Here is a 132,809-nt window from a genome sequence, read left to right as displayed (position 1 = left end):
TTTTTTAACTCTTGTGTTTTACTCCACATTGCATAGTTTTATGTTTTAGCTCCGGGAAAACACTGCTTTCCTGTTATAGCTTCCTTGATTTTTCCAAAGAAGGCTGGGAGGCAGCGGCTGTTATCTGCATGTTATAAAACAGTAAAACGAGGCCGAGAAGCTGGGGGCCTTGCCCCAATCTGCGCAGCTGTCCGCTCACGGGACGGATGACAAGCGGTCGTAACGGGGATGGCTGGCATTTACTGGGCCTTTGTCACGTCCCAGGCATCATGCTTGGCACTGTCTGTCTACAGTCTTAGTTCACCGAATCCTTACAGCACACTCCTCCGGTGATCCTCTGATGCCCATTTCACAGATGAAAGCGGCAGACTCAGCTCAGGCAAGTGTGCAGAGAGCCAAGGCGTCAGGGCTAGACCTGGGTCTCTGAGTTCTGTCTGTTGCTTTTTCGGCTGCGTGTGGCTCCTCCCTGAAGCACAAGGGCGAATTTTAGGGTGCATCTGAATCACCTAGAGGGCTTGTTAAAACACCAGCTCCTGCCTGCCCGCCCCCCTCCCCCCGTTTCTGATTCTGCAGGACTGGGAAGGAGAGTTTGCATTTCGGGTCATGCCCCCCGCCCCCCAGCTGGTGTAGGACCTCCGCTCCAGGGAGGGAATCCTCAATCCACTGCCTCCGTTCCCACAGCTTCCGTGTCCGTCCGCTCAGGCCCTGCTGGAGGGGGTCCCCTGGACCGAGCCTGGGCTTGACACCGAAGCATGGCCCTCAGACCAGCAGGACTTCAAGCTTCCGCCTTATCTGTGGCTGAGCCATTCGGGTGTTTACAATAAAAAACCACCCCTGGCATTCAGGAGCAGAAATGAGTTTATTGGGAGGCCATAGGTAGCTTCTGGAATCACCAGAAAGGCTGGATAACCAGGGCTGGGTCAAGAAAACTGCAGCATGGACAGGGGCCAAAGCTCACTGCTGATCTGCCCTGGTGAGGACACACCCGGCACAGGCCCTGCGGGACACACACACAGAGCCAGGAAGGTCGGCACCACCGGCCCTGGGTGTGGGAGGGCACTGCTGGGTGATGGGTGATGCTCCGACTTCATTGCTTTGCCTCAATAGTCCTTGAACTAAAGTCTGAGGGGCCAGTGGTCCGCCAGGCTCAGCCTGGGTCACAAGCCTCCCTGTCAGCTGCAAGGGATGCTGGGAAAGCAGATCTCTGACCCTGAGGCCTTCGAGGGTGGAAAGCCCTACCTGGACCAACAAACCTACGGCAGGAAACTCTTCAGACACGATGACTGGATCTTGGGCAGCCAAAGGACCCCAAATGTCCACACCAATGGTGGCTTTGTCCTTGGGCTTTTGATGGACGCCGAGGCTTGCTTATATTCTTACGTTCTTAAGTCACGCTTGGGCTAGTCGGCCAACCATTACTGAGGCTTCCCTGCGAAGGGTCGTCCGGAGCCCTCCCCTGCATGCAAGGAGCCGTGCGAGGCGATTTTCATACATGATGTTCACATACAGGAATTTTTTTAAAGATTATTTGGCAGAGAGAGAGCACAAACAGGGGGAGAAGGGCAGGCAGAGGGAGCAGCAAACTCCCCGCGGAGCAGCGAGCCCGATGTGGGACTCGATCCCAGGACCCTGAGACCATGACCCGAGCTGAAGGCAGACGCTTCACCCACTGAGCCACCCAGGCACCCCCATATACAGGAATTTGTACTTGGATACAAGAAATGTATTCTGCATTCGTCTGACCAGGCTTCTCCCTTAAACCGCGGGGGAAGGGCAGGCCGCCTTCTGCGGGGAGCTGAAAGAATGCCTAGACTAGAGCCTTCATTCACCCAACCTGCGGGGCGGGGACGGCAGATGACAAGGACAAAGCCAGGTGTGCGCATCACCGAATACACCTGCATGACCAGCTGCGGTAAACAGGTGCGCCCCAGAATCTGAGAGCCGCCAATTAGCTCTGCCCCGCCGCCCCCCACCAGGGATTCTTCGCAGAGAGCTCAGCAAAAGCTTGAAAGGCCACCGCGCTTGAGGAATGAGCTTGTTCTCAGACAGCTTGGTGAAAGATTTCAAAGGAGCAGAGATTTCCGTGATGGCCTCTGACTCTCCAGCCCCTCCTCCACTCACATCCATCCTGCACCCTGCTGCCAAAGAATCTTCCAGAAGCAGCATTTTACCAGGTCATAGGGTGGTGCCGACTCCTCACGGGTTCCCCTCATCCTTCTGGTCAGGTTCATGTGCCCAGTGTAGACGGGTCCATCTGGTCCTCTTCGGCCTGCTCCAGATAGGCCCGGCACCCGCTGAGGTCAGACGGCCTTGCTCATTCTCATCTCTGAGGATATGCTGTTCTTCCAGCCACAGACCCTTCCCCAACTTCTTTTCTCTGCAAACCTTTCTTGGTCTTGCACGCTTAGCTCAGATCTCACCTCTTTCTGACCACCCAAACTTTCCCTCCCCCTCTGGTTGTCTGTCCCATTGACTTGATTCGCACAGTCGCCTGTCCGTCCATCCATCCATCTATCCATCCATCCACTCGACCAGGACGTACAGAGGCCCGGAGGTGCTGGGTGCTGTCCTGGGTGCTGGTCCTCCATCAAGAACAAGAAACTCCTGTCTTCAAGACGATAAATGCCCACCAAGTAAAAACCTCACTACGTTTGTGCAAAGGGCCCTGAAGGGCCAGATGTTCCATGTGGACCATAAGAAAATGTCAGAGAGCAACAGGAGCACAGCCTCCCGGGAAGGAAATTCGTTCTGCAGCAAAACCAGAGTTGCAGCGAGCCAGGGAGAGGGAAGTTGATGAGCATTCCCACCTACAACTATGAAACTCTTGGAAGAAAACGCAAGGGAAAAGCTTGGCAATGATTTCTAGTCGTTAGGAAAACACAGTGAGATACCACCTCGCCCCCACTAGGAAACCCACAAAAGGCCCACAAGATAACAGGTGCTGGTTGGCTGGGATGCGGAGAAGATGGGACCATCATGCATGGCTGGTGGGGACAGAAAATGGAGCAGCTGCTGTGGAAAAGAGCATAGCAGTCCCTCGACAAATTAAAAACAGAATTCTCATATGATCCAGCACTTCCACTTTTGGGTCTAAACCCCAGGGAACTGCCAGTAGGATCCTGAAGAGACATTTGTACACCAACGCTCACAGCAGCATGACTCCTGAGAGCCAAAAGGGGGGAAGCAACCTAGATGTCCGTGGATGGGGGAATATATACGCAACATGTAGGACATACACACAACGGAAGATTATTGTTTTAAAAAGGAAGGGTACGGTACCTCAGCGTCAGCCTCCGGCCCAGGTCGTGATCCCAGGGTCCTGGGATCGAGTCCCACGTGGGTCTCCCTGCTCAGCGGGGAGTCTGCTTCTCCCTGTCCCTCCTCCCACTTGTTCTCTCTAATAAATAAAAAAAACTTTTAAAATAATAATAATAATAAATAAAAAGGAAGGACATTCTGAAACACACCGGAGACACCGTGCTGAGTGAAATCAACCTGTCACAATAAAGACAAATTCTGTACGATGCCACGTGTATGAGGTAGCCCGCGTGGTCAAAACCCCAGGGACAGAGTGTAGACTGGTGGGTGCCAGGTGCTGGGAGGGAGGGGGGTGCGGCACTGGTGCTTAAGGGGGACAGAAGTCCGGTTGGGCAAGGTCAAGAGTTCTGGAGACGGACGGCCAACGGAAAAAAGAACGTTTACAATCATAAATTCCATGTTATGTGTATTTTAACCACAATTTAAAAATGTTCAAAACCAATAAATACGTTAACATTAATAACATATATTTTTTTGGTGCAGGTGGGGAGAAAGAAGCATAGCCAGAAGGCAGGTGGCACCCCGGGGAGCGAAAGGCCTGGCAGAGCGCGAGGAGGGAACAGCCTTTCCCGAGCCTGGGTCCTCCACAGTTTGGAATTTATCCCGAGGACAGAGGGAAGCCATTAAGAAGGCTTCAAGCCAGCGGGGGAGGAGACTGGGTCTGACAAAGACCCTGCGGCACAGCCGGGTTCGAGGCTCTGCAGCTGGCTGGGCGGGGGCGCGGGCTGACTTCGGGGCAGGGGGGAGGCGGCGGGAATGGAGGGTGCGGACAGCCTGGAGAAACAGCACAGCCACGCTACTTGGACCTGGGCCCGGAGAGGCGCTCTGGCCGCTGAGGGCTCGAGCATCCGGGTGGATGGAGGTGCCGGGGGAGCGTGGGGACGGGACCTCCAGGGAGGCAGGCACTGGAGACAAAAGAGCCGGGCTCTGACCCTGCTGGGTTCCAAGTGCCTGCGCGAGGGAAGTGTGACCAGCCCGACTATTTCAGGCTGGATCCAGGCCGAACATAGAAGCCATCGTTAAACACAGGATGCTAGGGCTACGGGAGGGGCTGCAGAGGGAGGGGAGAGGCACAGCCCGGGGAGGAGCACAGGGAGGCAGGGCCAGCTGGGGGGGGGCAGGGGGAGCAGCATCCAGGCGGCAGTGGGAGGAGATGGGGTTGGACCGGGAAGGCAGGTGCAGGGGGGAGGCGGTGGCTGAAGGGGGACCACGGGACCAGTGGGAGGGTGTTACTCAGTAGGTTTGATCAGTTTTTGTTCAATACGAACCATTCACCCCTTCTGTTGTCCTTGCAAAAGGAACTCATGCTCTGGGGAAGGAGAATCCACACCCCGGGGAGGCGGGAACCCTAGGATCTTTCATAATAAAGCACGCGAACAGGCCAGAAGGTTGGCACTCAGGCAGACCCCCATCCAAGGTTTCCCGCATTGAAGTACAGTGTTGTCTCTTTGGGGTGTCTGTCTTTCCCACATGGGAGACGTCAGAGCTCGCCTGTGTGTGGAAGGTAAGGGCCAGCAGGTGGGGACGGAGGTGCCAGGGTCCGAGGTGTGGGGGTGGGAGGCAGGTGCCTTTTGATTCTGCAGTGTGGGGTGAGGTCCTCAGGAGAGAGGAGAGTCTAAACAGGGGTCCCAGCATTGGTCCCCTGTGACCCCTGCTCGTAGACTGACACTGCTGTCCCCCAGCCTGTCCCCAGCACAGCAGCCTGAGAAGCCCCTAAAACATTCCACGAGATGACTTCACTCCCCCACTTCAAATCCCACAGTGGTTCCTCTTGTCACTAAGAGTGAAGTTCATGCCCTCACGGTGCCTCCCTGCCCTAGGTCAGCTGGCCCCTCCCCTCCAAACTGGGCTCCTGTCCTCTCCTTCCAGCCGTGAGAGCTCTGAGCGCTTCTGCGGGCACCAGGCACATGTACCACAGGCCCTTTGCACTGGCTGTTCCCTGCATGAGGCCAGAGTTTCTAGACTGCGGCACTACTGACTCTTCGAGCCAGATGATTTTCTGTTGTGGGCGCAGTCCTGTGCATTGTAGGATGTTAAGGGCCTCTCCCTACTTGACCCTCCCCACCCCTGGCTGTGACAAGCAAAACTCTCTCCAGACATTGGCAAAAGTCTCCTCTTTGGGGTAAGAGGGTGGAATCAGCACTGGCTGAGAACCACTGGCCTGGCATGAGCTTTCCCTGGCTGCCCACCTGGCTTCCTCCCTTACCTCTTTCAAGACTTCACTGAAATCAGGGGCACCTGCCTGGCTCAGTAGGTAAGAGCATGACACTCTTTTATTATTATTATTATTATTATTATTATTATTATTATTATTATTATTAATTTTTTAAAGTAAGCTGTATGCCCTGCATGGGGCTTGAACTCACAATGCTTGACCTTGATGCCCTAACTACTTTGTGTGAGGGGCCCACAGACCTGCTTCAAACATCCGAGAAGCTAATGCAGGAAGACTCAGTGAGAAACGGTTCCAAGAGCCCCTGGGATAAACAACAAGCCAACTGCTCAGGAAAACTCCTGCTCTTGGGAGGAGGGCCATGGAGGAATTCCTCCTGAAATCCTCCTCAAAGAGTGGGATAAAGAATGACTTCCTCGCCAGGCTTTTGAAGAACATGAGTCATGGGGCATTTCTGCAAAAGACCTTCTTCCAAGTGTCCTGCAGGCCCGGGGGTAGGGGCCAAGCCCCGACCTCTCTCAGAGCCCTCTACATCTGTGGGTTTGCCCCAGGCTATGTCCTAGGACAGCCGGAGTCGTCAGAGGCCCAGCAAGGAGTCCTGCTGCCCTGACCTCGTTTGGAGCTTGACAAGGGCCCCTGAGGTGGTGACAGGGGCAGCTGGAAGTCCCCGTGGCTGGTGGAGCACAGACTCTGCTTCCTGGAGACACAAGGGAGGCGTTCGTTCTCGGCCTTTGGGGAAAGCCAGGAGCATCACAGAGACTCGGTGCTGGGCAGAAGGGCCCCAGCCCCACGTCTGTCCTGGAGCACCGAGGCTGGGGTGACCAACCCCCCTGATGGCCTGGGACCGAGGTGTTTCACGGGACCCTGGACTTGCGGTGCTGGGAAAACAGAAATGAGCTGATCACCCTTGAAAGGGGCTCCTTCAGACGAAACCAACACCACGAAGGAAACCTCCTTCTAAAGGGATCCAGGGAGGGGCACCTGGGTGGCTCAGACGGTTAAGTGTCTGCTTCGGCTCAAATCCCGATCCCAGGAGCTGGGATGAAACCTCACGTCGGGCTCCGCCCTTAGCAGGGGAGTCTGCTTCTCCCTCTGCCCCTGCCCCTCGTTGGGCTCTCTCTCTCTCTGTGAAATAAATAATAAAATGAATAAATAAATACAAATCTTTAAAAAGAAAACTAGATAAATTTCCTTTGTCAAAATTAAACACGTTTTTGCTTCAAAGGACACCACAAAGAAAGTAGAAAGACAACCCGTGAAACAAGAGAAAATATTTGCAACTCCTATCTGATCAGGGACTTACATGCAGAATAGACAAAGAACTCTTACAACTCAACCATAAAAAAGGCAAACAACCCAATCTGAAAATGGGCAAAAGACTGAAATAGACATTTCTCTAAGAAGGTATAAAAATGGCCAATAAGCACAGTTCCTCAAACCATTAAGCACAGACTTCCACATGACCCCGCGGCTCCACTCCCTGGCGTCTTTCCCAGGAAACTGAAAACACGGTTACACGGGAATCTACACGTGAATGTTTGCGGCAGCATTATTCCTAACAGACAAAAGGCAGAAACAGCCCAAGTGTCCGTCAGCTGATGAATGAATACACGAAACGTGGCTGGTGAAGCCACGGCGTGGAATCTTATTTGAGCATAAAAAGGCACGTCCAGCACAGACTCTGCTTAAGACTCTCTCCCTCTCCCCCCAGTCTCTCTCTCTAAAATAAAGAAATATATCTTTAAAATAATAATAATAATAATTAAAAAAAAAAAAAAAGCGAGAGAGACTCCCAGTGTCCGGCCTGACATGGAAGGAGCTTGGAAGCTGTCACTCCAACCCGGCGAGGAGACAGCGGAACGGAGTAAACATCAACCGCTCTTCCTACACCCATCAGACAACCCAGGTCACAGGGCAAGCCGCTACCCCCCAAACTGGCGAGACAGACAGACGGACACACGGAATGCCGACTTAGCAGAGCAGGAACCCGTGAACAGAAACCTCCACTAGAGCCGCCATCAGCATAGGAGAAAACCAAACGGTCCTTGAGGGATTGCTGCAGGCCCAGTGTTGACAAGCCTCGGATTTAAAAACTCCAGGGGGGGCCCAGTCTTGTGTGTGTGTGTGTGTGTGTGTGTGTGCGCGCGCGCGTGAGGAAGGGTCATTCTTGGTGAGGTCTGGATTTTTTTTGTTAAGATTTTATTTTTAAGTAATCTCTACACCCAACGTAAGACTTGAACTCACAACCCCGAGATCAAGACTTACGTGTTCCACCAATGAGCCAGCCAGGTGCCCCTCTTGGTGAGTTTTTTTTTTGCCCCCAGGAGCCCCACCAGGTTCTTACAGCGAAGATGGGAGGAAAATGAGTGCTCCTGGCAGCGGCATGGAAAAGGAGCCAGTTTGGAATTCATCCAGAGCTTTCGGTCCCTCCCGGCAAGGCCTGCCCTCCGGAGAAACTACTTGACCAGAGCCTAACCGATTGTCATTTAATCAGGACCTGACCCAGCTGACAGAAGGGGACCACCCAGCCCCAGCCCCTCTGGCAGTTCCATCCCTCCTGAGCGGGAGGGAAAAGTGGAGAAGCTTCACCTGAAAGTACTGTGTGTAAGGCTGTGGTCAGCCAGACTCCAGGGTGGGTGCAGCGCGCGACTGGACCTCTGGGGCTTGAGTTCAAGCCCCAGCCTGGGCAGGGAGCTGACTTCGAAAAGAAGCGAAAAACAAAGTGACCTCCAGTTAGAACCATAACTGAGAACCGCCCGTGAAGATGACAGCCCAGGGACCCAGGCTGAGAGGCTGTGGGGCTGTGGACGGCTCCCCCTCCCCCGCACCCCTCTCCCCGGGCCACCTCTGCAGGTCTAGTTATAGCTGGGTCCCTATCACCCAGCGCCTGCTGTCTGGCTTGTGGACAAAAATTTACAAGTCGTACTGAAAGTCAAAACACAGTTTGAAGAGACGGAGCAAACGTCGGAATCCAACCGGCGCAGGGCACATGTGCACACTGAAAACCGTGATCGGTACTCGGAACGCTGACCCTCTTTTTCTGCTTCCCATAGGGATTTGTGGATGATGTTGCAATTTTGGAAATTTGGACACAGAATAGACAAGATCACATTCTTGGTGCCTTCCGTGGGAACCCACAGAGGCCAGGCTGGCAGGGGGCGGGGCTCCCCCAGCTGTCACCCCTCTGCTTCCAAGTTCCCAGTGCTGTCTCCTGCACAGCACTTTCAAGAGGAGGAGGCATTTAGACTTTGTGTGAGTCTTGTGTCCTGCTGTCTGTCGTGCGATTCACATAAGATCATTAAGGAATACGACCAGACTTCCTTTCTGGGGACAGAGAATAAAAGTAGTGGTAGAGGTCATACTGCCCTCATTCCAGAGCTTTAGAGTGTTTCTCCATTCTGTTTTCTGTCTTTTTTTTTTTTTAAAGATTTTATTTTTACGTGATCTCTGCACCCAGGGTGGGGCTCGAACTCATGACCCCGCCATCAAGCGTACACTCCCGGACTGAGCCAGCTGGGCGCCCCCACACTCTTCATTCATCATCTTAACACGTCACCATCAAGGGTGATGCTTCCAAATATTTTTGGTAGATTCTCTTTATCATGTTAAGGACGTACACTTTTATTCTAGTTGATAAGACTTTTTTATAGTTTTTTTTTTTTTTAAGATTTTATTTATTTATGTGACAGAGAGACAGCCAGCGAGAGAGGGAACACAGCAGGGGGAGTGGGAGAGGAAGAAGCAGGCTCCCAGCGGAGGAGCCCGATGTGGGACTCGATCCCGGAACGGCAGGATCACGCCCTGAGCCGAAGGCAGCTGCCTAACGACTGAGCCACCCAGGTGCCCCTAAAATAATAATCTTTTAAAAAAGTCATGAACAGATGCGGACATTCATCAGATTTCCTTACTGAATTCGCTGGTATGATCATTTGGTTCTCTCATTTTAATCTTTAATCTTAAATTAATGGATTATATTTTTATAACTTATTTTTTGACATTAGGTGTGGGTGCACACAATTTGATTATTCTTGACACGTTGTTATTTTTGTTCCATGTGTGACTCTATTTTGGGGTCGTTTTTTTTTTGGTTTTTGTTTTTACTCTATTTTTCTTTTTTTTAAAGATTTTATTTATTTATTCAACAGAGATAGAGACAGCCAGCAAGAGAGGGAACACAAGCAGGGGGAGTGGGAGAGGAAGAAGCAGGCTCCCAGCGGAGGAGCTCCATGTGGGGCTCGATCCCATCACGCCGGGATCACGCCCTGAGCCGAAGGCAGATGCTTAACCGCTGTGCCACCCAGGCGCCCCTAGAAATAAAATCTTTAACAATAAATAAAAACAAAAGCATCCCTCGACCCACACTACCCAAACAGGACTATAGGACTGGCTCAGCCGGTAGAACACGTGACTCTTGATTCTCAGGGTCGGGAGTTCGAGCCTCACATTGGGCATAGAGCTTCCTTAAAAACATTAAAAATAAAAAAAATAAAATACCGATTGTAACTCATTTCTACCTATGTGCTTCTCACCCAACCAGGTCCCGTGACAGCAGGAACAGGAGGTGGTCACTACCCTGAGTCTTGCTTTTGTTCTCCCTTGCGTCCCCCCTGCCCGTTTATTAAAGTGTGATTGACAGATGAAAATTATATATATTCCAGGTATGCAATGTGGTAATTTGATACACGTATACATTGTGGAATGATTCCTGCAATCATGCTAATGAACACATTCATCACCCCACAGAGTTACCACCCTTGCTCATGTGTGGGGAGAACACAGGTGTATTCTCCTGGCAAATTTCAAGTATATGATACATTACAATACATTACTGTTAACCGCGGTCACCACGCTGTGCAAGGTCTCCAGAACCTATTCATCTCAGAACGGAAATTCAATACCGGCAGCTCCCCAGCTCCCCCCAGCCCCGGCGGCCACCCCACTGTTCTCTTCTCTGTTCCTACGAGTTTGACTTTTTAAGATTCCATTTACGAGTGAGGTCATGCAGCTTTTGCCTTTTTTCTTTTTTAAAGATTTTATTTATTTATTTATTTATTTGACAGAGAGAGAGAGACAGCCAGCGAGAGAGGGAACACAAGCAGGGGGAGTGGGAGAGGAAGAAGCAGGCTCCCAGCAGAGCAGGGAGCCCGATGCGGGGCTCGATCCCAGGACCCTGGGATCATGATCTGAGTCGAAGGCAGACGCTTAACGACTGAGCCAGCCAGGAGCCCCAGCTTTTGCCTTTCTGTGCCTGGGTTGTTTCTCTTAGCGGAGTGTCCTCCAGCTTCGTCCACGCTGTTGTGAATGGCAGAATTTCCTTCTTCTGTGGGGCTGAAGAAGACCCCCATTGTCTATGTGCACCCCACTGTCTTCATCCATTCGTGCATCAGTGCACATTTGCTCTGTTTCCGTGTCTCGGCTATTGTCAATCATGCTGCAATAACTATGGGGGTGCAGGTATCTTTTCGAGCTACTGATTTCATTCCCTTTGGGTATATACACCCAGAATTGGGGATGCTGGATCCTATGGTAGTTTGATTTTTAATCTTTTGAGGAAACCCTATAGTGTTTCCCATGGTAGTTGTATCCATTTACATTCTCACCAAAGAGCACAAGGTTTCCCCTTTCTCCACATTGTTGGTGTCACGTATTATCTTTTGACTTTCTGGTAATAGCCATCCTAATCGATGTGAAATGATGGCTCATTGTAGCTTTGATCACATTTCCCTCCTGAGCAGCGATGCTGAGTATCTTTTCATTACCTGGTCTAAGCGGCTTATGGGCAGGCTTCCTGACAGATACGTCTAATACTTTAATAAGATTAGCAGGACTTTGATGACTTCTGAGCCTTCTTCCCGCACTCCCAGCCTCTCCCAGCCTCTCCTATGGATACCTCAGGATTCTGGGAAACGTGAGCACAAGCAGGGGGAGTGGCAGGCAGAAGGAGAAGCAGGCTCCCCGCTGAGCAGGCAGGCTGATGCAGACTCGATTCCAGGACCCCGGGATCATGACCTGAGCTGAAGGCAGACGCTTCACCGACTGAGCCACCCAGGCGCCCCTTCAGTGCGTTTATCCTTGAATTTCTTTTCTTCGAACAGTGTGCTGGAACTTCACTGCGTTCTAGACTCCTGGACTCTCACACAGATACTCTCATCCGCGGGTGGTTTTCAAAATCGATTCAAAATCATTCTGTGGGAGGAAGACATAGAAAACCCCTCCCCTGCCACTTGCTGACATCACTTGGAAAGACTGTCTCTTGCTTTTACTGCCTATATGCATGGTGCTACGATACTGCTTAATTTTAGTTAAATATTAGCTTTACAAGAAACAGTATCATGTTATCGCCAGAGATTTTTTTCATTTAACATTAGATTGCTAAGAGTCGCTAAGATTCAACTGCATTGCTGTAGGTCAAACGACTGTCTAATATTCCATTTTGTGACTATGCCACAATTTATATAGTCATTCTCTTGCCCGTAGACATTTGAGATGTTTCCATGTATTTTGCTATGGCAAACACTGCTTCCATGGACACGTTTATACAAGCCTCCTGGTACCCAGATAAAAGTTTCTCCAGGTACATAGCTAGTATTAGAACGCTAGGTGCTGGGGTATGTAATGCCCAACTTTTTGAAGTTATATTAAACTGTTTTCCAAACAAATTGACACTCCCTCCCTTGAGCAGTATGCCGCCTGTTGATCCATGTCCCGTCGATGTCAAAATTCTTAGTTCTGCCAATCAGCTGGATCTAAAGTGGTATCTAGCTACAACTTGGATTCGATTTCCCCACTTACAGAGAAAGTTAAACGTCTCCTGATTGTTTGTTGCTTGTCTCTAAAGTCCCTATTCACGTGTTTTGTCCATTTTTCTCTCGGGAGATTGGTTCCTTCCTTATTTGTTTTTAGAAGTCTTTAATGTATCCTTTGTCGGTTGTACGTGTTGCAAACCTCTTTTCCCAGTTTTGCAATTTACTTTTTCACTTTCTTCATGGTCTTTTGTTGAACAGATGTTCTTTTTTTTTTTTTTTTAAGATTTTATTTATTTATTTAACAGAGATAGAGACAGCCAGCGAGAGAGGGAATACAAGCAGGGGGAGTGGGAGAGGAAGAAGCAGGCTCCCAGCAGAGGAGCCTGATGTGGGGCTCGAACCCATAACGCTGGGATCACGCCCTGAGCCGAAGGCAGATACTTAACCGCTGTGCCACCCAGGCGCCCCGATGAACAGATGTTCTTAATTTTAATTTTTTAAAAACTGATCTCTACGCCCAAAGTGGGGCTCAAACTCATGACCCCGAGATCAAGAGTCACACGCTCTACTGACTGAGCCAGCCAGGCGCCTCTTAATTTTTTCAAATGTATTTATTTTTTTACTGTTAGCACTTTCTGTGTGTCTCGCTTAATAAATTTTTCCCTAGCCCAACCTCAGAAGAACATTGTCTATTTTAACTACAAGTTTAAACTTTTTCATTTGACATTTCAATCCTCGATCCAACCAAGATTGGGTTTCATCTTCCTTCCCCACTTGGCCAGTCTTTCCTCCTGGTTAATGGAACAGCGCCTCCTCTCCCCACGGATCTGCGATTTCATCGCTATAACGTATCATAATCCACACGCAGTCCCTCAGCGTCTGGCCTCCCCATTCTACTCCACCGGTCAGTATGCCCAGCTCTCTGAGAGTCCTGAGCCATCGTATTTACGATCAATCAAATAAATAAATAAATAAATAAATAAATAAATAAATAAATAAATAAACAAACAAACAAACAAACAAATATTTAAAATACAATATATCTTGATCTTTCACTGGGCGAGTCCCCAGTGAAAGATCTTACTCCTCCATTCACAAGTATCTCCGCTATTCTTGGCCCTTCGCGTTTCACTATCAATTTCAGAATTAGCATGTCACGGCCCATGCAGAAACACCTAATTATAGACACAGAAAGCAAACTGCTGGTAGTCAGCAGTTGGGAGAAAGGAGGATAAGGAGGGACAGGGTTTTCTTTCTTTCTTTCTTTTTTTTTTTTTAAGGCTAAATCTTTTTTTTTTTTTTTTAAGATCTTATTAATTTATTTGACAGAAAGAGAGACAGCTAGCGAGAGAGGGAACACAGCAGGGGGAGTGGGAGAGGAAGAGCAGACTCCCAGTGGAGGAGCCTGATGTGGGGCTCCATCCCAGAACGCTGGGATCACGCCCTAAGCCGAAGGCAGACGCCTAACGACTGCGCCACTCAGGCGCCCCATGAGAAAGATTTCTCCGTGCAGCATTCAGTGCCGGGAGAAGATGATGATGGTGAATTTTTGTGTCAGTTTGACTGGCCACGGTGCCCAGACTAATCACGATTTCTGAGGGTGTCTGTGAGGGTGTTTCTGGATGGGGTGAGCACTGGAATCGGTGAACTGAGTAACCCAGATGGCCAACCCCAATGTGTGTGGGCATCATCCACCATCGAAGGCCTGAGCAGAACAAAAGGCAGAGGAAGGAGAACCCCACCCCTGTTTTTCCTGCCTCGCTTGCTTGAGCTGAGACAACCCATCTCATCCGCTACGGGCCTCAGACGGGCGTTGACACCCTCAGCTCCCCTGGTTCTCAGGCCTTCAGACTTGAGCTAAACTACACCACTGGCTTCCTTGGGTCTCCGGCTTGTAGAGGGCAGATCCTGGGACTTCTCAGCCCCCATAATCTTGTGAAGCAATTCCTGACAGTAAATCTCCTTTGGTTGTGTTCTGTTTCTTGGGAGAACCTGACTAATACAGAAATCAAGCCACGTCTACAAAATTCTAAGGGAAAGAAATATCCAGTCAAGATGTGCTTCCATTTTAAATGCTACAGGAGGGGCGCCTGGGGGGGGCTCAGTCAGTTGGGCATCTGCCTTCAGCTCAGGTCATGATCCCAGGGTCCTGGGATCAAGTCCCGCATCGTCTGCCCCTCCCCCCGCTCGTGCTCCCTCTCCCTCCCTCTCAAATAAATAAATAAAATCTTAAAAAAAAAAAATGCTACAGGAAGACATTCTCAAAAGTAAACGAATTCAAGAAATATAACAAAGCAATGATGAACACTTTCTGAAAAATGTACTAGACAGAAGAAGAAAAAAGACAACAGTGGAGAAGCAGTGGTAAGAAGAGGAGAGACGAGGGGCGCCTGGATGGCTCAGCCATTAAGCGTCTGCCTTCGGCTCAGGTCATGATCCCAGGGTCCGGGGATCAACTCCCGCATCGGGCTCCCCCAAGATAACCAGAGATCTCCACAAACGGTTGTGACCTCCAACCACCTCAGTACAAAGGTGTATGGAAACCAAAACCAAAACACATTTCAGGGAAGAAGGGAGCAAGCGAACTTGCCTGTCTTAACCTTGAATGGAAACCAAAAATGGTCTCTCCTGACAACCCGAAACCACGACCAAGTCCTTCCGTGGTTTGTCCTCAATTTCACACCCACTTCCTCCATGTGACCCAAGGAAAACTTAACGGCAACACAAAAGGCTCAGGTGCCTGGCGAAAGCAAGTAGGACTTCTCTCTAGAGTTATGCCACTTCAGTCAAGGAAGGACTCAAAATTCTGCCACAGATGAAGTTCCAAGGAAAAGGAGCAGTTCACAGTCTAAACAAACAAAACACACAAGCAAATAAGGCTTCACGAAAGAATCAGGAGGGCAAGGGACCGCAGGGCTACCCGGATGAAGCCCGGCAGGGGTGCCGAGCGCCAACCAGAGGGCAGGGGGACACCAAGCCACTGATCTGGAGCCTTTCAAAATTTAAAATGTTACTGGTTTTTCACAATACTGATTTTTCACTTGATGAAATTGGTATTTCATTCATCATGGATTGTCACGATAATTTTGATTTTTAAAAAGTAAGTCACTAGCATATTATTTGTCTCGATTCTGAAGTTTTGGTTGCCCCTTCAATTTTGTGCCTGTGGAGAGCGCGTCCGGCAAAGACTTCGCTTATTCTAATTGGCAGAAAGTAAAGGAGGGTTCGCAGGGCTCGCAGGGAGGGCTGTTTTCACTGTTCCCTAATGTCTGTTTCTCCCCCTACAGGAGAAACGCACTTTGCCAGCCCCTGAACATCAGGCTTAACTCAGACTGAAATGTTACTGGAAACGAGAGACATCACATTTCAACAGAAGCTTTTACAACCCGGGGGAGCTCTGCTAGGTTCTTCCGCGCTCCACCAGGACCACCGGCAGGGCGCCCCACAGGCCTGCTCCACCAGCCCAGGCCCCGGAGTAGGACAATGACACAGAACAGAGGCCCAGCCAACCTACAGCGACAAAATCTTTGTCATAAGCTATTAGACGCTCAGGTTGTTTGTTACCTCAGCATAACCCGGCCTAACCTGACTGATGTGTTTAGAGGCTTGAATATGAGCGAGAGAGAAGAGTCTACAAAGAATCACCAAGCAAAGGGGCGCCTGCGTGGCTCAGTGAGTTGAGTGTCTGCCTTCGGCTCAGGTCATGATCCCAGGGTCTTGGGATCGAGCCCCGCATCGGGCTCCCTGCTCAGTGGGGAGTCTGCTTCTCCCTCTCCTTCTGCTTGTGCGCGCTCTCTCTCTCAAATAAATAAATAATATCTTAAAAAAAAAAAAGACTCACCAAGCACATTTGAAAAAAGAACAAATTGGAACTTCTAAAAAGGAAAAACTAAGATTAGTCTCTCACAGAGGGGAGGTGTGAAGTAGGGGGAGGGAATTAAGAGTCCACTTGTCCTGATGAGCACTGAGTCATATCAGCAAGCGTTGGATCACTGTATTGTCCACCTGAAACTAATACAACACTGTATGCTAACCACACCGAAATTAAAATAAACAAAAAATAAATAATAATAAAAAGGAAAAAGATGTCAAAAATTGAAATTAACACAACGGATGAAAGGAACAGAATCGGTCTAGCTAAAGAAAACAGAGATTCTAAGGCTAGATCAGAAGGAATTGTCCAGAATGCGTTCAAGACAGACAAAGTGACCGAACACAAAAGAGAGAAGAAGAGACCCATGGACAATTAGACTCAGAAGGCCTAACGTACAGGATTTCCTCTCCCCCTGGCTCCCAATGAAGGGGCCCAGTGGAAAGAGGCTTTTCCCGGGTAGGGCAGGGGCAGAGCGCAGAATCGGGATTGCTGTTGCCCTGAGGCTCCCTGCAGGGGGGAGGCGAGCTCAGCCACCAGCTGCACCGAAAGTACAAGAGTACGGCTCAGAAATGTAGCAAAGGAGGGGGGCAGTTCCTAAGAACAGAGATCCAAGCCCTCTCCAGAGGAACTGACTTCATTCAAAACAGAATGTGAAATTCCAGACGAAGGGCACTCGCTAAAACAATGGGGGATTTTAGGGGCGCCCGGCTGGCTCCCTCGGTAGAGCACACGGCTCCTGATCTCAGGGTCACCAGTTCAAGCCCCACATTGGGGGTGGAGCCTACTTGAATAAATAAAACCTAAAGCAATGGGGGTTTTGGTGGTAAGCAAATAAGAGGAAGTGAGTAGCTCCTTTTAATTAAGTGCAACCAGTGAGACCACAGGCCAGCTCGTTCACTGGAGAGAACACGGTGGGGGAAAGACAGCTCTCTTGGGTTCAGAACAAAGCTCAACCATTCACCTCAAAAACTACCCCTGCTAGAAGGTAACTGGATCCGATTGGGGTCATTTTATGCCCTAGGACATTGTCGAAAACAATAGAGCAATCGACTGGCGATTAGTGAAGTTTAAGAACTGGATCTGATAGGAAACCAGGTAGTTAGCTTAAACGGGAAATTGGGGGAAAATGCAAACACAGTCCACTAAACCCGGCTACAGGGCGCCTGGGTGACTCAGTGGGTTAATCTCTGCCTTCGGCTCAGGTCATGATCTCAGGGTCCTAGGACCCTGCACTGGGCGTACTGGGCTCCGGGGCGTCTGCTTCTCCCTCTGACCCCCCCACCTCTCGTGCTCACTCTCTCATTCTCTCTCTCAAATAAATAAAATCTTTAATAAAAAAAATACAACATAACTGTTTACAGCAAAAATAGCATATCCAGGTTAATGAAACCATGAATAGAATAATGGAATAAATCCAAAAAAAGTAGAAAGGTAGGAAACAATATAGCTAAGAACAGAAATTAATTAATTAGAATAAATTAATTGAAATCCACAAGGCCAAAAGTTCATTGTTTAAAAGTAAAAAAGGAGGGACAGCTGGGTGGCTCAGTTGGCTGAGCATGTGACTCTTGGTTTCAGCTCAGGTCATGATCTCATGGGTCATGGGAGCAAACCCCAAGAGGGGCTCGGTGCTCAGTGTTGGGGGGAGTCTGCTTAAGATTCTCTCCCTCTCCCTCTGTCCCTCCCCCGCTCTAGCGGGTGCACAAGCTCTCTCTCTAAAATAAATAAATAGGGGCACTCAGTCAGTTAAGCATCTGCCTTCAACTCAGGTCATGATCTGGAGTCCTGGGATTGAGCCCCACATCCAGCTCCTTGCTCAGTGGGGAGCCTGCTTCTCCCTCTGCCTCTGCCACCCTCCCCTTGTGCTTGCTCTCTCTCTCTCTTATATGCATAAAGTCCTTTAAAAAATAAATAAATAAACAAACAAACAAATAAATAAATAAATCTTAAAAAAAAAAAAAAAGTAAAGGGGTACCTGGGTCATCAGTCGGTTGAGTATCTTGTCTTCAGCTCAGATCATGATCCCTGAGTCCCCGGATCGAGTCCCATATTGGGCTCGCTGCTCAGCCAGGTGCCTGCTTCTCCCTCTGCCTCTGCTGCTCCCACTGGTTATGCTCCCTCTCACTCTCACTCTCTCTCTGTGTCAAATAAGTAAATAAAAATCTAAAAAAAAAAAAAAAAAAAAAAATTAAGGAAAAAAAAGTAAAAACAGACAACGCCATGGCAAGATGGCTAAACAGAGAATAAACAAACCATATAGGAAACAAAATGGTGGCATAACTCCAGTACCAAAAGACATTAAACAGAAAATAATAACAAATAAATAGATAATAAAAATAAGATATCATAAATAACTTCATTTGATAATAAGATCCTAGGGAAAATACTATTTACTAAAACTAAGTCAAGAAGAAATAGAAAACATGACTAGTCCTATTATTAAGGAAATTGAATGGATATAAATCTATCTTCCCACAAAGAAAACACCTCGCATCTGGGGCTGACCAGTTAGGGGGAGTGTTGCCAAACAGAGAACAAGTAGTGTCCTACTCTGGAAGGACAGGAAGTGTGGGGATAATCCCAAATGCCTTCTGAAGCTAGCAAAACCTTGCAGAAAGTAAGTTTCACAGGGGCACCTTTATTGGGTATATTTGAGCCCTATACTGGGTGTAGAGATTATTAAAAAAATAAATGCACTTAAAAAAATTTTTAGAAAGAAAGAAAAAAATTATGTTTCACAGAATTTGATTTTTTTTTAAGATTTTATTTATTTATTTGACAGAGAGACAGCCAGCGAGAGAGGGAACACAAGCAGGGGGAGTGGGTGAGGAAGAAGCAGGCTCCCAGCGGAGGAGCCTGATGTGGGGCTCGATCCCAGAACGCCAGGATCACGCCCTAAGCCGAAGGCAGACGCTTAACGACTGTGCCACCCAGGAGCCCCGGAATTTGATATTTATTCATAGTTAGATCTTAGGCAAACTAGATACAGAAGGATACTTCCTTAACTTGATAAAAGTTCATTTAAAAAAAAAATCCCATAGCACAGATGATACCTCTAGTTGAACTAATGAAAGCGTTCTTTTTTAAGATCGAGGGCACACAATGGTGAGTTACTCTAGTAAATGGCTTATGCAAATTCCTCCGAGTATAGTGACATAGGGAATAAAGGGTCATTTTGTTTTGTTTGTTTTTTAAGTAAGTCTACGCTCATGGCAGGGATTGAACTCATGACCCTGAGATCAACAGTCCCGTGCTCCACGGACCGAGCCAGCAAGGCGTTCCCAGGAATAAAGGTTTCAATAACGGGGAAGGAAGAAACAAACTTGGTATCGCGTGTATATGATATGACTGTCTATGTACAGAGCAAAAAACTAGACCTAAAGTAATAGATTAGTAAGAGAGACTACAGAGTTCGCCGGATATGAAATGAATGTACAAAAAATTATTTCATTTCAAGACGTTGGAAAATGAGGTATGAAAAAAATACTGTATTGTGTCAATAGAAAATATAAAGAAGCTAGGAATGAACCTACAAAAGAAGTATAAACTCTATGAAGAAAAACGGCACCATTTTATTAACGGACATGAAAACTAAACAAATGGAGATCTATACCATGTTTTAGGATAGTAAAGCTCAATGTGGGGGCCTACAGATTTAATCCTATAGACTTAATGAAACGTGAACAAAAGTCGTTGGTGGGTTATTTTTATGGCCTAGATCTAAATATTTTGTGAAAGAACAAAGGGCCCAAAATAGACAAAACATTGTTGGGAGAACAAGGAAGGGAGGGTGTTGCTTTACCAGATTTTTGAAATATAACAAAAAGCATAGCAATTAAAAATAATGTGGTAGAGGGGTGCCTGGGTGGCTCAGTCGGTTAAAGTGCCTGACTCTTGATTTTGGCTCAGGTCATGATCTGAGCTGGGCATGGGATCTACGCAAGATTCTCTCTCTCCCTCTCCCTCTGCCACTACCCTTCACTCGTCCGTGCTCTCTCTCCAAAAATATAATAATAATAATAATAATAATAATAATAATAATAATAATGTGGTAATAACAGAGGAAGAGAAAATAGACCAAAGGAACAGAAAAACCTGGAAACATTTGAAAGTATATATGAAAACGACTTGGTCAGAGAAAGTCATTTGAACAGCATGAGTCATTTCATAAATTTTACTGGGACGATTGGTTATCTATACGGAAAACAATGAAACCACTTCTTTCCACCAAATAAGTCAATTTTAAGTGGATTAAAATTCACCTAGATGTGAAATCCCACACTATAAAACTTTTGGGGGATACTGGAAAAGAATAAGGGATAGGGTAAGGATGGATGTCTCTCTCTCCCTCCTTTTTTTTAAAAGTTTTATTGAAGTAATCTCTACACCCCACATGGGGCTCGAACTCAGTCCAGGCGCCCCAGGGATGGAGTCTATAATCGTTTTAAACAGTGTAAGAAGGTGTATTTGATAGTAAAAATGAATGAACAGCTACAAACCTCAACAGGATGAATCTCTAAAACAGTGTTGACTAAAGAATCAGGTCACAAAGGACATAGACGGTGTGATTTCATTAATACGAAGTTCCGATACATTAAATAACATTCTTAAGGATGTGTGCACAGTCGTCTGTAACGAAAAAACAGAAAGCAACACAAAATTCAAGATAGTGGTTTCGTCTGGGGAAGAGAGGCCATGCTATAGCGTGAACATTATAAGGGACACTAAGATTCAGTTTCCCAAAGGGCGAGGGCGGGATACAGGTGGACAAAATGGATAAAATGCCTCCTTTAAGGCCCTTAAAATTAAGAAAAACAAAAACAAAAAGACAGGGAGGAGGAACATGAAAATACTGTAGAAATCAGTCCATACTGTCTAAACTTTCGACGTTTTATTTTCATTTTTAAGATTTATTTATTTATTGGAGAGAGAGAGCATGGGGGGGGGCAGAGGGAGAGGGAGAAGCAAGCTCTCCGCTGAGCAGGGAGCCCAATGCAGGGCCAATCCCAGGACCCCGATATTGTGACCTGAGCCGAAGGCAGACACTTCATGAGCCACCCAGGCTGCCCTACACTTTCAATGTTTGAAAAAATAACCCAACATTACCAACTTCTCCATAGTTTCATAATGCATTTCTTTCGTCGAAGCGTAGCTGACGTGCAATGTTACACAGGCCTCGGGTGTCCGATGGAGAGGACAGCTCTACCCGTTGCGTTGTGCTCCCCACCAGCGTGGCTGCCACCTGCCACCACTCAACACTATCAGGACACCACTGACCACTGACTATAATCCCTATGCCGGGCCTTTCATCCCCAGGACTTCTTTGTTCCAGAAGGGAAAGCCTGGCCCTGGCCCTCCCCTCTGGCAACCATCACTCTGTTCTCTGTATCTGTGGGTCTGATTCTGCTTTACGTTTATTCATTGGTTTTGTTCTCATAACGCGTATTAATGTTAAGGGAGCTCTCAGGAGCGATATGACATTTGACAGTGATGAATTCACTTAATCCTTTTCTTTTTAAAAATTATTGAATTTAGGGGCACCTGGGTGGCTCAGTCGGTGAAGCGTCTTGCCTTCGGTTCAGGTCATGATCCCAGGGTCCTGCTATCGAGTCTCACATCGGGTGCCCTGCTCAGCAGGAAGCCTGCTTCTCCCTCTGCCTGCCGCTCCCCCTGCTTGTGGTCTCTCGCTCTGTCAAATAAATAATAAAATCTTTAAAAAATTATTGAATTTATTACATAGTACGTGCTGTGGACTTAATGTTTGTCTCCCCCAAACTCCCATGCTGGACACTAATCCCTGACGTGATGGTATTTGGACGTAGGTGCTTTGGGGGCTTTGGGGAGGTGCTTAGGTCAACTGTCCTGTGCGGACTCATGAGAAGATGACCATCTGTGAACCAAGAAGCTAGTGGCCTTGACCTTGGATTCCCCAGCCTCCAGAGCTGTGAGAAACACCTGCTGTTTGTAAGCCAGTCTATGGTATCGTCATAGGACCCAAACTCAAGACCGTATGTAAGCAACCCCATTGTTTTTAAATAATTTCTAACCTTCTATCATTCTGTGCGATCGATGCAAGAGACGTCTGGAATTCCATTCACCATGCTGACGCTCGCTTCTTGGTGGTGGGATTTGGGAAGATTTGATATTTGTTTCTTCCTGCAGGGCTTGGATCTTTTATAATGAACATACATCCTTCTTATAAAAACAAGTCATTTCTTTCTAAACAACTGAAGATCGGGGTTAAATACAGCAAAATGGCATATCTATAATCTATAACCTCAGTGATCAAGTTAGATCTTGGGCTTAACTTTCTATACTGTTTTTTGAAATATTTCAATTTAAAAACTTCAGAACATCCCAAGTAAAGCAGAAATAACTAATACAGAATGGAGAAAGCAGAGACGCACATTAACAGGAAACTAATGAAAGAAAACACGGAGTGGCCAAAAACAACAAATTATCCCCAAATCCTTTCACGGCCGCTTTCAAACATATTACAGGATCCAGAACCTTCTCAATTTGGTTTGAGGCCAAAACAAGAACTGGTTAGAAGGGACTTGAAAAGCGGCAGGAAAAACACCAGAAGAAAATGCGCCTCCTGGTGGCGCTGGGAAGGGCTGCCGCGTGTCTGCCGCTGCGCAGCAGGACCTGTCTGAGCTTTTCCAGATCACCTACCAGGAGAGTAAAAGGTTAAAGAGCAGAGACGCTCAGCCCAGCCTGCTAAGCAAGAGCAGGGCCACACCTGCTGGACCATAAAGCTAGGAAAGGGCAACACGTGGCACGTGGGAGGGCACATGGTAGGTCCTCTTCCCAGAATAAACAGCTGTCTGCAGACAGTGGCCCAGGCGGCCCAGGTGTGCCTGAACCCCCAATTAAGCACTCCATGTGACACACTTTTGGCCAAAATTAGTAAACTTTATTTAAACTTCAAAAAATAAAATAACAGACAAAAGGCAGCTTTAGCTTTGTTCTTCCCGAGGATCAGATATAACGACCCAGAGCAGGAACCGCCCCTAAGAAGTTAAAACACCCTTTACCCCCAGTCAAGCCACAGGCAAGGAGGGAGCCTCGATTTGGGGACAGGCCTGGGGCGGGTGGGGTAGGAAGGAGAACACCACAGCAGGGTGAGTGGGTTCTGAGACAGCACAATGGAGAACAAGACAAGAAGCCCCAGTGGAAACGGGACCAGAACTTCAACGAGGAACTTTGTCACAGGAGCTATGTACACGGGAGGCGGGCTGGGGGCCTGTGCCCCACGAGGGCACCACCCGGGCTGCCCTGTGCCCCGCACACCCTCAGTTCTCCTCATCACTGTCGTCCGGGCTGATGGCCGGACTGGTGAGGCTGTAGGTGGGGCTGGTGGGCGAATAGCCAGGGGAAGTGGGTGAGTAGGTAGAGCCTTTGGGGGAGGTGGGCGAGTAGGTGGGGCTGGTGGGCGAGTACTTGGGGGAGGTGGGCGAGTAGGTGGGGCTAGTAGGCGAGTACTTGGGGGAGGTTGGGGTATACACCGGAGAGGTCGGCGAGTAAGTAGGGGATGTTGGGGAGTACTTTGGGGTGGTGGGCGAGTAGGTGGGGCTGGTGGGTGAGTACTTGGGGGAGGTGGGCGAGTATTTTGGGCTGGTAGGCGAATATTTGGGGGAGGTCGGGGTGTACTCCGGGGAGCTGGGGCTGTAGGAGGGACTGGTGGGGGTGTACTTCGGCGACGTTGGGCTGTAGCTCGGGGAGCTGGGGCTGTAGCTGGGGGAGCTTGGGGTGTAGGTTGGAGACTGTGGTGTGTACCGTGGGCTTGATGGGGAGTAGCTTGGCGAGGTTGGGGAGTAGCTGGGTGAAGTTGGAGAGTAACTTGGAGAGGTTGGGCTGTAGTTAGGGCTCGTGGGTGTGTAGTTGGGACTTGTCGGGGAGTAACTGGGTGATGTCGGGCTATAGCTGGGTGACGTCGGGGTGTAATTAGGACTGGTTGGAGAATAGTTAGGGCTGGTTGGCGAGTAGCTCGGGGATGTCGGGGAATAGCTCGGGGACGTGGGAGAGTAGCTCGGGGACGTGGGCGAGTAGCTCGGGGACGTGGGCGAGTAACTGGGAGAAGTGGGTGAGTAGCTGGGAGAGGTTGGGGAGTAGCTGGGAGAGGTGGGCGAGTAGCTGGGAGAGGTCGGGGAGTAGCTGGGAGAGGTTGGAGAGTAGCTGGGAGAGGTTGGGGAGTAGCTGGGAGAGGTTGGAGAGTAGCTGGGAGAGGTGGGAGAGTAGCTAGGTGAGGTCGGGGAGTAGCTGGGAGAGGTCGGGGAGTAGCTGGGTGACGTGGGACTGTAGTTAGGACTAGTTGGAGAGTAGGACGGAGAGGTGGGAGAGTAGGACGGCGAAGTGGGGGAGTAAGAGGGGCTCTGAGGCGTATAGCCCCCAGGGGAGCGAGGCTCATAGGCAGGCGATGTTGGGGAGTAGCTGGGAGACATGGCACCACCTGTGGGAAAGAAGCCAAAAAGACATAAGAGACGGAAAGTCACCCAGAACGCAGAATTGGGAAGGAAAGAAACTTGGCCCCAACAGACAGGGATGGCTCACCTGGTGAGGGGATGTATGGGCTCGAGGGGCCAGGGGAGCCCGGGGAGCCTGGCGTGGGAGACCAGGCGGGGGAGTACCCGGGGCTGAAGCCGCTGGCGTCTGAGGCGGCGCTGGGAGAGAAGCCGGCTGCCCCCGGGGTCATTCCACTCCCTGTGACATCAGAGAAACAGGAGTCAACACCAGAGCTGGAGCCCAACCGACCCACCCTGCCCAACACCGTCCCCAGAGCTCCCTGGCCTCCAGCGCTCCAACATGGCGACGCTTCACCCCCAGGGCCCTCTTCCTGGGCGGGGTCGCTCACCAACACTGGGGGACCAGGCGCCATAGGCTGGAGTTGCGCCCTGGTTCCAGGGAGTCATGGCCGGAGAGATTCCTCCCATGGGACTGGGCGCCGAGCCGAAGAACATGCCAGTGGCTGTGAAGAAGCACAGGGACTCCTGAGAACCGCACCTGGGGACCGGCCATGCCCCCCCGCCTCCCCAGCCCGGTCTGGGCAGCGGAGGCCCTGCTACTCACGTCCAGCGGCCCCCAAGCCGGGGATGTTGGTGGGGATCTCCATGCCGTACTTGCACTTCTCCGCATCGAGCAGGAGGTCGAAGCAGCCGGTGCCGGCCGGGGCAAGCTGGCCCAGCATGATGTTCTCAGACACCCCCTTCATGGGGTCACTCTCTCCGTGCGCGGCTGCCTCCATCAGCACGTCCACCTGAACGACCCGATTTCGGGGGGCCCGTGAGACGCCGCCACACCCCGTGCTCCGATGGGGCAAGGGCAGTGGCCGAGCCCGGCGCCCACGGTCACTCTGCTGCACCCCTTCTTCCTATAGCACTCCCTCGTCCCGCCCCCTCTCCTTCCACCCTGCGCAGTCTGTCCTTACCGTTTCCTCAAAAGAGCACTTCATGAGAGGGCCCGTATCCTGGCGGTTGACCCCATGTCGGGTGATGGCCATCAAATGGCCGCGACAGGTCATGGTGTCACACAGAAGAGCCAAGTGGCGGTAATTGACGTAGGAACCGTCAAAGGAGATGACATGGTACAGCTCCCGCTCCAGAGCCTTCCGCACGGCTTCGATGCCCAGCACCTGGCATGGCGGAGAGGGGTGAAGGGTCAGTCAGGAGTCGGGGCAGCCTGTACTCAACAGTGGACTCAGGCCTGCAGAAACCTGAGCGAGCAAATGCCCAGAGAGGACACGGGAGGCCACTGCTTGCCGGACACTCGATCGCGGGAAGAGAGCGGGGCAGAGGGGCTCCGGGGGGCTCACCGTGAAGATCTCCACGATGTCGTTGGACGTAGTGCGCACAGGGTCCACGTCCTTCTCACTCAGCACCCGCATCAGGCTCACACCGTCTGTCTCCAGGATCCACTCCTGCAGGGCCTTGAACTCCCCATCCTCCGTGATAATGATCTTCTTCTTGTTGTCCGTCTGCGGCAGGTGCATATACACCTGCGGGGGATGGCGTGAGCTCGGGGGCGGGGTGGGGGTGGGGGGCGCTGCCGGACGGGGCGGGGGTGGGGGGGGGGCTGACCTTGCTGATCTGCTCGATGCCCTGCAGGGTCATATCGGTCAGCATGTTGGACTCGATGCAGCGTAGGAAAACATCGTCGTCCATCTTGTCCACCACCTCTTCTTCCTGCCCCGAGAGCGAGGCCAAAGTCCTAGAACCTTCATCTCCTCCCAGGCTCACCCCGAACCACAGCCTCCCCAGGGACCTAAGAGTCAGGTCAGGCCCGACACTCTGCCCTCCTCGGTTTCTCTGACATCACCTTTATCACATTTTTGTGATCCTAAAAGAAACCTGAGGGAAGGCAGCCAGACCCCGCCGTCCCAACACGATTCCTGCGTGTGCATTCGCGCGCCCCAAGGGCCGCGATGGCGCCGGCGGCCCCCCCCAGCTCGCTGCGGCCCCCGCGGGCTTGTGTACGGAGCTGCCCTCTACTCTGCTGGGACCCACCACAACTCCCGGATCCACTCTCCGACCGTCCCACACTGGGCTCTGCACTTTCGTGACTCAGGCCCCAGGCACCCTGTCTGTTGAGCGCTTTCTCAGGAGCCGCACCCAGGAGCGAAGTCAGCGGCGCAGCACTGTCTCGGGGCTCACGGCCGCCACTGTCACCCACTTTCCACAGGACACGCCAACTCTGCCCTCCGCCCTCACGCAGGAGCCTCACGGAGGGAGAGCCCAGGGCCTCCCCCACTTCACCACCACCTGTTGGGTCTACACGGCTGCCACCTCACTTTTCAAACGTTTTTGCTGCTAGAACTTTTGGAAATCATGGCCGGCCTCCATGAGCCAGTGTGACCCGCACCTCCACCCGCTTTCGCTCTAATGTCTCCGGTCCCGAACAAGGTTCGCCAGCGTTCTACCTCGGACTCTCACTGTCCTCTCGGGCCCCCTTACCTCTTGCATCTTGTTTTCGTCGCTGTTCATGATGCGGATTCGGAGCACCAGCTTCTCAGCGTTATCGTCGTTGAAGATGCAATTCAAGTCATCGCCGAAACCTGGTGGGGAGAAGCGGCCGTGAGGAGGACGATGGTGACAGGACTCTCCCTGACGGGGCGCTCTTCTGGCTTCCCCTCCTCCTCCCAGAACCCTCTAGGAGGGGAAACACGGAGAAGGGAAAGGGAGCAGAGAACTGCAGGGACGCGCCCGAGGAGCAGAGCAGGCACATGGAAGGCGGGGAGGGTGGGTGGTTCGCGGGGGGCTGGCGGGCGGTGACGGGACAGATGGGGAGCCCAGGCACATCTGTCCCAGGCAGGATTCCCGAGCTGGGCCCGCCCTCCCGGCCTTACCGGCATTGATCTTCTCGGCAATCTGCTCCATGGTCAGCTTCCGGTCAGTCATGTGCTTCCGGTCCAGCTCCACCCGCAAAAGCCATGGGGAGATCCGGGCCACGTCGAAGTCCGGCATCTCATAGTAGACGTTCACCCACTCCTGATCCTCTGCCACTACCGTGCTCTGGGGGTTGGGGTCGTAGTAGATGGCTGTGTTGGCGGTCACCTTCCTCAATGTCGTGTGTTCCAGACGGCACAGAATGTCCTGGGACAAGGATGGATTAGGGACACAGGTGTGTGGGTGGCTCTAAAGGCCTCTCCAAACTTCCCTGTAGAGAGCATGCATTCAAGGGAAGGGCTCTCCTCCTCTTCCTCCCGCCAGGGAGCCCATCCACCCAGCCCCTACCTTGGCTCTCTCAGCATCTCGAGCAGACTGGCCCAGCAGGAAGACGGTAAGCGAAGGGGTCTTCGGCTTCTTGGAGATGTTGATGAGCTCCTTGAGGCGGGGCACACCCAGGGTCACGTTCTTGGCAGACACACCAGCATAGTGAAAGGTGTTCAAGGTCATCTGGGTGGCCGGTTCTCCGAGGGACTGTGCGGCCAGGGCGCCCACCATCTCCCCAGGATGGGCCTACAGAGCAAGAGAAGCCAGTGTCAGAAAGAGCAGACGCCTCCCTTCTGGCAAGTGACGAGCTGCAGTCAGGACAGCGACACCGGCATTGGGACGAGGCAGAGACCCGATGTGGCAGAGTCTGACTCTCTCGCCCTCACATGTTTGCACCGTCTGCGCCACGCCTGGAAGGAGGTACTCTGACACCTGAAACCCTAACTTCTAGAATGTGCTAACATTACAGGCTGAACGCTCATGTCGTATCAGTGCTCCACGTGGGGGGCTCCCCAAAGTTCCACTGAGGTTACGATCACATACCATAAAATCTAACCTTTCCGTGAGAGTCGTAGGGTACGTGGCCTCTGCAGGCGGGCTCCGCTCACTCAGTCACTGCGGGTTTACTGCGGTCTTCTCATGGCCTGGCACCTCGTTACTTTTACCACAGAACATTCCCTTGTATGCTCTGGCAGATCTGTTTACCCATGCATCAGCGGACGGACTTTGGCTGTTTCCACGGCTTGACTGTTGCGAACGATGGGGCCACGGACGTCTGTGCACCAGGTTTTCCGGGCACACACTCTCAGGTATGCTCCAGTCTCTCAGGTATATTCTGAGGAGTGGATTTGCTGGTTCAAACGACACCTGCGTCTACTCTTCATGGGAACAGCAGACCGTGACCCCCAGAGGCCCCCCAGCGGCCACAGCAGCGGCCCGGGAGACTTCCCACTGCTCCACGGCCTTGCCCACAGCCTCTTTCCATCCTAAATTCAAGAAGCACCAAGCGGTGGCTCCCTGGGCCTTCAGCTGCATTTCCTGGGAGGCTAACGGCACTGAGCATCTTTTCTCATGCGTTTACGGGTCACTTACACATATTCTTTGGGGTAAAATGTCTATTCAAGCCCGTACACAGCTTTCTTTTTGTTGCTGACTTGTAGTCCTTTATGTGTTCTTTACGCGCGGGACGAGTTGCAAATCTTTCCTCCTGTTCTGGGTTCTCTTCTCACTCCCTTGGTGATGTCCTCTGAAGGACAAGTTTTTAATTTAGATGAAGCCCACTCTGTCTTTTTTTTTTGTGCTCTTTAGCGCAGACTGAAGACTCCACTGTCTAACCAAAGATAATGAAGATTTACCCTTAAGTTTTCTTCTAAAACTTTTTCCAGCTTGAGCTCTTGTATTTAGGTCTTTAATGCATTTGAAGTAGTTTTTCTATACAGCGTGAGGTAGAGATCCAACTTCAATCTTTTGCATGTGGATGTCCAGTTGTCCCAGCATTATTATTTTTTAAAGATTTATTTATTTGAGAGAAAGAGACTGAGCATGTGCAGGGGAAGGGCAGAGGAAGAGAATCTCAAGCAGATCCCCACGCCACTGAGTATGGAGCCCGAGGCAGGGCTCGATCTCACAACCCATGAGACCATGACCTGAGCCAAAACCAAGAGTTTGGCTGCTTCATGGACTGAGCCACCCAGGCGCCCGCCCAGCACCATTTGTTGAAAAGACTTATTTTCTCCTGTTTGATCGACGTGACACCCTTGACAAAAATGTAACGACTGTAAACATGAGCCATCAACTCAAGTTTCATTCACTACCTATGCACCCTTACGTAGCATCACGCTCTCTCGAGAACTGCACCTCTCCAGGAAGTTTTGAAATGAGTCCTCCAATCTTGTTCTTTTTCAAAACTGTCTGGCTATTCTGGGTCCCCTGCATTTCCATATGAATTTTAGGATCAGCTTATAAATTTCTGCAAAAAAGGCAGCTGGGATTTGACAGGGACAGTGTTGGGTCTATAGATCATTTTGGGGTTAACGCCATTTAGCGACATAAATCTTGTAATCCGTGAACACGGGATGTCCTTCCTCTTGCTTAAGCCTCCTTTCTTTCTTTCTTTCTTTCTTTCTTTCAATCATGTTCTGTAGTATTTCTTAATGCATTTTAATTATTTAATTTGTAAAACTGGATTTATATCGCATGTAACCTCAGCCATGCCTCTAATTATAATGCTTCTGTCTTCCTACTACCCTGTAAAATCCTCACTTAAAAAGTGACGGTCTATCCTAGTATCTATAGATCTCTTTCCTACTCACTCCCCGGACTCCTCATCTCCGTCTAAACTGGAATTCAGCACACAGCAGGCACTTGAAGAAAATAAACAACGACCCTCCCATTTCCTATCCCAGTCGCACGGCTTCTTTCCTGGAGTCGTCGCCCCTCCCTCCACGGCCCGGTGTTCCTGTGCGACTTGGGAACAACCTGCTCGGGTCGTCTTAAGCCCGCCAGGGAATGGAACGTAAAGCCCCGAGCACAGGACTCGGCACAGCGCAGTCCCTCGGTGAACGGAAGCCGTTACCAGGCGATGGTGGGCACAGAGCCCAGCGAGTCGACAGGTCAAAGGAGAAAAGCAAGGCTGAAGTGAGAACACCACTCACGATGGCTTGGTTGAACTTGGACTCGATCTCCCCGAGCAGCCAGTCGAAGGCCTCCCCGCTGAGCCGGAACTCCTCGGCCATGCGGCGCGAGCACAGCGTGGACCGCAAGTGGATGTTGAAGAGAAGCGTGGCGTTCTCCTGCGCCTGCCGGCTCAGGGGATCATCCCCGTTCACGATCACCAGCTTCTTGCTCAGTTCCTTGACTCCTGGGGGCCAAAGGAGGTCAAGACATGGCACACCAGGGCCCGGCTCACTCCGGTCCCCCAGCCTGGCCCAGGGGTTGCGGGGCAGCTACTCACCCTCTACGACCTTGATGGGGTGCAGGTCGGAGGGGAGGCGGGGGTTGATGTGGAAGATCTTCTGGGCGTTCCAGATCATGCGCAGCAGGTTACAGGGGAGGACCACCTGAGGCGGGAAGCAGCGGGGGCGGTCAGGAGTCAGGCACATCCCCGCGGCGGCAGCAGCTCCCCGGCCCCACCTTTGGGCCCATACACACCTTGCTGTCACCAGTTGGGAAGATGACCCTGAGCACCTCCCGGTCTTCACGCATCCGCTCGAATTCCCGCTCCAGCTCGTTCTGAATGTGCGCATTGCTCAGGACATCCTTCACCAGGTCCTCCTGCAGAGTGCGCCGCAGAGCCCTCTCGTTGGTGTAGTCGAAGCGGAACCTGCAGGGGGCAGGACGTGCAGACAGGGGCAGGTGGGCCCAGGGGCTGATCCCTGCGAGGCTCCCAGAGCCGCACGGCCTGCGGAACGCGGCTTTGGAGCCAAGCATCTGGGGCAGGGAAATTCAAGGTCTAGGTCCCAGGATGGCCAACAGGACCTGAGCTGGGGCCAGCCCGCCTGAGCTTGCTCGTACCGTCACTGGGGACAAGGTGGGCTGGGTTAGGTCTGTTCCCACCCAGCCCCGTCCACCACACAGCTGCTGTCGCCAAGAGGGACAACGGGCTCTCAGAGCTAAGGGTGCCTGCAAGGCATACTCTGGGCCAGTGGTCTCTCCGCATGCAGGGAAGGGTGTCCGAGGACGCTGGCGTGAGCCCCAGGGCCGAGAACCACCCGCCTGCAGCCTCCTCACTTCTTCTCAAAAGCCTTGTTGGACGGCTTCAGGGTAGCCAGGTTCTGGAACTCGACGCTCTCGCCAGCCAGGCCATCCTCACCGTAGCGCAGCTGTACCACCTGGTTGATGGAGTTGCGCACGGTGGCGTCGTACTTCACCATCACCGACTCCATAGACTTGATGAGCCGCCGCTGGATGTACCCTGCACGGAAGACGCCGTGTGTGGGACCGGGTGTGGGCCAGGGGCGGGGAGATGACCCCGAAGCCCAGAGAGCCTGACCTGCAGCCTCGCCAGCTGCTCCAGGGCCTCCATCCACCTGGACCTCAGAAGAGCCAGCTAGTAGCCCCCTGGCCCCAAGGCCTCTCCATGAAAGCCATGCCTGCCACCAGCTGGGACCAGGGCCTAGAAGAGTCCCCTAGGAGCCAGCCCCTGGGGACATGTTGCGAGAGAGACCACGAGGCCCCGTCCCTGCCCCAGCTCCTGGGCTTCAGTTGCTACTCCTTCCGCAAGAAACAAAATCACCTGCCTGGGAATGGGAGGCTTCAGCCCGAGAACCCCCCGGCCCCACCCTGGGGGGCTCCTTGGCCTGCAGCGCCCCTGGCAGCAGCACAGGCTGGAAGGTCTCACCAGTCTCAGCAGTCTTGACGGCCGTGTCGATGAGCCCCTCGCGACCCCCCATGGCGTGGAAGAAGAACTCGGTGGGCGTGAGGCCGGCCAGGTAGGAGTTCTCCACAAAGCCTCTGCTCTCGGGCCCGTAGTCATCCTTGATGAAGTGAGGCAGAGTCCGGTGCTTGAATCCAAACGGGATCCGCTTGCCCTCCACGTTCTGCTGCCCGACGACAGCAATGACCTGGGGAATGAACGGTGGGGTGCACCTAACTCCCTTTGCACGAGGAGTCAGAGTTCTCAGCACGCTCCCCCCAAACACACCTACCCCCGCGCTCCCAGCGTTCTCCGTGGCCCACATCTGGAAAGACAAGGCTCCCCACCTGGGAGATGTTGATTTTGGAACCTTTGGCTCCAGACACAACCATGGACTTAAAGTTGTTGTACTCAGACAGGGACTTCTGGGCAGAAGAGCCAGTCTTGTCTCGGGCATCGTTGAGAATGCGGTTCACCTGGTTCTCAAAGGTCTGCCGCAGAGTGTTCCCCGGGGTGGGCTCCAGCTCATTGTTATGAGCCTTCTCGATGACCTGGGTGCAAGGCAGGTGGCAGGGCTTGGTGTCTGTTCTGCTCCCCCTTCCCTCACACCCGGCCCTGCTGTCGCGGACGCTCCCTTCAACGACTCCAAGTGCTGGTCACTCGGTCTTGGCCCGGCCTTCCCACTCACCTCTATCACATCCTGCTTGGCCTTCTTAATAGTGTTCTGAATGTCCTGGTAGGTCTTAGAGTCAGCGATGGAGTCCCCAATGCCAATGGTATGACCTAGGGATAAGAAAAGAAGTACCATCAACGCCCTCTTTAGGCTCCCCCCAAAACCTGGGATGGAATCACAGCCAAGAGAGCTGGCGGAGGAACCCCAAATCCAAGGAGGAACAAGCGAAGGGTGGAAGAGAAACGGTGAGAAGAGGGAGAGTCAGGATTCAAGGAGCGGGCTCGCTCGAGCCCTCTACTCACCCTCGATGAGAAGCCAGTTGTTAATGACGGTCTGAATGTTGGAGTAGAAGAGGCGCGTGACATCGTGGCCCATCTCCAGGTAAGAGATGTGGACCAGCGAGCCAGCTGACGTGCCGAGAGACTTCTTACACAGGATGCCCATGATCAGCTCCCCGTTCTCCACCACCACCTGGGCACACAGCACCCCACTCAAGGCCCCTGCGGTGGCACCCCAGGTCCAAATCCCATCCCCACCCATGATCAGCTCCCCTTCTCCACCACCACCTGGGCACACAGCACCCCACTCAAGGCCCCCGCGGTGGCCCTCCCACCTTGGTGTCCCCGGGGGAGATGTGTTTGTAGGGACCGCTGTCCTCGTCGTCGGGATGGGTGCTGTGCGTGCGGATGCAGTTGATGTGGCCTGGGATGATGAGGGAGAAGATCTGTTTGCCCGTCCAGAGGGGCCGCGGCTTCAGGATGGCCGGCTGCGGCACCTTCCCGTCCCACGTGGACAGGAACATCAGGAGGTTCATCACCTCCCCCTGCGCGGGGAAGGACAAGCAAGACCGGACGTCAGCACTGCAGGCCTCACCGGGAAGGTCACGGGCAGCGGGTGAAGGCCGCACTGCGGAGGCAGAGGACCAGGGAAAGCGTTTTCCAAACTTAATTAAAAATTCATTATGACAGTGAGACTCGGAGTTTTTTCTCTTGAACAGAAATACAAATTACTTACAATAATTATGAATTGAATGATGACAAAAATAGCAAATAAAACCATAACGAAACCATTTATTTTTCCCTTCACCTTTCCTTTCTAAAAGTAGCTGAAATTACATGACATCTTAAAGAACTAAATAGGGAAAAACACCATTAAAAACTTGAACGGGGAGCTAAAGCTGTAAGCCCTCTTTGGCCGCTGACCTTTCTAACCCTCTCCTCTCTCCTTCCGCCTCACACACAGGTCAGCGTGGGGCACGTCAAGGCAGACATCACAGCTCTTCGTCCCCATCCTCCCCTCGCCACCCGGCCGCCGTGCCTGTCCGAGCTGGGCCCCCTCCCCAGGAGCACACACCCGCTCCAGGAAGACGTCTCTCTTTGTGAATTTGCGCACGGCCGTGAGTGTGTCTTGCACGATGCCCATGACGGGGCGATTGCTCTGGGGGGTCACAATCATGCGTGGCACCATAGCGAGCTCCTGGATCTCTGCCCGGGTCTCCAGAGACTGTGGCAGGTGCAAGTTCATCTCATCCCCGTCAAAGTCAGCGTTGTACGGCGTCGTCACACTGCAGTGACCAAGAGAGGCCGGGCTCAGGGAGACGCCACGGTGAAACATCAGGGAGCCACTCGGCCCTGCCCAGCGCCCTTGGCCAGGGGACTGACCTCAGATTTAAACGAAAAGTAGACCAGGGGAGGATGCGGACCCGATGCCCCATCATGGACATTTTGTGCAAAGTCGGCTGCCGGTTGAAGATGACGATGTCTCCGTCGCACATGTGCCGCTCCACCTAGGGAGGGAAGCGGACGAGCTCAGAGGAAGGGACTTGCTAAGAAGGGAAGCCAGTGGGCCTGAAATGCTCTGCAGGTGGGAACAGACAACAGAAGGCTGCGATTTCATGGGGAACACTTATCAACCACCCCTTCGGGCCAGACACCAGGTGAGGGGAGGACAAAGTACGGCATCCACCAGCCTCAAGGAACTCTGTCGCAGGAGAAAACCCAGAGACTCTGCACGCAAAGCCTTCTGTTCTGTTCCTCCCTGGATCTCCCTTCCCTGCCATACACACCCAGGGTGCCGCGCTTGGGTTAGCGCAAGCCCCGCCCTGGGTGCCCGTGGCCAGCAGCCACAGCTCGCCCAGGAGAGCAGTGGTCTTTGGAGACGCCCCAGGCGCGGACCCTAACAAACAGGACAGCCTTAGAGCGCCCCCTGCCGGCGGCCCCCAGTCCGGAGAGCTTCCCGCTCAGGGTGGGGAGAGCAGCCCTGGCCCGTTCCGTGCCTTGTAGCCGGTCTGCAAGTGAAGATCACTGGGCTTGGGGTGGAAACGCAGGTCAATCCGATCGCCGTTGTCGCGGATGATGTACTTGGCCCCTGGGTACTGGCTGTTCCCCCTGCGCACCAGCTCCTGAAGTCTGGGAAGGGCAGGGGCGCACTGAACACAGGCCTCCCCGGAAGCCCTGTCGCCACCCTCACCCCAGGGCCGCAGGTGGAAGCGCTCTCCCCCTCAGGCTCCAAGCCCTTCCCCTCACGTGCCCCCTCCACCCCTGGCTCTCCAAGCAGGGCTCCAGAGACCAAGCCCACCTGTCGATGTTGAAGGGCGTGACGATCTCCGCAAAGGTCATGTTGGCAGCGATGGAGCGAGGCACGCCGACCTGGTCGATGGAGAGGTTGGGGTCGGGGGTGATGACGGTGCGGGCCGAGAAGTCCACTCGCTTGCCCATCAGGTTCCCCCGGACCCGGCCTTCCTTGCCCTTCAAGCGCTGCTTTAGGGACTTGAGGGGGCGCCCAGACTTCTGCATGGCCTGTGGGGAGACGCGGGCAGCCGGCTGTCACATGGGCCCCGCCCCCGAGCTCGGAGGCCCCACCCACTTCCGCGTGGGCCCCGGGCAGGGCGCGCTCACGCGGGGCAAGCCGGGCAGCTCGTTGTCCACCATGGTGGCCACGTGGAACTGCAGGAGCTTCACGTCCTCGGCGATGACGTGGGCCGCTGCGCCGTTCTGCTCGTTGCGCCGTAGCTGGTTGTTGATCTTCACGATGTCCGCCAGCTTGTGAGTGAGGTCGTCCTGCCGTGGGGGTCTGCAGCGTCAAGGCCCGGCCGGCCCCGCCTCCCACACGCGGAAGCCCCGCCGTGATCCTCAACTAAGTCAAGGACCTCGTTCAAAGGCACGGGGCTGGCAGGGGGCGCGGTCACCCAGGCACCCGTGCTCCACCCCGGGCTCCCACCCCTCCGCCCGCCAGCCAGCCATCCCACGGCCGGGCGGGCCCCAGGAGCCGCTGACCTGGTTGCGGGCAGAGCCCTGCATCACCACGGCAGGCCGCACAGAGAGCGGGGGCACGGGCAGCACGGTGACGATCATCCACTCGGGCCGCGCGTAGCGGGGCTCCATGCCCAGCACGAAACACTCCTCGTCCGAGATGCGCTTGAAGATCTCGTGCACTCGCTCGGGACTCAGCAGGATCTTCTTCTCCTGGGAGTCCTCGTTGACGTGCTTCCACTCAGCGTACAGCTCCAGGCCCGAGCGCCGGATCCGGGGCTGGTACCGCCCGCAGCCACCGTGGCCCTTCCGGAGACAGAGGGGCCAGTGAGCCCGGAGACCCGCCCACCCTCCAGTAGTGCCCCCTCCCGCAGTGCCCCCTCCCGCCGGCCCGGCGCGGCTACCTTCTCTTTGGTCAAGTCCTCGTCGCCCTCCGGCTGCTCCACGCCGAACTTGTTGTCCATCTCCTCCCCGCCCTCGCAGATGTTCTTGCCCTTGCACAGGTCATACACGTGTGTCAGCCGCTTCTTGGGCTGCCCCTTGGACTTGGCCAGGATGTCCTTGATCTTTGGGTTGTTCTGGGGACAGAGCCGAGCAGGGTCAGTCTGGCTGCTCCTTTGTCCCCCCACGAAGCCAGCCCTCCCCCAGGCCAGGGCCCGCCCCCACTCACAGAGTCCACGAGCAACTTGGAGCAGAAGAAGCAGACGCAGCGCAACACTTTCATCGTCTTCACCAGGAAGCCCACGTGAAACACAGGTTTGGCCAGCTCAATGTGGCCAAAGTGGCCGGGACACTCTGTCATGTTTCCTGTGGGAACACACACCTCACACCCTTGTCCCAGCTCGCACCTCAGAGCCTAGGTCTCCAGGGCTCCGCCCCCAGGTCCGGTGTTCTTCAAGGACCCAAGCCTCCCGCCCCTGGAGGGACCCCGTGCCAGCCCCCTGCACTCACCTGCACAGGTCTGGCAGCGGCCAGTCCGCTCGATCACCCCCTGCCTCGGGTCCATCAGCCCCCCAAGCTTGGGGCGGCCGCCCTCTGTCGTCTCGGGGTATTTGATACCGCCCTCTGTCACAGACATTCGTTTCTACAGGAAAAAAGGCCAATAACAACTAAATAGGATTCCTAGTTTCCAGCCTTCACATGCGAAGGCCTCAAAGAGGAATAGCGCATGAGTGGGTCGACTCCTCTGGGAGTGCTTAGCGCCGAATATCGGGGGTCCTGGTCCCTGTCCGGGTGGGAGAGGGCTCTCAGACTCGCATCCGGCACACCCTGGCTTCCATACAAGCCACCTACCTCTCGGACTCAAACCCCATACACCCCTCTGGGCTCAATCCCAGCTTGCTGACATCCATAGGATTTAACCACAAAAAGAAGTAAGTTGTTTCAAGGGGGAAAAAAAAAAATCAATGCCTTGCTTCTTCCCCAAAGCTGAAATCAAGCCCCGAATCTGCGTGCCTGGCAGGGGACGGTACTAGACACGCCTGGCCCCCTAGCTTCAGCTCCTCCAGCCAGCCACTGTTTGCCCCTATCCTTGTCACCTCCTCCTTCCCTGAGGGCCCAGCAGCCAAACCCATCCTTGTTTACATGGAGATCCCAGGATAAGATGAGGGAGGAAGGTGCTGGAGCAAAAGGATACCCCGGTGCCCCAAGAGATGGAGGCAGAACCAGAAGGTGGAATTCTGAGAAAGGTGGGGCCCCAGACTCAAAGGACTCCCTCGAGGAGGGAGTGGGTGATGGAGGAGCTCACAGCAGGTATGGGCGAGAGGTGGGCTGAAGAAACCTTTAGTTTTTGCACATTAAAAACCAAGGACTTTGACATTAGCTGGGTTTGACCCACTCAACTTCCACAGGGAGGAACTTATTAAACTTAAAAAAAGCTTCGACTGGCGAGTCTACTTCATGCTGGGCGCCAACCGCACTCTGTGCACCTTCTCTAAACCCATCCACTCGCCTTCTATGAATGAGGTCCTGTCACTCAGACAGGAGGAACCTGAGGCTGCGTGAAGTGACTTGTCCAAGGGGAGCCAGCAGGACTCAAACCCAACCCTCTCCAGGCCCAACACACACCCATCCCACTGTTCCGAGCTGCAGCACAGACACAATTCTTGCAACCCTGGGACACGGCTTCCGGGTGATCATCACAGCTAACTGATAAAAAACGCATCACTGTCCCCATTTCACAGATGATGACACCACAGGCCCAAGGACAGGCAGCTAGAAAGTGGCAGAGCCAGGATCGCCTGTGCATTGTTCCGACGCTGGGCAAAAGGACAGGGAGTTCCAATCAGCACAGCCCAGTGATCCATCTCCCCTGCAGCCCCCACACCAGGCCCGAGACCCAGGAGTGGTACTCTGCCAAAGCCGGCAGGCCCGCCCAGCCTGAGCTCGTCAGACACACACACACACACACACACACACACACACGCACGCACACACGCACGCACTCCGCCCCGCCCCTCGGTTTTAGCTCATCCACACCCTGGAGGCAGTGGGCCTGCTGTCCCTCGAGGCTCACTCTATCCCGAAAAGGTCTGACTCTCTGCCTCCAGGCCTCCCCTTGCTTCTGAACTCTGGATTCTTGTATGAAACTCTCTACTGAATCAAGGGGTACCTGGCTAGCTCAGTTGATTAACTGTCTGCCTTTGGCTCAGGTCATGAGCTCAGGGCCCGGGATCGAGTCCCGGATCGGGCTCTCTGCTTAGTGGGGAATCTGCTTCTCCCTCTGCCACTCCCCCTGCTTGTGCTCACGTGCTCTCTCTTTCTGACATAAATAAAATCTTTAAACAAATAAAAAAATAAACTATCTACTGAATCAAATTCAACACGTCTAACAGCAAACTCCCTTCTCCACAAAAATCCGCCTCTTCCCTCACCCCGCCTAAGCTGGTGGCACTCAAGTCCAAAACCCGCCCCTCCCCGTCCTCACCCTCAGGCACAAACGGGTTTACTGAGCGCAGCCGGAGCCAGAGACCTCTGGTCTGCAATCCCGGTTCTACCACTCACGAACTGTGTAACTTCGCGTACCTGCTGAAGCCCAGGACAGGGCAGGGGCTCAGGAACGACACCTACCGATCCTACCAGCCACCCAGCACCGGCACTGGCTGTCTGCACCTCAACAGTCTCGGAACCTGGCCCCTCTGCTCCACGCCTCCAACCACTGCCTCAGGCCAGGCCTTTCCTCGGGGGTTCACATCAGGGCGCTCCTTAGGTGGTCAGCCTCTCTCCCATCCATCCACGCAGCTGGGGTGCTCCTTCTAAAGTGGAAATCTAACCTTCAGACCCTCTTGCGCTCAGAATGACGTCTAAACTCAGCAGGACAGCTTACAAAAAGGGTTTTAGGACATTTCTACTTTCCTTTCTTTTTCCACATTAGTGATGGAGTCCCCTGTGGTCCCCCATCACCAGGTCTTCATACATGCTCTTAGCTGGGTCTGCAAGGCGCTGCCCCCCAAGGCTAACTGCTATTTAAAGACTCAGCTCAGGCCTTGCTTCTTCCAGAAAGTGTTTCCAGAGCCTCCTCTGAGCTTCCATAACCCCTCTATCACTGTGCATCTCACAATGCAATGAAATTATCTACTGGGGCCTCTGTCTTCCCCAAGCATTGTCAGTATCTCTCAGCAGACAGCATTTCTCTATCGTCCTGGACCCCGTGGCTCCTGATGAATGTTTGTTAGACTGAACTCAACTGCTTAGGGCCCTTGGCTGCAGGGAAGTGCCTTCAAAGACCCTGGAAAAGAGAGAAGGCTGTCCCCTGCCAGTCAGGCCAGCAATGCCCCCATAATGGATCTGACTAGCCACTGCTGAGCAGAAACCAAATGGTCTATTGATGCAAGAGGTTCTAACACCTCATCACGATGACCTGGTGAAGTCTCAGGAGACAGGACTGGGGGGGACTAAATTCACAAAGCTGGCGCCCCATCAGCTACATTGTGTCTTCTGAGAAACACGAAGGGCTTTGCTCACCTTGACTGAAACACAGGGAGGCAGAAGCAAGCCTGAGTGTGGCTGCCAGAAAGGTCACCAGAGAGGAAGCTGAGGGAAATCATGCGCAAATGCACCTCCGCTCCAAGTCCATGCTCACCAAGCCACCCACCTGCTAAGGACTACCTGCTTCCAGGTACTGCGATGGGGCCCGGGGCTGTCCTGGAATGTTCCGGACAATCTCCCTACCACAACGTAACAAACTGTCATTTCAGATTATATACAAACTACCTTAGCCCCAACCCTTCCTCCAAACACTGGTCTCGCTACCCAGGTGATAAGGGTTAGGCTCCTGAGGGGCAAGCTGGTCCCAGGGGTGCCCCTGAGGCACAAGAAGCCAGCTGTAGATTCTCAGTGAATACCAGTTCTCTTTAGGGGCAACGGGCGGGCTCAGTGGTGGAGCATAAGACTTAATCTTGGGGTTTGAGTTCAAGCCCCACATTGGGCATAGAGATTACTTCAGAATAAAATCTTAAATAAAACAATACACAAAAAACTCTTGGGACGCCTGGGGGGCTCAATCAGTGAGGCATCTGCCTTCAGCTCAGGTCATGATCCCAGGGTTCTGGGATCGAGTTCCTTGTCGGGCTCCCTGCTCAGCGGGGAGCCTGCTTCTCCCTCAGCCCTACCCCTGCTCTTGCTCGGTATCTCTCTCTCAAGTAAAATAATCTTTAAAAAAAATACTCCTTTTTTCTCTGCCTTTAGTAAAACATACATGGTCCTTAGAACTGGGCTTGAATCCCCTCTTACAGACGTGCTCCCCTTCTGCACCCCCTCCCACTGCAACAGAGCTCTCAAAATTCCTTTCCGGGAAACTTTACATTCTTTAACACTCGATTCAAATGTCACCTCTCTGCAATGGCCACCGAGGGCCTCCCTAGCCTCACCGCACACCCCAGCAGGGTTCTCAGCCCCACCGTCATTACCTGTTTACTCATCTGGCTCCCCCACTGGATTGCAACCCTTGAGGGCAAGGATCAGCGCCTCGCACAGGGCCAGTAAATCCTTGCTGCATGTGCAGGAAATCCCTCCCTGGTTTATAAATAATCTGAAGGAGAATAAGCTTCTGACCCACCGAGGTAGCACACATCTACGAGGATGTTTTAAATCCTTCCGGGAATAAGCTGGGGTATAAATAAATAAAATGATCCTTTTCACGGTAGACAATAGCTTTTCATGAACAGAAGTCAACCTCTTCAAGTGTCATCGAGCTCCGTACCAGCTTTGCATAGAGCCCGGAGCGCTGACCCTCCTTGCTTCCTCTCCCTCAGGACTCAGCAACATCCACACCCATGACAACCGCCAAGACAACAGCTCTGTCCTGCAGCTAATTCCAAAAGCCCTCAGTGCCTGACACACAGCCCTCCACAAGACTTCTGGAAAACACTCTACTCTTAGATACCGTCTGTTCCACAACAGGCCCCTTCCCTCCGATCCTCCTCCCAGAAGCAGAACTGTTATTCCCTCGAGACACCGGAGCATTACATCAACTGCAAGCAGTGCAGGGCGAAACCCAAGCCCCCCCGCACCCCTGCACACCAGAGACGGCCTCTGTTTTGTGAACCACCAGCCTTCCACGTTTTGTAAAATGTAATCAGGCTCCTATTTTTACATAAACAGGGTCTCACTCCGCATTCTGGTCAGTAACTTATTTCTCAGATCCCTGAAGTCCCTCAGTTCACAGAGCCCTTAGTGGTTCAAGCGTGTCACCCCTAGGTCCAAAGAGACCCACTCAGTAAGTACCCGAGGCCAAACAACTTAATAAACACCTACGTCCTACCAACTTCAGAGCCTTTAAAAAAACACACATAAATGGAAAAAGATTACAATATATTAAAAAAATTTTTTATTATTTCCCAAATAACCACAATGATTTACTTCTGCCACCTGCTGGGCCCTGTACGACCTGGCAGATCTTGGGATCAGATTGGACAGCATCACCCTTATTTCTTGTTCTACGTACTTTTTTGGGGGGGAGGGCTATATTTGGTAACTGCTAAAAATCCAGCTTCCCCAAGATATGACGTAACCGAAAGGGATTTGGCGCCACCTAATGTCGAAAGGCAACTGTCAGGAACTCCTAGTTCTCCGGACATCAGACGCGTAGCTGATCTTCCAGATCTTCTCCTGAAACTTAAATCTCCCCCTGGGCCCCTGAGAGCTTGGGGCACTGGCTCAGCACGGTTTGGGAACACGGGATTCAGCCTGTTGGGAAGTTCTTGTTCTAGTTTAAGAACACACCCCGAGTTAACTCCATAGAATTCCTATTAGCAAATATTTAGGCAATTTATAATGTCAAACAATATCATTTCCAAACAATGTTGTGATAAAAACCGTTCTACATATATCTTTGTGTCCTTTCCAATTGCTCCATTACTCATTAACTTAACTCATTCTCATCACACCACGATTATGTGCCGGGCACACTCTGAGATGCTGAAATTACAGTGAATACAGGGGCCCTCATGAAATTTACATTCTCCTGAGGGAGCAAGAAACAGAAAATGAATCCTGGAGCGCCTGCGTGGCGCAGTCGTTAAGCGTCTGCCTTCGGCTCAGGGCGTGATCCCGGCGTTATGGGATCGAGCCCCACATCAGGCTCCTCTGCTATGAGCCTGCTTCTTCCTCTCCCACTCCCCCTGCTTGTGCTCCCTCTCTCGCTGGCTGTCTCTGTCAACTAAATAAATAAAATCTTTAAAAAAAAAAAAAAGAAAGAAAGAAAGAAAATGAATCCTTTCAGAGAGTGGCAAGCTATGAAGTAAAATAAAGTCAAGACCAGGGTTGGAGGTCACCCCACTGGCTCAGTCAGAAGAGCATGCAACTCTTGATCTTGGGGTTGTCAGTTTGAGCCCACATGGGGTGCAGAGATTACTTAAAGACCAGGGGTGAAAGGATGCAGGGGGGATGCTATTGAAACAGGGTGGTCAGGAAAGCTGTCCTAAGAAGAGGACATCTGAGCACAGAATACATGGATGTAAAGGAATAAGCCTGGGTAGGTCTGGGCAATGTTGCTCTAAGCAGCAGGAACAGTGAACAATAAAGGCCTTGAGGCAAGAAAGAACTCGTAGTGTTGGAAGAACTGGCAGGTCGGTTTGCTTAAAGACAACCCAAAGAGGAGTTTGGTAATGAGCTGGAGAGGCAGGCAGGGGCCAGATAAGCCAGGACCTCAATGCAGCTCAGAGAAAGCAGTTTGGATCCTCCAGAGAGGATTCCATGCAGGGCAGAGACTGATAACAAGAACTCTTCAGCTGCTCTGCAAACTGCGAAACAAGTAGGAGCTAGGGCTGCAGCAGTATTCCATGGGAAAGATGATGGTGGAGCGGGACATGACGGTCCAGATGGAGATGGTCAGAAATGGCCGGATTCCAGGCACATTTCGGAAGAAAGAGCTGACAGACTGGCAGACGGACCAAGTGCAGGTTGTGAGAAGGAAAAGATTAAAGACAGCTTTTAGGTTTTTGGCCTGAGTAAGTGGATGAATGGTCTGGCCACTGTGTGGTTGCTGAACCAGGCAAGACCCGGGGAAAGGCATGCTCCACAGCAGAAATTTAGTTTTTTATTTAAGGATAAAATTTTAGAAGTGGTACTGCTGAACCAAGTAATACGCAGTAAACGACTGATAAAACTGTCAGACTGTCCTCCAAAAAGGCTGTATCAGTTTATCCTTCTACAATATATAAGCATGCTTATTTCCCAATACTTTTGCCAGCATAGAAAAATCAGATAAAGGAAAAAACTTTAACTTGCATGTTTTCATTAGTAAACTGAGGGTTTTTTTTTTTTTTTTAGATTTTTTTTATTTATTCGACAGAGATAGAGACAGTCAGTGAGAGAGGGAACACAAGCAGGGGGAGTGGGAGAGGAAGAAGCAGGCTCCCAGCGGAGGAGCCTGATGTGGGGCTCGATCCCATAATGCCGGGATCACGCCCTGAGCCGAAGGCAGACGCTTAACCACTGTGCCACCCAGGCGCCCCTAAACTGAGTATTTTTTATTGGCCATTGTACTACTACTGTGAGCTGCTTATTTGTGTCCTTTATCTATTTGTCTAGTAGGTGTGTGCTTTCTTTACTGATTTATAAGCCTTCCTTGTATATTAAGAAATCTAACCTTGACTACCACAGTGCAAATATTGCTTCCCAATCTGTTTTTTTAGCCATCCATGGTGCCTCTGATAAAGAGAAGTGGCTCTTATTTTTATGTAGTGAAACGTGTCCTGCTTTTCCTTGTATATAAAATGCTAGGGCGTCTGGCTGGCTCAGTCAATGGGGTATGTGGTTCTTGATCTCGGCGTTGTGAGTTCGGGCCTCATGTTATGGTGTAAAGATTACTTAAAATCTTAAAAGAAAAGATGCTTAGCTCGGGGCCTAGCACGTGATAGGCACTCAATAAAATTTACCGATAATTCATTCATTACCGTGAAGGGGTTCTGCCCCTGGAATCAGCCCCCACAAGCCTTCTGTATTTCACTGGTGCTTTCGAGTTTTGCTTTTTAGATTTAAAGCTTAACTCCACCTGGCATTTACTCTTTAGTATGGTGTGAGGTTAGGAGGTTCTGGCTCCTAACTTTCACCGGCTGTGCCTTGTCCTCCAGCAAAACTGTCTCCATCCACAAAGATGGCCATTCAATGCCATTCTCTCCAGACACCTGGCTCCCTCCCGTTCACTCCATAAAGGAGTCCAAGGCACCAACAGCTCTCCCCCAGAACCACCCTACTACCTGATGTCTCCCGCTCCCTTTCTTAGCCCTGCCCCGCAATCAGTTCTTCAGAGGGCAACCCAAGTATTAGTAGTTTGGGGGTTTTTCAATGTAAACTTGATGTCACTCTCCGGCTTATAATTCTGCAAAGGCTTCCTATTAAAAACAATTAAACTCCGATTCCTTACCATGATTTACAACATCCCACCGGGCCTGCCCAGTTTCATGCTTCTCCAGCCCATTTCGGTGACTCTCCTCACCGGTCTAAACCCCATTCACACTGGCACTTCTTCCAGCCTCTGGGACACACCGAGTTCATGTCTCCCTCAGGCCCTTCGCACCTGTGGTCTCCTCTGCCCGAAAAGCTCTTGTCCTAGAACCTGTGGCCCAGAGGACTGGCTGCCTCCTCATCCAGGTAATGTCACCTCCCCAGAGGGGGCTTCTCGCACCCTGACATCACCCCGCCCACAGAAGCCTCACTCCTCGGTAACTCCCCTTCGCTCCATTCAAAGCACTTGCCACGAGCTGAATTGTTTTGTTTGCTCCTTTACTTGTATGCTTACTGTCTGCCGCCCCTGCCCGTTCCCACGGACAGTGCCAATAGGAGGCAAGGTCCTCCTGCGTCTGGTCCAGCTCTGCAAACCCAGCGTCTGTCGTGTCTATCACACAGTAGGCGTTCAACGAATAGTTACGGAGGGAAGAGGGGGGAATAAAGATCTGGGGTCCGGCTTCTCATCCGAACTTGCAAAGCGCCCCCCACCCACCCCCAGGGCTCATCTGCTCTCTTTCGGCGTCGGTCCCCCAATCTCCCTCCACCCCAGTGCGGCCCGGCCCCCGTCCCGGAGACGGGACACTCGCGACACTCGGCTTCGGCGGCCCGTCGTCCGGGCGGCCACCGTCGGGCCCCACCCGCGCCGTGCGGGGACCAGAGGGAGGGCAGGGCCGCTTACCAGTTCATCCGGACTGAGGACTCCGAACTGCACTCGCTTGATGGTGCGCAGCGGGCATGCGCTGTCCCCGGAGGGGGGGCCGCCCCCGTGCATCGCGGAGGCCGGCGCGCTGCGCAGGCGCAAACCTCACTACAAAAACCCTGCGCCGCCTCCGCCTAGGTGCTCAGACCCCGTCGGGGCGGCCACCGGGAAGGACCTCCCCGAGTTGGGAGGAAAAAGCCGGAGGAGGGAAAGGTGGGGGAGGGAAGGAGGCGGGGAAGTGAAAAAGGAGCGAAAGGAGCTCTCCTCCCCCTTTCCGGAGATTTTTCGTCTCCCAAAAAGGAAAAAAAAGAAGGGGGGGGAAGGAAAAGGTTTCGGGGGGGGAGGAAGAAGAAAAAGGGTAACGAATAAATAAGTAACCAGGCTCCTGAACGGCAGAGGTTACGGCAGTTTGTCTCTCCCCCTTCCGGGAGCCGCCTTCTTCTCCAACCGTCCCGGCCGCGCTCTCGGCGCTTCTGAGGAGCGAACTGGCCGAATGACGCCCTTTATAGATTCGCCCCTGCATCCCCGCCCCTTCCTTTCCCGCCCTCCCTTGCGCTACGGGGTCGACTGCGCCGGCCTGCACGGAGCGCGCGCTCGAGTCGTTGGTCGTCCCTCCCCGGCGCCCTGGTTGGGCGACCTTTCGAAGTGACGCGGGGGTGGGGAACGTGTTTTACCTCGCCGCCTCCCCTCTCTGCTCCCTCCCGCCCTGAGATTTAAGGTTTGAAGGACCGAGGGAAAATACAGGCCGTTTTTATTCTAGTTTGGACCGCGCTTTCGTCTTCAGCAAAAGTCTCCGATTAATTTCCCCCCCTCCCTCCGCTGGAAAATGGTCTGTTCTGAGAATCGGTAATGAAGGAGGCGGGGCCGGTCAGGTCCTCCCAAGAGGGTTCCCAGAGGGGGGAGCGCTGGGGGCCGTCCTTGGTTATGAATATGCAGTAGATACGCTGAATATGCATGAACTGATCAAGATGGCGAGGCCAATCGCTTGTCCGGAAGTAGCTGATATTTGTCGAGCGGCCTCCTGGGACGGCTGGGCATCTCCCGACCTCCAAGGGAGCGCTGTACAGAACTGTGGCCCTGGAGCCCCCGGCCCGAGGCGCTCGAAGAGGCCTCCGCTCGGGGAGCCTTCTCCGGAAGGAGGCTGGCCACTGTCCGGGAGAGATCACGGGACCGCGACAATCCAGGAAAAGCAGATTAGCCATGGGGCGGAACACAGAAGTCCTGGGGGATCCAGGGTCAAGGCGTCTGAACGTTAGGAAATCCTACCCCCTTCTAGAATATTTCAGAAACAAGATTGGCGGGGGTGGGGGTGGGGGGAGGGGGCAGGGATCCCAAGGGATTCTCCAATGAGAGCGGACTAGGACTTTCACTCTCCTTCCAAAGCAGAGATGACACCAAGTGCACAGCCACATTCAGAGTGATCCTTGTTTGATGTCAGTGTCACGTCACCACCCGGCGGGGGGGGGGGCATAACCATGAGGAAAGGAAACTGTCTCTCAGGGGAAAAAAGGCACGCTCCCTTACCCCAGCTGCTCGCTCTGTCCGTTTGCCTGAAAGCCCCCCAACACTCCAGCCCCAATGCTCTTCTCTCTGCTGCTGAGGGAAAAATCCTCCCCGTGGCTCATGGCCCGCCTGCCTCTCAGCCCCTTTGGTTTGCTCCTCAGACCTTACTTACCCTGTAGTTATGCCCTGATCCCCAAGCCCCAGCCTAGACTCCTCATCTCTTGGTCCCCATGGCGAGTTTCAGGTCTTCTAGGTAGAGTCCCTCTCCACCCCTGACTCCAAGGGGTGTCCCTCTCCCATGCCAGCTCTTTTCCGGTCACTTCTCCCATGTTTGTATTCCAGTCTCTCCTTCTATTTCCCCCTGCCCCCCCCAACCCCCAGGCTCTCAAGTTCGATCTCACTCCTCCACCTGCCCTTCCCTCTCACAGCTGAGGTTCTGGGCGGTGATGATGGCGATGCTGCCCAACACCACCCCTGCTCCCATGATGTCGGAAGGCGCCACGGTCTCATAGAGCACGTAATACTGCAGCATCAGGGCCACCACCACCTCGGAGTGCAGGACGGCGCACACCAGGGCGGGGTGGGCCTTCGTGACTGCATAGCTCACACACACAAAGGAGACCAGGGCGAGGATCCCCACGGCCCCCACACAGCTCCAACTCAGAGGATCATTGGGCAGCACAGGGGTCTGCAGTACAAAGAGGCCTGGCACAGAGCCCACCAGCCCCACCAAGCCAAACAGGAAGGCCACTGTTGGTAGGCAAGAGGGGAAGTCCAGGGAGCGATAGACCAGAAGCCCCAGCGACAATGCCAGGCCACCCAGGAACGCGAGCACGTAGCCCAGGGCGGTGTAGAGGCCCGTCGTCCCCTCCTGCAGTGTCCCTAGTCCAGGTCCCACAATGATGATTAGTCCCAGGGTGCTGCCCAACAGACCACACCAGTCGTAGCCGCTGAGACCCTGGCTCTCGAGGCAGAGGGCGAGGAGGGCAGAGCAGACGGTGGAAGAACCTTTGCGGACCGTGGCTGCGTTGCCAGCAGGCACCACCTGAACCGCACTGTAGGCGCATCCAATGCTGAGAACGTTGAGCAGGGCGTGGAGGCAGGCCCGGCCCCGGACATCGGGAGGTCCCAGCAGTGGGTCGCCACGCAGTTTCAGTAGTAGGGCAATGGGGAGGTGGAAGAGACACCGACAGATAAGCAGCTCCAGCGAGGGTAAGTGGGAAGCCTGGTACGCCATGCGGGAAAAGGGGCCCACAAAGCCAGCAGGCAGGCCCCCACCCAGCAGGGCCACGAGCAGGCCCTTGGTGGCATCGGAGGGCCGGCAGCGCTGGTGCGAGGGGAGGCTGGGCGGAGTGGAGGGCGGCGATGGCTGGGTGAAGTCAGGCAGGTTGAAGTAGGGGTGACTGCCAGCCTGTGAGAGAGAAAGGAGCTGGGGCGTTAGGGCAGCCATGGCCCCAGGGGCCCCGGGGTCGGCCGAATGCCAGGCTGGGGTCTGGGACCTCATGGGACAGTAGCGAGGGCGGGCGGTGTTGCTGAGGAGAATCCTCAGGAGCTAGAAAGGGCCTGAAACTGGAGGAGGGGGTATGGTGTGGGCCTTGGGCCTCTAAAGCAGGAAGCAGGGGGTGAACGGTCTTGGAGCATCGTGTTTCTCTGGGGAAGCTGTTCTGCGGAGAAGAAAAAGAAGACCTCCGCAGTGCTCGGTTGGTTTGGGGAAGGGGAGGCAGCCTCCGATCCCGGGCGTCTGTGTGATGTCACAGGTTCCGGGGACATGTGGGTATACCATTGTGCGTTTCATTTGTGGGTGTCTCCAGGACAGCTGGGAAAGTTTTAGGGGAAGAGACAAAAGGGAGCAGTCAGGAGCTACGGGGAAAGGGGCTATGCCTCCCTGACCCCCACACTCACCATCTTTCCTTGGACTTCCTCCTCTACTCCTGGCTCAGGGGGCCTGGGCCCTTCGGAGCTCCAGCCCTTGTGACCTGGTTGGAGTGGGAGTGGGGTTCTTCCCTGGAACCTTCCTGAGGTGGGGGTGGGAGGTTCTTCCCTGGAACCTTCCTGAGGTGGGGGTGGGCCTAGTTTCTCATTGTTTCCAACCTGGCTGGCTTTCTGTTTGTCTCTGGCTCCAAAGTTTGTCTCATTTTCTTTCTCTCTCTTTTTTTTCCTCTTTCAGAGTGGCTCTGTAATGAGACTTCTTTGGCTTTATATTACTTTGTTTATGTATGTCTCACCTCATTTCAGGAAGCTTTTGCGGGAAGGAGCTTTGAGGGCTGGGCCCTACGTCTCCTGGATTTTTGAACACCAGGGAGGAGTCTCTGGGACTGTCCCTCTGGAGTTTCAGGAATGTGTGTTTCTTCAGCGTGCGCTTCCACCTGGAGTTTTGTGGGTAGTGTCCCAGGGGCGCACAGCAAGGCCTCTGCATTTACGCACAAGTATATAGATGTGGATATTTCTGCCGGTGGGGACAAAGTACCAAGCTGCGTGTTCATCTGCACCGGTAGTCATTTACGTGCGCCTGTTCTGTAGGGCTGGGGCCTGCCTGGCCCGCAGCCTGGTGGGGGGCCCGGAGTGGTGGTTATGTGCGGTGTGTCCAGGGCTAACCCCCGCGAGTGTGCTGAGCCTGGGTCTGCGGGTCCCACTGGGCCGGACTGTGAGCCTGCCATGTTGTGTGTCTGCGGAGAGGGTGTGCGTGCTCCGGGCGCTGTGCCCCGCCGAGGGAAGGGCGTGCAGGGGGCGGGGGGGGGGGGGGCGTCCCTTGCCAGGGAGTGGGTGGTCGTGCGGGCCTGCGGGGGTGCCGCGGCCAGGGCCGCGCCCGCTTGGTGTCCACCCGTACGCGGCTCTGCGCTGCGCGGTTCCCGTCCCGGGATCGGTCCGGGCCGAGGCCGTCGGACGCGCTCGCCCCGGAACCCGAGCCCGAGCCCGGAGCCCTGCGTCGGTGTCGGCTGCGCTGCGCCGGCCTCCTTTCGGCGGCGGCGGCGGCGGCGGCGGCGGCGGCGCTGGGGGGGTACTGTTTCCGGGGGTGGGGGTGGGGGTAGGACCGGGGCGGGGGGAGCCGATGATGTCAGCGGCGGCGGCGGCGGCGGCGGGGCCGGGCCGGGGCCGGGCGCTGGGGGGGCCGGGGCCGGAGCCGGAGCCGGAGCTGGAGGCGGGCGAAACCGGAGCGGCTGGGGGCGGCCACGGGGATGAGCCGGGCCTGGCGGACGCGGCGCCATCGCAGTCAGGTGGGCCCCGGGGCGAACCGGGCAGGGCCAGGGCGGACCGGAGCCAACAGCCAGGCCCCCTCCCCGCTGCCCGGCGCCGCGGGGGCCCGGGCCGCGGCCCGCGCCGCGACCGCTCCCCTCTGGGGTTGACCTGGGGGCTCAGGGGTCGGGGGGCTGAGCCTGGCCCCGCCTCCAGGCGCGCGCGGCGCTGGGGGGCGACTAAGGGGGCCCCGGTGCGGCGTCCGACCCGGCGGCTGCCCGGGGGCGCGATCGCCTGGGGCCGGGGAGGGGGCCGCGCTCCCTCCCCTCCCGAAGGGTTAATTCTGCAGGCCGGTGCCCCCCTCCCCCCCGTGGGGCAGGTTGGGGGTGGGGTGGGGCGGGTGTGAGCCCGGGCCGGCGCTGCAAGCTGCTGGGAGGGCGATGGCGTAGGAGCCAGGCAGAGAGGGGGAGGGGTGGGCCGCCCAGCGCCCCGGAGTTGGGGTGTGCGGGGTGCGCAGGGCGAGCAGGGGCCCCGGAGCCGCCGTGCCGTCGGGGCAGGGTTGTGGCTGTGAGTCCCGGAGATTGTGGGTGTCCTGCTGTGTTGTGGGGCAAGGTAAACCTCTCCTGGGCACCACCGTTTGCTGGTCTGGCAGCTAGGGGTCCGGGTAGGGCCCTCCCTGAGCCACGGGGACAGACAGCCTGATGGAGGGGTGTCCAGTTGTGTGGGGCAGAATTACAAGAGGTGGCCCTGTGGCTTTGGGTGACAGGTCCTCACTGGAAAGCAGGGCACGATCCATGCGGAGTTTGTCCAATGCGTGGTTTTATGTATGTTTTATGCAGGCATGTGTTCTCTTACACATATGAACTATTTATGAACGGTCGTTTCTGCATAGCTGGCATGGTCAGTGTATGTGCCAGGGAGGGCACCGGCGTACTGCGGGTATGTGCCCGTCTGGAGGGGGCTGTTGTGTACCTTTGGGTCGGAAGGTGTCACGTCTGGGTCCCCTTTCTGTGGCCCTGCCGAGGTGTGGCCCGGTGTTGGCGAGGACGGCCCGCTGGCTGCGTTTGTGGGTCTGCGTGTTGGGTGAGTTGCACAGGGGGAGCAGGTCTAGAACTCAGGTCCGGAGGATCTGTGGCAAGTGAGAAACCCCCAGGGTGTGTCCCAGGTAATTGTGGGGCCGTGGGCACTGCCGTGCGAGGGGCTCCCGGGGGGGAATGTGCAGGTTGTGTTTATGGGATCGTGGGCAGCCGGGCCAGGACAAGGTTGTGTGTCTGTAACATTCTCTGTGGGATTCTTTTGTGACGTTGTTCGTGGGAGCCTGTCTGTGCTGTGGGGCTGGGAGGGGAGCTGGTCAGAAAACACTTGTGGGGAGGGAGGTGGCGTGACAAGGGCAATGTGGGCCTCAGCGTCGAGAGATCAGCCGCTAGCCGTGTGTGCGTGCCTGCCTTCTGCGCGTTTGAGTGGCCGTGTGGGGCGGCTGTGGGGAAATGTGAGGAAGAAGGCAGGGAGATAAATATGGGGCAGAGCAAGGGCAGCAGGCGGGAGGCCTGGGTGTCGTCGGGGCGGCCCAGCGAGTCTTCGTGCGGGGTCTGAGTGCTTGCCCCTCACGGCCTGCCCAGCGTGTCAGGGTCACCGCGAGGAGAAGCCTGGCGGCGGCAGGGAAGCTAAGCTTGGACAGGGTGGCTTCTTGGCCATGTTTATGTAGAGGCCGGGTGTGACTCTTGTCACTGACATGGAAAAAAGAAACACGAAGTTTTCAGTCCCCTCCTCCGGCTTCCCCCTCTTCTCTGCCCCCCTCCCGGTACCTCTGCTTTTCCTGCTCTTCTGTGACGCACACTGGGCCGCTCCTGCCACTGTGGAAGGGTCTGGGAATGGAATTTGCTCGCTAGGCAGATTGCTCAGAACAGGTTTTCCTCACCTTTGTGTCTGTGCGCGCGTGTGTGTGTGCTGCGCCTCGCCTGCCTGGGGGGGGGGTGGCTGCATGGGGGGGTGAGAAGGGCACTGTGGCCGGGCCCTCTGGTGTGATGGGAGTGGGGGCTGCTGGCCTCTGTGTGAGGCCCACACAACAGGTGCATCGTGGCTGCTGGAAGGGAGGGAGGCCTGGACTAGAACTGAGGCGTTCTGGCCATAAGGGAGCCTCGGTTCCTCATCTGTAAAATGGGGCTAAATCCTTGCCCTGCCTGTCTTCCAACAGGGCCGTAAGTGGCACATGGAAAATGTACCTGGAAGGTAGCTCCAGTGCGGGGGGGGGGGGGGGCGCCTGTGGCAGCCCCCGTGGAGCCCCTTCTCCGGGCCTGGCTAATAACAACAGCAGCGAACTCTTACCGAGCACGGACAGGGTACCAGGCGCTGTTCTCAATGCTGTTATGTGTGATCGTTCACGTACTCTCTGCAACACGCCGGGGAAGGAGGTGTTCGAATGATCTCCTTTTTTCCGATGAGACAGCTGAGGCCCAGAGAAGTTAAGCCACTTTGCTGGTAAGAGGGAAAGCAGGATTCGAACCCCGGCAGTCAGGCTCAGGTTCCCGTGCTCTTCCAGGCTCTGCTCCCTTTTTGAGTGAAGCTTTCCTCGGGCCTCTCTGTGCTCCCGCACCCCCCCCCCCACGCTTCTCCCCCGTTTCTGCAGAACCTAGCACCTGTACAGTCCATCTCAGACCAGTGTGCTTCAACAATGACGTGGGGAGTCCCAGCCTCGGCAGTGAGGACCCACAGTCGGGTGCTGGGTGCTGGCCGTGGGGGCGCCCAGTGTTGACGAGCCAGGCACAGGAGAGATTGTCCTTGTCCTGTGGGTCAGGGAGGGCCAAGAGGAAAGTGGCATTTGAGTTACATTTTGGAGGGCTTTGGTCTGGGAAGAGGTTGGGAGAGGTTGCGTCTCTGGCCGGAGAGGCAGCACAGGCAAAGACGGGGGGCTGGGGGTACGTTGAGGTGGGAGAGCACCCCCGGTGCTGGAAGGGAGCCTAACACAAGGCATGATTAGAAAGGAAGATTGGAACTGGACCCTTGAATATCTGGCTGAGCAGTCTGAATTTTATTCCCAACTGAGTGGGGTCCAGTGACGGTTTCTGAGCCCAGGACCCATCCATCCGGCCCGTGCCGGCTGGGGTCAGGGACCCTCAGTGAGTGGAGGGCCAGATGCGGGAAGGTAGGCCTGGAGGCAGGGGAATAACCTTGGGCCAGGCGAGTGTTAACAAGGGCCTGAGCTCGTTCGGGGGCCAGAGGCGGGTTGAAGGGACGGCTTCCAGAGCCATTCCCAAGCTGGGCTGCAGATCCGACCCGGCCTGGTGAGGGCTGGACGCGGGGAGTGAAGAAAAGGGTGGAGTCAGACGTGACACAGTTAGGGCTTAGCACGTGAGACCTTATGTGGTGATTTCTGTAACCCACTGGCCGCCTGTAGGCCCCTTCAGGGCAGGATCCGGTGGTCTGGCAGAGGGAAGAGATTTCGCATGTGGGTTCACATAAGCCCGGGTCTGCATTTTCACTCCAGTGCTCACACTGCGTGACCTTGAGGAGGATACAGCCCTCTGTGAGTCTCAGTTTTCGCATCTGTAAAATTGAGATGGTACAAATACCAACTTTGGGTGGCCATTCGGGGGAAATCGTGTGGCGAGACAATCCACGCAAAACCCTGGGAGTGTATCAGGCAAAGCGTGAGTGCCCCAGACTTGGTCACGTCATTCTTGTCATCCCCAGCTGCTGGCCAGCTCAGTCCGGCACCGAGGCTGGCTTCCTTCCTGAGGGTGGACAGACCCCAGGAGCACTTTGAAGGAGGGAGAGCCATTCATTCCCCCAAATATTTTTGAACTCTCCCATTACGTACCGGGCGCCAGTCTAAGTGACGATGCTAGCAGTGAGCAAAGCAGTGAACGCCTCCCCCCCTCAGAGCTTACATTCTGGAGGGAAGTGAACAATATGTTTTGCTAGGTGCCAACGAGGCAAAGGAGCGGAGAGGGCTAGGAAGTGTAGGGAGGTGGGGGCGGCCAGGAAGGCCTCCAGGAGAAGGGGACTGGAGGCAAAGCTTCAAGGAGGTGGGTCAGCGAGGCGTGGGGCTGAGGAAGAGCATTTTGGCGAGAGGGAACGGCAGGAGGTGCTCAGAACCCCCTCTCCCCCCGAGCACGTAGCCAGTCAAGAGTGGGGAAACCATGAAAACAAAAAAAAACCTAAAAACCACAGAGCCACCAACCTGCCATGAAGCCTGATTTCTGCCTCCTCTTCTCTACCACTTCCCCCCACTACTTTCCGGGACTGAGTTCCAAGATAATAAAAAGAGCTATCGAGTTTATTGAGTACTTACCAAGTACCAAGTACCCTACTAGGTACTGCCGGTCATCAGCTCATTTAATCTCTGCAGACAACCCTCCGAAGCGGGAGGGACTCACTGTCCCCACGTTACAGACAAAGAAACTGAGATACAGACAGGTTAGGGAACTTGCCCAGGGTCACATAAGTCCTGTCTTCATCTCCCGTAAAACCTAGTGGGGTAGTCGTCAGTGATGGGCAGTTGAACTCCGGAGAGCTGGGTCCAAACCCCGGCTTGGTTCGCAACAAGAAGGGGTCACAGATCGCCCCTCCACCGCATCCTCTCCACTTTCGGTGAGGAGTTTAGCGCATTGAAAGCCTCAGTTTACTCATCTGTACGGTGGGGTTGATGACAGCGCCTACAGTGGCTGGCTGGGGTCGTTTCTGAGTGTTGACATGAACTGATGCAGATAAAATGCTTAGGACTGTGCTCGTGACACAAGTATTTCCTAAATGGCAGTTACAGGTACCACGATGAGGGTGCTTCCGGGCGATCTCTAAGGGCCAGGCCGGCTTCGGACCTCCGTGGCTCTAAGGAGCCCTGACAGGCCTTGTGAAGGTACCTTGCCGGTCAGCACACAGCCACGGGGCAGTAGGCACCAAGGCCACGAGCCTGAGCTGGTGGGCAGGCCTGGCCAAGGGGAGGAGTGGGGGCTGGAGCTGAGCCTCCACTGTGCTCCCCAGTGCAGGCCTGCTACCTCCGGAGGAAGGGGCCCCTCCTCGAATTTTTTTCCCTTCTTCTGATTTTCACAAAAGGTACTAGATGGGCTGGTGGGCCCCTAGCGGGTGCTGTTGAAAAAAAAAACCCACTGGTTTTCTACAGCACTTCTGAGAGCAAACGCGGGGGGGTTTGTACACCAAGCAATTCTCAGACACCGGCTGGGGATCCTACAATTCAACTCGAGCCCGACACTATCTCCCCGCAGTTACAGTCTGATCCCGCAGATTAAGGGCTCAGTCCATGAGACTGCCCACTTTACATGTTGGTCATAAGTCCGGGCCTCCCATACTGCTGCCCGGCCAGCTATACATTGCGGGGTTTCCCATGAGCCCCTCTTCAGCTTCAAGAATTTGCTAGAATGGCTCGTAGAACTGGGGAAGATGCTTACTTAGGCTTACTGGCTTATTGCACAATAATGGATATAATAATTCAGGTGGATAGCCAAATGAAGAGCTACGAATGGTGAAGTCTAGAAAGGTCCTGAGTGCAGGCCCTTCTGTCTCTGTCAGCTGGGGTACATACACTGCCCTCCTGGCCCATGAATGTGTTCACCGACCCAGAAGCTCTCCGAACCCCATAATGTAGAGATTTTTATGGAAGCATCATGACGTAGGCACGATCAATTATTAACTCAATCTCCGGCCCTTCTCCCCTCCATGGAGGATGGCGGTGAGCTGAAAGCCCTGAGCTTCTAAACATGGCTTGGGCTTTGGGGTGACCAACCCCCAACGTGAAACTCTCTAGGAGACCACCAAGGTCACCTCAGTGAGAACAAAAGATGCTCCTGTCACCCAGGAAATTCCAGAGGATTTAGGAGTTCTGTGTCAGGGACCAGGGTCAAAGACCAAATATTAGCACAAAAGATGCTCCTAGCCCCCCATCACTTGGGCAATTATAAGAGTTTTAGGAGCACTGTGTCAGGAATGGGGGTGAAGACCAAATATACGTATTTCCTACAGTGTCCACAATATCACAGCTAGAAACCTGTTCTCCATCCGGAGTGCCACAGTTACAGTCAAGAACACAGGCTTTGTAGCCAGACTTCCCCGGATCAGACCCCAGCCCTCCTACCAGCTGGTCACACATCCTTGGGCGAGCTGCCTGGCATTTCTAGCTTCAGTCCATTTTTTTTTTTTTAAAGATTTTATTTATTAGAGTGCAAGAGAGAGAGCACAAGCAGGGGCAGCAGCAGAAGGAGAGAGAGGGAGAAGCAGACTCCCTGCTGAGCAGGGAGCTGGAGGCCCCCCCCCCATCCCAGGACCCCAGGATCATGACCTGAGCTGAAGGCAGACGCTTCACCGACTGAGCCACCCAGGCTGTCCGTTTAAAATGGGGAAGCTGGGCTGCCCGGCCAGCTCAGATGATGGAGCACGCGACTCTTGACCTCAGGGTTGTGAGTTCGAGCCCCACGTTGGGTGTAGAGATAATTTAAAAATAAAATCGTTATGAAGGGGAAGCTAAGTTGCTCTGTTTCGAGTAGGAGCCGAGGACGCCATGCAAGTGAAGTATGGGCTCTCGGGGGTCCCGGCGGCCCAGGGCTATCGTGGAAGGGGTGGGGGAGCCCTCTCCCTCTTTCCTCCCTTTACCACCAGAACTGGACACCAGCCCGCACGCAGGGCAGCTGGGCGGGGAGTGCGTTCTGCGGGATTCCCGCCCCACCCGCGATCCAGCAGCTAAAGGGGGCTCCACCTGACCCAGTAGTGGCGTGTGCCTCGCAGTTGGGGCTGTTAGAGCTTTTGGACGGCACCCCTCTTTACCACCTTCCTCCTCCTCGGAGAGGAATAAGAGCAGTCTTTCTGGGAACAAGACACGGGCTGTGCCAGGGAAGCCTTGCAGCCCAGATGGTAGGACTAATAAAGGGGGAAAAGAGCATGGTGTTTTGGGGAAGGGGGCATTTACGAGGAACTCCCGCTGCAGGGTACCTCAGAGAACAAGGGTGGCCCGGGGCGTGGGGAAGGAGAGCGTTCCCGGGTTTCCTGGAGGGTGGACGAGAGGGGCCTCAGCTCAGCAGGCCTGGCTCGGTGAACAGACCCCCTTGTTATTCCCAGCTGTGTGTGACTGTGTGGCTCTGGAACCCAGATCTTCCGCTGAAAACCGGGACCCCAAAGTCATGACTATGCCCGCCACAGGGGAAGTGGCTGTGAGGGGTTTTCTTTTTCTTTTTTTTTTTTTAAAGATTTTATTTATTTATTTGACAGAGATAGAGACAGCCAGCGAGAGAGGGAACACAAGCAGGGGGAGTGGGAGAGGAAGAAGCAGGCTCATAGCGGAGGAGCCTGATGTGGGGCTCGATCCCGGAACGCCAGGATCACGCCCTGAGCCGAAGGCAGGCGCTTAACCGCTGTGCCACCCAGGCGCCCCTGTGAGGGGCTTTCTGTGCAGTGGCCGCCACAGCTCAAATCAGGGTCACCGGCTGTTCCTTTCGGATGGGCATTCCAGCAAGAGCTGAGGCCAGGGGTTGCGTTTCCCTTCCTCCTTTTTAAGCCAAAGTCCCAAAGCCAGCGGCATTCAGAGTAAGGAGTGGGACCCGAGCTTCTTCATGCTGGGTCTGGCGGCCTTTCCAGTGCCCTCCAGAGACGGGAGCAAGCTAGCGTGTGTGTATCAGTCTGTGGTCTTTGGTGGTCACCTGGCACCAGAAACCTCCAAGATTTACGGGGCTGGGGTGTGTGCGAGCGTGTGTGTCGGTCCTCTGCTAAATTGACTGTCTAGCAATTGAGCCCAATAAAAAAGCTCTAGCAAATCTATTTTGATATGTAAAGGAGGCTATTATAATGAAAGACAACATGCAAATCTTTGATTTTCTTTGAGCCCCGAAGATTGGGCCAGAGGGACCTGAGAGTGATCCAGGAGGCTTCCCTGGACCTGTGGGATTGAGCTATACCGCTGTGTTGTGTGGAGGTGAATTGGAAACATGCAAATGATCTTCTGCTGGTACTTCTCCGGGCCAGCAGACCTGGGCTTTGCAGTGACGTGTGTGACCTCCCAGGTCCAGCCAGACGCGGCTACACGAGAACCCGACAGGCTCCCGGGAGGGGGTCAGGGTGTGCAGAGCAGCCTGGGCGTCCTCTTTGACCCCAGGTGCTGTGCCACCCCCACCTCCTGGGGTCCTTTCCATGCCAACTCCCTTCCTGAGGACACGGTTTGTTTCTCCCCAGAAGGAAGAGGCCCCGCAGAAGGGACTCGTTGAGCCACCCCCGCTCCACTCCATGTTCGCTGTGCCCTCAGGTGAGACGGCGCGAGTGCCCGCAGCCGGGGGGAAACCGGACACGAGGCAGGTTTTTGAGGCTGGGGAGCCCTGCGAAGTGGTCAGTAGGTGTCATGGGGCCTTCCTCCTCCTCCGGGCAGGAGAGAGGTGACCACTGCTTACGTCTCTGGTCTGCGACTTTGGAACCTTTGACCCCTTGACCTTCATCATGACCTGAGCTAGCGCTGGCTTCCTCCAGCCCCAGATGTTTGACGTGCTAGGGCTGGGTGCCGGCCAGACGACCCTGGCGACGGTTAACCCCTGCCTTCTGTGGCCGGAAGTTCATCAGTCTTTCTCCAGTCTCTGACCAACAGCCCCCCTCCCCCGCCCCAGGCCCTCCCAACTCACCTCCCTGATCTCAGAGGCCTCGCCCCCTCCGCCCAGCCTCTGACGTCCTCCCCTGGCCTCTTCTCCCCCGTCCAGGCTGGCGCCATGCCCCCCCCAGCAGAGGTGACCGACCCGTCCCATGCCCCCGCTGTCCTGCGCCAGCTCAATGAGCAGCGGCTCCGAGGCCTCTTCTGTGACGTCACCCTCATAGCTGGAGACACCAAGTTCCCTGCTCACCGCAGTGTCCTGGCTGCTTCGAGTCCCTTCTTCAGAGAGGCCCTGCTTGCTTCAGCTCCACTGCCCCTCCCACCAGTTACTGGGGGCCCTGCCCCCAACCCAGCCACCACCACAGCTGCCTCTTCTTCTTCCTCCTCCTCTTCTTCCTCTTCCTCCTCCTCCTCCTCCTCTTCTTCTTCCTCTTCCTCTTCCTCTTCTTCCTCCTCTTCCCCCCCTCCGGCCTCACCCCCCACTTCCTCCCCACCCCGGGTCCTGGAGCTGCCAGGGGTCCCAGCAGCTGCCTTCTCTGATGTCCTCAACTTCATCTACAGTGCCCGGCTTGCTCTACCCGGCGGTGGAGGGGACGGGGCTGCAGTGGCAGAGATAGGAGCTCTGGGGCGGCGTCTGGGCATCTCCCGCCTGCAGGGCCTGGGGGAGGGAGGCGATGCCTGGGTACCTCCTGCCCCAGCCCCCATGGCCACCTCGCAGCCCGAAGAGGATAGCTTCGGGCCTGGGCCGAGGCCAGCCGGGGAGTGGGAGGGTGACAGGGCTGAGGCCCAGGCCTCTGACTCGCAGGCCCCCCTGTCCCGGCGGCCGCTCCCCTGCCCGCGATGTGGAAAAAGCTTCATTCATCCCAAGCGGCTGCAGACCCACGAGGCACAGTGCCGCCGGGGGGCCGGCACTCGGGGGTCTGCGGGGCTGGGATCTGGGGGCTCTGGCCCCAGCGGCCCCGCAGGAGTGGATGCCTCTGCCCTGCCCACCCCGGTGGGCTTCCGAGGCGGCCCGGAGCACGTGGTGAAGGTGGTGGGCGGCCACGTGCTGTACGTGTGCGCGGCCTGTGAGCGCTCCTACGTGACCCTGTCCAGCCTGAAGCGGCACAGCAACGTGCACTCGTGGCGGAGGAAGTACCCCTGCCGCTACTGCGAGAAGGTGTTCGCGCTGGCGGAGTACCGAACCAAGCATGAGGTGTGGCACACTGGGGAGCGCAGGTGAGTGGCCTGGCGGCCGGAGGCGGGGGCGCAGTCAGGAGTCGGGGCACCAGGGACCCCAGAGGGGGGAAGACAGGGGAGGAGTGGGCAGAGTGTGGGGCCCAGGAAGTCGCCTGGAGACCAGCGCACTGGCGCACTCGCCCCTGCTCCCCGTCACTGGTGCAGCCGCCTCCCTTCCAGCCTCGGTTCCCATCGCCAATGCTCACTAGCACCTCTGGGTGCCGGGGTCGCCGGTGCTGTGGGGAAGGCCAGGGCGGGAAGAGGAAGTTGCCCGCGTAGGAAAAGACGGTGGGGGGAGGGAGGCGCAGGCACGCCGGCCGGGAGCTGTAAGGTGTCTTTCCGTGAACGGCCCTGCTCATGAGGCATTTCCCCCGTTGTGTCATTGGAGCTTCAGAGGAAGGCTTCGTGGGTTAGGCCAGCCGTGTGCTTATTCCCGGTTCGCAGATGGACCAGCCAGTGGGGGGCCCTGAGCTAGCACTGGTACCTCTCCTGAGGCTGGCAGGATGGGACAAGCAGCATGAAAGGAGGGTGAGCGCACGGCTGGGGGAGTCGTAGGTCTGAGTGGAGGACATGGGAGCTGAGGCCTTGGCTTCGAGCCGCTAATGCCGCTGTCTCTGTCCCCACCCTATCCCCTGCTGTCCTGGCCCAGGTACCAGTGCATCTTCTGCTGGGAGACCTTTGTCACTTACTATAACCTGAAGACCCACCAGCGAGCCTTCCATGGCATTAGCCCCGGCCTCTTAGCCAGTGAGAAGACACCCAATGGAGGCTACAAGCCCAAGCTCAATACCCTCAAGCTGTACCGCCTGCTCCCCATGAGGGCAGCCAAGCGGCCCTATAAGACCTACAGCCAGGGAGCCCCCGAGGCCCCCCTCTCTCCAGGCCTCAACACACCGGCCCCTGTAGCCATGCCTGCCAGCCCACCGCCCGGACCCCCACCTGCCCCCCAGCCCGGCCCCCCACCCTCTGTCATCGCTTTTGCCCACCCGGCTCCCTCTGTCATTGTTCACGGGGGCGGAGGCAGTGGTGGAGCAGGGGGTGGGCCGGCCAGCACAGGGGGAGCCCAAGCTGCCTCGGTCATCACTTACACTGCTCCCCCGAGGCCCCCCAAAAAACGTGAGTACCCACCACCCCCCCCTCAGCCTGCAGCCACACCAACCGGCCCGGCCACAGCGGGCAGCCCGGCCACAGCCGCAGGGCCGGCCACAGCCACGGAGGAGGCCAAGGGCCGGAACCCACGGGCTGGAAGGACTCTGACCTACACGGCCAAGCCAGCCGGCGGGATTGGCGGGGGTGGGGGTCCCCCTGCGGGGCCTGGCCGGGGCCCCTCTCAGCTACAGGCCCCACCTCCACTGTGTCAGATCACTGTGCGGATCGGCGAGGAGGCCATTGTCAAGCGCCGCATCTCAGAGACTGACCTGCGTCCTGGGGAGCTGAGCGGAGAGGAGGTGGAGGAGAGCGAGGACGACGACGACGACGAGGACGACGACGACGACGACGACGAGGACGACGACGAGGACGACGAGGAATCGAGGGCTGGCGGGGAGGACCAGCTCTGGCGGCCCTACTACTCCTACAAGCCCAAGCGCAAGGCCGGGGCCGCGGGCGCGGGCAGCAGCGGGGGCGGCGCGCTGCCCCGGGGCCGCCGGCCGCCGCGCTGGAGACAGAAGCCGGAGCGCAGGAGCTGGGAGGACGCGCCGGCGGCCGAGGGCCCCGCGGGGCGGGCCCGGGCCGAGCGGAGGCACCGCTGCGGGGATTGCGCCCAAACCTTCGCCACCCTGAGGAAGCTGCGGAAGCACCAGGAGGCGCACGGCGGGAGCTCGCACGGCTCCCGCGCCGGCCGCAGGCCCTCCAGCCGCTTCGCCTGCCCGCACTGCGCCAAGGTGTGCAAGACGGCGGCCGCCCTGAGTCGCCACGGGCAGAGGCACGCGGCCGAGCGGCCCGGGGGCACCCCCACGCCCGTCATCGCCTACTCCAAGGGCAGCGCTGGCACCAGGGCCGGGGACGTCAAGGAGGAGGCCCCCCAGGAGATGCAAGTCTCCTCGTCCAGCGGGGAGGCCGGTGGCGGCAGCGCAGCGGCTGCGGAGGGAGCTTCCGAGGCCGCCTCTCTCCAGGACCCTGTCATCTCAGGGGGTGAGGAGCCCCCGCTGGTGGCAGGAGGGGGCACTTATGCATATCCGCCTGTGCAGGAATTTCCACTGGCTCTGATTGGGAGCGGCAGGGAACCTAGTGGTGGGAGGGGGAAAGCTGGCAGCGAGGGGCCGGTGGGGGCAGGGGAGGGGGACCGCGTGGAGGGGATGGGGGCTGCCAAAGTCACCTTCTACCCAGAGCCCTACCCGCTCGTCTACGGCCCCCAGCTCCTTGCCGCCTACCCTTACAACTTCAGCAATCTGGCCGCTCTCCCCGTTGCTCTTAACATGGTCCTACCTGATGAGAAGGGTGGGGGGGCCCTTCCCTTCCTTCCAGGGGTCTTTGGCTACGCAGTCAATCCTCAAGCAGCACCCCCTACTCCCCCAACCCCACCTCCCCCAATTCTTCCTCCACCAGTTCCCCCTAAGGGAGAAGGGGAAAGGGCAGGGCTTGAGAGAACCCAGAAGGGAGATGTGGGGTGAGCTCTGGGCCCACCTCCCCCCTTTCACCAGATGCCACCCTCCCTGAACCCCCTGCCACTACCAGCTCCCTGGCTTCCCTGCCCCTTGGGAGCCCCTCCACACTCTTGTGCAGGGACTTGGGGGCCCCTGGAGCTCAGGGGTCAGGCTGCTTTGTGTGAGATTGTAGTTTTTCCATCTCCTGGGAAGGGATCTTGGGTGGTTTCCCTCTCAGTTCTCCTCCAGGGAATGGCCTCCATGAGGGGCAGGGCCAGCTCCCATCCTTTCTCCAGCCCTCGGGGCAACTGAGCAATATACTTATATGAATCTCTACTCACGGCCCCCACCAGCTCTGAATGTCTAACCCACCCTCCTGATTCGTAAACCTGGGGGGAAACCATCTCTCTCACCTAGTGACCTCCCCTCATTCTGAAGCTTTCTCTAAGCCCCTGCCTAGATGCTTCCTAGCACATTCCATTCTCCGTGGCCCAGGGCCTGGACCAGACCATTGTGATACCTGACACCCGCCCATCTGGGAGCATGGCTTTGGTTCCCATTCTTCCCAGGGGTGGGTTTCTGCGTCCCTGTCTCCTCACGTTAAGATGCCATGCCTTCCTTGGCTTCCATGCCTTCGGATCTTCCATATTCCTCATTCTCCTAGACTCTGGAGATGGCCTCTTCCAATCCAGGTCAGGGAGGTGTTGGGGGAGGGCTACCCATCTGTTCCACGGCTGAGCACTTTCCCAGCCCAGGGCAGCACTAATCTTGGCCCTGTCTTGACCCCCAAATCCAGTGAGCCCCAGATTCTTCCAAGGCAAAGAGGTGAGTAGATTGCACCTCTTCCTGCCTCTACCTATGGCCTCTTCTGGGCTAAATCAGATTTGGGGGCCAGGAGGGAGGAGCTCCATATGGGATGGGGAAGGGAATCTACTTTCTCCGTTGTTTTTTTTTTTTTTTTTTTTTTTTTCCCTGATGGTTTCTCCCAGACTAGACCAAATAGCCAGAAAAGTGATGGGGGTTGGATGGGTGGGTAAGCCCAAGATTTGCACATGACCTCCCATCCTTACCTTTACCTCCATCTTCCCCAGTGTTGCTTCCCTCACCATTCACTCCAGGTGGTTTTTGGGGAACCATCCTACTCCCTTGGTGGGCTTTGGGGTATCCCCACCAACTTTTCCTCCAGAATAGCACCTTACACCCCATCTTTGACTCAGTTCCCCACACCCAAAGATCCCAGCCTAGGGATGGGGTGCAGGGACCTTAAACAGTCCCTAATCCCTAATTTGCACTAGTTAACCCTGGTCAGGGGTCTGTATGTTTCCTTCCAGTGGGGGAGTTGAAGAAATGTTTGCTCCTAATTCTCTTTGACGACCGGGCGTTCCCACTCTGTGATTGGATGAACATTTCCCATCCCACCACCTCCCCCCCCAAAAAAAGAACAGCTCACAAGGGGAGAGTCAGTTTGGGGAGCAAATCTGATAAATGGGAATTAGAGGAGTGCAGTTTAAAAAGGGGAAAGGCTGCCACCATTTAGATGGGAGCTTTATCCCAGCTACTGTTTTCCGGGGCCAAGATGGCTGCCCTCTCTCGTGGCTGAAAGGGCAAGATCATGGCTTTTGGAGGGAGGTGAGCTTGAGGGAAGGACCAGGAGCACCCTCCCGCCTCCTCTTACCCTCCTAGTCTATAGGAAGGGGGAGGTTTTTGACAGGCTCCTGAATGTTAACCATGGAGGAGTGTCATTCCTTCTCTCCTCCTCTGTCTCTTTGCACTTTTCCTGGTCTTGGCCACAGTCCGAGTGAAGAGTTTCCTACTGAATGTACCAAGTTCCAATTTTTAAGGGGGTAAAATGCTTAAAACGGGAAAATGCAAAAAAAAAAAAAATCACTAAAAAATTCCCACAAATCTCGTTTCTGGCACTTTAGAAAAACTGCGAAAAAAGAACATAATAAAGAATACGTATATATATATATCTCTACACACAAATTTTATATATATATATATACACTCATATATATATATATATATACACACACACACACACACACACACACACACATACACACACGCGCACACACACAGCGGAACCACAAGAGAGACAGAAGCCTTGGAGGCAGGGGGCAGACGTAATGACAGCTCCCCTATATCCTTAACCTGCACTCCTCTGAGGCAGAAAGGCACAGGAAACGGAAGGAGTTGAGGATGGACCGGGGGATTTGAATTTCAGAACAGGTCAAAATTCCAAAACCATGGACATTTTTGGGAGAACTGAGATTGTAGACATTTATTTTTTTGAAAATATGATTTAGGAAACTAGCTTCCAGAATTTGGTGGTTCTGGGCAACAAATGAGATTGTGGCAAATTGGAGACTTAAAATACATGTATCCGAGCTGGGGAACTTGAATATTGTGAATTTCAGACGTTGGAAATTTGGGATTTTGCAATTTCGTCTTTTGAAAATTATTCAAGTCTTGTCAGTTTGTGCCCTCTTTCCCCATGTTCCCTGGGGAGAAGGGTGATGGTGGAGTGGAAAGGCCACTGGTTCTGTGCCACAGCACGCAAGGTTTAGAATTCTACAGACTGTAGCTCTATACGTAGTGAGGACCCCGATTTAGAGAAACTGACCAATATTTATCTCCGCATCTGTGTGTGTGTCCAACTCTCTAGGCCAATAAACCAACAAGACAGACAAACTGTGCTCCGTAGTGGGATGCCAAGTGCACTTCTTTGCGTGGCTGGCGGGTCGGCTGGACAGGGACATGCCTGCCTTGTCCCCCAGGGATCCTGGGAGCTGTAGCTGTATGATCCCTCTGAGGGCACAGCCTCCGGCAGCTGAGAAGGTGTGCGGGCTTGGGGGCCCTGCATACTTCACTGTAATGGCTGCAGCCGCTAGGGCTTAGGCTGACTTTGGTCTGACCTCCAGGCAGAAACAGTAACTCAGTCCTGTTCGCACAGCCTGCTGGGCACAGGATCCTCATGTCCCGTGCGCCTTACACCTGGTGCGACCCACTCTCCAAATTGAAAAGCAACGGGCATAAAGTGAGCGATGGCCATGAGATACAACCACCTTTCTTTTTCCACTCCTAGCCTTTTATTACCTTCAACTCCTCATCTCCCCACCCCTCCCCTTGATTTTGTCTACTGTTATGGAGAGATGGGCAAGTAAGATGAGCCAAGCGGCCAGCTGGGTGGGGGCTTTGGGGAATTCTGGTACAAATACCTTGACCAGGGCGGGCCGCCACACTCACCAGCACTAGCAGGTTGCTGCCAACAGGGGAATCAGGCCCGGTGTTACCGTAGTTCTATTTTTTTTTTTTTTTCCCAAGAGAAGCCAGAAATCCAGATTTCTCTGTGCAATGTCCAGATTTTCAAAGTAGCTAACTCACACTAGAACTTGTGCAGGCCAACAACATAGGTCACACACACACACACACACACCAGTTTGCAACCTCTGATGTATCCTGCGTAGAGCTTTTGCTCCCATCTTCTCATATGACCCTCAGACTGGGGGACAGATACTATTCTTAGCTTCATTTACAGTCGTGGAATCTTAGGCTGAGTGTTTAGTACCTTATCCGAAGTTTGAGCACCAAAGCTGCGACCGACATGAAGGTTTTTTAAAGTGCTCTTTCCCCCCTCAGTACAAATGCATCCTTTTAGAAGTAACTTTTTTTTTTATCCTAAGGATAATACTTACTATGAAACAATAAATTACAGAAAAATAAAAAAGAATGACCACTAGTCCCAACATGCAAACATAAGCACTATTAACGTGTATTTCCTTCCAGGAAGAAAAAATTCCCCACTCACTCACTCAACAATGTTAAGCACCCACTATCCTATAAGTCAGGACCTGGGCCAGGTGCTGGGGATATTACAGCGAACGAGATACAGTGCCTGCCCTCCTAGGGCATACAGTCTACTTCTCGTTCTTTTTTCCATTCTAGTGTTGGTAACCTAGTGTTGATATCCAAAGGAACTTCTAGAAACCAAAGAATAAACAAACTGATAGTGCGCTTCTGGTGGGACCCAGAGCTTCCGTCAGCCCCGTCCCCCTTTGGTGCTCTCCCCAGAAAGGCAATGATGTGGGAAGCCTGGACTCCTAGTGGAGTCGTAAGGCAGAAAGGTATAGGCCTTGAGAGTACTGCCCAACTCTCAGTTCAGCTGGCCGAGGACCCGCATCTTGGCCCTCTGTCCTCAAGGAAAGGGGTCGGCAGGGGGCAAGTGGTACGAGGCGTCCAGGAAGATGACGAGGGTCCCAACACTCGTGAAGATGATGAAGGTCCACAGGAAAAGGCGATCCACTACCATGGCCACAAATTGCCAGTCTTCTTTCAGCTGGGGGTAGGCAGAGGAAACTGTCCCTGAGCTCCAGACCCCCACGGAAGGCCTGCCCTGTACCCTTGCCCTTGTCCTACGGCTCGGAGACAGGGGCGGGCCGCGGGACCGAGGAAACCGAAACCGCGGACGACGGAGGGAGCGAAGAACCAGTCGGAAAACAGGGGGCGGGACCAAAGGAGGCAAGCTTCCAATCAAAAACAAGAGCGGGTGCTGGGGGCGGAGCCGGGGTCTGCGGGTGGAGCCAAGGCCACCCAGGCCCTGCCCTGCTCCACCGTCATTGGACTTACCGCGTCGTGGTCCTCCTGTTCCTGCAGCTGGCGAGCAATGTAGCTGATCGAGGAAATGACCTCCCGCAGCTCGGGAGGCAGGCCCACAGCCCGGGTTGGACCATCAGTAAGTCGCCGCAGGTCCGGGGCAGACAGGTCAGGCTGGAACCTGGAAGAGGCGGGGCAGTTTGCCCAAGTTCCAGGCTCCGTCCCGAGTCCCTCCTCCAACACTCTTGTCAGTTTTCAAAACGTGAGAAGGCCCTTTAGGCTGTCCCCGCCAGCGGCGATCTCTCCAGCCTTCCGCAAGTCCTCCCATCTCTCTACGGTTTAGTTTCCGCCTTTCGGCACAGCAGGCGGTGGGAATGGGTACTACAATTCCCATGATGCTCAAAGGCATCTTCCGGGACCTTAAGCTGCCTGCCTCTGCACAGTCTTCTGGGAACTGTAGTTCCCTCTCTCCCTTCATTGTAGGCGATGGGGAGTAGGTACTACCTGTTGGGTTTGGGGAAGAGAAAATCGTTCGGTGGCTTCCGGATGAAATATTCATCTGTTCCCCGACCCCAGCCACTTCCGGGAGAATCCCTGAGGGCTACAGGAGGTGGCTCCGGCATCAGGTCTCTCTCAGGTTTGGGCCTCTTCAGACCCAGGTATAGAGGGAGTTTGTGGATGAAGATCTGCTGAGTAGAAAGGAGTGTTGGCAGGGGCTCTTATGCTTTCAGACCGGAAGGGAAGCAGCCCGCGGCTGCCATCCACCGGCCCATCCCCGCGCATGCCTGCGCACGTCCCTCCGAGCCGCACAGCCTCAAGAGCTCCTAAGTGGGTTGCTAGGTGCGTCCTGGCTGGAAAGAAAAGTTAGGAGGGCTTCGTCCCTGATAGGACCTGACCCTGAGAATGTTTCCCTGGGTCCCAGGATGGGCAGCATTGACGAAGAAAATATGGAATCTATGACATGACAGTGTCGGGAGGGTAAAATTAGCTACACAACGTTACAACACCCAACAGGCCTCGGCACTAGAACATTCTATCAGGAGTTGTAATTCCCCCTCAGCTCTGTGAAAGGGAAGGTTGAAGTTGGTAGGAGGTTGCAGAAGTGTTACCTGCCCCCAAAAACAGATACTAGGACTGACGATAAACACAGGTCGGAGGAGGACACCTTACCCGTCGGACCCAAGCAGGCATTTGGTGAGTGTGGGGTGAGCGATGGTGCAGGTTGAGGACTACGACGCTGAGGATGACTGAGAAAGTGACGAGGACCATGGTAAACATGAGGTACTTGATAATGATGGGGACAGACAGGGAGGTCTCAGGAACTTTGTCTGCCAGCAGCAACAGGAACACGGTAAGGGTCAGCAGGGCAAAGATGGAGAGCCCCATCTTCTCTCCTTGCAGGGCAGAGAGGAAGGCAGAGGATTAGGCTTTGCCAGAAGGCAATTTCCATGGCATCATCAGTGACCATGTTTCCAGCCCACACCAGGACAGGCTTTTGGAAGGGCCAACTGCATGCAGATGACTCCTACAATTATACCTCCAGCCCAGACTTATTCTCCTAAACCCCAGATTTATAGCCACCTGCTGATTTAACCTCTCTGCCTGGATGTCCAACAGACACCTCGAATTTAACATGTCCCAATCCTAATGCCCGGAGCACCAACCCTTCCCACAGGCTCCCCCATTTCACGAATGACAAATGCATCTTTCCTGGGGCTCAGGCCAAAACCCTGTCAGTCATTCTCAACTCTCCTCTCTCTCTCATTCCATATCCAATCCATAGCAAACGCTACTGGCTGTACCTTCAAAATATATCCGTACAAAGCACCATTACCTCAGGCCCGAGTTATTATAAAGGCCTCCTCTTTGCTTCACCCTATTTCCCCCTGCTGACTGTTCTCAACAGAGCAGCCAGATTGATGCTGTTAAAATGTAAATCAGATCGTATCACTTCTCTTCTCAAAACCTTCCAGGGGCGGGGCGCCCGGGGGCATAGCGGTTAAGCGTCTGCCTTCGGCTCAGGGCGTGATCCCGGCGGTATGGGATCGAGCCCCACATCGGGCTCCTCCGCTAGGAGCCTGCTTCTTCCTCTCCCACTCCCCCTGCTTGTGTTCCCTCTCTCGCTGGCTGTCTCTATCTCTGTTGAATAAATAAATAAAATCTTAAAAAAAAAAACCAAAAAAACAAACCTTCCAGTGGCTTCTCATCTTCTTTAGCATAAAAGCCAGTCCTTAGTGTGGTTGACAAGGCCTTCTTCCCATTATCTCTCCGACTTTATCTCCTACAGTTTTTCTCTTGCTTCCTTTGTTCAGTTATCCTATTTCTTGAATATGCAAGGCTCACTCCCACTTCTGGGTCTTTGCGTTCAAGTGGTAACTCCACTTGGTACATTCTTCCCCCAGATATCTGCCGGGGTCATTCTCTCACCCCCTTCAACTCTTCCTTCAAATATTGATCAAATACTTCCTTTTTATTGAGGCATTCGCTGACTGTTCTATTTTTTTTTTTTTTAAGATCTTATTTTTAAGTAATGTCTACACCCAGGGTGGGGCTTGAACTCACAAGCCCAGGATCAAGAGTCACGTGCTTTACTGATTGAGCCAGCCAGGGGTCCCTGACCCCCTGACCGTTCTATTTTATTTTTGTTTATTCTTTTTTCTTTTTTCTTTTCTTTTCTTTTCTTTCTTTCTTTCTTTCTTTCTCTCTCTTTTTTTTTTTTTAGAGTGGGAGGGAGAGGGGCAGAGGGAGAGAATCTTAGGCAGGCTCCACGCTCAGTGCTCAGCATGGAGCCTGTGGTGGGGCTGATCTCACAACCCTGAGATCATGACCTAAGCAGAAATCAAGAGTTGGACACTGAACCAACTGGGCCACCCAGGCACCCCCTGACTGTTCTATTTTAAATTATAACCCCCACCCCTATTCTTATCCTTCCTAAGGACTTTTCCTACTTTATTGTCCTCCTTAGGACCTGTCCTCTTTTAATATACTATCTAATAGATTTATTTACTTTGTTCATTGACTGTTTCCCCACTAGAATGTAAACTCCACAAGGGCAAGGATTTTTGTCTCTTTTCTTCACTGATGTATTCCCAGTGCCGAGCACATTACAGACGCTAAAAGAGTATCATTGCATGAATGAACAGACAAGTCCTTGTAGCTTTCTTTAGGAACTAAATAGCAATTTGAAGGATCTAAAAATGAAACAAAATATGTAAGGATATGCCAGGTGGCTGATTATTCCTGTGGCATAAAAGCAGGCACCTCAAACTTCCTCAAGGAAGGTATCGAAATAAAAAACTTTTATGGTCTGCTCTACTTAAGTCCTATAATATTGGGTTCCAAGATTTGCCCTGCTCTGGGAGGAAGTAGAAGTTACAGTTGGAAGTGCATTCTGGAGCTAGATCGCTTTCCTTCCCGAGACAGAGAACTCGATGCCAGACAGAAGGAAAGCATACTTTAAATACCACAGTTAAGGATTTCAGTCCCTGAATCAGACTGGCACCAACCAGAGTTGGAATTGCGACACTACGTCTCTCTTAACTGTAACGTGGGGGAAATGACTTAAACTGTCTCGGCCTCTTTGTCCTCCTCTGCAAAGCGGGAAGACAATTCAGTACTCGCTCACAGAGTTGTCCTAAAGATTAGAATTGAGTTAATGTAGGATTGCCTGGGTGGCACGGTCGCTTAAGGGTCCGACTCTTAATTTCAGCTGGGGTCGTGGTCTCTCGGTCAGGAGACTGAGCCCCGCGTCTGGCTCTGCACTCAGCTCAGAGTCTGCTTGAGATTCTCTCTCTGCCCCTCCCCCCTTCTAAAATAAATAAATAAATCTTAAAAAAAAAAGAATTGAGCTAATGTATGTAACATGCTAACTGTACTACTTATAACAAGTGCTCAAAACTAGTAAAAATAATACCAACACTTACATAGAACTTACTTGGTACCAGGCATAGTTCTATTAACTCAATTAATCCTCAAAATAATCCTATTAGTTAGGGACACATAAGAAGGAATTTGCCCAAGGTTACTCTGTAACTACATTACGATGCCTCCTAGAGAAAAGTTGCTATTATTTCCAAGAGAATCTCCAAGGGACTAGTAGGTGTCTGGAAAAAAAAGGGGGAGTGGGGTGGGGAAGATACCAGGAATGGGGAAAGGGAAAGGGAGAGTTTTCTAACCCCAGGAGTTGTTGGTTCCAAGGATGAGATCTTAGGATTCTGAAGGAAACAGTTCAGGGGCACCGGGATGGAGAGAAGTGGGCAGCAGAGGGGAGGCCGAGCCTGGGTCTGGAGGGAGAACCTGGATCCCATGAGAAGACTCTGGTTGAAGGGAAAACCTGGGCAAGATTGCTGAAGCGCAATCCATGATGGCTTGGGTTGGCAGAAAAACCTTGCCAGGATTCAGGGTGGACAGGAAGAAGCTCAGAAGGAGGGTTGCCGGCCCTTTCCTCCCTTACCTGCATCTGGCGGCAGGTAGAAGACGAAGATGGCCAGGAGAGTGATGAGGATGCATGGGGCAATGACATTGACCAGGTAGAAGAGAGGCTTCCGGCGAATGATGAGGTAGAAGATGACTTCTTGCCGCTGTCCTTCCCCGCCTCCCCTAGGATCCGCTGGAGGCTGGATTAGTCGAGAAGGCTTGTGGATAATTTCCCACTGGCCGTTCTCTGGGAGGAAGGAGAGGGGAGGAAAGAAGAAAGGGACACAGAGGTGCGGCCTGTGCTTATTGCTGCCAGATATGGCTTGCTCTGCCACATCCTAGACCCGAGAGTGGCTGATGCGATAAGGTGCCAGCTGTGGACACTGGGCTGGGCAGCCCATCTCTGATGAACTTGAACGAGTTTCCATTTCCATATCTGCGAAATGTAGAGAGTCCCACTTATCCTGCCGACCCCACAGGGTTGTACTGGGCATTGCTGAAGGCGGGTCTTTATCAGCCTGTTGGAAACTGGAAATCGTGAAGCCCATGACGTGGGAGCCATGCCCACTCACCAATGAAGGTCCCTTCGTGAATGTGCACTTCCTGCCGCTCCTGCTTATCAGGACCCAGGCCGGTCCGCAGGCTGACCTCGGAGCTGTCGTAGCTGTAGGAACTGAACACCATGGTGCAGTTCTGCCAGTCAAAGGGGAAGTAGGTGACCTGGATGGAGTGGGGAGTCACCAGAGCTGCCAGAGGGCTGTTCCGGGCTGGGGGCGTTGGGAGGTCATTAGGCAGGTCACAGGGAAGTAGGGTCACAGATGCATTGGCAGGTTATTAGGGGAGGCCGTGGGCTACGGAAGCGAGGTCACTGAGAAACTGCAAGTCAGCGACAGTGGGCAGAGAAGATGAAACAACGCAAAATCAGGAGGACGGGAGCGGTGGGAGGGTTATGCGGGATAATGGAGGAGGGACGGGAGGCGCTTCGGAGTCAGTGTCTCGGGAGAGGCAGGGTTCCCAGCGGAGGCCCAGGCACCTGGATGCTGCAGCTGCTGCGGTAGAGGCCCGGAGGCTGCCAGCGCATGGAACCATTGGAGGACACCACGACGTTTAAATCCAGAGCAACGTCAAAATTCCCGTCGTTGCTGCGGGTGAAGGACCTTCTCAGTCGGGATCGGCCGCCCTCCCGAGGCCCCGCCCACCTCCCCTTCTTGGGGAAGATCCTACTTGTTTAGGAGCACCACATCCGGAAGCCACACGGATTCAGCCGTGATGCGGAGGGAATCGATGCCCTCGTGCTCCGCGGGGTCCCAGCTCAGCCTGTAGTCCGTCCACTCCTGTGGAAGCAGAGGCTGAGGGGCTGTCCGGGGCTGGAGCTTGGGGGGGACGTGGGATGTCCGGAGGAAGCGGGAAAGGAGTGCAAGGAGGGAACCCACCGGCCTGGGCTATGGTTCTGGAAGTCGGGGTTCTGATTCCGGCTGCACTTTTACTCCTTGGGACCCCATCAGCTAATCTCCCCTTCCCTCGCCCCAAGCCCCAGATTTTTAGTCTGTAAAAATAAGGAGGTTGCACTAGCTAGCCACTAAAACAGTGTTTTTCAAACTGCGGTTCGCGACCCTTTAGTGGGTCGGGAATCAAATTAGTGGCCCCAAGACAGTGTTTAAAAAATTAGAATAAGAAATGTGTGGAATGCAACTCTCATAGTAAAGATAGGTACTGTCTCTGAAGCTTCTGTTTCCGTTATGTTTTCTGAGGTCGTGATGCAAGAAATAATCTTACTGCCCGGACACTGGAGGAAATTGGAAAGGCAGCGGGACGCCCTCTCCCACCCCGTGGGGTCTCCATACCAGGTCTAAGTACACCTTTGTGCTCATCTCCTCATCCTTCTCGTTCTAGAAGGGAAAAGTTTAAAGGGTAGAGGTGATGTGAATAGAGAGAATGGAAGGGGCTCGGCGAGTCAAGCTCTCTCTGGAAACCCCTTTCTCTGAGTCCAAACCCCGCCTCCTAGACGCTGCATTGGTTTAAGCCCCGCCTCTATCTAAGAAACTTCCGGCGGTCTACACCGCCAGCCAATCCAGCTTCCAGTCCGCCTACCCGCCCCCCCCCCCCCGCGGCCCTCCGCCCCGCTCCGTCCCGGGCCCCACCCACAGCCCGTAACTCACCCAACCCTGAATCTCCGCCCGCCGTTGTTTCGCTACCCGGCCCGGCCCCAAGCTCCGCCCCAGCCTGCGACCCCGCCTCAAGGCCCGCCCCCCAGCCGACCAGCAGCCCAGGGCTTCACTTCAGCGTTCCTCGCCCCACCCGGCTCCACGCCCGGCCCGACCAGCAGCCACGCCCACAGCTTGTCCATTGGTCCGATTTCGACCCAATCTCTGCTAACGGCCCGTCCATGTCCCGGCCTGGCCACGCCCCAGGCCCCGTCCCCAGACGTCCCTCGCTCTCGCCCCGCCCAAAGCCACGCCCCCAGCCGGTCCGCGGGCCCAACCTCAACCCCGGCGTGCGCCCTCACCAGGCTGATGAGTTGCGCCAGGCTGAGGCCAATGCTGACCCCGACACGGTCGCCCACCTCCCGCGCCGGCCGCACGGAGCTGTCATAGCCGGAGAAAAGCTTCTCGCGGAGCCGGCCCTCCGCCTCCGTGCCGCGGGCGCCTGGAGGAGGAGAGCACGAAGTGAAGCCACCTTGTCCGGCCACGACCCCTGGCCCTGTCACTGCCCCCCTGAGGCCCAGACGTACCCGGGGCGAGCGGCGCCCCCAGCGCCCCCAGCAGCAGCAGCAGCGCTCCCGGGGTCATAGCCCGGCCGCGTTGCTCAGTGAGTTCGCTCGGTTCGCCAGCGCAGGGGAAGTGACGAGGCGCCCAGGAATGTGCACCTGTCGTTGGGGGGCAGCCGCCAGCCCACCCGCCCCGCCCCTGGGACTTGGTCCCGCCCCAAGCAACTGCCAATGCCCGCCACCCACAGATGACAGACAACACTTCAGTTGTATAAATCGTCTTTAATTCAGAAAGCATGGAGTGGAGACCCCGTCCCCTGGGAGCAGAGCCAGGAGATGGGTGGAGCCTGAGCGGGGTCTGTGTGGGTGAGGGGAATATGTACCCTTCTTGCAACAAGCCAGAAATAGAAAGAGCCTGAGGAAAAGTGACCTGCCTCTGAGCCCGAGCCCCTCGCTTTAGGGTCTCCTCCGTCTTCCCTGCCAGGGTCTGAGGCTACTCGGAGCCTTCCCTCCTAGTTCACTGGTGGGTTCGGGTCATTTTCAGGCCTGTCTCTAGCTCTCCACGCTTTTCAGAAACACCTAGTCAGGCCCTTTTTGGGTACCTAAAACTTAGCTGAAGTTATAAGCTGTAAGGTAAAGCAAGTTCTACTAAGTTAGAAGCTCTGGGGTTATATGAGGTCTAGAGCCCAAGAGGCCCTCACTGTCCTTGGCCTGACTTATCCGGGAGAGGGGCGGAACTTATTGCTGAATTGGGGTCTCTGCACTGGGGATCAAGGCTGTGTCCTGTTTGTTCTTTTTATTCTAGATCCGTTACTTTAGAGACCTCAGCTTTAAAGGGGACCTGGAAGGAATTCCTGCTGAGGTAGCTAAGTGTTCACGTCCCCCCAACCCAGGCACCGCCAAAACATGCCGTGGTTTTAGCTCCTTGGCCATCCCAGCTTCCCTACTATGACCCAAGGATTCCTTCCCAAACTCCTCTGTCCTTCCTCAGACTCCATTTCCCCGGCAGGACCCCAAGGTGAGCCGCAGGAGCTAGAAACTGCATGTAAAAATAAGGTTAGCATTCTATAGGAAGAATCGGATTTTTAGAAAATCTAGGAAAAACAAGAAGCATTTCCTGATTCATCAACAAAGTTCTTGATGAACCATAGCTGGATTCTTTCCAGAGCTCACCTTTAATAGGTATTACTAGAGAAGGTAGGAGGGTGGGTCTAAAACCCACTCTCTATGAGCATTGATATGGCGGTATAGGCCCCAGTTCCATCCTGGAGGCAAGAGCTGAGAGTCGTGGTCCATGTCCTAGAGCTGAGATTCAGAAGGAAGTATGGCTCCACATGCGTCTAGAACACCATGCTCTAGAGCTGGGTGTCTTTGGGATAAGAAAGTTAAAACTGTGGTGATCTGACACTGGTCCTGGTTCAGGCTGAGGCCAGCAGCTGGACATGGCTCAAATCTAGCCTCTATTTGGAAACCAGGGGTCCATGTGGGTCAAGGACAGAAGCCTGATGGATCCAGAACGGAGCCTGGCAGCACGCCAGCATCCCAGCACAGAGCCTTAGTGCAAAAAGGGCCCTGGCTAGGGTGCCTGGTGTTCCAGAACCTGTCCAGAACAAGGCAGAAGGTGGAGTAGGGCAAAAAGGAAACTAATCCTGAGCTCTAGTAGACCTCTATAAATCTATGGCTCAGTGGCAATGAAGAGAGCATACGGCTCCCGGAACTGGCTGAGCATGGGGTGTGGAGCATTTATGTCCTGGGTCAGTCAGTTTGGGAACCCCCCAAGCCTTCTTGGGAAAAGGCTTTGGGGGGCTGTGAGTGTGGAAGGAAAAAAGTGATCAGCCAGGACGGTTTTCAGAATCCCCTCCTCTGAATTCCTCCCAGGAGCTGGAAGCCTGGGTGGGGAGTCACAGCCAGCCCCTTGGCTCCCTCACGATACAGCACCTGCTGGGACCTGGCTGCTCGGGGCATGAGTGTGGCAGCGGGTGAGGGCAGGGCTGGGAGCTGGGCTGGGGGACGGGCTGTGGCGGTGGCTGGCTCCATGCAAGGGCAGGGAGCCTCCAGTCCACGGACTACATTTCAGGGGGCGGGGGACTGGAAGGGGAGGTCTCGGGGACACTGTGGAGCGAAGGCTCCCGGTACATGGCCACTGTGAAGGGGAGAGAGAGGAACAGGAAGGAGAATTAAGCATGGAGAATGCTAGAAGGAATCAGAGGTCTGAAAGAGTGCCCTTCCCCGACACCTCCTCTGGGACCCCAACCCACAGGAGGAGGGCTGCCCAAACCCCCAAAGGCCAAAGCCTTCCCGGCTTGACCTGTCATAACAGGTGTCCTCTTGGATACTTGTAGCCCCCACATTGTGTGTCACTCAATGTCCACGTCAAGGCCAGCACCCTCCCGTGTGGCCCACATTTTCTGCAGTCCATACTCACCCTCCAGGAGCTTGGGCACAAAGTGGGCGGCTGCCTTGGTCTTCTTGACTCGATTTCCCTTCATGACTCGGCCCTCCTTGTCCAGGCCCAGGTACCAGGCCCGGCCAGAGCGGCGCTGGCGGTAGAGGGCAGAGGCGTACAGGACATAGTAATTATCGAAGACGCATTCCTTAAAGCGACACTCAGCTGTGAAATGTGGCTGGGGAGACAAAGACCCAGAAAGGCACACACAGACAGACAAAAAGACGTATCACTGGACAGAAGGGGGCCCTGGGAAGAATGAGCCAGGATAGAATCCATACATTTTGGACTGGGAAGGGCCCACTTCTCACTCCATGCGGAAACTAGGAGAAAGGGAGGATGAGGGAGAGTCTGGTCAGCCCCTGATTGTTAGAAACTAGATTTGTGGGGGGCAGGGGGCTGGAATAAGAAGAAACTAGATTTGGGGGGCAAACCCCAGGCCACTCAGCCTCGTCGTCTCACCGAGCTGTAGAGCAGCCCCTCGGCATTCATGGCCATGTAGTGACCCAGCTTGGCACTCTGGATGGTGACCACACGGAGCCCCACAGGGATCAGGTTGAAGTGGGCTGGGGGTGTAGAGAGGGGGGCATCAGTGCCCAGGGCCTCAGACCCCCAGCCCAGCTCCCCCCAACCCAGTTCCTCCACTTCCCTCAGGGGTCAAAGAGTCAGACCGAAAACAACATCACCGGAAGTGAGAATAGGATGGTCACCTCCTATCCCCGTGCTCTCCCCTCCCATCCAGCAGCTGGCTTCCCCTCTCACTGAAAGAGCTGGTGTCCTCTGGGGTGCCCTGGATGCTCCCATCAGGATTCGCCTGGAGGTAGAAACCCTGGCGGCAGAACAGTTTGGTGACGATGCCTTTGAGCTGAGGCTCTGGAGAGAGAGAGACATTCATCTTTGAAAATGACATCTCTGTTCCCAGAACCATTCCTACACTTGGCGGGATCGGAGGAAAGAAAGAGAGGAGAATGGGTGGGGAGGATGAGGGTCCCCGGGGCCCCAGCTCTCTGACCCTCTAAGCAGGCTCTCTCTCCCACTTCCTCTCTGACTCTGGGAGGAAGCCGGGGTGTGGGTCCCTTCTGCTTCCTCTAACCCCCACCTTTCCTTTTAATTTATTGACATTTATTTAAATGGCTTAATTCCTACTCTACAGCTCCACCAGGAGTGGGGGAGGGGAGAAGAGGAAAGAGGAAGGGGAGAACCATCAAAAGGCAGAGGACAGAGGGAGGCAGGCAGGGCTGCAGCAGGGCCAGAGCGTTTGTGACTGTGGGGGGCGGCGAAGTGACCACGGGGTCGGGGCGCCCCCTCCGGAGTGGGGGTGGGACTGGGCCCGACGCTGACTCAGCACCTGCTGCTGCGGCTGCCGCTCGCTTGGCGCGGGCCTTGCTTTGGCCCAGTGCCGGCCTGTCTGACACTGACCCATCTGTCTGTCTGTCTGTCAGTCCGCGGGCTCGCGGGGGCCCAGCGCTCCCTGAGGCCCAGCCTCTCCCCTTCGGCCAGGTAACCCGCCTGAGGTGGGGGACATTCGGCACCAAACCAAGGAAATGGGGGAAGGGGGCCGGGGAGCTGGCGAGGCAGGCGGAGTCACGTGGGGGCCGGGTCCCACTCAAAGGGTGGGCTGCGGACCGTACCACTACGGAGGGCCGGCGGCGGGGGAGGAGGGCACGAGGGGGCTACCCCTAGGGGAGCTGGGAGCAGGCGGGAGCGGGGCCAGAGGGACCCCTGCCAGTCGTGCCTGGACGGGGACCACGCGGCAACCCTCACAACTCTCCTTCCCTGTCCCTTGCTCTCGGCCGACTTCCCCGTACCCCCTTGTAGGTGGTACGACCCCCCAGTCTCAGAGCGGGGCTCTCGCCCGGTACTGGGTCTGAGTTCCTCGCGGCAGAGGGTACCCCGAGCATGTGGGAGCCGCTTTCAGAGTCGCGTAGGGGGTAATGGGGGGGGGGTGGCGGGCTCCCCTCTTGAAGAGCAGGTCACCGAGGAGGGCGCACAGAGGGGCGGGCTGGCGAGGTAGCTGCAAGGACACCCGGGGGAGAGCTGGGGAGATTGGCGCCGAGCCAGCGAGGCTCGGCCAGCAGGAACCGAGCCAAGGCGTGGAGGAGCGGGAGAACCGGGGCGGGGGCGGGGCTGCCAGAGCTGCAGAAACCCTCGGGGTGACCCAGGCGTCCGGAACCCCCAGGCCCCTCCGCCCGGCATTGGAAGAATCGCGAGAGCCGGCACGTAGGCGGCGGACGGTGGGGGTGGGGGTGGGGACTCCTGTGTTGGGGGGGGGCGAGCCGGAGCCCAGAGGCTTCGGAGCGCCAGACCTAACCCCCCCAGCCTTCCCCTTGCCTTCGACAGCAAGGAGACTCGGGGTTATGGGCAAAAGAGAAGGGAAACTGAGGCATGGTCTGGCAGAGACTGTGTGGTCATGGCCCACCCCTTTCACTTTCGGGGAACCCCCCTCAGTCGGGCCCTATCCTGCGGAGTCCCTGGCCTCAACCTCCCAGGCCCGGAGACCCCGCTCCAGCCACTCACCAGGGCCGCGGGCCGGCCGCGCGGGCCGCCCCCCGCACAGTCGCACCTTGGACAGCAGGACGAGGAGCTGCTTCTGGCAAAGGGACTTGGTGCCGCGGGGACACACGCGCCGCTGCGCCGATACGGGCCGGCTGCCCCCGGGCTCGCGGACCTCCCGCTTCTGCCGGATCAGGCTACTGGCCAGAGCCGCCATGGCGCCCCGGGAGGAGACACCCCCAAACCTGCGGGCGCCCGGAGCGCGCTGGGCTCCTCAAGAGAAGCCCGTTCACCAGGGCATGTTCCTGACGCTGGGGTCCCAACTCGCCGCCTCACCCACGGGACCTGAGGATGAGCCCCAGGCCCCCCACCCTTAAGCCGCCAGCTCCCACCGTTGGGCCCCGTGCTACCTCCACTGGACCCAGCAGCCTATGTATCTGTTGACCCCACCCTCGACTTTTGCCCCCTACTGAAAACTACCCCCTTTCCTGTTCTCCACTGTCCCTGTCCCCACTTCCCTTAGGCCAAAGTCAAGACCCTCAAAATTTGCAAGATGTGGTTCCAATACCCCCAGGCACCTTTCCACCCTATGTTGGAGACCCGCACTCCTGCCAAATCCACTTTTGTAACCTAAAGGGTGCGGGTCCTTAGCTTTGAGTATATTAGCTCAACCCCATCCCTACTGGGGCACTGCCAATGTCACAGAGGAACCCAACCTTGCTGTCTTTGCCACCCTCTAAGTGGAAAGGATCCCCCACTTTTTTCAATGAAGTCCCCCAAAACTGTCTGGGAAAACCCAGGCTGTCCCCGTTCAGCGATTAAGGGGTTCCCAGACCCTGTCTCTGGACAATACCTTTTTTCACCAAGTCACCCCCATTTCTAGGGGTATATGGTTCCAGCTGCTGAGCCCCTTTCCTCACCTTGTCACCCTCCACTCCTTTTGAAGTCACCTCCAAATCCGCCCTTCCTAGTGGATACACCGGGTGGTTTGTCTGGAGGGTCTCTCACCTCCAGATAAGGAGCATCCTGTTTTTTTTTTCGCCCCCTCGTTGCCCCTTAATTTCCTCGGGGACAGCTGGTGCTGCTTAGATCCTACGCCCTCCAATTCAACCAGCCCCCCGAGAGGAGTGCACCCACGTTATCACCAGTTCCCAAATGTGAACAGGCCCCCTACAAGTCAGAGTGCATCAGAGCTTTCTGCGACAGGGCTTCTCGTCTTCCCCAGGACAGCCTATAGCACCCCTCTTCCTTCCCCGACGCCCCTCAACCTGTCCTGTCTTGTTGATCCGGCGACGGGTGGCGCTGGCTCCGGTTCCAGGCTCCTCCCTCCCTGTCCCTCGCCAGCGGAGCTTCCCCCCACGCCGGGCTAGGCGCCCCGGACCCCCGGAAGGAGGAAGGGTGTCTCCGCAGAGCGCCCTGGGCCGGCGAAGTCAGAGCACTGGGCCGGGCGGCTGGACCAAGCAGAGCGGCGGCGGCGGCGGCAGCGGCAGTGGGGAGCTGAGGCGGCGGCGGCGACAGCAGCTCCCCCTCCTCGCAGAGCCGGCCCGGGGGCGGGGCGGGGGGCGGAGACGCCTGGAAAGAGGGGGGTGCAGCCGGGCGGGCGGAACCCCGGGGTTCCTTGAAGGCAGGGAGTGGGGACGGTCTTAGAGGCAGGCGGAGCCGAGGCAAGGCCGCACGTCTTGGGGTTCAGAGGACAAGAGACAAGGAGGTGACTCCACTGAACGGAGCCCTGGATGGGAGGAGAGGTTGGGCTTAAGATGAATGGAATGGCGGACGCTGGGAGAATGGAGAAAGGGACCCTACTGCCCGGCTTGGGAGGGTAGAACTGAATGAGGAAAGTAGGGAACTAACTGCATAGGGGAGGGGTGGTGGCGAGATCCAGCCCGGGCGCAAGCCGGCCTTCTTAACCTCTCCGATTTTGTGTGAGCCAAATTGGTCAGTCCCTGGTCTGTATTCCTTCCCTCTGCGTTTTGTCAGCAAATATGCACCCGCACCCTTCCCTACTGACTCCTAAAGACCATAAAAATTGGGGAAGATGGTGGCCGGAGGAGGCACCGGGAGGAAGGGGTGCTGGCCACAGATCTGGGGAGTGGAGAAGCCAGAAATGGGACGACTTGTGCCAGGGATGGGGCAGGAGGATGGGGAAGAACCCGCGAGGAGGCCTTCTAGGCTGTGCACTTCGGACCCAGGGCGCTCAGTGTGTCTCCCAGGCGAGGGGCTAGCGGCCCCCGCCACATCCCGCCCGCCCACAGAACCACTTTTCCACGCCCGTAGGAACAGCATCTTTAATGGGCCCCGCCTCCCACGCCAGCTAAGCCGCCCCCCTTGCGTGCAGCCTTGGCCTCCTCCACCGCGGTGCGCAGGGCCCGGGCTGGGTCCCCGCGGAGCCGGGCCAACGCCCCGAGCAGCGCAGCGGCGCCATCCCCCGCACGGAGCTTTTGACCGCTCAGAAAATAGTGGGGCAGTGTCCCGGCCTCGAGCACACGGCCCAACTCATCCAGCAGCCCGAGGCAGCAGGCGCCCGCGTTCTCTGGCCGCGCGAGATAGAGCGCGGGCAGCCGTTCACACGCCCAGTAGAGCAGCGTCCGCAGGAGGTAGGGCGCTGCGGCCCGGGTCCCGGCCACCAGCGGGCGCAGCAGCGCCCGGGCGGCCGCGTGCGCTTGCAACAGCGGAGCGGGTATGCGCGCCTTGAGCGCCAGCTCCTGGCGGGCGAAGCAGAGCTGCCAGCCGGAGGCGCCCGGCCGCTCGGTGTGGCCACCGGGCACCAGGTAGAAGGATGATGACTCGAAGGCCAGCGGGCCGGCCCACGAGTGGCTCCGAGCGCCCTCGGGCCAGCCGGCCACGGACACCACAGGAATGAGGTCGAAGAGCAGGACGCGGCGCGGGGGCCCCGGCGTGGCCAGGAGGACGGTGGTGAACCCCGCGTGGCGGGCTGCGTGGACCAAGCGTGGGGCACCCGGGACCGGGAACAGGGACTCAGCGACCGCGGCCAGTGAAGCAAAGAACCACGAAGCCACCTGGGCGGGGCAAAGTGTGGGCCATGCCTCCCAATCCTCCGACGGCTGTGGGACTGGGCTAACGACGGCTGCTTTCGTGACGTCACCATTCAGGTTTTTCAGTGGGGTGGAAAAGCCAAGATGGATTACGTCTTGCTCGGGCGGCTCCGGCCCCGGAACGTTACTAGATGATTTTTCCAAAGACCCGTTTGGCTTAGATTCAGTGACACAACTGTGCGGCTGGTCCGTGGAGATTTGCCGGCCCTTGGGACTTCCTTCGCTTTCGGTTCGGTGGATGGAATCACGTCCTCCTGGGACTGGAGGTCCTAGACAATCCTGCCAGGCCTCCCGGATGGAGGTTCCACGTATCTGCTCTGGGAGGCACAGCCACGCGTAACGGGACTCCACGTCCAGTTGCAACTCCTGCCCAGTGCCGTCTAGTGAAAACACGGGCACTAGGAGTGTAAAGCCGGCGTCGTAATGAGGTCCCCGGATGTAAGGACCCAGGGGTGCAGGTCCCAGATCCAGGGAGCCCTCGCGAATCCCACCACGAAGCAGCAAGAGTTCTGCTTGGGGAGGAAAGCGGGGGTCCCGACGGTGAACAAGACCTACGGGAAGGGAAGAGACGGGTTCGGGAGGGCATGACCCAAAGCCCGGGCGGGGTGGGGAGGGGCTGAATGCTGCGAGTACCCGAAGGCAGGGAGAGTTACTTACCAAGCAAAGAGAAGACAAAGTCCTTGGCCCGGAGGAGGTCTGGTCCCGGCTTGGGCGCGTCACTCCAGCTCTCCTGCACACCCAGCTCCTGGATCAGCTGGGTTAGTTCCTGCAGCTGCGCCCCGGAGCAGAAGTCGATGTCCGTGAGCGGCCGGGCTGGGGCTGGGGGCGGCGGGCCCCACCAGGGCGCACTCCCCCAGACCGCGGAAGCCATGTGGCTCAACCTTTTGGGGCTGGGAAAAACGCGGACGGGAGGACGCTTAGACGGGCCGTTTCTTTGCTGCCAAAAAGTCGCCCGCGTTCTTCTCTCCTCCCGAGGCCGCGAGAGTGCCCCAGGCACAGCTCGTCAATGGGTCTGCAGCTGAAGAGCTCTAAATTTAGTCTTGAAAACGAACAAATAAATACCTCCAACGCCGTTGCCCTTTTCTCAAATGCTGGTCCCCGTCCCCATGGAACGGCTCACCTGACTCAGCAGGTAAAAAGTAGCTGTTGAGCCCCTCCTAGGGGATGTAGTAGCTAGTCGCCGCCGCCGCCCCTTGTCTACCTCCCCTTACCTCTTTTTCGGAGGAGGCTTGTGGTCTGCGGCTTCCCTCTTAGGGATAGCTGCAGGGGTTGGGAAGGGAGAGAACAGAACGATTCAACAGGTGACTTCTTCCTGTAGCCCCGAGGCCACGCCCCGAGGTACGACCACGCCCCTTTCTGGAGGCTGTCCGGGTCGTTCCGGACCGGCCCCGCCTTCTGCCGGAGATCAGTCACTTTCCGCTCCGCTGAGATCTCGCGCTGTCCTGGGGGTTGTAGTTTGTCTTCCGAGCTATCGGGGCGTTGAGGCCACGCCCCCGCATCCTTTCCTGTTCCGCTGAAGGAGTGCCTGATGGAAGTTGTAGTTTCTATGGAGATAACTGTTCCGTGACTTCCAAGTCTAGGTCAGCCCCTCGCAAACATTCCGTGGGGTTGGAACAGGATGGATCTTAAGAGCAAATAATAGTGGAGGACATGCCCTAGGGACCTGGGGGGAAAGAGGGGCCTCCACATCTCTTGTGTGAGTAGACGAACCCTGGTCACTTAGATCTAGGAGGGTTCGTCCATGCAATCATAACCTCATTTTAGAGATGAGACTGCAGCCTATAAAGGTTGCACATGGTAGGGTCCCGCCAGAGAGGTGTCGGAAAGGGGCTCCCAGCTGGGTGGGGAGGCCTCCCTTTGGAGTCAGTGTCAGGCAAGAACACACAGCTGGTAACCCAGGAATGGTGACTCAGGGAAGGGGCAGACGTATTGGCAATGCCTACCTCGGATAAATCAGTGCTGGCAGGGAAAGCACTTTGGGATCTGCCAGCCATGTATGTACACAGAAGAGTTACCAGAACTGAAAATCAAGTCCAGAGGAAAATCCCAGCTGGGCTGGGGCAAGGCAATGGAACATTATCAGGAGAAGGAAATTGCGTTCAGTGCCCACGGCTACCAGAGACACAGCTTTCGTCCAAGATGAGACTGGGAGCCAGAATGAGAAGACAGAGCCACGGGAAAGCAGGGACAGGCCCGCAGATCAGACCACCGCTAGACCAGGACGTCTCACATCCCCCTCCCCCACCGGAAAGACTATATCCAAAGTGAGACAGGCCTATGTCCATGGCAAAGGACTGTGAAGGAGGGAACTCCCAGAATCCAGAGCTTGATTTGGGGAGCCCCGATCTCAGGGGTTCCTAGTCACTGACAAAGAAAATTCTCCCTCAGTGACCTCGAGCCCCAAAACATAGCCCAGTACTGGGGAGGCAGGTTTCCATATATCAGGTTGTGACCCAAGAGACCAGATGGGGAAAACTGAAGGCTGGGCTCTTTCTCACATCTGGGGGCAATCAGGTATAGAGCGTCCCTACCTCTTCCCTCCTCCCCAGAGGGTGCCCTCTCAGTCACACTGAAAACAACGAAGTTCTGTGGGTTCTGTGGGAGCTTTGAAGATGCTGGGTTTGAGTGATGAGGGAAAGGAAAGTTTCTCTAAACTCTAAAGCATTACTGTCCAATAGAATTTTCTGTGATGGGGGAAGTGTTCTAATCTGTGCTGTCCAATATAGTAGCCACATGAGGCTACTGAGCCCTTGAAATATAGATGAGACCGAGGAACAGAATTTTACATTTTAATTTTTTTCATTTTTTTAAAAAGTAGGCTCCATGCATGCCCGATGTGGGGCTTGAACTCCTGACCCTGAGATTGAGTCACATGTTCTACCGATTGAGCCAGTCAGGCGCCCCTAAATTTTATTTAATTTTAATTAATTTACATTTTTAACAGCCATATTTGGCTCATGGCTACCGTATTGGACAACACAGCTCTAGGCCTTAGGGATCGGCGGTTTCTCCATGCACGGACGCAGGAGAAACAGGGGCGGGAGATAGCACCGGTCCTCCTCAGGCCCTGTGGGGGGCCAGCATCAGGAATGGGGCTGGGGTGGATGTCCTCAAACCACCACAGAACACTTCTCTTGCCTCTTTATTCCTGATGCACCTTTGTCCCCTCTTTTTCCAGGGTCGTCATCACACACTGATATCCCCACTCCTTGGTGGCCTCCGGGGGGTTGCTGGATGCCTCTTGGCGACTGCGCCTGGGAGACAGAGCTTCACATTTGTCCCTGCCCCCCCCAAACTGTCTCTGGCGGGCATCAAAGACCACATGCCCTACCCGGTTGCCTGACCCAGGGCAGTAGGGCTTCCAGTTGCTTTTGGGAGGCATGGACATCTGGCGATAGTTCTGGCAGCCTGAAGGCACGGTGTCCACAGGACGGTACACCCAGTCTTGGCTGCCTGCTCGCCGGGAGGATGGCTGCAGCTCAATTAGCAAAGGTACCTCGGAGAAGGTCTGCAGGTCATTGTAGATCATCACCTGGGGCCTGGAAGAGCTGGAGTTCTGACTAAGCGGGACAGAAGCCCATGGCAGGCGCTGTTGTGCGCCTTCCTTCCAAGCGGCCTCCTCCGAAACACACGGCTTCATCAGTGATGACTTTGGGGTCTGAGGTAGGCCCAAGACTTGGACTGAGTCGGTACTTGGAGCAAGGCCTGGGTTCTTGTGCTGGTTGGGATTTGGGATGAGGGATGAATCCTTGTGGAGCCCGGATTCCCCAATAAGGCTTTGAGTCTTGGGGAGGCCATGGTCTTGGGGAAGGGCTGGACCCTTGTGGGGGCCAGGAGCTTGATTAAGTCCTGGGTACTTGTGGAAGTTAGGGTCTTGGGTATATTCTGGGCTCCTGTAAATTCCAACGTCTGGTGTATGGCCACATCTCCTTTCGGCTTCGGTGGCTTGCGTGAGGCCTGGATTCTTATGGAGATCAGAATCTTGAGTAAGGCCTACGCCCCTGTGGACTCCAGAATCTTGGGTAAGACCTGGATTCTTGTAGTCTCCGGAGTCTTGGGTAAGGCCTGAGCCCTTATGGAGACCAGAGGTTTGAATCAAGCTTGGGCTCCTGTTGACTCCAGCGTCTTGGTATGGACTCTTCTGTGGGCAAGAATCTTGGTGGAGGCCTAGACTCCTAGAGACGCCCAGCTCATGAGCATTACCCATACTCTTGTAAATTCCAGAATCTTGAGAAGGGCCTGGCCTATTATGGAGGCCAGTCGTTTGGGAGAGATCTTGACTTTTATAGAGTATAGTCTCTTGGTTTTGTTCTAGATTCCTATAGACTCCAGAGTTTTGCCTAAAGCCTGAGCTCCTTTGAATGTCAGAAGTTTGGGGAAATGATATGTTCTTGTGGAGGCCACAAGGTTGGGCGAGACATGGGCTTCTAAAGATACCTGCATCCTGAGTAGGACCTAGGCTCTTTTGGGGGCCACAATCTTGGGTAATAACCAGATTCTTGTGCAATCCAGAATCTTGGGAAGGGCTTGGACTCTTGCAGAGATAAGGGTCTTGAGGAAGGCCTGTGGGCTTGTTTAGGCCTGGATCTTGAACAAGGCCTGGGTTCTTGTAGAGGCCTGGATTTTGGGTGAGGCCTGGGTTCCTGGGAACTCTCAAGTCCTTTGAAGGGCTTGAAGTCCTTTGGAGACCAGAATCTTGGTTGAGGCCTAGACTCTCCCGAAGTTCAGGGGGTTGGGGTTGGATTGGGGGTTGGAAAGCCTTGGAGACCTGGGGAGGGATGGGGAACTGGGAAGATGGGACAGACTGAGAAGACTTGGAGGCTGGGGGGAAGGTGAGGGGTTGCCCTGAGGTGGAAGGCTTCCGGTGGTCGGAGGGTTGATGAGGGACGAAGGATCTGGGACACATAAGAGGCAGAGCAAGAGTGCACGGGGGAGGGATGGTGCTCGGTGAGCTCTGGGCACTGGTCGGAGAGTGAAAGCAAGGTTGAGGAGATGTGTTATCCTTGGAGTGGACCAGGAATTTGGGATAGGGCGGAATCTGAGAGTCTGTGTTTCTCCTCTCAGAACTGCAGGGATGGAAGCTGAAATAAGGGAAGGTCTTGGGCTGTAAGAACTTGTCTTTGGCATCATTTGAGATCTTCCACTCCACATTCCCCAGCTCCAGGTAACCCAGTACGGAGCCTGTGGAGGGCCTGGCACTGTCCCCACTCTGCTGCTTCAATGTTGGCTCAGCTGTACCGGAACTGCCCAGACCCTGTCCCTCTTGGGACCTGGGGAGGGTGCCCACGTCCTTTCCGGAATACCCAGAGTTCGGCGGGGGGCACACATGGCACACATTCTGCTTCACCCTGCGGGCATCGTAGACCACGTGGCCAGTGGAGAGGCCTTGGCCGAAGGCAGTCAGGGTGGAGGGAATAGGAGTTAGGATGGGGGTACGGGTGGTGACAGAGACAGGAGTGGGGACGGGAGTGGTAGTCAGGGTCATGACCAGAGCTGGGGCAGGGGTTGGGATAGAGATTGGGACAGGGGCTGGGGGAGGAGCTGGGGCAGGAATAGTGGCAGGGATAGAAGGTAGGGGAGGGGCTGGGGCAGAGGTGGGAGCAGGGACCAGGGGGTGAGGGACACGAGTATAGGTTAGGTGAGCGTGGGCCGGAGTGCATGTTGGGGCCTGGGCTATTATGTGTTCGGGGCTGTGACCCAGGGGATGGGCTGAGGTGTACTCAGGGCTGTGGGCCTGGGCAGGAGTGTGCTGAGTGCGCTCAGGGGTGAAGCCTGGGGAGTAGGTATGGGCCTGGACTGACGTGTGCTCAGCAGCATGGGCTGGGGGGCAGGTCTGGGCTTGGGGGGTGATGTGCTCAGGGGTGAGGGCTGCGGAGCAGGTATGGGCCTGGAGGGGGTTGTGCTCAGGGACCTGGTCTGGGGAATGGATCTGGGCCTGAGGCAGGGTATGCTCAAGGGTGTGAGCTAGGGAGTAGGTCTGGGCCTGGGGGGTATTGCGCTCATGGGTGGGGGCTGGGGAGGAGGTCTGGGCCTGGGGGGTGCTGTGCTCAGGGGTGTGGGTCTGGGTCTGGGTCTGGGCCTGGGTCTGGGCCTGGGCCTGGGGGGTGCTGTGCTCAGGGGTGTGGGTCTGGGTCTGGGTCTGGGCCTGGGCTTGGGGGGTGCTGCGCTCATGGGTGTGGGTCTGGGTCTGGGTCTGGGCCTGGGCCTGGGCCTGGGGGGTGCTGTGCTCACGGGTGTGGGTGTGGGTCTGGGACTGGGCCTGGGCCTGGGCCTGGGGGGTGCTGTGCCCATGGGTGTGGGCTGGGGAGGAGGTCTGCATCTGGGTCTGGGCCTGGGCCTGGGCCAGGGGAGTGCTGTGCTCGGGGGTGTGGGATGGGGAGTAGGTCTGGGTCTGGGCCAGGGCGTGGGCTGGGTCATAGTCTGGGGTGTTGGTCTTGCTCTCGTGGGGCAAGAGGACGGGAACCATGTCCACCTTGCTCATCCTGGGGAACTGGGAAGGTGTCTCATGCCTGGAGATAAAGGGGGCCCGGGCCTTCAAGGCTGTGACCTGAGGGGCCTCCCCTGCTTCCATCACCCCCTCCTTCCATAGTCCCCAGGCAGCGTCCATGGGAGCCCCGGTGTGCCCGCACTGAGGGGGCATCCAGCAGCACCCGGGAGCCTTCTCGTCATGCGTGTCTGGTATCCAGGAGTTGAGGTGGTTAGGGTGCCTGACCAGGAAGCCTGGGCGGCGGTGGAAGCGGGAGGAGACCCTCGAGCACAGGTTCTTGGCGTCCATGGAGCAGCGGGAGCACATGGGGTGGCTGCCGACGCAGCTGTGTTGCTTGTCTGCGGGGAAAGGTGGGATGGGACGAGGCCGGGGCTCCTGAGGGGCTGGGAAAGGGGACAGGTTCACATCCCTTTGAGGTCATGCTGGGGCCCACTCACCTTTGGGGAAAAAATGATGGAAAAGAATCCGCAAGGAGCTCTTCAGATGCCTCCAGAGCTGAGGGGAGCAGGGGAACGGGGAGCCAGGACGGTGAGCCCTGCAGCCCAGCCCTCGCTCGGCCACATCCCACAGCCCGCAGCCCTCCCACCTCAGCCCCTTCTGGCCAACCCCCAGGCTCCCCCAACCCTGTTGCCCAGCCCCCGCCCTGACCAGAGTCACCACATTGATCCCCACGTTGAGCAAGATGAAGCTGCCCAGAATCAGAAGAATCGAGTCTCCTAGGTCCTGGCACTTCCTGGGGTTGGTGCCAGAGCATACTTGGGCTCCGTGGTGGGCTCGCTCACCCATGGCCGGGGGTCCCAGGACTACCTGGGCCCCCCCTGGCCCCCACATACTCACTAGGAGGCAGACTCCTCTGGTGGGGGAGGGGGAGAGGGACTGGGTCACAATGGGGCGGGTGTTGGGGTCACAATGAGGGAGGAGAGGAAACGGAGGGCCTAGGACGGTCTGCCCTAGTAACCAGGTTCTTGTAATCTGAGTCCCAAAAGTCAAACGGGGCTGGAAGCCAGCACGCCCGCCCTGTGGCCCTCATTCCTCCTTCATTCCCTTACTGCCCCTACCTTATTCTCTCAAACACTCACACATTCCATCCCCTTGGCCACTTCTGAGGCTGGAAAGACCTTGGCCTCAGAGCCTGGGCATTCTCCCTGCCCTCCGTTGGGCGGTGGCCCTGGATCTGAGCAGAGGTAGGACCCACCGGTCTGGAATCTGACCTCACGGCGTCGTGTGGGGCTGAGCCTCGGAGCCCACTTTCGAATCGGGGAGGCCAGATGCCCAGAGCAGGTGCACGGAGACTGGTGGTTTGCAGTCTGCAGCTGCAAGACAGTGTGGGACCAGATCCTGCCGGGGGCGGTGGGGGGGGTGCACAGCCACGGGGAGCCTCCTGCCCAGAAGCCAGGACCCAGGCTGGCAGAAGGAGCGGCGCTTCCAAGCCATAGAACACAGCACAGTGTTTCCTGGACTCTGTTGCTCTTTATTTCTCTCTCCGCGCCCGGCCCCACCGCCCACAGACACCGCGGGTCAGTGAAGCTTCCCGGTCCGGCTCCTGTGCAGGGAGGGCCTCGAGGCTGAGGTGGCCGGCGGGGGCAGTGAGTTGGCCCGTGCTCGGCTCTCTTGCACTTGCCGCTTTAGCTCCAGGCTGTCATACACCTGGCAGCTGGCATTGCCCCCCGGGTTCCTGCTGAGTGGCATGAAGGTGGGCTGCGGTTGGGGGACCTCGGGAGCCTGGACTTCGGGCAGGGGCTGGGAGGAATGGGGAAGCAGGGCCGAGCTGGGGGCCGGGGCCCGTTGGTAGGTCGTCTCGCCCAGCATGGTGAGGGAGGTGGAGGTCGTCAGGGCGTGCCGGGCGGGCGGTGCCTCCGCCCATTCGGCGGCCCGGCGCCGGACCTCGTGGGGTTCCCTCAGGTGGCCCGTGGATGGGTGCGGGCTGCGGCTGGGCTGGCTGTAAGCGTGGCTGGGGAGGCCCCGCCGGTAGGCCTGGGGGGAGCAGTGCTCCCGGGCCTCGGGCCGGGAGCCCCGGGGCATCAGGGCGGGTGGAGGCTCAGAGCCCTCCAGACCCCGCCGCCGCTGATCCCAGGAGTCATAGAGAAGCTGGCCGGTCGAGGGGTAAGGGCTGTACCCCACGGGCACGCAGGAGGGATTCGGGGGCAGCCGGCGGAGAGGGGGCGGAGACGAGACCCACTGCTCCGCCTCCATGTTGCCCCAGATTCGAGACTGGGAGCAGTGGGGCCCGTAGGACTGCAGCCGCAGCTCCGACTTGGCCTCCACACGCTTGGGCATGCGGCGCAGCTCAGGTGACAGGTAGAGAGATGGTGGCGGCAGGCTGGCCAGGATCCCGCCCTGGCGGCCCCACAGCCCCACGCTGGAGGGCAGGCCCGTCTGCGGGTAAAGCCCGCCCCAGCCGCCCCGGGGGTACTTGGGGCGTGGGAAGGCCAGGTCCTCCTCCTCCAGGTAGGAGTCTAGGTCCTCCCGGTCAAAGGAGGGCACGGCCTGAAGCTGCGACATCTTGTGGCGGTGATGGTGGCTCCGGAAGGCTGAGCGTTGGTGGGGGAAACGCCTCTGGTTCCTCAGCTCCCACTGGTGGCTACAGGGGCGGTGGTGGCCGTGGGGCTGGCGGGGGCCGCGGCGGCGGGGGCGGCGGGGGCGCCGGCGCCGGGCGCTGCAGAGACGTTGGTAGGAGGAAGAGGGGCAGCAAGTGGGCCTGGCCATCTTCACTTCCACAGGCTCCAGGGTGCAGTGGACGTGGACGTCTTGGGCCTTGGCTGGGGAATCTTTGGCGGAACTTTCACAAGCCTGCGAGCTTTCCTCTGGGGGAGACACGAGTCCATGAGGCCGGGGCGATTGTCAGAAGAGCTCAGGGCTGGGAACGGGGCGGGGCGGCCTGGGTTTCTAGGGTTGTGCTGGTGGCACCGGGGGACCGTGTCCCCCACCTCTCTTGCTGCCATACTTACTTTTCTGATTAATCCAACAGACCATCTTGTCTAAGGCGTTCTGGAGCCCATGCCACATCTGGGGGTAGGGCGGGCTGGGAGTGAAGACCAGGAAACTCTCTACACCCCCAGCCCCTACACACACCCCTACCTGGCTCCCAGCCAAGACCACACTCCTGCAGGTGGAGGTGTGGGCTGCAGCCGGCTCCCACCCGCAGTCCTCTTCACCCCCGGGGGCGGCCCCCCGCCATCACTGACCGCAGTTACCACGTTGATCCCAATGTTGACGAGGATGATGAGGCCCAGCAGCAGGAGCAGTATGTCCTCGGGGTCCTGGAGATGTTCCTGGTATTGATTGCAGCACCCCATGTTATCATACCAGAGCTGGTTTTCCATGGTGGGGGGGCCCTCGGGCCACCTGGGCCACCGCCCCCCCCCCAGCCCCGACCACATTGTGCTCATGGAGGGACCTGGGGACACCTGCCAGCTGGTGAGGGGGTTGGGTCATAATGAGGCACATTGCAGGGAATCACAATGCAGAGGTGGCCACTCTTTTATCCGATCGGCTTGCCCTGAAATGGCCATGTCCGACCTTGGCTGCCACTCGATGGGGCCCTGTCCCCGGACATCCCAGAGCTCAGTCTGTCCCTATCTCCACGGGGGCCTGCTTAAGTCAGCACCTGATTCTTGAGTTGAAAATATGGTCGCTATAGTGGTCAGACGGTCTTCGCAGGGACTGAGTCTCCATAAAGGGTTTCCTCCATGTCTTTGGGGCCATCAAGGCAGTTTGTGGAGTTGGTCCCCTCCACCCATGCCCACTTGGGGCCAGCAGCTAGGGTGACAGCACGAGTCCCCTCCGGGGTCGCCCCACTGGGCCATTCCCTCCCCGTCCTTCCCGTTTCCCTATCGTAATTCTCCCCACCCCTTCCTGGCCAAGGAGCACAGCCCTACGCAGTGTGGTCACCAAGCCCACTGGCCCCCTCGCTTTGGAGCAAGACTGACTTCCCGCTCGCCTCTGCCAGGGACCACCCCCGCCTGTGCCCTCTCTCCTTAACCAACTGCCCTCCCACTGACCTAGCCCTCCAGGTTGGAAAACCGTTAGCTCCCCGCTTAAGAAAACCTGATGAAATGCACAGAGCACAAAACAGGTGTAATTGTTGATAGGACAGAAGGAGCCTCCTTCTTACAACAGGCTCATCGCTGGGGTCTGAGAAGTGGTCCCCTGGGGGCCTCGCGTCATTTGCACCACAGAGGAACAACTTGACAGAAACAAAACAACAGCCAGGGGTCGTTTCCCTTCGCGCCTCCGAACACATAGTAGGTGCTCGGTACATACTCACTGAATGGAATTAACTTAAAATGATCAGTGATGTTGGCTGAGCAAAAGGGAACAGAGAGGCAGGCTGATTCACGGACGGCCTGCCTGTCCACATTCCAGGAACACATCTGGTGCAGAGGTGGGGTCGGTTCCTTCAGCCTGGGTGCACTCACGGGCTTCTCTTCCCGAGCGCACCAGCAGCCGCGTGTGTGCATGGGTGTGTGTGTGTGTGTGATGGCGGCTGTCTAGGACTAGGGTAGGGCCCGCGTTTCCCTGCTGTGGGGATGCACTGCTCCGATGAGCTCGCATGCCAGACGGAGGCAGGTGGGAGTCTGACGGGCCAGGCTGACTCAGTGGAAAGCAGTCTCCCTGCGGGAGCAGAGCCTGGAGCCCCCAAGGCCGGGAACTTGATCCCTGGTGTCTGTGTGACCGTGGATAAGTCACTTCTCCTCCCTGAGACTCGGTCTCCTCGTTGGTGACAGGCAGGTGCTAAGCAGAGCAGTGAGGTCCCAGAGAGCAGCCCTCGAGAATGTCCCGGAGTTTGGTCCTCGGCTCCGAGCCTGCTCGTGGGTACGGGAGCTTCGGGTCCTGCCTGGGGAATTGCGAGGGCCCGGATCCCCTCCCTCTCAGCCAGCCCTGCTCCAAGAAACCGGGGCTTGGGTGGCGGTGGGGGGTTGGGGGACACAGCACACCTTGAGGTTGCAGCCGCAGAAACCAGGCTGCTGAGGGGTTAGGGCCACAGGGACGGGGTCTCCCCTCTAGTGCAGGTCTGCTTGAGGATCTGGGCCGGGATTTGGGGGGTTGCTCTGGACACGAAAGAAAATAGGGGAGTGGCAGGTGGGAACTTCAGGATCCAGAAGGGGCTGGGAGAGAACTGAGGGCTGGGCCCAGGGAAGCCAAGAGGTAGGTGAGGGTCCTTGGGGCTCTCGAGGCCGCTGTTGCCAGGGAGACCCTTCTGTGGGTGACTGGGGCTTTGGGGTGCCCTGCGGGCCCTGGCTCCCCACACACCACCACACACCACCACACACCACCTCCTCTCTTCCTTTTATTTTTGTCCCATTCACCTCTCTGTCACCGAACGGTATACCCAGTCCTTGCCCGTCCCCTCGGTGGCGTTGCTGGATGGGGAGCCCAGGGGGGTAACAGTGGGATAGGGCCTCCACCTCGCGGGTCAGCTCCCGCAGCCGCCGCCTCACGTCTCGGGCGTCATACACTACGCGGCCTGAGGAGCGGCGCCGGGGGATGTCGGGGACCACGGCTGGGCCCCGGTCAGGCGGCGGGGCCGGAGTGGGGGCGGCACAGGGCTCGGGCTCGACCTGGGTCCCCACCCCCGCCCCACTGTTCTTGTGGCTCAGGGCCTGCAGGCTGGGGGGTGGAGGGTTCACCGGGTACACGTAGGCCTCGAGGCCCAGCTCTGACCGCATCTCTCCTTTGAGGGGCCTTCCTTCTATGGTCTGCTGGAAGCGAATGGTCTGGGGAGGGGGCTCCACGGCGTCCTGGGGCCAGGGAGCCCAGAACCGCTGGGTGGACTGGAAGCCTTGCCAGTCTGCGGGCTGATCCCAGTGGTGGGAGCAGACTGCTGGGTGCTGGTGTGGGGGCTTCTCGTCGTCGTCCATGTCGGGGGCCCAGGCTACCGGGCGGTGGGCTCGGCGGCCGGAAGAGCCTCGGTGGCGGTGGCGGCGAGCGGGCGGGGGGGTCACAGTCATTTTCACAGGGTCCATGGTGCATCGAAGGTGGAGTGCAGGGGCGCTCTGCTCCGGAGGCTGGGGGTGCTTCCCAGGTGAGGATGACTTAGAAGCTTCTGTGGACCAAGGAGAGGCGGGAGGCCCGTGGGGAGGCTGGCTCCTGCGGGGGGGTGGAGGGGTAGGGCGCAGGGGGAGAGGCTGCACCGCTGTGGTGTCTGAGACAGGAGAGCGGGACGGGAAGGGGCCAGCTCCGGGTCAGGGCTAGAACACGGGACTCCCGCCTCTCCTGTGCCCCCCGCCCCCCCTGCCCCCCCCCCCCCCCCCGCTTACCTTTCTCATAAACGATATGGAACGCTTGGTGTAGGAAGCCGCGGAGTCTACGCCAGAGCTAGGTGAGGGAGGACACAGTGACCCCGGGCCGGCCCTGGCCACCAGGCCTCCCGCCGCCGCCATCCTGCCAGCGCCCTCCCGCCTGGCCCCACCCTGACCAGCGTCACCATATTGATGCTAATATTAATGCAGATGATGAGGCCCAAAAGCAACAGGATGGAGTTGCCCAGGTCCTGACAGTTGGTGTTGGAGCTGTGATACGAGGCCCACCCGGGTCGTGGCCGCTCAGCCATGGCCATGGGGGTCCCGAGGGCCACCGGGGCCCCTAGGCCCCCAGCCCACTGTGCCCACAGTATCCACCAGCTTGCCTCCTGCCTGCCCCAGGGGCTCCTGGGGGTAAGCGGGTCACAATGATGCCGGAGCTCTCCCTCACAATGTGCCAAGAGGCAGAGTCTTGGGCCCATGGTTGACCCTCCAGCCCGGGCCCAGGCCTTGGCGTGTTGAACCCTTTACCTGGCACGCCTGTCCTGTAACCAGCCATCTGGACCAGCGCACGAGCCCCCTGGCCTGTCTGGTGTCTGCCCTGATGAGCCCCTGGCCATCCCTTCTCTACACCGGCCTCAGGCCTCTGCACACACCTGGGCCCTGATGGGAACTCCCCCCAAAACCCTGCTACCATGGCAGCCTTACCCCAGCACCCACTCCCCCCTTTCTCTCCATGCTCTGAGCGGCTCCCCGAAATGGGCTGTGGGCTTGGATCACCTCCCTCTCCCTCGCTGGCAGAGTGGCAGCCTTGAGGCTTAGTTTCTCGGAGCCCCCCACCGCCCCCCCATCACAGCAGGCACAACCAACAGTTAAATTTTTATATTTACAATATTCTCTTCATCTTTTGCCAGGTTTAAAAATGTGTACAGAGCCGCGAAGGGTTGGGGCAGGGATGTGGGATTGTCAGGGGATTGTTCTGGGGAGAGGGGCTGGGCATTGGAGTCCGTGGCTGAATCTTGGGGTCCCCCAGCCCCCCTCCCATGCCCCAGTCTGGGGGGCATCTGTCTACAGGGTTCAGGGCCCAGGTCCCTAGCATTTAGAGGGCATGGCTGTTTGGAGAGGAGCTAGACCAGGCAAGGGAAGGGGTCAGAAAAGAACTAAGTTTCCATGGGAGGAGGTGGGAGAAGGGATAGTCAGGAGGCAGAGTTCTGGGGAGCCAAGACCAGGGATTCCGGATTTGGGCATCAGTGGAAGATGGCCCCCCACCCCCTACTCAAGTTTGGCACGAAGGAACCCACAAAATACCAGCAGACGAGGATTCTCCTCCACTGGTTCCCTTAAAACCCTTCCTGACACGGTTCTTCTCCCCAGAGGCCCAAAGCCTTTCTCCTCCGACGGTTCCTCTCCGGGGCAGTCACCGCACACGTGTCCTTTCGAATTCTCCCTGCTGCTGTCCGCCCGAGCCCTGTCCCCCACTGCCCCCTCCATCTGTTCCTCAGCACCGCTGACCTCATTCTCTCCCCAGCCTGTCCCACGAAGCCTTTCCCCCCTGCGCCCTCCCTCCGCGGCTCCTTTCCTTCAGCCCTGGCGGCTGAGGGAAGGGGGGCCTCGTCAAAGAAGGGAATGGGCGGCTGAGGGGAGAAGGTGCTCTGACACTGACACAGGATGGCTTCAAAGAGGGAGACAGAGATGGGAGGAGGACCACTGAGGCAGAGAGGGAGGGATGAGACACAGTGAAGGGAGGAGAGACACAAGCAGGACCCCTTTCACTGCCACTTGCGTCCCCCATATCCCACCTGTCCCCACATTTACCTGCCCTGGCCCAGGACTGGGGAATCCTTGGCACATTTTTGGGGGTCTTCCCCCCCCAAACCCACCTAACCCAGTTTGGCACAGATGAGCAATGGTCTGAGGACTGAGGGAAACGCTGTCCTCAGACCCCAGTGAGGGCTTTGGTCAAACATGCATGGCCTCTGTGGGTGGCACGCCAGGCCCCCCCCAACTTGGCATCTCTTGGGGGGGAGATGGGGCAGAGGTCTGCCCGCAGGACTTGTACATCCCCCCCAGCTTCGGTCAGTCTGAAGTCTGTTCCCACCTGCTGGGTGGGGAGGAACTAAGTGCTAGGCCTCAGGCCTGGGGGACGCCGGGAGTGCTGGCGGGAGAGGGGCCGTCTGCATGGGAAAACACACAACCACATGCAAGAAGAGCTGTGTCCTGGACCCGTGGGAAAACAAGTTCCCAGGCAGCACAGGGACGCACAGATCTCCTCCCTTCCCCCTGGCAGGGAGTCCTCCCCAGAGCACGGGCTTCGTCTGACATATGCCACGGGGGATAAACATGCTTCGCGGGGGCAGAGGGGGTGTGGGGCACGGAGTGGGAGTGGGGGGGGGGACGACTGATTTCCTCGGTACCTTCCCAAGGGTCACTGTGCGTGAACACACCATTTCCAGGGTCTCCAAGGGGTGGGGAGGGACGGGAGGAGGGAGAAGGCATGAGGGAACGGGATTCTGGGGTACAAATCCCCGCAGGAATTCTTTTGAGGGGGCCAACATGTGTCCAGGGGGGCAAAAAAAAAAACACCTCACCCTGCACATGGGAAAACACACCCCCTCGTGAGAAAGCACGCCTCCACGTGGGAAAACACGTCCACGTTTCCACACACCGAAGACTGGTGTCCCAATGGAGGGCACGAAACACCCCCCCGCCCCCCGGTTGTTCCGAGGCCCAGGTCCAGAGAAGAGGACGGGCCTCTGGCATGGGAAAGACACACATCCTGGTGCGGAAACCCATGTCCACCTAGCGCTCCCCGCCGCGGGGCACCTCCGGCGCGAGAAGCCTGTGGCCAGTCCTCCTCCCTGCCTTCTGAGCCGCACTGCCCACCGGCACTGCCCACTGGCGGCGGCGGCGGCGGCGGCGGGGAGGGCCGGGGAGGAGGGCCTCCCCCCCCAGCCGCCCCCTATACCCGAGTGGTGGAGTGGGGGTGCGGTAGCGTGTTGTTGTGGCTCGTTGCGGTGGGGGGCGGCGGGGGGAAGGGCCCGAAGGGGTGGAGGGACGGGGGCGGCGGGGGCGGCGGGGGCCCCAGGCCGCTGGGCAGCAGGGTCAGGGCCCCGGGGGCCAGCAGAGGCACGTCGTCCGGCGCCCGGCGCAGGGCCAGGGTGTAGTCGGGCGGGCAGGCGGGGCGCAGGGCCTCGGCGGGGTCCGCCCCGACGCCCCCCGCCCGCTTCAGCTGCAGGGACACCAGCTCCTCCTCGGGCGGCAGCTCGCGGCCGGCGGCGGGGAGCAGGGGGCCCCCGCCGGGCACCCCGGAGCCCGAGCCGCCCGGGGGGCTGAGCCGCCGGCACCGCAGCTCCTGCCGCCGGTCCCGCTTGTAGTAGAGCGCCGCGAAGGCCAGGATGTTGAGGAAGAGGAGCGAGGCGCCCACGGCCACCGTGACGCTGAGCTCGGTGGAGTAGTCCCGGGAGTCCCCGGGGAAGCGGTCGTAGGCGCGGGGGCCCGGCTCGGGCTCGGGCTCGGGCGGCAGGGTGGCGGGCGGTGGCGGGCGGCGGGTGCCCGGGGCGCCGGGGGGAGGGCGCGGCGGCCAGCGCGTGGCGTAGGGCGGCAGGCGCGTGGTGGTGGTGAAGAGCTCCGTGTGCAGGTTGTGCAGGTGCGGCACGAGCTCCAGCCAGAAGGCCACCTTGTTGGCGCGGTAGTTGTCGCGCACGCGCGGCTTCAGGCCTATGTGCAGGTACTGCTTCTCCTTGCTGTTGAACTTGCTCCACACCACCTCCTCGAAGCGGTTGGGCTTCGTGTGGATGAACTTGGTGTCCTGCGGTACCGGGTGGTTGGGGTCGCTGCGGGCACAGGAGGGCGGGGAAAGGAGGAGTGAGGGGGCGGCCCCGTGGGGGAAGGTGTGTGGGTGGACGGGGCAGGGGGAGACCCACGGAGATGCCGAGATGCAGAGGGCGGGGAGACAGAAGGAAAGCCCGAGAAGAGAGAGGCAGAAGAGACAGAAACTGCCAGAGACAGGCAGAGATGGGCAGGGACAGGCAGAGATGAGGACGGGGGCAAAGACGGGCAGAGATGAGGACCGGGGCCAGAGACGGGCAGAGATGAGGACCGGGGCCAGAGACAGGCAGAGACGGGCAGAGATGAGGACAGGGGCAGAGACAGGCAGAGATGAGGACAGGGGGGCAGAGACGGGTAGAGATGGGGGAGCAGACAGAGACGGGCAGAGACAGGCAGAGATGAGGACGGGGGCAGAGATGGGCAGGGACAGGCAGAGATGAAGACGCAGGGGCAGAGACGGGCAGAGATGAGGACAGGGTGGCAGAGAAGGGCAGAGATGAGGACGGGGGCAGAGATGGGCAGGGACAGGCAGAGAGGAGGACGCAGGGGCAGAGACGGGCAGAGATGAGGACAGGGTGGCAGAGAAGGGCAGAGATGAGGACCGGGGCCAGAGACAGGCAGAGACGGGCAGAGATGAGGACAGGGGCAGAGACAGGCAGAGATGAGGACGGGGGGGCAGAGACGGGCAGAGATGGGGGAGCAGACAGAGATGGGCAGAGACAGGCAGAGATGAGGATGGGGGCAGAGATGGGCAGGGACAGGCAGAGATGAGGACACAGGGGCAGAGACGGGCAGAGATGAGGACAGGGTGGCAGAGAAGGGCAGAGATGAGAACGGGGGGCAGAGATGGGGGGCGGAGACGGGCAGAGATGGGGGGCAGACAGAGATGGGCAGGGATAGGCAGAGATGAGGACGGGGGCAGAGATAGGGAGGGACAGGCAGAGATGAGGATGCAGGGGCAGAGACAGGCAGAGATGAGGAGGCGGGGGGCAGAGATGAGGACAGAGTGGCAGAGAAGGGCAGAGATGAGGACCGGGGCCAGAGACAGGCAGAGACAGGCAGAGATGAGGACAGGGGGGCAGAGATGGGCAGAGATGGGGGGGCAGAGACGGGCAGAGATGAGGACGGGGGCAGAGACAGAGGCCGAGACAGCCAGAGAGATAGCTGGCGAGAGAGGCAGAATCTGAGACTGAGTGAGACAGACACATTTAGGAACAGAGAGACAGAGACAGGGGACAGACAGCCAGGGTGAGACCGGCAAGGGAAAAGCAAGCCGATGGCAGAGAGTAGAGGGAAAGACACAGTATCAGTGGATTCGAAGGGAGAGAGATGTAGAGACAGTGGCAGAGAGACGGACAGACACAAATCCTTACACAGATACAGCCCCGGGGATCAGATGGAGAGCAGAGTGCCAGGAGAGACAGACCCGGAGGCAAAGCCACCAAGGGAGCCCACCCCCCGGAAGGACAGGGCCCTCTCTGTCTGACCGCTGACTCTCCAACGCACAGCTTGGGGCCTGGCACAGAGAAGGCGTCCAGCAGGTGCCTGGGTCGAGGAGGCAATGATGGGGAATGGCGGTGGGGAGTGAGGGGCGGCGCGCGGCGGATGGTGGCGGCGTGTGCCTTGGCCTGCAGGGGGCGCCCCCACCCAGCCCCGCTGGCCCTCACCCAGTCTTGGCGAAGTTGGTCCAGTAGGTCATGACCACAGCGCTGAGCATGACGTCGTTCTTGGAGAAGTTGCAGGGGAAGAGGTCGGTGGCGCCCACCATGGGCACGCCAAAGACGTAGGGCAGCTCGTCCCCGTGCGCCGCGTCCGCCCACTCGGGCCGGCCCTCAGCCTGGCAGTGGTGGTAGAAGGTATAAAAGTAGACGGGGGACTGGTAGTCAGCGTGCAGCTTGGCGGTGGCCACAGCCGGTGCCACCCACTGGTGGTCTGTAAAGAGCGCCAGCAGGGTCTTTCTCCGCATTTCGCCGTTGTCCCGGTCGGCCCAGTCCGTGTACATAAACTTGATGGTCTCCCGGAGCACGTCCTTGCCCTCCGGGTAGCCGTACAGGTTGTCCACGAAGTTGGAGACGGTGAAGTCAAAGGCGCTGGCAGACACGCCGTCCTCGCTCTCGGCGGAGTCCTCTACGAACTTGAGGCCCTCTCCTTGGTTGACGCCGATGAGCATGTCATAGTTGAGGAATTCTCCCTGCTGCATGAGGATCTCAGGGTCATCGGGGACGACGTCACCGTCCACCACGGGCCCGAAGGCGATGTGGTAGCTGGGGAGAAGGGGTCAGGGTCTCATCACCTGCTCCCTGGCCTCCTCTCAGCTCCCAGCCTGCCGGGCCCTCTGCTCAGAAGACCCTTCTTTGTCCCCTGGGTAAAAATCTCCTGAGTCCTTCGGGGCCCTTGGCCTCTCGGGAAGTCTCCCCCGATGCGCTTCGTGGCCCCTTGTGCACCCTCGCTCTGTTTGGGCGCCTCTGCTTAGGAAAGAGGGGCCTGAAGCCCCCCTCTCCTTGCCGAACGGAATGCCTGTGGGCACCTCTCACCCTCAACGTCCTTGGAGCAAGGAAAGCGGAGGCCTGGACCCGGCCCTCTCCCACCCCCATACCGGGCGGGCTGCACGTCCTGGTCCACCAGCTCCCGGGAGGGCTTCCGGCGCAGGCACTCCACGGCTTCGGCGCTGTCCTCCCGGTCGCAGCCCACTTTGGCCGCCAGCAGCCGCGTGTATTTGAGCGGCTGGTAGTTGACAGACCAGCTGGAGATGGCAGTGCCGCTCTGGGCGATGGCCTTCTGGAACAACCCTGGCAGGACAGGCGCAGGCTTCAGGCTAGGCTGTCTCCGCCCAGGCAGGAACGGGGACCCGATGGGGTTAGCATGTGGGAATGCGGACGGGAGGGGCAGGCCGAGGGATGGCCCATACCTTCCGAGTGGTGAGAGAGGATCAGAAGGTTGACGCAGGAGGCCCCTGCCCCCGATCCAAAGATGGTGATGCGCTCGGGGTCACCCCCAAAGTGGGCAATGTTCTCACTGAGCCAGCGCAGGGCCTGAATCTGGTCCAGGAGGCCGTAGTTGCCTTTCGCAGCTTGGTCTCCGGTGCTGAGAAAGCCTGGAAGCACAGGAGGAAAGGGGCTTCCTGGGGGTGTCAGAGCGCCCTCACCCCCTTTCTGGGCAGCTCGGTCCAGTCCAGAAGCCATTCTGCTTCTGCAGGGTCTAGAGGAACACCGCCCACCGGGGCCCTCCCCGCCAGCCTCCAGCCCCTAGAGCTGACCGCCCACCCTCACCGAGCACCCCAAGCCGGTAGTTGAGCGTGGCTACGATGACGTTGCCGTAGGCGGCCAGGACGGAGCCGTCAAACATGTTCCCGGTACCCTCCATGTAGGAGCCGCCGTGCAGAAACAGCATCACCGGCTTCTTCCCAGAGTCCCGGATATCTGCGTGGGGAGGGGGTGGGCAGTGGGCCGGGGTTGGGGGACAAGAACACAGTCAGACCAGAAGCAGCACCGCCCAGCTCCCAGGCCTGCGGAGGACCAGCCCGGAGCTCAGGGGACATGTCTCTCCCGTCCCTGGGGGGCAAGACCGGATTCCCCTCCCTCCCTCCCCACGGAGCCCTGGCCGAAGGTCCCACCCCACCTCCTGTCGGCCTGCCCCGTGGCACTTCTCCAAATGCCAGACAGACCTTCCAAGAAGCCTCAGAGGCGGGGGGGACCCTCCCCAGGGCATCTGCTGGATCCAGGGGACCCCCTCCCCACACACACACAGCAAATCTCCTTCCGGCTCCAAGGAAGAGCGAACTCCCAAGGCTGGCCCTAGCGCTAGAGATGCTGGGAGGGTCGGGGCGGGTCCTCAGACTCAGGCCTTGGGTCTCAGGTCCACGTGGTAGGCTGGTCTGTGGGTGAGGGGGTGCCAGCCTAGGGTCTCTGGGGGCCTGGTCTCCTCCCCGCCCTAATTCCTTTCTAGGTCACCTCCCCAGTTACCATGGCAACCCCCAGCCTAATTACGGTGGCAGGAGGAGGCAGGGTGGGAAAGAGCCTGCTTGATAAAGTCAGGGTACAGCTCTTTACTCTCAGACCCCCCCCAACTGGCCTGACCCTGGGTTCTGCACAGACGCCCCTCTTGCCCTGTCCCCAAAGGATCCCCTTAATCACTGACATGTGACCAGGCGGTCCCCAAGGCTCTATAGCCAGTACCCTCCTTGCACCCCTCCCTGATTCAGCCACAGCGCCCGGCTGGGGTCCCCCATGGCCCACAGGCCCTCCTCTCTCCTGACACTTGGCAATCCCTGACTAGCTCGGGAAATTCAACAAACCAGAGCTGGGGCCTGGGCCTCCACAGCCAGTCCCCAGCGGCTCTGCTCGCCCCCGTCCTCCTGCTAGAAACTTTTCTCCTGCCAGAAGGTGAGCCCACAGGACCCAGAGACATTCCCCTCCACCCCCATGGACAGCTTGTGGCCTCCCGTCTCTTAAGACCTTCTCGGCCACCTCCCTCCACCTGGTGGGCTCTGCCCTCTCCGTGTCCTCTCCAAATCCTGCTCTTTCCCTCCTTCTGGAACCTCCGGTGGCCTTCCAGCCAGACTCAGGCCAGAGCCTCCTCCCTGCAAGGCCCTCTCTTCAAGTCCTCAGTTCTCCCCCTCCTCCCCACCCGGCACCTCCACTCCCAGTGTGGGGGGAGGGGGGGTCGGAAAGGGAAGGAGCAGGGAGGGGGGCTGGGGCGACAAGAATTCAAAAGCAACAACAAAAAACAGGATCAAGAAAGAAGAAAGAAAGAAAAAACAACAACCAAAAAGCGAGAAGCTCTCGGGGGGGGGGGGGGGCAGATTCAACAAGAAAAGAAAAAAAAAAAACAAAAAACAAAAAACCAAAAAGATCCGTTTTTTTTGGAAAAAAAGAAAAAAAGAAAAAAGTTCTTTGCATTTTTTTTTTCAAAATTTTGTGGTGAAACTTCAAGATATTGGGCCCTGTTTTCAAAAATTTCCAAATTTTTTAATTCGCTTCACATGTTTGCGTTTTCTGCATCTGACAGGCTTTTGAAAATTGTAGGTTTGCTTCTGACGTTTCAATTGTACCATCAATTTGCCAACTTAAATTTTTTTTTCCAATGTAGTTTTGCTCCCAATTAAAGTTTTTCTTTTTTCAAATGTTACATTTCGCAAGTTTCCAAACAGTCCAAATTCCTGTCAAACTCTAAACATTTTTATCCAATTATTTGGTGGTGTGGTTTGGTTTGGTTTTCTCTGAATTCCAATTTCTTTTTTCACTTATATTTTTGGCTGTGTTTAGCTTGGCTTGCAGGTTTGCTAGTGGGTCCAACATTGTTCAAATTTCGTTTGAAGTTTTCGTAATTCTTTTTTCCAATTATTACCAATTTTTCTTTTCTTTTCTTTTTCGGTTTTGGGTGGGAGAACGACTGCGGGGCCTGGAGGGCTGGGGGGGGGGCGTTTACTTAGGGGCGGGGCCTCGAGCGTCCTCTAATCAGCAACACATGCAGCAGCGGGATTTTTAAATCTACCTGTGTCTGGCGGATTGAGCGTCGCCTCGTCACGTTTTTTTGTGAGCGGACCTAAGACCGGGAACACAAAACAGAGAAAAAAGGACAATTTTGTGGGGAAAGATGGGGGTGGGGGGGGTGGTGGATGGGGAGGGGAGGACAGAAAGCAGAAAAGGGGAGGGTGGAGGGCAGAAAAAATAAGCCAAAAAAAGCAAAATTCGTTTGCAAGAAAAAGAAACCAAGAAAAGAGAAAAACGTTTCTACAACCCAAATTTGTTTCCCCTCCCCGGAAAAAGTCATGCCCCAAAGAAAAGGCTGGGTTTGGGGGGGTGGGGTGCCTGAGTGGGCTGAGGCCTGTTTTAAGACATATTGACTTGGCTTGTCGAAGTGTTTGCTAATTGCTGGAAACGAAACGGTGTTAGAGGTGGGGGTGGGGTGGGGTGGGGAGGGGAGGCCCACCCCAAGCCCAGGAGGCCAAGGCCAGCTGTGCCACCAGCGCCTCCACTCACGCAGGACCCTCTTCAGGGCCAGCGCCGCCCCTGCCTGCTCCCCCAGGCTGCGAGGGAGGGGCTGCGGCAGAAAGGACCCCCCTGGAGGATCCGGAGAGCAGAGCGTAGGATGGGGTTGGGGGCCTCCTGCCCCTGCAGCTCACAGCCCCTTCAAGCCCTCGGCTCCCCCTGGAGGGCTGGGGCCAGGTCAGCTAGGGCCGCCTGCCCGCCTGCCCAGCCTCTCACCCGGCCAGCATTCCTCTTCCATCCGCACTCAGGGGCCTGGCTTCTCACCCCACCTCCCCGATGTGGGGCAAAGCAGGGAAAGGGGTCATCAGGTCTTGCCCTCCACTCCACCTCTTCCCTCTGCACCCCCCAACCTCATCCCTCACCCAGGCCTACTCTCCCCCCACCAAGAACGGTCAACTACCCACTGGGGACATGAGCACCTCCCGCCCCCGCCCGACACTGCTCTAATGCCAGAAAGCCCCCCATCCCCAATTCAGGGTTCAGGCCACAAATAGGGAACAGGAAACACAGTGCCCTGAGCCAGCCGGACACATAAAGTGCCAGGAGGTGCTGGGAGGCGCGAAGTGTTCCCCTGGTCAAGGAAAGGCCCCAGGCTGGGCTCAGAGGTAGGTTCCAGGCTTCTTTCAGAATGGGGACTCAGTTGGGGGACAGCTGGAAGCCAGAAATCAGAGGGGATGCCCCTGCTTGGTTTCTGCTCATTGCCATGGGGAGGGATGGGTTGGCAAGCCTCTGGAAGGCTTCTCCCATCTGGTGATGATGGCCCCACAGGGACCCATTAGGATTAGGGTCTGCTCTCTACAACAGGATGGGAAGGGGATGAAGTCAGCGGGGAGTGTGTGCGCGTGCGTGAGAACAGTGTGTGTGTGTGTGTGTGTGTGTGTGTGTGCACACGCGCCTGCCCGAGTCAACCTCTCCCTTGCAGAGCAGGTGTGAAGACTCAGTGAGATCACCTGAACGTGTCAGGCCCCAGGCAGGTCTGTGATAAGTGCTGGTTAAAAATACAGAAGGTGTGGGCACAGGTGGTGCGGGGGCAGGTGGACACTGGGTGCGCACATGTTGGGGTGGACAGCCCACTGGCGGGAAGTCCCGGGTGGATGTTCCACGTGAGGGGTGAGGAGTCCCCCCACCGAGGGGGACTCTGGCGTGGACAGCCTACAAGGAGGCGGGAACGGGCCAGAGAGCCCGTGAGTGGAAAGCATGGAGATGGACAGGCTGTGTGGAGGGCCTGGGGTGCAGGGCAGGCTGCGGGGGTAGGTGGCCCATGAGAGGGCAGGGGGATGTGGAGTGGTGGCTCTCCTGTGGGGCGGTGCTGGTATTGGGGAGGACGTGTGGCACATACTGGGGTAAAGAGTCTATTAGGGTGCTTCGGTTCTGGATGGGATTGGAGCGGTGATACTTGGGTGCATTGTGGGCACGGGTCGCTAGGACGCATGGTTTCCATGGGAGGGGTATTACTGTATTGGGGTGCACGGCTGATATGAGGAACGGAGGGTAGATGGTTGGTTCCGAGGTGCCGGGAGTGAGGTGTTAGAGTGCCCGATGGCGGGTAGGTGTAGGCTTGCTGGGTGTGCTGTCCCAGGCCGAGCTAGGACACAGGTGATCTCTAGGTAGAGTTGGGGTACGCAATGCTTGGGAAGTGTTGACACTGCTGGGGACTATGGTGTGAGTGGCCACGTGCAGGATTATTGGGCGAAGGTCTCTGTATGGGTGTTACCGGGACACATGATCTATATCTGGGGCTGCCGGGGAGCATGGGTCTACGGGGCGATAGGGCGCAGTTTCCAAGAGGCGTTGGGGTGTGTGCTGTGTGCGAGCACCGGGAATTTGGATATGTGGGGCGTGGGAGCACACGGTCGGTGTGTAGACCCTGTGTGCTGAGGGACTGCGATTCCTGGTGGTTTGTGGCGTGTGGGCACAGGACGTGCGGGTATTGGGTGCCTACGGTGTCCATACAGGGGTTCCTGGGTACCAGGCCCATGTGTATAGTTGGCAGAAAATGGCCTGTGGGGGGTGAGGTAGGAGTGGGGTTCTCTGTGGAGGTGTTGGGGAGTTCAGGAGTAGCGACACTGAGTCCGAAGGATAACATGGCGGGGTGTTGGGGCCGGCCGAACTTCTGCTGAGTACCTCTGTTGGAGACAGCGGAAGGTACTCTGAAAGATACTCTGTGTGCTGAAGGTTGGCTCATGGAGAACTTTCCAGGGGAGTGTGCTGGGGGCTGTGGCGAGCTGGACGGCTCCTTCACCAGGAGAGCCGGCCCCGGGGTCCCAGAGCCCGGAGGGAAGGATGTTCTCATGGGGATGGGCAGGCTGTGCTGTGAATGAGGGGTCCTCCCTGATCCTTCAGGGGTGCTAGGGGTCAGGGGACAGAGCTTTCGGAAGCAGAGGCGCTAAGCTCGGGGGAGGCGCTGGGGATGCGATGTGATAGACGGAAGGGTGCCCGGGCACACCGGGAGGAGAAAGGGGGCGTCCCTGTTGTCTCTGAGGTGTAAAAGGAACCCAAGTGGGTACTCCTCAGGGACAAGCCCAGGCCTGAGGCTGGGAGCTGGGGCAGCGCTGGAGTGGGTGTCTGCGGGGGAGAGATGCTGCCCGGGCCAGTAACCCTCAGGGGCCACTGTGTGTGTGCCTTGGCGGGGAGGGGTCTGCACGCCCAGCTCGGTACCTGCCGCTCACTCTGCGGGCACAAGGACCTTCTGGGGTGGCTGTCTGCAGGAGTTCCTGCGACTGCCTGGCAGGCCCCGTCCCACCCTTGGGGGACACGCAGAGCCTGCAGGGGCACGCGGCCTCTGGCGGCCCCCACCGAGGCCCAGCTCAGGGCCGGGCGCAGCCGGGGCGCCTGGGGGCCTGCATGCGCGCGCGTGGGCTGCGTCCGTGGGGTCCCCAGCCTGGTGCCCGTGCCCTTACCGTCCTCGGTGGGCACGTAGAGGTTGAGATACAGGCAGTCCTCGCTCTGGTTCTGCACATAGGTGGCGGCCGCCTCCAAGTTGTCGGTGAACCACACAGGCAGCATGATGGCGGGCAGCGCCCCGTGCAGGTTCTGCGGGCAGGCGGGCGGCAGGGTGGTGGCGTTGCGCACGCCGGGCCACGAGGCGGGGGCCTCGGGCGGCTGGAAGCGGCGGGCGCCCAGGGGTGGCGTGGCGTAGGGCACGCCCAGAAACTGCACGACGGGGCCCAGGATCTCGTTGTTGAGCTCGCGCCGCACACCGCGCACTCGCCCATAGGCCGTGTTCACCACTGGGAAGCGCTCCTCCCCGAGGCTGCTGAGGCCCAGGCCCGGGCCGCCTGGGGAGCCGCTGCCGGGACCCCCTCCCCCCCGTTGAGCCCCTGCCAGCCCCACCAGACACAGCGCCAGGAGCCACATGCTGATCGGGGGACCCCCCCTCCCTCCCTGGGACCCCCCCCTCGGAGAGAGAGAGAAGGGGGGGGAGAGGGAGGGAGGCCCCCCCTCGCCCCAATAGGGAGGAGGGGGCGCGGGAAAGGAGGGAGGAGGGGGGTGGGGAGGGACCTGGGTTAGACTGGACAGAGAAAGGTTCTGTTCCTCTCCATGGAGGGGGCAAGGGGTGGGGAAGGGGAAGGAAGTGGGAGAAGGTGAAGGCAGGCCCGACCTGCAGGGAGGAGGGACGGGGTATGCAAGAGACAGACAGACAGAAAAATACAGAGAAGTGGAAGAAGGGAAGGGAAATTGGACAGGGCAGACAGAAGGGAACAGGGAAACAAGAGACAAGTGGTTAGTGACTTGGAATTCAGACCAAGTTGGCCCCCTTCTTCCACCCTCAGGCCCCCTAGCACCTCCCCCCAACCCCAGCAACTCCCATCCCCAAAGCAGGGACCCAGATAGAAAAGTCTAAGGCTAGGAATAGGGTCAGGACATGGTAAACCCCCAGGACAGAGCCAGAGGAGGGGGGCCAGCTCCCCAGACCCAGCATGCCCCCCACCCTTCCAGCTGCTTTCTCCCTCCCAGGCAGGCTCTCCTCAGGGACTCAGGAGTCCCAGTTCCCACCTCCCTAGGAGGGATGAGATAGACAAGGAAGAGAAAATAAAAATACCAAGTCATTAATTAGCAGGAAGTGGCGGGTTTGTTTATACGTGTTAATTACTCCTGAGCTATAATTTCATGGCACTGAACCCCCACCCCAGGCCAGACTCGGGCCTTTCTTGGGACCACACAATCCCAGCACATTTTCCTCCCTTCGACAGCCCATTCCCTAAGGATCTGTGCAGCGGGGCGGGGCGGGGGGGGGCACTTTCCCCCAGGTCTTCCTCATTTCTTCCATCAGAAGTTAAGGTGCCTTGAGGCAGGGGCTAGAGTAGGGAGGTGATGCTGCTGGAGGGGCAAATCCGGGGACAGATGCGTGATCCTGCAGCCGGTTGCTGGGCGACGGGATGCTGCCCCGCTATGTTACCTCGGCAACCGGCTGCAGCTTTAACCCTGGAGGGGGGTCTGGGGGAAGAGAGGAAGGGGCTGCCTTGGTTATAGGGTACATTCAGGGCAGGAGAGCAGAGGCATGAGTCAGAATGCTAGAGTTTTACCCAACCTTAGCATAGAGAAAGAAGTGTGTATGTTGAGGGGAGCGGGAGATTGGGGCATAGAGAACCCTAAAAGATCCGCCTCTTGCCCCTTGTTGGCCAATCAGAGCCTAGCCCTAGTGACCAGGCCTCTGGCTGGGGAGAAGGGGTGCTGAGGTGGGTTTGGAGGGCATCAGATGCAGCCACCGAATGCCCCCCTCCCACAGTCTTGAACAGCCTTGGACCCCAGATGCCTCTTCCATGCATGCCGCTCTGACCCATGTCCTGGGGGCAAACCTCGGCTTTCTTTCTGTCCCATCCCAGCTATTTACCTCCCCTTCCCCTTGCCAGCCCCCCACAGTTGCTGCTCTGATGCCTGGATGCTCAGGACAGCAGGGGCAGGACAAGAGACAAGATCAGACCAAAGGGGCAGACACCCGGGTCATTTCAGCAAGCCCCCCCTGCCCCCTCCCAGCCGCCAGAGCTGTTTGCTGACGCGGGGCTTTCGGAGCCAGGCGCCAGCCCGCGGGTGGCTCTCTGCAGGTGTCAATTTATTCCAGAGATGAGGACACAGGAATCCTTACCACACACACCCAGTCATGCCCTCCCCCTCTTCAGGTCCTCTTAAGCTCCTGTCCCCCCATCAGCAGGAGCGGCTTGGGGCTGGCTCCCTCAGGATCTCCTCTGTCCCTACCGGGCTGGGTTCTGCTTCCATAGCCCCACCACCCCCTCCCCCTCCTACTAACACTGTCTGCCTCTGCCCCCCCCCCCCCACTTAAGGTACTTTGGGCCCCTGGCCTCCTGGCTGCCAGCTTCTCTCCCTTCTTGCCTCCCACTGGAGCCCTCCCCCCATCTCTCTCCCCTCCATAGCGCTCCCTCAGAACATCTTTCCCGGCCTCTTCCAGCTTGCTCCGGCTTCTGCCTTCAGTCCTTTTCCATCTCTCTCCTCTACCTCTCCCTCCTCGCCCGTTTCTCATCTCTCTCTCTCCTTCAAACCTCTTCCCCACGTTTCTCCCTTAAGCCCCTTCTATCTCTCTCTCTCCCTCTTCCCTCTCTCCTACCTCTGTCTCCCCCATTTTCTCTCCCCATCTCTGTCTGCCACATCTTGCTCCCCCTCCTTCTCCTTATCCCTCTGCCTTGCTCTCTCCATTCCTGCCCAGGCCTGACTCCCCCAGCCGGGGAGAATTGAGGGAGGGGGGCTCAGGCCGCAGGCCCCCTCCCCTTCCTGCAGTGGGGAAAATGGCTTGGCCGGGAAGGGGAGAAGGAGGGGGAGGGGGAGATGGGAACACACGGGGTCTGTGGGCCCATTCAAAGGATCATTCATGGGCTGGAGAGAGGCAGAGACAAAGAGACCGAGACGCAGAGACACGGCGAGAGCATCCCTAGGCGGAGACACGCAGACAGAGCAGGCTGGGGGGAAACCAGGCGCAGGGAGAGAGATGGGGAAAAGGAGACCCCAGTGGACCGCCACGCACCCCCCTCCACCCGGCCCGGCTTAGCTCCTACCTGGCTCAGCCCTGGGGCCGTGGTGCCTCCATCCAGGGCTCCGAGTAGGGGGCGGACGGGCTTCGGGAGGGGGGCGGCGGCCTCTGAGCCCCCGCGGCCCCGCAGGCCCAGCCCCCGCCAGCAGCGCCTCACCGGGCGGGGGAGGGGGATCGCCCCAGCCCCGGGGGGCGGGGCCGGGATCCAGTCGATCCCCGGGGAAAGGAGAGGTAGGGGATGGGGTCAGGAGGAACCCGAGAACAGGGAACCCCGCAGTGGGGCCGGCGGAGCGAAGAGGGGGCAACGAGAAAGGACTGGACTGGGGATCCACTGGCTCCGTGGGCCGGCTTCGAGGGACCAGAAGGTGGTACAGGCGGAAGATCCTAAGGGATCGGGTGCGGGAGGAGGTGTCCACGGCAATCCCCAGGGGCCCGGAGCCCGGGAGCGCAGGATCCGCGGTGCAGGGGCAGGGATCCAGCCGGAATCCTCGGGGAGGGGGAGGGATCTAGTCGATCCCGAGGGCGGGCGGGAGGGGGAGGTCCAGGGAGTCAGAGGAGGGCGGGAGCCGATTCTGGAGCCCCGGGGTGGGGGTCGGCAGTGCTCCTAGGAGGGGAAGCGGGGGTAAGGGGGAGGCTTCGGGGGACGCTCAGCAGCCAGGAGGCCCGGACTCCTGGCTCCGCGCGCCAGGGCCCACCCGCCCCGCGTCCATCCCAGCCCGAGAGTGATGATCCGCCGGCGGAGCAGCCGCAGCAGCCCCGCGCGTCACCGCGCGGCCGCCTCCCCCGCCCCCTGCGGAGAGAGCGGCGCACACCCCTCGCTCGCACCCGCCTGCCCGCCCGCCCGCCCTCCAGAGTGTGGGGGGATTGGAGAAGGTGGAAGGGGGCGGGAGCGGACAGACCGACGGATGGACGAAGCGGGCCGGGGCAGGGTGGAGACATCCCCCCCTCCCTAGGTCTCCCACCCTCGGGGCTCTGGGGGTTGGTGGGTTGGGGGCGGGTGGGGGGGGTGTGAACTAAGGGGGCGGGGCATCATACGAAGAAGGCGGGGTCTTGCATATATGGGAGGGGCAATCTCGACAGTGGGCGGGGCCTGGTGGCGATGGGTGGGGCTTGGCTATCTGAGCGGCCGCTTCTTTTTGGGAATGGGTCTGGTTTAAAGCTGAAAAGGAGGAGCCAGTGGGGAAAGGGGCGGAACTTTGCATGGGGACGGGGATCTTTGGAAATTTGCAGGAGGTGGGGGGGGTAGGTGTTAGAAGAAACGATCAACTTTGAAAGTGGGCCAATCCATGACGCAAATCCTCTAGTCCCGCCTCCCAACCCCGCCCCTCACTGTCCCGCTCCTCCGCCCCTAATTGGTTCTCGTTTCTCCGCCCGCCAGACAGCTTCGCCACTCAGCAGAGGTTTTACAAAGGCGCAAGTACCCGGGTGAGGACCTGAACGCTGAAATGAACACGGCCCGGATTGGGCACCTGTGGACATCATTTGCATGGGAGGCCGGGATTGGCTGGCCTCTTGGGTGGCCTGGGCGGTGTTGGTCCGGCGCGTGACCATCCACTGCCATGGCCGGGCTGGGGGCTGCGTTCCGCCGCTTGGGCGCCTTGTCCGGAGCCGGGGCCTTAGGCTTGGCCTCCTACGGGGCGCACGGTCAGGGGGTTGGGGATGGAGCTCACACTGCGCTGGCGACGACCTTTGGCGGGAGGGGGTGGGCGTCTAGTGCAGGGGCGGGGTCTGTGGGAAGTGCCAGACAGCCTTAGGAGCCCTAACCCTTTTAAAGCCCCCCAGCCCGGTCCAGTTAGGTTCCCAGAAGTGCCCATGCGTGTTCCTACCAATCAGAACCCCCCTGGGGACATTCCTTATCGCCAGTGTCCACCTGGGTCCCGCCGGGGGTTGGGGCGGTCGAGGCTGGTGCTCGGACTGGTAACCTTTGGCTCTCCGTCCACAGGCGCCCAGTTTCCGGATGCCTACGGGAAGGAGGTGAAGTAACCGCTCTGGGGCTCCCCAGCTTCCGGGTTTCCGAGCCCCCAAAGTCTGGGGTCACCGCGGGAAGCAGGGGAGGGGCGGAGCGCGGGGCTCCGGAGCGCCGAGAGCGGCCAGCCTGAGCCGTGGGTGCCTGAGGGAGAGGCCAGCCGGGACTTCAGTTGGGGGCCAAACGGGATGCAGGCTCCAGAGTGGCTTAGGAAATGCACCCCCCACCACCTTTCTCTTTTTCTTACAGCTCTTTGACAAGGCCAACAAACACCACTTCATACACAGCCTGGCCCTGTTAGGGGTGCCCCATTGCAGAAAGCCCCTCTGGGTAATCTTACCCCCGTGCCCAGCCTTGACCGAGCCCCACCCGCTCCCTTTCTGTCTGCCCTTCTCTTACTGGCCTGTATTCTTCCTTGTGTCTCCTTCAGGCCGGGTTACTGCTAGCCTCTGGAACCACCTTATTCTGCACCAGCTTTTACTACCAGGCTCTGAGTGGAGACCCCAGCATCCAGACTTTGGCCCCTGTGGGAGGGGGCCTGCTCGTCTTGGGCTGGCTTGCCTTGGCTCTTTGAGCTTCCTTGTGTCCGATTTCTGGGTACTTTGAGAGTTGGAGCAGGGAGGGGATTAAAAGAAAGGCAAATAAAGAACTTGAGTCTTTGTTCATCTTGGAGGAAGAAGGGTAGGGATTGTCAACCTCTGGACTCCCTCCCTTTCCTAAGACTGAATCGTGGGTCTGGGGATTCTGTTCACTTCAGGTTAACTTGTGACGAGGTTTTTAAACCGGTGGGCATCAGAGTCATAGAGAGTGCTTGAAATAATGCAGTCTTACCGAAGTGCTCTTTGGGGCCCAGGATTCTGTATTCTAATAAGCTTATCATGTGGTTCTGATGCTCACTAGAATTTGAAGATTACTGTAGGGTTTTCAGCCCTGTCTGCCCACAAATTTATTGAGCCCTCACTCTAGCAGTCAAGGCAGCAAGGAGGGGGGGCGTTAGTTGTAAAATACTTTGGGGTCCAACACAGGGACAGAGCATCATGTATGGGGGGGGGGTCAGAAAATGCTTCACAGTGCTTGAGATGATCCTGTTGTGTGGAGGAGACCGTGAACAGAGACAGAGGTGGGGAAGGGAGGAGTAAGGAGCTCCCAGATCTTCCGTGTGGGGTTGGCGGAATTTCTGAGTTAGGCAGGAGAGTGAGAAAAGGTGGCTAGGTAGGCGGGAGCGGCACCCACAGCAGGTAGGAAACCAGAAGAGATGTAGGGGGCCGCCAGGGCTCATTAGGTGTTCATCACGTATCAGACACACATTACAAGGAAATTAACTCTGAACAAGATAGACGCCATCCTTTCGCCGTGGAGTTTGCCGTCTAGGAGTAGAAACGGACTCGAACAGCTCAACATACAGATGTGTCGGTGTGAGTTGTGCTTTGTGCTTGAAGGAAAAGAACAGGGAGGCAGGGGGACAGTGGGGTAGCGGAGGGAGTGTTCTCTTAGATGGGAAGGCCTCACAGAGGACGTCCCTTTGAAGCAGGAGCCAACCAAGTACAAGTTTGGAGGGGAAGTGTATTCTAGGCAGAAAGAAGAGCCTTTGGAATGGACCAGAAAGGAGCAGTTCAAAATCCTCGAGGCAGGAGAAAATCAGGTGCATTGGAGAAGGAGCAAAACCAGTGTGGCTGGTGGGTGGTGATGAGGGGCCCCAGATGCTCATGCGGGCCTTAAATCCATGGTTTTCAAATTTTAATGAAAGTTAGAACTGCTATGTATACATACGTCAGCCTGGTCACTTTCCATTTCCGTGTATGTTTCATCAAGTGCAGATCTGTGTGGTATGTTGGAGGTGTGTGCCTAACTTTTCTAAAGGTGTGCATTCTAAAAAGTGTGGACCGTTTCTCTAAATGAGAGGATTTTTAGGTGATCTTGAGCCCTGTATCTTCCATTACAATCTGAATACTTTTTTTTTCAGTTAATTTTTCTTTTAACTGTAATCCATAAGAGGAGAGAATGGCATCCCGTAGAGTCATGTGACTTGAACACTACCTTTCTGAATTAGTGTGATCTGAATACTTTTAAACCTAGAAGCTGTCTCCCGCCCTAGTCCCTACTGAGCTCCAAAGTCCTGTAGCAGCTGCAGTGTGCCAGAATGTTCTGTGGGGACCTGAAGGACGCGGTGATGCGAAGGGGGAGGAGGTGTGTTCCAGACCAAGGTAGGAGCTTTTGAGGCAGCCCTGAAGCAGATGAGAGCCCAGTGCATTTGAGACCTGAAAGAATTCTTGGTGGCCAGGGGCGCCTCGGTGACTTAAGCATCTGCCTTCAGCTCAGGTCTTGATCCCAAGGTCCTGGGATCGAGTTCCGCATTGGGCTCCCCGCTCAGCAGGCAGTCAGCTTCTCGTTCTCCCTCTGCCTGCAGCTCCCCCTGCTTGTTCTCTCTCTGTCTGTCAAATAAATAAAATCTTAAAAAAGAAAAAAGAATTCCCGATGGCTGGCTTGAAGACCAGGAGGGGGTCGTAGTGAAAAATGTGGATTCTAGGGGCCAAATGCTGGAGGGCCTTGGGCTGAGATGTTGGGCACTCTTCTGAGGGCACTGGGGAGCCACGGAAGAATTTATATCCCAGGAGGAGGCATGATTTGAGGTGTATTGGTAGAAGATCAGGATATTTCTTCATTTTAGTGAAGACTAAAATACAACCTCAACGGGACCCCCAGAGTGGCCCAGAGTGCCCTTCACAGAGCAGCACTGAATCCCCAGGCTCCAAGCTCCTATTCCAGGACCCTTGCTGCTTTTCCATCCCTCACCCCAGGCAGCGAGTGGGGTGCAGGCAACCTCCAGGTGGAGGAGACCCCAACATCCAGAACGGCCTCCCTCCCTGTAAAGTGATCCCTAATACCTTAGCTTTGACCCTGCCAGTGGGCGGGGCTCTTGGGGAACCAAGACAAGCAAGGCCTGCTTGGTAATTAGTCCTTATTATCGCTGCACATTGTGTCCAGTTCTCAACGGTCCTACAAGGTAGCGGGAAGTGAAGCTAGCAGGGGTGAAGCAACTTGTTCTGTATCATAGCCCGGTGTAAGCTGGGATTCAAACTCTCTTCTGTCCAACTCCCAGAGTTCTTTCCTTCTTGTACACCGGAGACACTCAGACTTCAGCAGTGAAGACAGACCCTAGCAAAAAATAATTTGGTACAATGAGATCAGTGTTACATGTAGATACCAGGGTGGGCTCCTTTTGCTTTGGGGGACTGGTAAGGCTTCTGTCCAGCTGCTGGGGTTCAGCATGAATAGTTCACCAGAAGAAAACGGAACAAGTCAAGAGGGAGAGCAGGAGTTCCTGGAGCTCAGGATGGAGTGGGCAGGCAGGAAATGACAGAACAGGAAGAACAGAGCCTGACTACGAAGGGCCTCCTGGGCCAACCAGAGTCAGCTTTGCTTGCCCTTTCACTCACATTCTGTATCCAAGCAAACCATCCAGGCCTGTTGGCTAAATGTGTAACGAGAATCTGACCACTTCTCACCACCTGCATTTTTGCCACTCAGACCCCTGGTGCAAGCCTCCATCACATCCCACGTAGCTTTCTGCAAGAACATCCTTCTGCCCTTGCCTACGTACAGCCTACTCTGGACAAAGCAGCCTGATAGGGACCCTGTATCACTGCGCTCCTCAGCCTTAGCTGCACATTAAAGTCTTCAGGGAATTCTCAAAAAGTTCTACTGTCTGCACCTTACCCCGGATATTCTAATTGAGCTTTATAGGACCTGGGGCCCACGCAGAGGTGTCTTGTAAAGCACCCAGATGATTCTCTCTTGTGGCCAGAGCTGAGGACCCCTGATTGAGTATGTCAGTCTCATGTCTCTGTCCAAACCCTGCAACCCTTCCCATCTCAGTCAGAGTCCAATCCGATGGTCTGCAAGGTCGTATGTGACCCAGGCTCCTGTGACCTCTCTTACTTCTTCCTGGCTCATTCCATGCCAGCCACGTTGGCCTCCTTTCTGGTCATTGAGCAAATAAGACACACTTCTCCTTCTGGGCTTTGCCTTTGTCGTTGCCTCTGCCTGAAACGTCCTTCACCAGAAGTTGGCCTGGCTCCATCCTTGACCTTCTTTCGGTCTTTGCTCAACTACCACCTTCTTGGTGGTACCTTCCTCGTCCACCGTCTTTCGCAGCCCCTGCCCACCGCCCTGTAGACTCCTTATCTTGCTCTGTTTTTCTTCAGAGCACCTGTTACCATCTGTCTTCTAGTGTATTTTACGTTATCGGTCTCTTCTCTACTAGAACACCGGCCCCAGGCCGTCAGCAATTTTTGTTAATCTCTTTTTGTTACTGCTGTATATTCCTGGGCGCCTGGGTGGCTCAGTCGGTGAAGCGTCTGCCTTCAGCTCAGGTCATGATCCCAGGGTCCTGGGATCGAGTCCCGCATGGGGCTCCCTGCTCAGCGGGGAGCCTGCTTCTCCCTCTGCCTCTGTTGCTCCCCCCTCCCTGCTCGTGCTCTCTAATAAATAATCTTTAAAAAACTAACAAAAACCTGCTGTGTATTCCTATCAAATGCTGGCTGACACGGAGTGGGTGCTCACTAAATCTTTGTTGAATAACTGAATGTTCATATGTTTCGGTGGATGCTGGCCCAGGGCTCGGGCCATGTCCACTCTGAGGTGCTAAGGGATACCAGGGGAGAGGTCAGGCACTTGGGTCTGAAGCACGTGATGACGGAAGCTCTGGGAGCAGCTGACCAGCCCAGAGGAACATGGACATAGGGGCAAAGGAGCCCCAACTCCGAACCTGCTTCTCCCTGTCCATCTTGAGGGGTGACACCTCCGCCTGCCCAGTCACCAGACAGGGTCCTGGGGTCATTCCAAACTCCTCACCTCCACATCTCAGCCCTCAAGTTCTATATTATTGTCTAAGTACCCCCAATCTGCCACTTCTGTCCGCACTAAAACAGCATCCTCTCCTCCCGGCTGTCAGCGACCCAGCCCGGGGCCTCCATGGTCCACCTTGTGCTTTAAGCGGTTTTTCTAAAACACAAATTTGACCTTCTCCTTGGGTCTTAAAATCTTTCGGTGGGCTCCCATGCGGTCCCTGAGGCCAGGTCCCGGCTCCCGCCAGGCCTTCCATACACGTGGGCTGGCCTCCCTCTCTAAACTCCTCTCTTGCCGCTTGGCCTATGGGGCCCAGGGCTCAGGGCTTCCTCACACCTGCGGGCCTCTGCTCAGGACCCGAGCTTTCCTGCCTACCGCGCTGCCTCCTCTGGCCCCCCAACCTCCCTGCACGCGCACTCATTCCTGACACCGTTTGGCGGCCTGTCACCCACGTGGCCAGGGGTTCCTGCACGCAGTACTGTGGTTGCGAGGTGTCTGTGTGGGTGACTGCGGCGTCACGGAGAGGAGCCCGCGAGGCAGCCCCCGGGAGGCAGAAAGGGAGCCGGGGGCCAGTCCTAGAAGCCAATGAGGGAGTGTGAAGGGTGTTCCGCTGCGTCAGCTGGGCCCGAACCGCCCTTGGGAGGAGGAGCCTGGGGTCCAGCGCCGCGCAAGCTGCCCTCGCTTCCCACCCAGGGACACTGAGCCCTCCGCGCCCGCAGAGCTGCCGGGGTCGCAGGGCTAGGTCTCCGCCGGCGGCCCTCCCCAGGCGAGCGTCCTCCGGCCTGGGGCGGCAGAGCGGAAGAGGAGGGGGACGCCGACCGCCCCCAAAGAAGCCAGGGGTCCACGGTCCGCGGCCCCGCGGAGAGCCGGCCTCCTTTCTGCGCAGGCGCGCCGCCCAGACCGGGCGGGGCGGGGCCTGGACGGGTCGAGGGGCGGGGTCAGATCCCGGGCCCGCCTCCACGAGCTCCTGTGAGCCACCGAGTGCTGGGCACCCCAGCTATTCTAGGGGCTTCAGGTGAGCGGGGGGCACCGAAGGGTCAGGAGGCCTCCCTGGAGGTCGGGCCGTTGGTCGGGCCGCGGGTCCATCTGTCCTGCCGTCTGCCCACAGCCGCCTCAGCGGAGAATGGGAGAACAAAGGGAGGGGGCGGTTCTGGGGCCCCCGAGGGAATCCAGGGTCCCAGGTACCCCGCCCTGCCCGCTGACACTTTCGGTTTCTCCCTGAGTCAGAGGCGCCGCCCGAGAGACCCTGGGCCGGCGCCGGGCGCAGCTGCCTCTCCGCGTTTGCCTGTCCGTCTTTGTGTCTGTCTCTGTGTCTGTCCGGCTGTGCCCGAACTTGCCTCCACCTCTAAAACTAAGCCTCCCGGACACCCCGGCATCCCGCGAACTCTCGCCCCTCTCCCATGGCAGGTAAGTGGGCGCCAGGCTGAGGGTCTCCGTTATCCCCCCACGGACTTGGGAGCTGGGCGTCGAACACATCCTCCGGGAATGTGCTCCGACTGGCTGCGTGGGGCCCCTCCCTTCCTCCCGGGGAGCCACCGCCCTGCTCCCCCGCCCCATCTTTCTCAGCCTCTTCCCATCGCATTTCCCCCGCAGCTCCGCGGCCCGTGGCCGAAGGGGAAGGGGGATGAGGCCGCGGGTCCCTTTCTAATCCACTCCTGTCCCCCTCACAGGCTACTTGTCCCCCAAAGGGCACGCCCCTTCACCCCCACCTCCTTACCCTGTGACCGCTGGGTATCCGGAGCCGGCGCTGCACCCCGGGCCCGGGCCGGCGCCAGTGCCCGCCCACGTACCCGCCCCTGCGCCCGGCTTCTCTCTCTTCCCCTCGCCCGGCCCGGGAGCCCCGGGGCCTGCCGTCCCGTTCTTGCCATTGCCGGGGGTGCCTTCTGGCCTCGAATTCCTGGTGCAGGTGAGTGGGAGGGAGGAGGGGAGGAGTGGCGAGGAGGGGACCCTGGCGTCCAGGCCGGCCAGCTGACATCGGCGCCCACCCTACTCTCTTTGCAGATCGATCAGATCTTGATTCACCAGAAGGCTGAACGAGTGGAAAGTGAGTGGAAGGAGGAGTAGGTTGGGGCTCGTGGAGGGGGCAGAGAGAGTGGGCTCTTGGCGGAGGGGGGGGGAGTGCCCGTGCCTGAGTCTCAGCGTGCCCCCCCAACCCCCGGCAGCGTTCCTAGGCTGGGAGACATGTAACCGGTATGAGCTGCGTTCGGGGGCCGGACAGCCCGTGGGTCAGGCGGCCGAGGAGAGCAACTGCTGCGCGCGTCTGTGCTGCGGCGCCCGCCGGCCCCTGCGTGTCCGCGTGGTGGACGCGGGAGATCGAGAGGTGCTCCGCCTGCTCCGCCCCCTCCACTGTGGCTGCGGCTGCTGCCCCTGCGGCCTCCAGGAGGTGGGCGGGGAGGGCTGGGGCCAAGGAGGGGTTTGGGTGGGGGGCAGGCCGTGGTAGGGAGGACCATTGACGGAACGTGGTCCGCTTGGAATGAGGCGCAGGCGCGGGATGAAGCGCGGTCCGGGTGGGCGTGGGCAGGTGGGATGGGAGGTCAGTGAGGAGAGACAGGGGACAGCCTGACTGGTGAGAGCTTGGGCGGGGGGCCCTGGCTCGGCAGTGACCCTGTCTGCCTCCCACTCCAGATGGAAGTCCAGGCTCCCCCTGGCACTACCATTGGCCACGTGTTACAGACCTGGCACCCCTTCCTCCCCAAGTTCTCCATCCAGGATGCGGACCGCCGCACGGTCCTGCGCGTGGTGGGGCCCTGCTGGACCTGTGGCTGTGGCACGGACACCAACTTTGAGGTACCAGGAATAGGGGGAGATTCCCGGGACTTTCATAAATCAAGATGGCAGCTTCTATGAGGCAGGATGGCCAACACAAAGGTCAAGACCCTGAGCTCCTCAATCCAAATCCACTGTGACTCCTACCGCACATGTAGTGACCCTCCATTCAGAAAGGCACACCCCTGTGCTCTTAAGAACTGAAAGCTTGGCAAAGACGGTTTCATCTTAAGGACCAGTGCTGCTTGTTGCCCGCAGCCCTGCATGGAAGTGTCTATGGCCAGGCCTGATTGCGGGCAAGTCCGCTGCGGGCTGGCCCCGTGTGGCTGCTATGCGTGAGTTTGTGAGCCCAGACCCGAGAGCAGGCAGCAGTTTAACTTGCCAAGACCCTGTGGCTTGCCCTGCCAACCTAGAAGTCCAAACAGCCCCTCCAGCCTGGAATCCAGGTGATAGATATCCCTGCCATCATGCATTTCTAGCATCAGCCTGGAGAACCCAAGTGGTGACACTTTCAGGGTGCGGCTTTTAGGACGTACCTTTGTTTCTAGAAGACAGAGGCATCTCACAGACACTTGAGTTCTTTAAGGGATAATCACCAGTGCAGATAAGGGAGAAATAACAGGTAGAAGCCCGCAGACTTTCCAAGGCTTCTGATGAGGTGTCTGACCTAAGCCTACTTTTAAAAATCGAGTCACCTTGGTAGGTGGGTGGAGGTTGCATGATGGGAAGATCACCAGGCGAGCTCCGGATGGGAACGTGGAGATGGGGCCGTCACAGGGCCAGTTTTCCTTTTACATAATTATGAAGGATCTCTATGTGGGGCTGCACTTGGGACCCCAGGGTTGGCCAGGAGAGGCCCTGCCCAGCTTGAGACTGGTCCGCAGGAAGTGCCCCAGCCTGGGGGGCAGTGGGGGAAGGCGAGGGGAAGGGCATCGTTCTAGCCACTGAAGATTAAGCCTAGGAAAAGGACCAGGCAATTACTGTGAATCACCACCCACGGCAGCAAGGCCTGTTGCTGTTGGACCCAGAGAAGCCCGTGGAAGTTCATGGTCCTCACAGGCCACTTACTGCCACCCCCACACCCCCATAGCTGGGCTTGGATCCCCTCTGGATGAAGTTTGCATGCGACGCTGGACAGGTCCCTTCCTACTTTGCAGATTAGAGGAAAGGCACCCCTTCGTGCAGCCACAGCCTTCCAGAAGCCTGGCTGGCTGATAGAGCGCAGCCTGCCCAGCCCTTCTTGACCAGGTCACTGTGGTCAGGGCACCCACTGCGCCAGCCGTGGGTGGCCGGTACTTTGGTAACCCAAACAAACCCAGCAGGCAGCCGCACACTGAGACAAGTGCATCGCGCTTCCACGTCTCCCACCACTGATGCTCCATTCTCGCGGATGGCCTTTCAAGAGCAACCCATCAGAGCTCGAATTCTGATTTTTGCTATACACACGCAGCGTGACCTAGGGTGCCTCAGTTTCCCCCCATGTCACACGGAAAGCCCAGGCTGTTGGAAGGATTCCGAGTGGAGAGCCTGCACGGTTCCTGCGGGGTGATGGTGGGAGATCAGTCGCACCCTCCCCAGTTGGGTCCTGCCCCCCCCCCACAGGTGAAGACCCCGGATGAATCCCGCAGCGTGGGCCGCATCAGCAAGCAGTGGGGGGGGCTGCTCCGAGAGGCCCTCACAGATGCAGATGACTTTGGCCTGCAGTTCCCCCTGGATCTGGACGTGCGGGTGAAGGCGGTGCTGCTGGGAGCCACATTCCTCATCGTGAGTTGGCTGCCCTGCCTGGCCTCCTGCTCAGAGAGGGTTAGGGACACGGACTTTATGGGGGCTTGCGGTGCCTGACCTGGGGTGCGAGAGCTGAGCTAGGCCCGCCCAGCCAGCTCTGTTGACAGTGCCCTCTCCTCAGGACTACATATTCTTCGAGAAGCGAGGAGGTGCTGGGCCCTCGGCCATCACCAGTTAGAGGCCACCTCGGGGTGAGGAGACCATCACCTCAACCGGGATCCAAGATGGCGGCCTGTCCCAGCCCCTCCTCAGAGGCAGCCCCTTCCCTTGATGCGCACTGCAGGGGACAGACAGGGATGCCTGAGAGTTTAGGGGCCATGGTGCCCTACTCCTACCCTAATTCCCTGGCCTCCTTCACCTTGGACCCCAGAGAAGGGTATGTAGGAGAGCCCTTCCCTCGTGACCTCCCACCACTGGCGAGCCCCCAGCACACAGGCATATCAGCTTTCAGACTCTCCCTCCCCTCCCCTTCCTCTCCTCCCCTGTCAGGCCTCTGCTCCAGACATGGTCTGTGGAATCCAGAGCCCTGGGGTTTTCTGACAGAGCTGGGGTGGGACAAGGGACGCAGCACCAAAGATGGCGGGTATGACCGTTCTCTCCCCACACCGGCTTGGCCAGTGAGTTCGGCCTCAGACTGTGGCCCTCTGCGGGGATCCCCGCCTCCCCGTCAACGGCCGTGGGGCCTACCCTCTGGTGCCCACTTCCTTGCCCCTCGGGCCCTGCCCACAGCTAGCGCTCACTGCAGCTCCCGTGCCTTACGCAAGCACCCCATCCTCTCCCCACCCTGGGAAGGAGGCTGCATCTTTGTATGTCATATTCATATAAACTTTGTAACTTTTTGGATACTGGAAGATGTATGTAATGGGAGAGAGTAGAAGAGTTGGTGCGGGAAGAAACCAAGGGAACTCGGACAGCTGGGCTGGGAGGGGGCTGGCCCGTTTCATCATCCAAGCTGCCAAGGTCCAGTGTCCTTGAGTTCAAGAGGGCAATGTCATCCTTCATCATGGCCCTGGACCGAGCCAAGGCAGTTTGGGCCACGTACCCCCAATCAGTCTGGTTGCCTCTACCATCCAAGATGGCTGCTCCCACAGAGTCCGGTGTGGTAGCTGATGGCCGCTCGGGATGGCTATTCCTGAGGTCCGGAATGCCCACTTGCTCATTCTCTGTAGCAAGTGGAAGCTTCCTGTGCATGTGATGTGGGGCAGCTCTGTCCCTCCAGCCCTCTTGGTTGGGAATATGGTAGGCAGACTGGACTAGATCCTTCTGTGAACCGGCCAACGGAGCTGGAGCCCTCAGAGGCCAAGGGGCACAGGGGGAGATGCTCTCAGGGCCCGGCCCCGGGCTCCTCCTGTACCTGCCGACCCACACGATCTCTTCGGGTGGGAAACTCTGCCCTGGTAGGACCCGTTCTGGTTCCCCTTAGTCCCACATGGCCAGGCCCTCGATCCAGGCTGGTATCCACGCCCAAGGGGGCAGCGCTCAGGGCCGGGCCAGGACATAGCGACTGGCAGCGGAGAGGTCCCACTGGTAGTGCTCCAGGATGCGTCGGCAGTCGGCTCTGGACCGGCTACTCAGATGGAAGAGCTGGTCCACCTGCGGAGGTGGGAGGGAGGGCAGCGAGCACCAGGGGCCGGGGCAGGAGCGGTGGGAACCCGAAAGCAGGGTCTGGCTTTACCTTGAGGTTCCGGATGGCAGAAACCACGTCTCCCCCAGTGGCCCTTAGTGCTGCCTGGCACTCCTGGTGCGTGACTCCGTGCACGCCCAGCTCCACCTGCAGGGCACAGAGCCTTGCTCAGGCCACTACCCCAGCCTGGAGCCCCGTCTGCACACTAGGCCCCTTCAGGGAGAGCTCACCTCCATAATCCTCCTCTGCAACTCGGGGTCGGGCAGGAGGTCTCCGGAGGGGACGGTGGCTTTGCTAGCTCCAGGCGCTCCCAAGGGATGACTGTGGGGGGGGTCTCTCTTGGGCCAGGGAGGCCGCTCCCTGGGGGGCTGGCCGGGCTGAGAAGGGCTGGAGGCAAAGGGAGGGCGGGATGGCAGGCCTGGGGGTCCCTGGGGCACAGCTCTGGCATGGCGAAGTTCGGGGGGGCTCGAACCACCCCCTGTGGGGCGGGGGCCCAGGGACAGAACGGACTCCAGACTCTTGGAAATGACTGTACGGTTGAGAAAAAAAGCTTGAGAGGAAGCCCAGACGCGGGGCCCTGGCTCCTCCCCACTCTGTGTGCTGCTTTCAGGGTGACCCTCGGTTAGGGGCGCAGTAAGGTGTGCCGAGCAGACACCCGAGCCCAGGCAGCGGAGGCCCCGAAGAGCCAAGGTGGCAGGAGCTGCAGGGGGAGCGGGCAGATCCTGAAGTCCAGCTCTGCAAAGGTCGGGACTCGGGGCAGGGGCAGGATCGGAGGGTCGCTCTTGATCTCCTCAGAGACCCTGGAAGCCGGGTCCCCTGCCGCACCCACCTTTCATTCTCTGCAGGGGCACGTTCCTTCTCTGGGCCCGTGCTGAAGGTACATCCCGCATCTTTGCCTTCCCGCCGTCCCTGTCGGAGAGAGTGAGCCCGTTCATGCTCCACACGCCACCCCACCCGTTTAGCAGTGTCCCTTCCCGCCCCAGGCAGGCGGAGACCCAGAGAGGAAGGTCTAGCTGGGAGGCCAGTCCAGCCTTCACTCCAGCCTCGCCCTGGCCCCCTCCCCAAGCCTCCCTTCCAGAGAAGCTGCTAGACTTGGTCCCGCAGCCCAGCTGTGTCCCCCCCACTCTTTCGGGTGCTCACCCATCTACGCTTCCCTGGTGTCGCTCTCCCTGGGCAGGGGAGACCCTGTGGACTGGACGGGTGGCTGGTGAGACCCCCGCGTCTGCCAGCGTCACCGCCGAGGCTGGGAAGCTGCCCACTTTGAACGTGCGGCCATTCTGGCCCTTCCAGGTTGCAGAGTCGGGGCTGTAGGACGAGGCACTGGTGGAGGGGGTGCAGTGGGGGCTGGGCTTGGGCCCACATTCAGCTCGCGAGCTGTGTGCCATGGAGCTGCATCTGCCTGAAGGAAGCGAGGCTTTTTTCTCCCGAACACAAAAGGGCTCTATGGGCTTGGTGGCTCCGGCGGGAGGCCACAACGGTAGCGGATCTCTCCAGGCCCGGGAGAAAGAGGGGATGCAGAGGACCAGGGTTCAAGGAGCTGGGGAGCAGGAAATCGGGACCAGGGTCAGGAAGGTTGGCTGGGAGTCCTCCTCCTGGAGACGTGTGGGAGGCATGAGGCTCTCACCTGCCCTCGATGATGGTGACGGGGTCGCCAGTCTGCATCCTTAGGGCGCCTGGCTCTGTCACATCCCGCACACAACGTCCCTCCGGTGGCCAGGCCTGCAAAGGAAAGGGTGGCAGGGCTTGTGGCCTGAGTCCGAAGGGTAATTTCATAGGCGCAGGGAAGAAAGGAGACTCCTCTCTGTGGATGTACCCACCAATCAAACCCATACCAGCTATGTCCTCGGTCCTGGGCCCGGGGGGGGGGGGACTGTTCCTGTCCCCCGGTGGTGATCCAGCAGGGGAGGCAGACCTGGAGTCCATGCCAAGCTGGACATAGCCCAGGGGTCAGGAAGCAACAAGGGGGGCCCTGTCTCTACCTAGGAGAACCAAGGCGAGAGTCGCCCATGCACTTTTACTCGACGCACACCTCTGCCTCCCGGGCCTTCATTTCCAAGGCCCCGCTGCCTTGACCCTGAATCTGGCATCATTTCGTTCTTGCTTTGTAACCACTGTCACCTGCCTGCGCTTGCCATATTCCGTGTCCTCCCTCCCATCCCTTCATGCACCACGCCAGAGTGACAGAGCATGTAAAGTTGGCTTGTGACTCCCCTGCTCAAAACCCTTCCATGGCTCCCAGGTGCCCTGAGAGTAAAGACTAAGCTTCAACAACGGAGTTCAGTGATTCGGGTCATCTGACCGGTTCAACGACCTAAGAGGGCTCCTCCACTTGCTGTGTGAATTTAGGCAAACCACTTCAACTGTCAATGCCTTAACTGCCACATCCGTAAAGGCCACGAGATAGTGGCCTTTCTGAGTTGTAAGGATGAAGGAGGTGATTGTGCAGGAAGACACATGTCAACGCCTTAGCACCATACCTTCCACAGATCAAGTGCCCTGTGTTAGCTCTGGTTATCTATCTATCTATCACTCCTTCCATATCCCTCCTGCACACACCCGAGGTCCCGCAGCTGCCTTCCCTGCTTGCCAGCTGAACTGTCTTACCTCTGCCTGTAGACACCCCCAGCAGCCTGCTGCTCTGTGCTCCCCTCTTTCCGGCCCAGCCCCAGCCCCCAGCCCTTGAGCCTGCATCTCTGTACCCCAAGCATCCTCCCCAGGGCTCCAAGCGCCCTGCAGGTAGAGCCCGAATCTGTCCGTCTGTCCCAGACCCCAGCCCAGGAGTATCTGTTAGTCTTGTACGTGCAACCCTGGGAGAAAACGGGGAAGTGAGACGGGGCGTATGTGGGGAGGTAGGGGCTCCCACCTCTTGGAGCAGCCCCTCCAGGTAGGAAAAGCTAGGCCGGTCGGCGGGGTGGGGGGCCCAGCAGCGCAAGGCGAGGGCGTAGAGCACCCTGGAGCAGAGGGGAGGCCGAGGCAGCCGGGCCCGGTCCTGCTCCAGCCGCTGCAGGATGAGGTATGGCGGGACGCCGGCCCAGGGCTCCTCGCCCCCGGAGAACATCTCCCACAGCGTCACCCCAAACATCCACACGTCCGACGCAGAAGAGAAGGCCCCCTCGCGCAGGCTCTCTGGCGCACACCTGCGGAAACGCCGCTGAACCGGCTGCCCGGGGCCCTCTCCCCCGCCCAGCGCGCGACTTCCGCGGCGCCGCCACCGTCCTCGGTGACCTCCCTCCCAAGCCCTTCCAGAATCCTCGTCCCGGCCTGCCTGGGAGGCGCGGCGCGCCCGCACTGCCCGGAGCCAGCCCGGTGCCCTCCCGATCGGCCCCCGATCGGCGCCCCTCGGCCCCTCACCAGGCGTAGGGGATGGGGCGGGGCCCGCCCATGACGTAGCGGCCCCGGGCGCCGCGCAGCGGCCGCACCAGCCCGAAGTCGGCCACCTTGATGGTGCGCGGGGAGGCCAGCAGCAGGTTGCGCGTGGCGAGGTCTCGGTGCACCAGCCCGCGGGTCCCCAGGTACGCCATGGCCCCCGCCAGCTGCCGCAGGAAGAGGCAGAGCAGGGCCACGGGCAGCGGGGGTGTCGGGGCCGGGGCGGTCAGGCGCGCGTGCAGGGATCCCAGGGGCGCCAGCTCCATCACCTGCGGGAGCGTGGCGCCCTGTGAGCAGGGGTCTGCCCCCCGCCCCCGCCCCGGGACGCTGGCCAACCACCCTACGTCGCGCCCCTGGCCTGGGAGCCGCGGTCCGGGTGTGCTCACCATCTGCAGAGGCTGGCCCAGCACGAGGCCGTGCAGACGCAGCACGTGTGGGTGCTCCAAGTTCATCATGATGGACACCTCTCGAAGGAAGTCCCCCAGCTCTGTGCCCACGGGCCCTTCAGGACCCACCCGGAGGGACTTGACAGCCACTGGGACCTGGGGGGTGGGGGGAAAGGACACTATCTGGCACCCTAGGGAACAGCTGTGCCAGGGCCAGAGCAGGGACAACGTCAAGGACAGGGGGCAGCCAGAATTAAAAAAAAAAAAAAGAAAGAAAGAAAAAGAAAGAAAGAAAGAAAGAAAGAAAGAAAGAAAGAAAGAAAGAAAGAAACCAGAGGGGCAGCTCGCCCCAGCATCCAGAATGAAGTAGGCTCCCCAGCTACCCACACTCTGGCCGCTGGGCAGTGTCCACAGCCCTCGGTGCACCACTCCAAAGCAGCCAGAGCCCAGCAGCTCTCCTCTGCGCACGGCACCATCCGGGATCAGACACTTGAGTCCCCCCTCCCGCTCAGGGAGGGACAGGTGGCTGTCCGAAGGTGGGGTGGTCTCCTTCTGCTCAGGGGCAAAACCCCCAAGGATCTGAAGCAGGGGTGGGAAATCAAGTGTGTAGAGTGTTGTACACGCCTCCCTGACGCTCAGCCCACCCCATTCCCGGGCCTAAGCTGGCCCTTTAAGTCTATTGCCCCCCCCACCCCCAAATGCACACCTTGTAGACCCAGTTCTTGGACTTGAGCCCCGAACGGTGCTTCTTCAGAGCTTCGGCCAGTCTGCGCTGGGCTGGGGAAGGTCAGAATCAGGGAACGTGGGTGGCACACGATGGGCCGTGGGGGCAGGGGAGGATGCAGAAGGATTTACAGACCAGAAGAGGGCTGGCGGGGGGAGAAGGGGGTTCGAAAGTCCCAGTCTGGGGAAGATGAGACCAGGGGTCCCTTACCAGGCCGGCCCATGCCAATGCCGTCCAGGTCCTCGGGCCTGACGAAGTCGAAGTGCTCCGGCCGGGTAACATTAAGTTCCTCAAGGATGGGGCGGTAAAACTGGGCCAGCTGGATGTCCCGAAGCAGCCGAAGCAGCCACAGCGAGCTCGCCTCGGGGAGCATGTCTGAAGGAGCCCCCGAGGATGACGCACGCACCTCCAGACACGGAGCCCAGGGTAAGCCGCTGAGACGCCGAAACAGCAGAAACGGGGTCTCCAGCTCCACCCCCCACCCATCAAACACACTCAGATGCAGAGGGAGGGATGCATCAAAGACAGCCAGGAATCCGGCCACTCACTCAAACCCAGGGAAAATGCTACCGATACCTGAGACCTACATACGGTCCTCACCTCACACCTGACTTTCGTGTTCTGCAGGCCTGAGGTATGTTCCTCTGCTCACTCTGGAGATAGGAAGGCACCTGCCCCTGTACCCCTAGGGGCACCTGGGTACCACATACCGGCCAGCGATGCCCAGATATGCTAACCACACACACACACACAGGTACACTGCCTCCCACACTCGAAACACTGCTACACACACACACTGAGACCTACAGACATGCTGCAAAAGAATCTGAGACACCCAGATCCATGGCCTTTCAAGTCCGAGACATTCCAGAAAGCTGCCACGGAACACCCAGGCTTCCTGCCACATAACCTTTCACAGTACGCCTACTTGTGACTTTCGGGCTCACTGCCTCCGAGATATATCGCCCTACGTGTGTGAGACATCAAGGTCCACAGGAACACACGCCACACGGGACACCTGAACTACGCAGGAGATGCCAGGCTCACAGCCTTTTCCGCACCCCAGGCAGCGACGCTTGAAATCACATCGGCCATTTGTGATCGGTGCGTAAGTGCAGGCTGAGCTAAGCTCAGGTAAGGCCTACAGGGCCAGGTGCTACCAGGTGCACAGTCCCTTCCACACCCACCTGCGCTCAGCTCCAGGGACAGAAGCCCTGCCCGCACGCCTGAGTCACTCAATCTAACTTGACTCCCAGGCAACTCCACCAATCTTTGTTAACTAGGGCCGGGTGCTCTGGGCGCCGGCTGCCTGCACCACACTCTCGCTTACACGCACCTGGACCCCACCCCACCCCCACTTTAGTTACACCAGGAGGAAGGGCTGGACTAGGGATTGGGCGCGGGGGAGGAGGGAGGCCAGGACCCAGGGAGACCCGGGATCGCCTGCAAGGTGAGGAGGGGAAAGCACGCGAAGGGGGACGGGAGGAAAGGCGACCGCAGAAGGGAAGGGGCGGCGGAGGGAGAGGGCGGGGAGGCGAACAGGGCACCCGCGGACGCACCCCAAGCGACGGCTGCTCCGCCAGCCCCAGCCCCCGGCGTCCCCGCTCCGGGGAACCTCACCTGGCGAAGGCGGAAACGGCGGCTGCGGAGCCGCCCTGGCCGCTAGCACTAAATCCCGGGGAGGGCGGGGCCGCAGCCCGGGGGCGGGACCGGAGGCCGTGGGGGCGGGGCCTGGCGCCGGGCGGGGGAGCCCCCACCACGCCCCTTGCCCCCCGACCCGGGACGGCCGGCGGGCTCTCCTCCGCCTGGCCAGACCCCGAGAAACCCTTCTCCAGTCTTTTCCCTCTCTCCTCCTCCGCACCCCTTTCCCGCCTCATTCAAAGGCCTTTTTATCCCTCTCAGACTTCCTCCTGGGGGTCCTGTCCCCCATGCCCCTCTCCCCAAATCTTCCACCTCTCCCGGCCAGAGCCCCACCCCTTACACGAATAAGCACCAGATGGAGAAATGCGGCCCAGGCCCTGGGAATATAAGGCCAAACAGGACATCGTCCCTGACCCCTAGCAGGGGAGAGAGCGTCCCTAGCCCTCCTGTGGAGGGAGGCAGGGTGGCACAGGGCGCTTTGAAACGGAGCTAAGGCAGAGAGGTGTTGCTGGTGCGGGAAGTCGGCCCCCAGCCTACACAGAGTCTAAGATTGGAGCCATTGTCTGTGTCCCAGCTCTGAACGTCGCTCCAGTGTGCCACCCCAGAAAGGGACCCTTTGGGGAGCTCCCCAGGGTAGAATATGTGGGAGGTCTTGTGTGTGGCTGGGCTCCTAACCCCCATCCCAGCTTGGTACCTGGTCTCAGTGGTCAAGGGCACCCCTCCCCATTACTGGCGTTTAACTGGCCTCATTCTGGCTCAACCCTCCTTCCCCCATGTAGTCTCCACACACCGGCTACCTGGATGGTGGCCACAGGACAAAGTCTAGAACCTCGGAGAAGGCTCTGAGGAGGAACATCCCTCTCCCTTTCCCTCAGGGGTCCCGGGGAGGAAGTCACGAGTCTCAGGACATCTGGCCTGTCTCCTTCTGTCCCAGGGACGGATGTGTGAGCTGTCCCCAGAGTCCCTTGGAGGGAAAAGCCTACCCCATCTTGGTAAGCACATAGGATATTCCAGCACTGATGGGAAATTTTTCATAGTTCACAGTTCAACCTGTTTGGTTTCCTTGCCTTCTCTTGCCTTCCAAGGAGGCCAGCTCATCACACTGTGATTGCTCCCTCCACATCTGATGTCCCTAATATACTGTGGGATCCACACGGTAGGGACTGGATCTGTCTTGTTCATCCTTGTGTTCTTTCTTTCCTTTTTTTTTTTTTTTAAGATTTTATTTATATATTAGAGAGAGATCACACAAGCAGGGGGAGGGGGAGAGGGAGAAGCAGACTCTCCGCTGAGCAGGGATCCAGACACAGGGCTTGATCCCAGGACCACAGGAGCATGACCTGAGCCAAAGGCAGACACCCAACCACTGAGCCACCCAGGCGCCCCGCATCCTTGTGTTCTCAGTACCTGGGACAGTGTAGGCATGTGATAGGTACCGAGCATACTGTTTGTGAAGTCTGCTCCGTCTAACCGTCATTCCTCTGTCGGGGATCTGTCCTTTCTCCCTGCTTTTAAGACATCATTGGTATTTTGTAGTTCTGTTACAAAGTATCTAGGTATGGATTCTTTTTTACTCATTCTGATTAGTGTGTTGTGTGTCCTGTATCTATGAATTCATATCTTTCATCGGTTTTGGAAAATTCTCAGCTACTATCTCCTCAAATATTTTGTTTCCTCCATTCTTTGGTTCTCCCTTTTGGGGACTGTGGTTAGAAGTATGCTAGACCTGGGGCACCCGGGTGGTTCAGTCGTTAAGCATCTGCCTTCAGCTCAGGGCATGATCCCAGGGTCCTGAGATCGAGCCCCACATCAGGCTCCTCTGCTGGGAGTCTGCTTCTTCCTCTCCCACTCCCCCTGCTTGTGTTCCCTCTCTCGCTGGCTGTCTCTCTCTGTCAAATAAATAAATAAAATCTTCAAAAAAAAAAAAGTATGCTAGACCTTTTCAATCTGTCCTCCATGTCCTTGAAACTCTCTTCTATATCCTTCAATCTTTGTGTCACTGTGATGCAATCCAGGTAATCTCCTTAGGTCTGTCTTCCAGTTCACCAATTCTCTCTGTGGTTATGTTTGTTGTGCTGTTTAATCCGTCCTCTGGGGGGGGGGGTTGTCATTGTTATATTCAATGAACATTGATATACTTTGTATGCTGACAGTACTTCATTGAGGTATAACTTACATTCAGGAACATGCCCAGACTTGACTGTATAGCTCAATGCACTTTTTTTTTTTTTAAGATTTTTATTTATTTAAGAGAGAGAGAGAAAGCATGAGCAGGGGAACAGGAAGGGGCAGAAGGACAAGCAGAGTCCCAATGAGGCAGGAAGGCCTGACACAGAGCCCAATCCCAAGACCACAAGGCCATGACCTGAGCTGAAGTCAGACACCTAACTGACTGAGCCACCCAGGGGCCCCAGGTCAATGCATTTCAACCACTATATGTGTGTATTCATGCAGATAAAGACCCAGAACATTTCAATGATTCCAGAAACTAGCCTTGTGTCTATTTTCAGTCAATTCCATTGTCCTGAGGCAATGACTATCTGATTTCTAAAACCCATAGATTGCTTCTGCATGCTCCCAACCTTCTTATCAATGGAGTCACATACTGTAATTGCATTTGGCTTCTTGGAATCAACATGTTTTTGAGATTCGTCTTGGTGT

At 57.2% G+C, this 132,809-nt stretch overlaps 13 protein-coding genes across 24 annotated transcripts; 3 read left to right on the top strand and 10 right to left on the bottom strand.

The window, feature by feature from the left end:
- Positions 1–23,005: 23,005 nt before the first annotated feature.
- Positions 23,006–46,215, bottom strand: POLR2A (RNA polymerase II subunit A). The gene is made up of 29 exons (XM_045797359.2): positions 45,726–46,215; positions 37,049–37,181; positions 36,768–36,904; positions 36,502–36,675; positions 36,122–36,403; positions 35,744–35,905; positions 35,424–35,644; positions 35,122–35,254; positions 34,508–34,632; positions 34,200–34,410; positions 33,460–33,669; positions 33,149–33,317; positions 32,862–32,956; positions 32,521–32,724; positions 32,159–32,381; positions 31,549–31,732; positions 30,970–31,141; positions 30,773–30,878; positions 30,474–30,679; positions 27,841–28,065; positions 27,453–27,699; positions 27,061–27,161; positions 26,188–26,292; positions 25,923–26,105; positions 25,539–25,742; positions 25,181–25,367; positions 24,966–25,079; positions 24,665–24,814; positions 23,006–24,563 (listed from the first exon to the last, which is right to left on the bottom strand). Exons 1-29 carry the CDS (start codon positions 45,816–45,818, stop codon positions 23,407–23,409), a joined length of 5,913 nt encoding a protein of 1,970 aa, XP_045653315.1. The 5' UTR covers positions 45,819–46,215; the 3' UTR covers positions 23,006–23,406.
- Positions 46,216–46,567: 352 nt separating this feature from the next.
- Positions 46,568–49,449, bottom strand: SLC35G6 (solute carrier family 35 member G6). Its single transcript, XM_045797369.2, has one exon. The coding sequence runs from the start codon at positions 48,751–48,753 to the stop codon at positions 47,647–47,649; it is 1,107 nt and encodes a 368-aa protein (XP_045653325.1). The 5' UTR covers positions 48,754–49,449; the 3' UTR covers positions 46,568–47,646.
- Positions 49,450–49,633: 184 nt separating this feature from the next.
- ZBTB4 (zinc finger and BTB domain containing 4) lies at positions 49,634–65,500 on the top strand. Of its 3 annotated transcripts, none has more exons than XM_045797361.2 (4): positions 49,634–49,740; positions 58,596–58,665; positions 59,108–60,216; positions 60,866–65,500. In XM_045797361.2, exons 3-4 carry the CDS (start codon positions 59,117–59,119, stop codon positions 62,826–62,828), a joined length of 3,063 nt encoding a protein of 1,020 aa, XP_045653317.2. In that variant the 5' UTR covers positions 49,634–49,740; positions 58,596–58,665; positions 59,108–59,116; the 3' UTR covers positions 62,829–65,500. The 3 variants fall into 3 exon arrangements, with proteins under 3 accessions (XP_045653317.2, XP_045653316.2, XP_045653318.2); XM_045797360.2 differs by lacking the exon at positions 49,634–49,740 and adding an exon at positions 50,286–50,464; XM_045797362.2 differs by lacking the exon at positions 49,634–49,740 and adding an exon at positions 50,852–51,035.
- CHRNB1 (cholinergic receptor nicotinic beta 1 subunit) lies at positions 63,744–74,694 on the bottom strand. Of its 4 annotated transcripts, none has more exons than XM_045797364.2 (11): positions 74,545–74,693; positions 74,320–74,459; positions 73,658–73,702; positions 73,038–73,147; positions 72,847–72,955; positions 72,386–72,533; positions 71,851–72,060; positions 68,568–68,791; positions 67,902–68,086; positions 67,431–67,578; positions 63,744–67,140 (listed from the first exon to the last, which is right to left on the bottom strand). In XM_045797364.2, the coding sequence occupies exons 1-11, from the start codon at positions 74,600–74,602 to the stop codon at positions 67,000–67,002; spliced, it is 1,518 nt and encodes a 505-aa protein (XP_045653320.1). In that variant the 5' UTR covers positions 74,603–74,693; the 3' UTR covers positions 63,744–66,999. The 4 variants fall into 4 exon arrangements, with proteins under 4 accessions (XP_045653320.1, XP_045653321.1, XP_045653322.1 ...); XM_045797365.2 differs by having other exon boundaries at positions 67,902–68,083; XM_045797366.2 differs by having other exon boundaries at positions 72,386–72,506.
- Positions 74,695–74,790: 96 nt separating this feature from the next.
- On the bottom strand, positions 74,791–80,937 carry FGF11 (fibroblast growth factor 11). The gene is made up of 5 exons (XM_045797370.2): positions 79,484–80,937; positions 77,729–77,839; positions 77,429–77,532; positions 76,946–77,144; positions 74,791–76,663 (listed from the first exon to the last, which is right to left on the bottom strand). The coding sequence occupies exons 1-5, from the start codon at positions 79,674–79,676 to the stop codon at positions 76,587–76,589; spliced, it is 684 nt and encodes a 227-aa protein (XP_045653326.1). The 5' UTR covers positions 79,677–80,937; the 3' UTR covers positions 74,791–76,586.
- A 757-nt stretch (positions 80,938–81,694) lies between these two features.
- Positions 81,695–83,951, bottom strand: TMEM102 (transmembrane protein 102). Of its 2 annotated transcripts, none has more exons than XM_045797373.2 (2): positions 83,170–83,951; positions 81,695–82,892 (listed from the first exon to the last, which is right to left on the bottom strand). In XM_045797373.2, exons 1-2 carry the CDS (start codon positions 83,381–83,383, stop codon positions 81,745–81,747), a joined length of 1,362 nt encoding a protein of 453 aa, XP_045653329.2. In that variant the 5' UTR covers positions 83,384–83,951; the 3' UTR covers positions 81,695–81,744. The 2 variants fall into 2 exon arrangements, with proteins under 2 accessions (XP_045653329.2, XP_045653327.2); XM_045797371.2 differs by having other exon boundaries at positions 81,695–83,063; positions 83,170–83,946.
- Positions 83,952–85,654: 1,703 nt separating this feature from the next.
- Positions 85,655–89,785, bottom strand: SPEM3 (SPEM family member 3). The gene is made up of 4 exons (XM_087866687.1): positions 89,648–89,785; positions 89,437–89,494; positions 88,856–89,337; positions 85,655–88,543 (listed from the first exon to the last, which is right to left on the bottom strand). Exons 1-4 carry the CDS (start codon positions 89,783–89,785, stop codon positions 85,655–85,657), a joined length of 3,567 nt encoding a protein of 1,188 aa, XP_087722813.1.
- A 732-nt stretch (positions 89,786–90,517) lies between these two features.
- On the bottom strand, positions 90,518–92,322 carry SPEM2 (SPEM family member 2). Of its 2 annotated transcripts, none has more exons than XM_045797198.1 (3): positions 92,185–92,322; positions 91,944–92,005; positions 90,518–91,796 (listed from the first exon to the last, which is right to left on the bottom strand). In XM_045797198.1, exons 1-3 carry the CDS (start codon positions 92,320–92,322, stop codon positions 90,518–90,520), a joined length of 1,479 nt encoding a protein of 492 aa, XP_045653154.1. The 2 variants fall into 2 exon arrangements, with proteins under 2 accessions (XP_045653154.1, XP_087722812.1); XM_087866686.1 differs by having other exon boundaries at positions 90,518–91,803; positions 91,948–92,005.
- A 1,960-nt stretch (positions 92,323–94,282) lies between these two features.
- Positions 94,283–96,035, bottom strand: SPEM1 (spermatid maturation 1). The gene is given in 4 exon segments (XM_045797199.2): positions 94,283–94,382; positions 94,384–95,045; positions 95,260–95,317; positions 95,418–96,035. Coding segments are annotated over 4 exon segments (1,104 nt in total). The 5' UTR covers positions 95,724–96,035; the 3' UTR covers positions 94,283–94,304.
- A 73-nt stretch (positions 96,036–96,108) lies between these two features.
- On the bottom strand, positions 96,109–111,764 carry NLGN2 (neuroligin 2). Its single transcript, XM_045797374.2, has 8 exons — positions 111,068–111,764; positions 107,960–108,660; positions 104,563–104,613; positions 102,339–102,488; positions 101,978–102,163; positions 101,666–101,858; positions 100,737–101,333; positions 96,109–99,074 (listed from the first exon to the last, which is right to left on the bottom strand). The coding sequence occupies exons 2-8, from the start codon at positions 108,414–108,416 to the stop codon at positions 98,201–98,203; spliced, it is 2,508 nt and encodes an 835-aa protein (XP_045653330.1). The 5' UTR covers positions 108,417–108,660; positions 111,068–111,764; the 3' UTR covers positions 96,109–98,200.
- Positions 111,765–112,542: 778 nt separating this feature from the next.
- On the top strand, positions 112,543–113,673 carry TMEM256 (transmembrane protein 256). The gene is made up of 4 exons (XM_045797375.2): positions 112,543–112,686; positions 112,985–113,016; positions 113,258–113,338; positions 113,439–113,673. The coding sequence occupies exons 1-4, from the start codon at positions 112,602–112,604 to the stop codon at positions 113,580–113,582; spliced, it is 342 nt and encodes a 113-aa protein (XP_045653331.2). The 5' UTR covers positions 112,543–112,601; the 3' UTR covers positions 113,583–113,673.
- Positions 113,674–118,381: 4,708 nt separating this feature from the next.
- On the top strand, positions 118,382–123,250 carry PLSCR3 (phospholipid scramblase 3). 3 transcript variants are annotated; one of them, XM_045797380.2, is made up of 8 exons: positions 118,390–118,871; positions 119,084–119,263; positions 119,527–119,762; positions 119,858–119,900; positions 120,019–120,239; positions 120,482–120,643; positions 122,225–122,386; positions 122,529–123,250. In XM_045797380.2, exons 2-8 carry the CDS (start codon positions 119,257–119,259, stop codon positions 122,583–122,585), a joined length of 888 nt encoding a protein of 295 aa, XP_045653336.1. In that variant the 5' UTR covers positions 118,390–118,871; positions 119,084–119,256; the 3' UTR covers positions 122,586–123,250. The 3 variants fall into 3 exon arrangements, with proteins under 3 accessions (XP_045653340.1, XP_045653336.1, XP_045653339.1); XM_045797383.2 differs by having other exon boundaries at positions 119,080–119,263; XM_045797384.2 differs by having other exon boundaries at positions 118,382–119,263; positions 120,554–120,643.
- A 48-nt stretch (positions 123,251–123,298) lies between these two features.
- TNK1 (tyrosine kinase non receptor 1) lies at positions 123,299–130,187 on the bottom strand. 3 transcript variants are annotated; one of them, XM_045797377.2, is made up of 13 exons: positions 130,128–130,186; positions 128,718–128,913; positions 128,490–128,560; positions 128,171–128,362; positions 127,784–127,939; positions 127,383–127,666; positions 126,895–127,168; positions 125,656–125,750; positions 125,172–125,336; positions 124,861–124,940; positions 124,262–124,560; positions 124,083–124,178; positions 123,299–124,000 (listed from the first exon to the last, which is right to left on the bottom strand). In XM_045797377.2, exons 2-13 carry the CDS (start codon positions 128,878–128,880, stop codon positions 123,887–123,889), a joined length of 1,989 nt encoding a protein of 662 aa, XP_045653333.2. In that variant the 5' UTR covers positions 128,881–128,913; positions 130,128–130,186; the 3' UTR covers positions 123,299–123,886. The 3 variants fall into 3 exon arrangements, with proteins under 3 accessions (XP_045653333.2, XP_045653334.2, XP_045653332.2); XM_045797378.2 differs by having other exon boundaries at positions 124,262–124,418; positions 128,718–130,187; XM_045797376.2 differs by having other exon boundaries at positions 128,718–130,186.
- Between the last annotated feature and the right edge of the window lie 2,622 nt (positions 130,188–132,809).

The sequence above is a fragment of the Ursus americanus genome, chromosome 14 (genome assembly GCF_024610735.1).
Source record: "Ursus americanus isolate L20-20 chromosome 14, mUrsAme1.1.p, whole genome shotgun sequence".
In the NCBI taxonomy this organism is placed as follows: Eukaryota; Metazoa; Chordata; class Mammalia; order Carnivora; family Ursidae; genus Ursus; species Ursus americanus.
This window is presented reverse-complemented; position numbering and strand designations above follow the sequence as displayed.

Bases quoted from the DNA above. Each gene is read 5' to 3' on its own strand.
- TMEM256 (XM_045797375.2), top strand. From the start codon at position 112,602: ATGGCCGGGCTGGGGGCTGCGTTCCGCCGCTTGGGCGCCTTGTCCGGA. The intron at 112,687-112,984 runs GTCAGGGGGTTG...CTCCGTCCACAG, and splicing joins GGCCTCCTACGGGGCGCACG to GCGCCCAGTTTCCGGATGCC. The intron at 113,017-113,257 runs GTGAAGTAACCG...TTTTTCTTACAG, and splicing joins CGGATGCCTACGGGAAGGAG to CTCTTTGACAAGGCCAACAA.
- ZBTB4 (XM_045797361.2), top strand. From the start codon at position 59,117: ATGCCCCCCCCAGCAGAGGTGACCGACCCGTCCCATGCCCCCGCTGTC. The intron at 60,217-60,865 runs GTGAGTGGCCTG...GTCCTGGCCCAG, and splicing joins TGGCACACTGGGGAGCGCAG to GTACCAGTGCATCTTCTGCT.
- PLSCR3 (XM_045797380.2), top strand. The intron at 119,763-119,857 runs GTGAGTGGGAGG...CTCTCTTTGCAG, and splicing joins GCCTCGAATTCCTGGTGCAG to ATCGATCAGATCTTGATTCA. The intron at 120,644-122,224 runs GTACCAGGAATA...CCCCCCCCACAG, and splicing joins GCACGGACACCAACTTTGAG to GTGAAGACCCCGGATGAATC.
- CHRNB1 (XM_045797364.2), bottom strand. From the start codon at position 74,602: ATGACCCCGGGAGCGCTGCTGCTGCTGCTGGGGGCGCTGGGGGCGCCG. The intron at 73,703-74,319 runs GTGAGGGCGCAC...TTTCCCTTCTAG, and splicing joins TGGCGCAACTCATCAGCCTG to AACGAGAAGGATGAGGAGAT. The intron at 67,579-67,901 runs GTAGTACCTACT...CGCCTCTTCCAG, and splicing joins CTCTTCCCCAAACCCAACAG to GTTCCAGCCTGACCTGTCTG.
- SPEM2 (XM_087866686.1), bottom strand. From the start codon at position 92,322: ATGGAAAACCAGCTCTGGTATGATAACATGGGGTGCTGCAATCAATAC. The intron at 92,006-92,184 runs GTCAGTGATGGC...CCCTACCCCCAG, and splicing joins GGATCAACGTGGTAACTGCG to ATGTGGCATGGGCTCCAGAA. The intron at 91,804-91,947 runs GTAAGTATGGCA...TGTCTCCCCCAG, and splicing joins CTGTTGGATTAATCAGAAAA to AGGAAAGCTCGCAGGCTTGT.
- TMEM102 (XM_045797371.2), bottom strand. From the start codon at position 83,383: ATGGCTTCCGCGGTCTGGGGGAGTGCGCCCTGGTGGGGCCCGCCGCCC. The intron at 83,064-83,169 runs GTAAGTAACTCT...CCCTTCCCGTAG, and splicing joins CTTTGTCTTCTCTTTGCTTG to GTCTTGTTCACCGTCGGGAC.
- SPEM3 (XM_087866687.1), bottom strand. From the start codon at position 89,785: ATGGGTGAGCGAGCCCACCACGGAGCCCAAGTATGCTCTGGCACCAAC. The intron at 89,495-89,647 runs GTCAGGGCGGGG...TGCTCCCCTCAG, and splicing joins GGATCAATGTGGTGACTCTG to CTCTGGAGGCATCTGAAGAG. The intron at 89,338-89,436 runs GTGAGTGGGCCC...CTTTCCCCGCAG, and splicing joins CCATCATTTTTTCCCCAAAG to ACAAGCAACACAGCTGCGTC.
- POLR2A (XM_045797359.2), bottom strand. From the start codon at position 45,818: ATGCACGGGGGCGGCCCCCCCTCCGGGGACAGCGCATGCCCGCTGCGC. The intron at 37,182-45,725 runs GTAAGCGGCCCT...TTTTTCCTGTAG, and splicing joins TCCTCAGTCCGGATGAACTG to AAACGAATGTCTGTGACAGA. The intron at 26,106-26,187 runs GTCAGCCCCCCC...CATCCCCCGCAG, and splicing joins GCATCGAGCAGATCAGCAAG to GTGTATATGCACCTGCCGCA.
- NLGN2 (XM_045797374.2), bottom strand. From the start codon at position 108,416: ATGTGGCTCCTGGCGCTGTGTCTGGTGGGGCTGGCAGGGGCTCAACGG. The intron at 102,164-102,338 runs GTGAGGGTGGGC...CTGTGCTTCCAG, and splicing joins CTACCGGCTTGGGGTGCTCG to GCTTTCTCAGCACCGGAGAC. The intron at 101,334-101,665 runs GTATGGGGGTGG...CCTTCTCCCCAG, and splicing joins CAGGACGTGCAGCCCGCCCG to CTACCACATCGCCTTCGGGC.
- TNK1 (XM_045797376.2), bottom strand. From the start codon at position 128,880: ATGCTCCCCGAGGCGAGCTCGCTGTGGCTGCTTCGGCTGCTTCGGGAC. The intron at 127,169-127,382 runs GTGAGGGGCCGA...GCGTTTCCGCAG, and splicing joins CGCCCCATCCCCTACGCCTG to GTGTGCGCCAGAGAGCCTGC. The intron at 125,337-125,655 runs GTGAGAGCCTCA...CTCGTCCTACAG, and splicing joins GTCACCATCATCGAGGGCAG to CCCCGACTCTGCAACCTGGA.
- SLC35G6 (XM_045797369.2), bottom strand. From the start codon at position 48,753: ATGAGGTCCCAGACCCCAGCCTGGCATTCGGCCGACCCCGGGGCCCCT.
- FGF11 (XM_045797370.2), bottom strand. From the start codon at position 79,676: ATGGCGGCTCTGGCCAGTAGCCTGATCCGGCAGAAGCGGGAGGTCCGC. The intron at 77,533-77,728 runs GTGAGAGGGGAA...CTACACCCCCAG, and splicing joins AGAGGACACCAGCTCTTTCA to CCCACTTCAACCTGATCCCT. The intron at 77,145-77,428 runs GTGAGACGACGA...TTGTCTCCCCAG, and splicing joins AGGGGCTGCTCTACAGCTCG to CCACATTTCACAGCTGAGTG.